The sequence below is a fragment of the Salmo salar genome, chromosome 03, assembly GCF_965601325.2.
Source record: "Salmo salar chromosome 03, fSalSal1, whole genome shotgun sequence".
Taxonomy (NCBI): domain Eukaryota; kingdom Metazoa; phylum Chordata; class Actinopteri; order Salmoniformes; family Salmonidae; genus Salmo; species Salmo salar.
The window spans coordinates 50,441,501-50,585,679 of NC_138293.1; the positions used below are offsets into that span (position 1 = coordinate 50,441,501).

Sequence of the window (144,179 nt, forward strand, 5' to 3'; positions counted from 1 at the left end):
ATGTTGTCCCACTCCTCTTCAATGGCTGTGCGAAGTTGCTGGATATTGGCGGGAACTGGAACACGCTGTCGTACACGTTGATCCAGAGCATCCCAAAAACATGTTCAATGGGTGACATCTGGTGAGTATGCAGGACATGGAAGAACTGGGACATTTTCAGCTGCCAGGAATTGTGTACATGGGGCCATGCATTATCATGCTGAAACATAAGGTGATGGCGGCGGATGAATTGCACGACAATGGGCCTCAGGAGCTTGTCACGTTATCTCTGTGCATGAAATTGCCATCGATAACATGCAATTGTGTTTGTTGTCCGTAGTTTATGCCTGCCCATACCATAACCCCACTGCCACCATGGGGAACTCTATTCACGATATTGACATCAGCAAACCAACCACACACACAACGCCATACACGCTGTCTACCATCTGCCTGGTACAGTTGAAACTGGGATACATCCGTGAAGAGCACACTTCTCTAGCATGCCTGTGGCCATCGAAGGTGAGCATTTGCCCACTGAAGTTGGTTACGATGCCGAACTGCAGTCAGGTCAAGACCCTGGTGTGGACAAGCATGCAGATGAGCTTCCCTGAGACAGTTTGTGCAGAAATTCTTTGGTTGTGCAAACCCACAGTTTGATCAGCTGTCTGGGTGGCTGGTCTCAGACAATCCCTCAGGTGACAAAGACAGATGTGGAGGTCCTGGGCTGGCATGGTTACACATCTCTGCAGTTGTGGGGCCGGTTGGACATCCTGCCAAATTCTGTAAAAACAATGTTGGAAGCGGCTTATGGTATAAAAATTAACATTTGATTATCTGGCAACAGCTCTGGTGGACAGTCAGCATGCCAATTGCATCTGTGGCATTGTGTTGTGTGACAAAACTGCACATTTTAGAGTGGACTTTTATTGTCCACAGCACAAGTTGCACCTGTGTAGTGCTATTTTATCATCTTCTTGATACGCCACAACTGTCTGGTGGATGGATTATCTTGGCATAGGAGAAATGCTCACTAATGGATATAAACACATTTTTGCAAAACAATTGAGAGAAACAAGCATTTCGCGGGTAGGGACATTTTCTGGAATCTTTTATTTTAGCTCATGAAACATGGGACCAACACTTTACATGTTGTGTTTATATTTTTGTTTGGTATACAGTACCAGTACAAAGTTTGGACACACCTACTCATTCAAGGGTATATCTTTATTTGTACTATTTTCTACATTGTAGATTAATAGTGAAGTCATCAAAACTACGAAATAACACATATGGAATATATTTGAGATTCTTCAAGCTAGCCACCCTTTGCCTTGATGGCAGCTTTGCACACTCTTGGCATTCTCTCAACCAGCTTCATGAGATAGTCACCTGGAATGCATTTCAATGAACAGGTGTGCCTTGTTAAAAGTACATTTGTGGATTTCTTTCCTTCTTAATGCATTTGAGCCAATCCGCTGTGTTGTGACAGCGGATTGGCTCTTTGCTTAAATAAGCAAAGAGAAACAACAGTCCATCATTACTTTAAGACATGAAGGCTCAGCAGCAACAGCTCAGCAGTGAAGTGGTAGGCCACACAAGCACACAGAATGGGACTGCCGAGTGCTGAAGCGGTTGCAACACCCACTACCGAGTTCCAAACTTCTGGAAGCATCATCAGAACATCAGAACAGTGTTCAATAAGTGCATCAATGACGTCGTCCCCACAGTGACTGTACGTACATATCCTAACCAGAAGCCATGGATTACAGGAAACGTCCGCACTGAGCTAAAGGGTAGAGCTGCCGCTTTCAAGGAGCAGGACACTTATCTGGACGCTTATAAGAAATCCCGCTATGCCCTCTGATGATCCATCAAACAGGCAAAGCATCAATACAGGACTAAGATTCAATCCTACTACACCGGCTCTGACGCTGGTCGGATGTGGCAGGGCTTGCAAACTATTACAGATTACAAAGGGAAGCCCAGCCGGGAGCTGCCCAGTGACATGAGCCTACCAGACGAGCTAAATTACTTCTATGAGGCAAGCAACACTGAGGCATGCAGCTGTTCCGGACAACTGTGTGATCACGGTCTCCATAGCCGATGTGAGTAAGACCTTTAGACAGGTCAACATTCACAGGACGTGTACTCAGAGCATGCACTGACCAACTGGCAAGTGTCTTCACTGATGTTTTTAACCTCTTCCTGACCGAGTCTGTAATACCTACATGTTTCAAGCAGACCACCATAATCCATGTGCCCAAGATCGCCATGACTACCGACCCGTAGCGCTCATGTCTGTAGCCATGAAGTGCTTTGAAAGGCTGGTCATGGCTCACATCAACACCATCATCCCAGAAACCCTAGACCCACTCCAATTTGCATACCGACCAAACAGATCCACAGATGTCAGAATCTCTATTGCATTCCACACACCTGAACAAAAGGAACACCTACAAGAGAATTCTGTTCATTGACTACAGCTCAGTATTCAACACCATAGTGCCTTCAAAGCTCATCACAAAGCTAAGGTCCCTGGGACTAAACACCTTGCTCTACTGGATCCTGGACTTCCTGACGAGACGCACCCTATTAGCTCTCTGAGATACATTGGAAAAGAAATGGTCAAGATGTCACGCAGGGGAGGGGACATTGAGAGGAAACTTCTTCAAAGGGAATCTTTCTGGATCTACAGGCTCAACACACTGTCTCCTCTTGGCCTTAATGAGGAGTTTGACTTGAAACTGTTTTTATAGTTTCAATATGTCTAAATAGTTTTTTTTATCCTAATTGAATATTGTATGTATATTACTGTAAACATTGATCACATTCCCTGTGTATGATCATATATTTTGATACATTTAATCTTAATATTGTGAAACTATGTTCTAAATGTAATTTGTTTACCTCCTGTTTCAGGAAGTGATGTCATTAAGAACTGCCCCTATATATAGAACCTTCCACCCCCACCTGGGATATGGATGCCTGATGAAGACCTACGGGTTGAAACGTTAATAAATATCACCTGGGAGCATGAGCAGCAGTGTGCGGCGTTTTCCTTTCTGTTTTCCAAGGGTAGGTTGAGGATCTGCCATGCAGATCCTCAACACGGGGGCCCCTCAGGGGTGTGTGCTTAGTCCCCTCCTGTACTCCCTGTTCACCCATGTCTGCGTTGTCAAGCACGACTCCAATACTGACATTAAGTTTGCCGACGACACAACGGTGGTAGGCCTGATCACCGACAATGATGAGACAGCCTATAGGGAGGGGTTCAGAGACATGGCAGTGTGGTGCCAGGACAACAACCTCCCTAAACGTGAGCAAGACAAAGGAGCTGATCGTGGACTACAAGAAAAGGAGGGCCGAGCATGCCCCCATTCACATAGATGAGGCTGTAGTGGAGTGGGTCGAGAGCTTCAAGTTCCTTGGTGTCCACATCATCAACAAACTATCATAGTCCAAGCACACCAATACAGATGTGTAGAGGGTATGACAACGCCTTTTCCCCCTCAGGAGAGTGAAAACACTTGGCATGGGTCATCAGATCCTCAAAACTTTCTATAGCTGCACCATCGAGAGCATCCTAACTGGTTACATCACCGCCTGGTATGACAACTGCTCGGCATCCGACCGCAATGCACTACAGAGTGTAGTGTGTACGGCCCAGTACATCACTGGGGCCAAGCTTCCTGCTATCCAGGACCTCTATGCCAGGCAGTGTCAGAGGAAGTATTATAGCTTTGTTCTGAAGGTAGGTAAGGAGTCAAGCGCAGGAGAGCAGAGATGTCAATGTTGCATTTCTTTTAATAGGCAAGTCCAAAAAAACGGTACAGGCACAATCACCCCCCCCAAAAAAACACCCAAGACAATGAGAACTAACAGTTACTCACGGAAGGAGAATAAACCAACGCTCCTTACTATAATAAACACACGTGAATAAACTGAGGAAAACCTCCACAAGCAACATGAAGATAATCCCGCACAAACCTAAGCGGGGAAAACAGGGGTAAATATACACACAGGAATTAAAGCAAATGAAAACCAGGTGTGCATGAACCAAAGACAAAACAAACGGGAAAAGAAAAATGGATCTGTGATGGCTAGTAGGCCGGCGACGCCGAGCACTGCCCGAACAAGGAGAGGAACCCCCTTCGATGAAAGTCGTGACAGGAAGGCCCTAAAAATTGTGAAAGAGTCCAGCCACCCAAGACACAGACTGTTCTCTGCTACCACATGGGAAGCAGTACCGGAGCGCCAAGTCTAGGTCCAAAAAGCTCCTTACCAGCTTCTACCTATAACCCATAAGCGCTGAACAGTTAATAAAATGCCTACCCAGAATATTTGCATTGACCCCCCCCCCCCCCCCCCTTTTTACGCTGCTGCTGCTACTTGCTGTTTATTATCTATGCATAGTCACTTTACCCCTACCTACATGTACATATGACCTCAACTAGCCAGTATCCCTGCACATTGACTCAGTACCGGTACACTCTGTATTTAGCCCAGTTATTTTTATTTTATTGTGTTACTTTTTACATTTTTGTTTATTTAGCAAACATTTTCTTATTCTCTATTGTTTGTTAAGGGCTTGTTTATTTGGCGCATGTGAGAAATACAATTTTATTTTATTTGGATGAGCAATAACTTTTTAAAAACTAAACAACAAAACAGAGATCATGCTCATGGGCCCCAACTCCCTCATCAAGAAACTGGGTCAACTCAATATGACAATGAACGGCTGCACCATCCACTCCAACTCCACAGTCGGGAACCTTGGTGTTACATTTGACCTGTATGGACCTCGTAAGTAATCATTTCACTGTTAGTCTACAGTGGCTTGCGAAAGTATTCACCCCCTCTGCATTTTCCCTATTTTGTTGCCTTATATCCTGGAATTAAAATAGATTTTTGGGGGGTTTGTATCATTTGATTTACACATGAATACCACTTTGAAGATCCACTTTTTTTGTGTGTGAAAACAACTAGAAATAAGACCAAAAAAAACAGACAACTTGAGCGTGCATAACTATTCACCCCCCCAAAGTCAATACTTTGTAAAGCCACCTTTTGCAGCAATTACAGCTGCATGTCTTCTGGGGTATGTCTCTATAAGCTTGGTACATCTACTGGAATTTTTGCCCATTCTTCAAGGCAAAACTGCTCCAGCTCCTTCTAACTTGAAGGAGCTGGAGCAGTTTCGCCTTGATGAATGGGCAAAAATCCCAGTGGTTAGATGTGGATAGGTTTCGCTGGTGTACAGCAATCTTTAAGTCATACCACAGATTCTCAATTGGATTGAGGTCTGGGCATTGACTAGGCCATTCCAAGACATTTAAATGTTTCCCCTTAAACCACTTGAGTGTTGCTTTAGCAGTATGTTTAGGGTCATTGTCCTGCTGGAAGGTGAACCTTCGGCCCAGTCTCAAATCTTTGGAAGACTGAAACAGGTTCCTTCAAGAATTTCCCTGTATTTAGCTCCATTCATCATTCCTTCAATTCTGACCAGTTTCTCAGTCCCTGCCGATGAAAAACATCTCCACAGCACGATGCTGCCACCACCATGCTTCACTGTGGGGATGGTGTTCTCGGGGTGATGAGAGTTGTTGGGTTTGCGCCAGACATAGCGTTTTCCTTGATGGCCAAAAAGCTCAATTTTAGTCTCATCTGACCAGAGTACCTTCTTCCATATGTTTGAGGAGTCTCCCACATGCCTTTTGGCAAACACCAAACGTGTTTGCTTATTTTTTCTTTAAGCAATGGCTTTTTTCTGGCCATTCTTCCATAAAGCCCAGCTCTGTGGAGTGTACGGCTTAAAGTGGTCCCATGGACAGATACTCGTCTCCGCTGTGGAGCTTTGCAGCTGATTCAGGGTTATCTTTGGTGTCTTTGTTGGCTCTCTGATTAATGCCCTCCTCGTCTGATCCGTGAGTTTTGGTGGGCGGCCCTCTCTTGGCAGGTTTGTTGCGGTGCCATATTCTTTCCATTTTTTAAATAATGGATTTAATGGTTCGCCATGGGATGTTCAAAGTTTAAGATATATTTTTATAATCCAAACCTGATCTGTACTTCTCTACAACTTTGTCCCTGACCTGTTTGGAGAGCTTCTTGTTCTTTATGGTGCTGCTTGCTTGGTGGTGCCCCTTGCTTTGTGGTGCTGCAGACTCTGGGGCCTTTCAGAACAGGTGTATATATACTGAGATCATGTGACAGATCATGTGACACTTAGATTGTACACGGGTTGACTTTATTTAACTAATTATGTGACTTCTGAAGGTAATTGGTTGCACCAAATCTTATCCACTGGCTCCAGGTCATCTATAAGTATTTGCTAGGTAAAGCCACACCTTATCTCAGTTCACTGGTCACCATAGCAGCACCCATCCGCAGCAAGCGCTCCAGCAGGTATATTCCACTGGTCACCCCCAAAACCAATTCCTCCTTTGGCTGCCTTTCCTTCCAGTTCTCTGCTGCCAATGACTGGAATGAACTGCAAAAATCGCTGAAGCTGGAGACTCTTATCTCCCTCACTAACTTCAAGCACCAGCTGTCAGAGCAGCTCACAGATCATTGCACCTGTACATAGCCCACCTGTAAATAGCCCATCCAACTAACTCATCCCCATACTGTATTTATTTTGCTCCTTTGCAACCCAGTATCTCTACTTGCACATTCATCTTATGCACATTTATCACTCCAGTGTTTAATTGCTATATCGTAATTACCTCGCCACTATGGCTTATTTTATTGCCTTACCTCCCTTATCTTACCTCATTTGCACACACTGTATATATACTTTTTTTCTACAGTATTATTGACTGACTGTATGTTTTTTTTATTCCATGTGTTGCTGTATGTGTCGAACTGCTTTGCTTTGTCTTGGCCAGGTCGCAGTTGTAAATGAGAACTTGTTCTCAACTAGCCTACCTGGTTAAATAAAGGTGAAATATATAAAATAAATACAACATTTAGGGGCTTCATAGCAAAGGGGGTGAATAACATATGCACACACCACTTTTCCATTTTTAGTTTTTTACAATTTTTTTAAACAAGTTATTTTTTTTCATTTCACTTCACTTCACCAATTTGGACAATTGTGTGTATGTCCGTTACATGAAATCCAAATACAAATCTATTTAAATTACAGGTTGTAATGCAACAAAATAGGAAAAACGCCAAGGGGGATGAATACTTTTGCAAGGCACTACACCTGTTGTTTTTATGAAGCATGTGAGAAATACAATTTTATTTGATCTGATATTTCTGTTTTTGGGGAAAGAGACACACCTGTTAACCGGCCAGCACTTAATCCAGAGGAATTTGCACCTGCAGCGGTTTGAGCCAGGTGGCCAAAGCCACTGCGTGCATAAGGTAAAGAGAAGTCAATGAAAATACTCTAATCTGTATTTTACGTATCAAAATGCTGAATTTAACTGAGCGAACTGTATAGTCTATCTTATTTGCACTAGCGGAGAGCATTGGCCATATCCAAGTGAGTGCGCATATTCACTCTTTGTCATTGTTGGGTCAGTTCCACTTGAAAGTTTGTTTTTGGACAATAATTTACACCTCCAGGTTAGATGAACATCATATTGTTTTTCTGTATCCCCTTCTCGTAGGCCTATTATATGGATCTGTTTGTCACACTCTGAGAAAAAAGGCTTCTTAAGGACCTTTTTGGTTCTTTGGATAAGATTAAAGAATGCTTTACAAAAAAATGTCTATATATTGTCAATATAACAATATATAGATTACTGTTGTATTTGTGATGGGTCACAAATCCAACAACACATGGCCTCATGAACTTTTCGAACCCCTCCAGTCAGGGTTCCGGCACAGAAGCTGCCTTGGGAGAGGTTGTGAACGACCTCCTCTGTGCTGCTGATCCTAGGTACATCTACATCCTCATTCTCCTGGACCTGTCTGCAGCACTTCAAACTGTCTGTGATCAGATTTTAACTGACTGCACGAAGAGGCTTTTTGGAGTTTCAGGAACACCCCTTGCCTGGTTCCACTCATATATATGATAAACAACAGTTTGTCTCCCTTGGAAACTCAAAACAGTGTTTTGACATTGGGCTAGTTATTGTCAATGGGAAGCAGCAACAGCATACTTTTCAACTTATGTTTAGGAATATGAATAGGACTTTCAACGTTAATTTCCAATAGTGTTCTAGCTACTTACCTAGGTAAAACCTGCTGAATTAGTCCAAAAACATGGTGTGATTGATTTATTTGGATGATTTACCAGAAATCATGAATACGGGGTTGACTTGCCAATAATAAGGCAAGTCAATTGTGAGAATCCTATAGGATTCTATTGGAAAAATCACTCATTGTATGGATTTATTTTACTAGGGCTCGTGGTTGGAACATCCATTGCAGTGTGTAATGCAGCCTAGTTTTATTTACACCATCTCAGCAGCTATCTTAGAAATATAACTTTGCACTTCGAAGCCTATAGCCTATAGGCTATGGATAATTTGAATGCTTTTTTTTTGTACAGACCATCAATGCATGATGAATAGGCTAGGCTAAGATATGTAGATCGTTTTCGAAGGTGTTGCTAGGCTACAGGTTGATGCACATTAGGGTACATCATGTGGGGGAAGAACTTTATTTTTTAATAAGGAATGGTAAATACTTAAATGCCGAGCCTACATTTATTTCTGGGAAAGAGCGCCTCTCCACCTTTGACCTTGATTACCATAGCAACAGGGACGCGTCACCTATTGTCACTGATGTGACTGGTCAGGTCCTGCTAGGACTTGACCATTGTAAAGCAGTGTCATTATTAAAAATATATTTTTCCCAACCTCCTTTATTAGCTAATCTTGATGATAAAGCAAATATAAAAGCTGTAACATCAAATGTACAAGTATTTCCCGATAAAGTGTTTGTAAATAACAGGCTTACAAAATATAAATGGAACATGCCTGGCAACAGTAGTATCTGGTGAAATGGCGTTTGGTTACCTAGTGCTCGGTCTATTTTAGCTATCTGATTAGCTAGCTATATTCAATAACCTTTGACTGTGAATAGAAGTACATTTTCAATAGAATAAATCACGTAATTGTTATTTATTTCAAAATGTCTGACTCAGAAGAGGACAGTCAAGATAAGCAACTTAAAATTGTTGTCATCGGAGACGGCGCATCGGGGAAGGTGAGGGATTTTCAAGCTAAATGAGCTAGCAAGCTAACAGACTTGTTATTTTAACTGGCTAGCTAGCAGCATAACTATGTGGCTAATTGGGTAAATTACTGTGCAGTAGGTAACTTTAGCTCAGAGGTTTCTTACAGAATATTCATACATAGCAGCGTGTGCTAGGCCAACGTGTTGGCTATGCTTGTTAGCTAGCTAGTTAACGTTAGCTAGCTAGCTCTTCAGCCAGGTAGAAGGAAAAACATCACCTAGGTTTGACAGACAGGCAATGTTTTTGTTGTCGCATAACTATAGCCAATGATACAACTTTTTTGGTTAATGTTAGTTACCGTCTTAATTTTGCACAACAGGGGCAGAGTAATGTTAATAGCTAGCTCTGGTCCGGGTCGAAACGTTAACTAGCTAACGACATGGAATCAAATCCCAGTTACTGTCAATGATGAGAGCTCCCAAGCTACTTAACTCTGAATTGTGTATTTAATAATTAACAGTGTCAACATACGGGACAATTAAGCCTGTGGTGCGCAACATGTTGCCCGGCCACAGACAGTGACAAGGGCCACGTTTGTAGAACGTCATAATTATTGAAGGAGACCGAAGAAGTCGCAGCCTAATCTGCCACATTTAGGGCTGATGAGTTCAGTAGGCTAATATTTTGCTCTGATAGAATGTATAGGCTATGTGTTCAAAAAGGTTTGAGCAGCTGAGTGCATCAACATGCCTAAACTAGGTTGGTTCATAAATGTATCCAGGGGTGAAAGTAGGAATTGATTTATTCCTGGTATAGGACCGCCTATATACGACATTTTTGATCGGCATAATCCTAGAATTACAAATAGAATCCCTATTAATTCAATATGATCTCTGTGGGCCTAGTCGTAATGTATTACCTTTTATTGTGGCATAAACACAACCAGTCATGATGTTTTCATCTGATTGTCAAACAATCACTTCGAAGGGCATGTTCATCCATTCGCAACATACAGTATTTCCAGCCTCTAATGGAAAGCGATGTAATAGTGTAGGTTCCGTCCCTCTCTTCGCCCCAACCTGGGCTCGAACCAGGGACCCTTGCACACATCAACAACTGACACCCACGAAGCATCGTTACCCATCGCACCACAAAAGCCGCGATCCTTGCAACACAAGGGGAACAACGACTTCAGGTCTCAGAGCGAGTGACGTCATTGATTGAAACGCTATTAGCGCGCACCACCGCTAACTAACTAGCCATTTCACATCGGTTACAGAGACACAACACCAAAAAGTGTATTGACATTTGCCAATTGTCATTAGGCAAGAATTTATGCATCCACTGCTGTCCTCACGTGTCTCGATGTTGGCCACTCATCTCTGCTTTGGCAAAATGTCGAATCACATAACATTTTGGAGATTAGGCTATACCACCCGTTTTCAAATCCATTCGCAAATTTTTTATGCCTCTGACATGCGGTAATGATAAGTGGTAATAGTGTTGATGATTAGTTATTTGAGAAGGAAACCAAGTCAAGACGATGGACCAGGTGGATTCAGTATATAGTAAGGCAGTTTATTATGAGACAAAGATATTTGGCTGAGCGTGCACGGGCTCGTTCGTTTAGCTCTTAGGGAACTAGCAGAAGAGAGAGCCCCGAAACATGGTGTACATCCAATTTATACAATGAAATAACAGTGTGTTGACGTTGAGTCTAGTAGGTCCGCTCTCCTGACTGGTCGATGAGTGGAGGGACGGTCCATTCTCCAGGTGGTGTCAACTTCCCATTGGCCCTTGGCAGTGTCCTTTGTCCTCGGAGTCCAACACACCTAAGTGTGTGTGTGTGTGTGTGTGTGTGTGTGTGTGTGTGTATTTCTGGTAATTCGTGTCTGGGTGCTTGCGATATTCATGGAATGTTGTTCTTTACACCAGTGGTCAGTTCGTGTGGCTAGGGCGCCTTCATGTCTTGACATTTTTGTGTGAGTTCTTAAGTCTGCCATCTGTCCTCTGGGTGTGGTCGTGATTGGTATCACTTGGTTGCTCAATATGTCTCTGGAATTTTGTTGTGTGCTGTTGTGAAACATGTTGTGCAAATGCCCTCCTTATATATCATTAGGTAAAACGTTAAATTATCTTTATTACAAATCCCCCTCTTCACGTCTGCAAGACGTGACAAAGGAAAAGGGAAACAGGCTTGCTCGGCGGTAGGTACTTGTCGTCTCATTGATCTGAACTTTGACTCGGTCCGTAGCTCACCATCTGCTCCGTTATCATCTCTCTAGAGTTCTGGTGATTAAACCTCTTGCACACGGGACCAAACAACAACCACACAACCCAAACACACTCATACAGGTGAAAGCAGCCCATAATACAGTTCTTGCAACACTTTTCCATTTCCCAAACATGATCTGTGTTATCAAAAATGCACGTACAGCAATGAACCTAATCATTCTACCTACACCATCCTCTTTGCCCGTAACCTATCTAGAGTCAGTCTATTTTACCAGGTCATGAGGGAGGTGGCGGATAATTGGTCAGAGAACCTCTTTACTGCATCCCCTGTTTCATTCATAAATCTCTGTTGATTAAAAGATGTCATTAATTCAATCCCCATTATTATTTATTGTTAACCACCAAAATAATGTAGTGTTAAAGCCTTCACATATTTGATTCATAGCTTTGTATTCATCTGGAACTTCCCTGAGGATGCCAATAGCATCCATCTTGTAAAGCTACTCCCATCCTGGTCAAAACTCCTCCTGTGCCTACTTTAGCCTCCTATAACTGGCCTCTGATGACTAACTCGAACTGGTTAGACCAATAACCCCAGGGCACAATTCCTAACCACCCTTTGTGGTAATTTCTGTCGTATGCGTCCTTTGCTGGTACTAGCCCACCCTTCATCAGTTATAGGTGCTGTGAGGTTAAGAATGTTCTATTCATCTCTCAAACCTAAGTTAGTCACATTAACGATTACTTTCAGCCATTAAAATCATCTTAGTTCTCGGTACCATTCTTGTATCTATAACACTGGTATTCATCCGGAATTTAGGTGAACCGAGGTGGGTTGGCTGAGTACTTCAATCTGGCCAACCCCAATTCCTGTAAAGTTGTCTGCTTCCCCAGGAAATTGTTTAATGTTTACCTTAAATTCTACATCTTGATCTTCTTTGATTCCTTATTCTGTACGTCACTCATCAGTGTATTATATAGTTTATCTTTTACTTCTTCTCAATGACAACAGTAACCTATGTTTAGTACCCGTAGGTGTTGGATCTGAATGTATCAGAAAGATTAGACTATGATGCAGCTCAGAGTCTCTACTCTTCCCAAAAACCGTCAACCCTCTCCTGCCCTTAGTCTCTCTGCTTGGTACCACCCCATACTCACACCTCTAGGAGCACACACAGTGATGAACGGTCGGGATAGGGAATCTTCGTTAAGGAGGTAACCCCCGGACCCTGTTGGTATCGGTTCTTCTCCTAACTCTGTGTGTGATCAGCAGTGGTCATATGAGTACATACCTCCTTGCAGTGGGTAACGTGGACCCAAGTGACTCTCTCAGCTTTTCTAATGGCAAAGGCAATGGTTTAACAGAACCTGGTATGGGCCTTCCCCACGGGGCTGCTTCCCTGCTTTTCTCCTCAGGGACTGGATCCACACCCAGTCTCCTGGTTGGATTGAGTGAATCACCTTCTCTTGTAATTCACCTGTTGGACACAAAATCTTGGACATACGGGTTTGGTTAAAAAACAGTCTTCTCATGTGTTCTGCTAGTATTTCTTCACTTCTATGTCTACCTGTTCTGGTATCTCTAACTCTGGCATTCTATAGGCTCTACCTAATTAGCTAAAATGTCATCCATCAATTAAAGAGATAGATCCCAGTATCAACACTAGGGATAATATCTTGTCTTCATTTTTCTTTTCTTTTTTTTTTCTTTTTATACCATATTCTTGTCCACCAAGTAAGTTGGGAACACTTCTACCCATTTGCTATGCTTATTTGTTATTTTTAAACACCCCTTTTTACCAAATGATATTCACGTACCATTATCAGATCAAAATGACTAATCTAAATTACTCCCCAAAGAAAAATTATTGTACCCTTTTCGTCATTTTGTGTTCTCATTGGTTCAAATTATCAATTGTGTCTAAGAACTTTAACTTCATCATAATTATCAGTTCTCCAAATTTCCTTAAAGTCAGTATCCCAAATGACCTTAAATTCATCATCCAATGGCTTTTCATTGCGGCTGATCAGACCACAAAAGGAAAAGTCACCAGTGGGGTCAAAAAAGTCATACCCCCTTTTCAGAACCGTTTTTTCTTTCTTACTACATTAGACAAATGAAAGCTAATAACCTTATCTACATTTTGTATCTCAAGTTCCCAGAACATTCCCTATCAAAAGAATTTCACGTGTTTAATTAAAACTCAGAAAATAAAACTTTAAAATGTCATGTGTGTCTACCCCTTTAATATATCATGTCCCTAGGAATTTTTCCCCAAAGAGCTAAGCGCTCCATATTCCATAAAATAACCATTTGGTCAGCATTTCCTCATACTTCACCGATTCAGAAACCCAAAAGTTACCTACAAACAAAACCTAAAAATGCTTATACTTCCATTGTATTCCCCCCAATCATTAGTTTTAAACTTAATTGAACATGCGCTACCCTTTTATACAATACTGTACTTCAATCTATGAAACCCCATATTTTAACGTACTGTTTAACCAATTTGACCCAAGATTGCTTAAAACGTTAAAACCCCTTCAGTTTGTCTGCAAACCTACCCATTCTGTTTGTTAGGAATACCCTGCCATTATACACAACTGTGTTTAATGTGCACCTTCCCTGTTAATTTAAAATTAACTCCACCTGTATCTTCTTACATTTTAGTCCCATGGTGCATGGGCTGGGATCCGAACAACGGGCCTCCCGCATGGCAAGCGAGTATTCTAAACTATTCAAATGCATACTCGGGTTCAGTGTCTTCCAACTGAAGCAAAGGAAACATTATGCCCCTATCAGCCTGACCAGGGTCAATAGCGGTGGTGATCAGCCTAGTAGCAAGAGTACGAGTGAGGTAAGCCTTCCTCTGTGTTGAGTGCATCTGCCATGTTCTTGTCTGTGTTGACAAATGTGATGTGTGATTGGGTGCATTTGTTCTGTATTTTGTTTTTTCTTTCAGAACTGAACGTGAACTCCTTACTTTTCAAGTATGCTGCCACTCCATGGTGGGTGTGGATTTCCAACGGGTGGCACATCACTATGTGGGTTGTCTTCTCTATGGCTTTTGCCACAGCTGCCACATACCTTGAGCATGTTGTTTGTCCTAATTCGATGTGGTCCAGTTTTGACGAGTGGTACATCAAGACTCTCCTTTCCCCCTCTTGTTTCTGAAACAAGATGGACGATGTAAATCCTTCCTTTTCAGAAACATCCAGATGGAACTTGGACTTGTAGTCAGGAGCAGTGAGAGCTGCGGCCACGGATAGGTCTGTTTTCAAAAGCGCGAATGCATCGGAAGCTTCCGGCGTCCAGGCTAGAGAGGCGTGCAGATTCCTTGCACCCGATTGTCGAACCATTTCTCTCATAGGCTCAGTTCTTGCTGTGTAGACAGGGATGTGAGTTCGACTGTATCCAGTAAGCCCTAAAAATGAGAGCATGCCCGAGACCGTCAGAGGTCGAGGGTGGTGGAGGATAGAGTCTCTGTGGCCTTTGGAAAGCCCCGCCCCCTCTCCTGATATCTCCCTTCCGAGGAAGAGCACAGTTCTGCGACAGGTCTGGACTTTGCTTCTTTTGACTTTGTATCCTTTCGTTGCAAGGAAGTCCAGCAGAGTCTTAGTCATCTGGAGACAGAGGTCGGAGGTTGGGGCAGCCAAGAGTAGGTCGTCCACATACTGGATAAGAACCACCCCGTCTGGAATCTTCAGTTCTCCCAGGTGTGTTTTCAGGATGTGATTGAAGATTCCAGGTGAACACCTGTAACCCTGTGGTAAAACGGAATACGTATACTGTTGGTTCTCGTATGTAAACGCAAAGAGTGGTTGAGATGCCACATCCAACGGAATGCTGAAAAACGCATTGGCCAGATCCACAACACTGAAGTACTGGTGTTTCGGAGACAGGTTACTCAGGGTAATATGAGGATCTGGTACAGGAAGGTCAATTGGTACAGTAACGTCATTTACTGCTCGGAAGTCTTGGACCATCCGGTGGGTTTCTCCTCCTGCCTTCAGCACAGGCAGAATCGGTGTGTTCCATGCGGAGACGGTTGCGTAGATTACTCTTGCACCTAGCAGTCCTTCAATAGTTGGTTTGATCCCGGTGATCTGTTCGGGCTTCAAACGGTACTGAGTCCGGAAAACAGGCTGCTGTCCTGGGTCCTGCAGAGTGATGGTAACTGGCTCCACCTGGAGTTGTCCAACGTCAAATGGGGAGGTTGTCCAAATCTTTTCGTCTACTGTTGAGAGCAGTGCCGCAGTTGATGGGTGATCTGTGTAGGGTTTACCATGGTGTCTTGGTAGGGTGAGGCGTTCAGGCTTGCAGAGTTCCTCTGTATTTATATCCAGGATTCTCCACATGTTCTCGGTTGTAGCCTTATTTATGCCCGGAGTAGATGTAGGTTCCCACTGAAGTTTGGATGCACGTCTTATCATTGGACCCAGACTTCGGGCCTCAAAGCCGTTTCCGACAGCAAGTGTGACGTGTGGTGCGGACTCTGCTCCCAACAGATACCAGGACTTCAGGTGAGGTTGTAATATGACTGGGGCTGCTACCCCCTCTTGTCCACAAACAATGGTGCAGCACCTAATGGTAGGCGTGAGGGGCATCATGTTTTCATCCCAGTCATCTGTGTATGGGTTGTCGTCATTTTCTGTGACGTTCAGGGTACAGTGTACCTCTGCCAGTGGTGTCTTGTATGGATGTAGCGTGTAGATTCTTGGTTTCAGCTGATTAAATTGGAACTGGATGCGTGGGGTCCCTATTCCTGTCTGGACACACTTAAGCCAATAGATTTCTTGTGTAGCCGACAGGACAGGGGCTGGTAAAATTGGAAGCATGAGGACTTTAACCGGTTTGGCCATGGTGGAGGGAACGGGGCCCGTGGTGACTTCTACCCCATTGTGTGTAAGATATATGGAGCATTGTAGTTTGCACAAGAGGTCCCTTCCCAACAGATTGATTGGACAGTTAGGGCAGTACAAGAACTGATGAGTATGCATCATACTTCCCCACGAGAAGGTTAAGGGAACTGTTTTCTTTTGAGCTTCGGGGTTACCAGTCACCCCCACCACCTGAATGAATTCCGAAGATAGTTGTTGACGGGATCGGATTGCGGAGTATGTACAGCCAGTGTCAACTAGAAATTGATGGGTTACTCCCTCAACTTCACACAGAACAGTGGGTTCAGTGTGGAGTGGAAAGAGCTCCCGTCCTCCCCCGTCAGGTGGTGGTGGGCATCTTCATGGCCATGGTGTGTATTCATCAGCCATACCCTGGAAGCTGGACGATTGTTGACCGGGATCCGGGTTGGGGTGATTATATGCAGGATGAGGCTGTGGTCCAGGGTAACTTTGTGGGCGGGGCCCACCTCTTCCCCTACCCATGAACTGAGAGCTTCCTCTGTTAGCCAGCCATCGTTGAGTAGATTGGGTCAGTGCCTGCGGGCAGTTTCGAGCCATATGCCCATGTTGTCTGCAATCGTAGCATTGCAAACCTCCCCCCCTCCATTGACCCCCTCGCCACTGTGTTGGATAGGCCGGCTGAGTCATCCATGGTGTTGGATAACCCAGCTGTGGTGGTGGGTAGATCCCTGGGGCTGCCATAGGCATGGGTTGGGGCATGGGCTGCATCACTTGAGGGACCCCCTCGGCGATGGGAGTCGGCTGAGTCTGCTGTTGCTGCATCATCTGTGTTACGGTTTTCTCGATGACCTGAGACAAATCTTCTGGTTTTTCCATCATCTGTTTTTTTTTATCACCCTTCTGGGCTTCTTTCAATTGCAATTTCAGTAGTTGTACTTGAAGGGACTGGACTTGAGTGTCCGCGCCCCCCTTGTCTTTGTAGTATTGGGTGAGGTGGTGGTGAGTGTGAGAGTTGAACTGTGGCAGGGGAAGTGCCATCAGTCCCACAGTGTTCCTGAGTTTCACTTTCACTTCTCCAGGGCACCCATTCACCACCATCTCTTTCCACATGCTGAGCGTGGTTTCAGTGTGGTCATATGGTTCCTCATGCACAGTCCTCCATGTTGTTTTTGCCCTGTCCAAGTAAGCCGCAGGTTGTTCCCCCGGAGTGATGGTAAAAGAGGACAGGGTTGCATGGTTCTTCTCAGTTGGATATGCCCGACGCAACACACCCCATAGTGCCTGACGAATGTCCTCCAGTGGTGCCGTGGGAGGGGCTTTGTCCAGATCTGCTTCCTTTACCAATGAGGACATGGTCACATGGTCTGTTGCCCTGGCCAGTAGAGCCTTCATGTCTCCCAGGCACAGGCGCAGACCAGAGGTAAGTGTCTGGAGCTGGAGTAGCCACGCAGAAGCCCCTCCATGAAGGCTAGGCAGTTGTTCCATCAGGGTGGTGAGATCTGTCATTTTCCATGGCTGGTACTCTTCGAATCGGGGGTCTGTTGTGGGCCTGAGTGGTAGCTGCATGGCGGAGCTATAACCCCCGTTCTGATCCCAGTCTGTCCTTGAAGTCACTCCCTGAGCCCTTAGGTTCTCCAGACGGACTGACTTTCTGACCGGGTCAACCAGGTCCGTTATCTTTCCAGTCATCACCCCCTCCACATGGAAAGTTCCTCCTTCCTTTTCAGATTTTTCAATCAGGGATTTCGCCAGGGCTAGTGACTCATTCACCTCCCTTCGTAGGTTGTCGATCTCCATGTCTCTGGGGGTGTGACTCGTTCCTCCTTCTTCATTCTCGCTTGGTAGATTGTCGTGCGAGTTACGGGATACCAAACTAGTCTTTGGGGAAGTGAACCCACATCTCACATAGTGTTGTGGGTTGAAGTCAGGAGTGAACGGTCTTGGGGTTGAGCTGTATTTTCCTCCCGGCATGGTCATGAGGGAGGAGATTCCTTCACTTCCCTCTCCTTCTTCTTCAACTTCCTCGCAGACCAAGTGTCCACCCTTTACACCCATTGTGACGGACCCCATTAATTCTCCACCCTTTACGGCGAATACCGGAGCCTGTACAGCAGGTGGCGGGGTGAATGGTCCCGTTCTGAAAGGGTTCAACGACTTCCCCCCCACTGTGGGCCCTTGAGTGTAGGGTGGTGGTTCGGTTGGTAGTTCCGGATATAACCGGGTCGTCGGCAGGGGGGTCTCTCCATCTTGTTTTGGTCCTGTGTTTGAGTCGGTCTCTGTAGAAGTCACAATCCCCATCATGTCTGGTTTTTTATAAGGGAGTGCCCTTCTAGTCTCCTCTATCGCCCAGGTCCCTATTCTCAACTCTGCCTCCGCCTTCTCTCTGTTCTTGGTTCCTTCTTTTTTAAACATATACGTTTTATTTCTTTCCTTTTCATTTTCTGTGCTTATTTTAACTCCCTCCTTTAAACCTGCCTCCATCTCCATCAATTGGCCTTTAGTCGGAGCCCCCCCTGCTAAAGTATCCTGCCTGTGTCCATCTCAACTTTACTTCCTCCCACACTTTCCGTATTGCCTTATATTGTTCCTTACCTCCTGCTCTATCCTGTATTTTTTTTTATCCAAAAATTCACTAAATTTAAGTTTAATTGGTTGGCTTATTGCCATTATGTTTTACAATTTAGTCCCTCTAGCTTTGTAAACTTAGCCCGTCGCTGGTTGGGACCAGCGATGTATTCTCGGTGCGGACACCGACTTAACTCTGGTGCCTCACCCTCGTAAACAAAGTGTTAATAATTGCCAAATGGTTTGTCTAATACACCCCAATCCCGACAGCACGGTGGCCCCTCTACTTTATTTCAGAATTGTTTCAGTCCTAATCGGTTATCGACTTAGTTGTTTATGTCTCATGGAACAAACCCTTATTTCGCACCCATTTACCAGATTGGACCCTTAAGATAAAGTTCCATCAGATATCACAAATACAATATAACAAATTGTGTCGCCTATACAATCTACCGGGCAGAGAATAGTTCGCTGACATCCGGGACATAGCTAAACAGTTATAACAATATTATTTTATTTTTAAATTCATCCGACTTTTCAATTTACAATTTAGACAACAATTCATACTCACTCCAAGTACTACTGATCAGAATTTGAATAAAACTATATTACAATATGCAGATTTTGTTTTAACAGGCTCTGCTTACCTTATATAGTCGAGCTCGTTGATCAGTTTCCTGGGGCGGGCAGAATCGCCGATGTCTCCTGCGAACAGGTCACCCGTCCTTGCGAAATTGTCCCGAACTTGTCTCCTCTCACATCAACCACTAAATGGACCGAATTTCAGAAGTATGAAACCATCCTCTGCTACCAATTCTGTTGCTTATTAGTTATTTGAGAAGGAAACCAAGTCAAGACGATGGACCAGGTGGATTCAGTATATAGTAAGGCAGTTTATTATGAGACAAAGATATTTGGCTGAGCGTGCACGGACTCGTTCGTTTAGCTCTTAGGGAACTAGCAGAAGAGAGAGCCCCGAAACATGGTGTACATCCAATTTATACAATGAAATAACAGTGTGTTGACGTTGAGTCTAGTAGGTCCGCTCTCCTGACTGGTCGATGAGTGGAGGGACGGTCCATTCTCCAGGTGGTGTCAACTTCCCATTGGCCCTTGGCAGTGTCCTTTGTCCTCGGAGTCCAACACACCTAAGTGTGTGTGTGTGTGTGTATTTCTGGTAATTCGTGTCTGGGTGCTTGCGATATTCATGGAATGTTGTTCTTTACACCAGTGGTCAGTTCGTGTGGCTAGGGCGCCTTCATGTCTTGACATTTTTGTGTGAGTTCTTAAGTCTGCCATCTGTCCTCTGGGTGTGGTCGTGATTGGTATCACTTGGTTGCTCAATATGTCTCTGGAATTTTGTTGTGTGCTGTTGTGAAACATGTTGTGCAAATGCCCTCCTTATATATCATTAGGTAAAACGTTAGATTATCTTTATTACAATAGCCTACAGTTTTCTGGACATTTGGTTTTAATTATTGTGATAGGCTCATGTTTTACCGGTACGGTGTACCCCCACTGTTTATTTTGCCGGGACGCCGGACTGCTTTACTGTCATCCCTGAATACATCTCAAAATATATGCTCCAGTCTTCAATTCAGAATTGTTCAGAGGGAGATTTCCAAGGTGATCACCAGATCCATAAACTGCTTCGAAGATAGCATATTGGATTTAAATCTGTCATGAATCCTGTTAATCGTACCTGACCCGTAATCCAGATTACATGTGCTGTTGAAGAGATTTTCTGGAGAGTTTTGGACCGTAGTACTCTGGTTGTCTAATGTTACTTTGTTAGCCACTGGTTACAGGTAGGCCACACAGGTGTGTGTGTGTGTGTGTGTGTGTGGACTACACAATAATTAAGATGCTGTATTGCCTAGTACATGGTGGCCTAACACACTATCCTACATATGTTTAAAGCCTCTTTTCACATAATCAATGTTATAGGTCTAAGTTACAGGGAAATAATATGGGCCTATGCTGTTTACTCACGCAGGCATAACATTCAATGTATATAAAATTGTGCCTAGAATGTAAAGCTTGATTGTTGAGTAGGCAAAAAAGTGTAGCCTATATCTTAAAGCAAACCCTTCCTTGCTATATTCAAGAGTGAATGTTCTCATTTGACTCCCTGCTACACAAGCGGTGCTTTAACATGACAGCTGTGATCTTGCAGTAATGACCATTTCCTTCATATGAACCAGCAGGGGACAAGTCTCAGTCTGCCGAAATGGGATTGATCTCGTTCCAGATTGCATACACCTAAGACTCAAATGGCGCTTATGGATTTCTTAGGCTTACACTGAAAGCTTATCATTATTTTCTTCTATTACATTTGGAATTGAACCAACTGGGGTAGAAGTTTAGTAGGAAGAGGCATGGAGTTCTGCAGTGATAAAATGTTCAGGCGGCATCTGAATCGTTGTTGGGCTACTTGCTTGCTGTCAACACTGAGGCCAGTAATAAAACCAGTTACCATTATGGACACATTTTCTTTAAAACCAAAAAATATTTATTTGGAGATCAATTTTAATTTATCGGCAAATGTTTCATGAGACTGCTTGGTCTGCATGGTCATGATGCAGGTAACAGAAATGTACCAACGTTTCTCTTTGTCACAGCACAGACTGTTTGCAGCAAAGAGGTTGTCGTGGCAGCTGCAATGTTTCTTCTTCACTGCATCTCTGAATCCTCAAATGATTTGAGTGTGAATATACTGCGTTGATTTTAAGTGCATTTTGGCTTCACTAGCCTGTATTGAAAGACGTTCCTCCCCCTCAAAGAGAAACAAAATAAATAGAGCACTACATGTAGTTCTGCTGCTGGATACGTCATGTGTCTGCAGACTATTCGCCCATTGCACACGATAACGCGTTATGTAGTTTAGTCACCCAACCAACATATTTTGTTCATTTTAAAATCCGGCAGACGTCAACTTGGTTGTAAAACTGACTGTAAAACCCAGTCAGTTGATTATTGACAAGTTTTTCTAACACTTTTGATAAACAGGGAAAAGTAGAAATAGGCCTATAACAGTTAGGATCAGCTTGATCTCCCCCTTTTAATAAAGGACAAACCGTGGCTGCCTTCCAAGCAATGGGAACCTCCCCAGAAAGGAGAGACGGGCAGCAACCTTAAAGAAGAAAGGGTCTAAGCCATCTGACACGGATGGTTTTTTGGGGTCAAGTTTCAGGAACTCCTTTAGCACCTTGGACTCAGTAACTGCCTGCAGGGAGAAACGTTGTTGCTGGGCAGGGGAACAAGAGGGAGAAGCATCGGGGATAGTCACATTAGAAGGGGTGGGAGATGAGGAAATGTTGGACGGGTAAGGAGGCATGGCTGAGTCGAATAGGAATCCTGACTTAATGAGTTGGTGATTTAAAGAGCTCAGCCATGTGCTTCTTGTCAGTAACAACCACATAATCAACATTAAGGGACATGGGCAGCTGTGAGGAGGGGGGTTTATTCTCTAGGTCTTTAACCGTTTTCCATAACTTCTTGGGGTTAGATCACAGAGCGAGAACTGCTCCTTAAAGTAACTAACTTTGGCCTTCCGGATAGCCTGAGTGCACTTGCTTCTCATTTGCCTGGACGAGAGCCAGTCAGCCTGAGTGTGCGTGTGCCGAGCCTTTCGCCAAATGCAATTCTTGTGGTGGAGTAACTCTGCAAGATCAGTGGCTGAACCTGTTTTTTAATTATAATTTTCTTTATGGGGGCGTGTTTTATCAATACCCCTGAAAATATCAAAAAAGAAGGTCCAAGTGTCTTTGACAGAGGGGATCAAGTTGATCCTATACCATATTAGAGGCCAGTTTATGAAGGAAAGCTTGCTCATTAAAGTTTTTTTTTTAGCAAGCGTCTATGACCAATCAGGACAGGACGTTTCACTGAGCAGCCATTCATAACACAGGCTGTAAAACAGTGATCACAGTAAACCCCAGACTTGATACCTATCAGAATTATTTGAGAGGATAACATCGAGGAGAGTAGCCTTTTCTGGGTGTTTGGAGTCATACCTTGTGGGATTGGTAATAATTTGAGATGTATTTAGGGAGTCCCATTGCTTTAGGACTTGGTCAGGTGGTTTAAGCTTGTCCCGATTTAGGTCACCTAGCAGGACAAATTCAGAATTAGTGTAAGGGTCCAGGAGAGCACTTAGGGCAGGTAGAGTACAGGCCGGTGCTGATGGACGGTAGCATACAGCAACAGTCAACAAATAGCTATTTGAAAGTTTAATTCTTAAAACCAGCAAATCACCAAGTCTGTCCCCAAACAATTTGGAGACAACCGAGCACTGCAGGTGATCCTTGGTAAAGATTGCCACTCCCCCACCTTTGGAAGATCTGTCTTGCCGAAAAATATTATAACCAGAAAGGTTAACATCAGTATTCAAAACACTCTTCCTTAATTAACCACGTCTCAGTAATGACCAACACATCTGGATTGGAGCTGTGAACCCACACTTTCAATTGATCCATTTTAGGTAATAAGCTTCAAGTGTTAATGTACAGAAAACCATTGAGCTTGAAACACACTCAACAAGTTGACTTTTTCAGACCTTTTCTTCAATTCAAGATTTTAGATTCACAGGCTTAAGTTTAATGAATATATAAGGACACCGCAACCTATGTTGAAATAGCCAAGGGTATCAAATTAAAATCTGTCCGTCTGGGTAAGTCTCCAACAGCTTTCCACATCTGGATTGTACAACATGTATGTGTATGTGACCAAAAAAAATTGATTTGAACAGATTTAAGTCAATTGTAACTCGGCCACTCTAACATTCACTGTCTTCTTGGTAAGCAACTCCAGTGTAGATTTGACCTTGTGTTTTTAGGTTATTGTCCTGCTGAAAGGTGAATTTGTCTCTGAGTCTGTTGGAAAGCAGACTAAATCAGGTTTTCCTCTAGGATTTTGCCTGTGCTTAGCTCTTTTTTTTTCTTCTTCTTCTTCTTTTTTTATCCTGAAACTCCCCAGTCCTTAACGATTTACAAGCATACCCATAACATAATGCAGCCACCACTCTGCCTGAAAATATGGCGCATGATACACTGTTGTATTGGATTTGCCCCAGCATAACACTTTGCTGGGGCAACATAACACTTAACACTCTTTTTCAGTATTACTTTGGTGCATTGTTGCAAACAGGATGCATGTTTTGGATTTAAAAAAAATTCTATACAGGTTTCCTTTTCAATCTATCAATTAGGTTAGTATTGTGCAGTAACTACAATGTTGTTGATCCATCCTCAGTTTTCTCCTATCACAGCCATTAAACTCTAACTCTTTTTAAGTCACCATTGGCCTCATGGTGAAATCCCTGAGTGGTTTCCTTCCTCTCCGGCAACTGAGTTTGGAAGGACGCCTGTATCTTTGTAGTGACTGGGTGTATTGATTCACCATCCAAAGTGTAATTAATAACATCACCATGCTCAAAGTGATATTACATTTCTGCTTATTTCTACCAATAGGTGCCTTTCTTTGCGAGGCATTGGAAAACCTCCCTGGTCTTTGTAGTTGATCTGTATTTGAAATTCACTGCTCGACTGAGGGGGACCATACAGATACGTTTTGTCACATGCACAAGTACAGTGAAATGCCTTTCTTGCAAGCTCCAAACCCAATGATGCAGTAATCAATCAATGCAATACTAAAAATAACATAAGGTACAACAAACAACACAAGAAATACAAATAAGAACACGAGAATGTAGATAAGCATAATATATACAGGGTCAGTCTGTTCCAAATACCATATTTACAATGTGCAGTGATACTGGAGTGATGGAGGTAAATACTGTAGGTATAGGAGTAAGGTGACTAGGCATCAGGATATATGCTGAACAGAGTAGCAGCAGCATATATGATTTTAAGTGTGTGTGAGCAAATTATTAAGTTTGTGCGTGTGGAATGTTTGGAGTGTTAGTGTGCGTGAGTATGTAGAGTCCTGTGTGTGTGCATAGACGATGCAAAAATAAAAGGGTCAACATTGTTAGCTATTTAGCAGCCTTATTGTTTTGGAATAGAAGCTGTTCAGGAGCCTGTTGGTGTCAGACTTGAGATTGAATATATCTGTAAACACTCCAGCCAGCTGGTCTGCGCATGCTCTGAGGATGTGGCTAGGGATACTGTCTGGGCCGGGAGCCTAGTAATGGTTAACACACTTAATTCAATGTCTTAATTACGTCGGCCATGGAGAACGAGAGCCCACAGTCCTTGGTAGTGGGCCGTGTCAGTGGCACTGTGTGATCCTCAAAGCGGGCGAAGAAGGTGTTAAGCTTGTCCGGGAGCAAGACGTTGGTGTCTGCATCGTGGTTGCTTTTTCCTTTGTAATCCATGATTATCTGTAGACCCTGCCACATACGTCTCGTGTCTGATCCGTTGAATTTCGACACCGCTTTGTCTGATTGCTTTACGGATGGAATAATGAAACTGTTTGTATTCAACCATATTCCCAGTCACCTTGCCATGGTTAAATGCAGGGGTTCATGCTTTCAGTTTTGCACAAATGCTGCCACTGTCCACGGTTTTTGGTTTGGGTAGATTTTAATAGTCACAGTGGGAACAACACTTCCTGATGAACTCTGTCCGTGTGTCCGCCAATGTTATTCTCTGAGGCAACCCGGAACATGTCCCAGTCCGCGTGATCAAAGCAATCTTGAAGCAATTGGACAGACCAGCGTTTAATAGACCTTAGCACTGGTACTTCCTGTCTGAGTTTCTACCTATAGGAATGGAGTCGTGATCTCAGTCATTCAAAGGTATTTATAAAGTCCTTTTTTACATCAGCAGATACATACAGAAACCCAGCCTAAAACCCCAAACAGCAAGCAATGGTGGCTAGGAAAAACTCCCTAGAAAGGCTGGAACCTAGAGAGGAACCAGGCTATGAGGGGTTGCCAATCCTCTTCTGGTTGTTCCGGGTGAAGTACATAGCCACTTAAGGCCAGATTGTTCTTCAAGATGTTCAAATGTTCATAGACCACCAGCAGGGCCAAATAATAATAATCACAGTGGTTGTAAAGGGTGCAACAGGTCAGTACCTCAGGAGTAAATGTCAGTTGGCTTTTCCTAGCCAAGCATTGAATTTGAGACAGCAGGTGCGGTAGAGAGCAACAGCAGGTCCGGGACAAGATGGCACATCCGGTGAACAGGTCAGGGTTCCCTAGCCGCTGGCAGAACATTTGAAACTGGAGCAGCAGCAAGACCAGGTGAACTGGGGACAGCCAGGAGTAATCAGGCCAGGTCTTGGAGCAGCCTCTGGGATGAGTTCAATTGCCCTGGGGTGTACGAACAAAGGATGCAGTTTGAGAAAGTCGTATTTCTGGTCGTAATGCTGGTGATTTACCGCCGCTCTGATATCGGCTGTATGTAATAACACGAAAATGTTCTGGGCTAATAATGGAAGAAATAATACAGAAAAAAAACAAAATACTGCAAAGTTGCTTAGAAGCAGAGCTGCCATGTCTGTTGGCGCCATGTGAACGAGGGCAGTACTGTTGCCAGTTAAGATTCTCTCAATGGTGCAGCTGTATAACTTTTTGAGGATTTGAGGGCCCATGCCAAACCTTTTCAACCTCTTGAGGGGGGAAGAGGTGTTGTCTCGCTGTCTTCACGACCTTGCACGTGTGGACCACTTTTATGTCCTTAGTGATTTGGACATCGAGGAACTTGAAGCTCTAGACCCGTTCCACTGCAGCACGCCCCCCGCAGGGTGGGGAATTAACACCAGCCACCAGCCAAATGCTGGTAGATTTTAGTATTGGCTGGTAGAATTGACTGGTGGTTGCACAAAACATTTGGGAGCAGTTTGTGTGTGTGTCAGCCAGCACTGGAAGACAGAATCTCAGTGTTACAGTGGTGAAAAGCGGGGTGGGGTACAGCATAAGAGAACATGTGTCTGGTACAAATTTGTAGAGGCAGGTAAAATTTGGGTGGCCACCAGCAACTGCGGCTGGTGAACCAAAAAGTATATTTCCCACCCTGCCCTCCTGTGGGGTTCAGAGATGAGGTAGTCATTAAAAAGTAATGTTAAACACTTATTGCACACAGTGAGTCCATGCAACCTTATTATGTGACTTGTTAATCACATTTTTACTTTAACATATTTAGGCTTGCTATAACAAAAGGGTTTAAATACTTCAGATTTATAAACAGTTTGAAGAACGTAATTCCACTTTGACATTTTCAGGTATTGTGTGGTAAAAATGGAACATTTTATGTTCAGGCTGTAACACAACAATTTGTGGAGTGAATACTTTCTGAAGGCGCTCTATGTAGATAGCAGGTTTAATTGTAGTCCCCTGTGCGTTCCATTTTGGTGTGTTCCGTATGACGTTTCTTTTATTTTTGACATATTGCTGGCATAACTTGAAATATCTCTGAAAATAAATGGTGGTAGATTGTCACATAAGTGAATGTAAAGAAACAATTCATAAAAAATTATATAACCTTTAGTGATATTCAAATAGTAAATACAATGGAAGCTCCACTGTTTCAATATTCCTCCATATTTATGTAAGCACATTGCTCTAAAGATAGCTAATCCATCAAAATGAATTAAACATGGCATGTCAAGTCTATTTTATGTGAATCACATTGTTTTCAGACAAGCCTAACTTGAGTGACATGGAGTTTTGGATTTCTTGTGGCGATTAGTGGCTGTAGTTCAGATGCATGCCTTGTCTACCAAAACACCTGTTTTATTTGTTACAGTTGGGCTTTGACAGTTTTCTAGACAGCAGTGGGTAATTGCTTTAGCTCATCTCATACTAATTACAATGGCTAGGATAAACGTCATCCCAAACAGTTATCTTTTTTTTATTTATTGAGAAAAGTCATAGGCCCACGTTATTTGCAGTTATGGAATAGGCCTAGTTGTCAAACAGAACACCACTCCAACACTCAAGCTTGTTCATAAGGCTTGAATTCAATTAATTTAGTCGTTCGCTTAGCATGATTTCTCTCTGTTTTCAGACGTCACTCGCCACCAGGTTTGCACAGGAGGCCTTTGGGAAACAATACAAACAAACCATTGGCCTTGATTTCTTTCTGAAGAGAATAACTCTGCCAGGTAAGACCCCTTCATCCTTTAAGATTGCCGGCCTGCTCTGTACCACACCACAGATACAGGCATACATTTGCACATGCATGCACACACACGGTAACACACGCGCACAAGCTGAACTTTACCTGTTATAGGCACACTGATCAAATCAAAGTTTATTTGCGCCGTGCGCCCTGAAATGCTTACTTACAGGCTCTAACCAATAGTGCAAAAAAGGTATTAGGTGAACAATAGGTAGGTAAAGAAATAAAACAACAGCAAAAAGACAGGCTATATACTATAGCGAGTCTATAAAAGTAGCAAGGATACATACAGACACTGGTTTTCATGTAGTATGTACATGAATGTATAGTTAAAGTGACTATGCATATATGATAAACAGAGAGTAGCAGCAGCGTAAAAATAGGGGTTGGGGGGGGGGCACACAATGCAAATAGTCCGGGTAGCCATTTGATTACCTGTTCAGGAGTCTTATGGCTTGGGGGTAAAAACTGTTGAGAAGCCTCCGGTACCGCTTGCCATGCGGTAGTAGAGAGAACAGTCTATGACTGGGGTGGCTGGGGTCTTTGACAATTTTTAGGGCCTTCCTCTGACACCGCCTGGTGTAGAGGTCCTGGATGGCAGGCAGCTTAGCTCCAGTGATGTACTGGGCCGTCCGTACGCACTAACCTCTGAAGTGCCTTGCGGTCAGAGGCCGAGCAATTGCTATACCAGGCAGTGATGCAACCAGTCAGGATGCTCTCGATGTTGCAGCTGTAGAACCTTTTGAGGATCTGAGGACCCATGCCAAATCTTTTTAGTTTCCTGAGGGGGAATAGGCTTTGTCGTGCCTTCTTCACGACTGTCTTGGTGTGTTTGGACCATTCTAGTTTGTTGTTGATGTGGACACCAAGGAACTTGACTCTCTCAACCTGCTCCACTACAGCCCCGTCGATGAGAATGGGGGCGTGCTCGGTCCTCCTTTTCCTGTAGTCCACAATCATCTCCTTAGTCTTGGTTACATTGAGGGATAGGTTGTTATTCTGGCCCCACCCAGCCAGGTCTCTGACCTCCTCCCTATAGGCTGTCTCGTCATTGTCGGTGATCAGGCCTACCACTGTTGTGTCATCTGCAAACTTAATGATGTTGTTGGAGTCATGCCTGGCCATGCAGTCGTGGGTGAACAGGGAGTACAAGAGGGGACTAAGCATGCACCCCTGAGGGGCCCCAGTGATGAGGATCAGTGAGGCAGATGTGTTGTTGCCTACCCTTACCGGGGGAAGCCCGTCAGGAAGTCCAGGATAAAGTTGCAGAGGGAGGTGTTTAGTCCCAGGGTCCTTAGCTTAGTGATGAGCTTAGTGGGCACTATGGTGTTGAACGCTGAGCTGTAGTCAATGAACAGCATTCTCACATAGGTGTTCCTTTTGACCAGGTGGGAAAGGGAAGTGTGGCGTGCAATTGAGATTGCATCATCTGTGGATCTGTTGGGGCAGTATGCGAATTGGACTGGGTCTAGGTTTTCCGGCATGGTGTTGATGTGAGCCATGACCAGCCTTTCAAAGCACTTCATGGCTACTGACGTGAGTCCTACAGGGCGGTAATCATTTAGGCAGGTTACCTTCCAATTTCATAAAGTTTCACCATTTTGAATTGCATATTTAAAACAGTGCCAATGTATGCATGAGACTGCGAAAGTCTGCAAAGTAGCTCCATTCTTTTAATGACTAATAAAATAACATTTAAGCAAGGGTGGATTAAGTAATAAAATAAATATGGTAACATGAAAGTACTACATTCAGTCCTATATTCAGTTTCAGTTGGTAATAGTAGGAGAAAGGAAACCAATGTTTTAGTAGAGATGATTAGGCACACCTTCGTGAAACTTGGGAAGTGCAAGGCTTCAATGAGAAATCCCACAAATAACGCCAATCTTGTGATTTCGGTAAAACTAGTTGAACCATTACGACACGGCAAGATGGGGCTTATTCCGTAATCCATCTGCGTTAATATCGTAAATATAATAATAGTAAACGTTAGTTCTACACCAGAGTTGTTAAATGGAACATTTTCTGGGGGATTGGGTGTTGATGACCTGATGAAGAGAAGGGCTGGGTCTGCCATTTGGGTGGTCCTTCTGAGCTTCGTTAGGAGCCCCGCCTTCGACTGGGTGTATTGTGTGGGTTTCTGGGGCTTTCTGGGTCTCTCCAAGATGGGGTAGGGGGAGTATAGCTGGCGCTGGCCCCTCTCACCATGAAGGCTCGGCTTGTCAACTTAATGTATATTTTACAATGCCGGGAATGATGATGCGAGGCCGATTGGCGCACACACACAACAGCCTTTGTGTGTGCTTTTTTTAACAATACCTCTTCCAGATGTCTTGTCCGCTATATTGGTGTGGGGAGTGATTGACCTGTGATGGAAATTAACTTAATAATTTTAGCTAGTCTTGTCAATTCGATTTTTAGTGAAGATCATGCAAATTCTCAATGTCCGCTTTTGAAGCAAAATCTAAAATTGGCATTCATACTTTTCAAAATGGTAATGTTTTAAGTGTGTATTTATTGGGTTCCACTGAACTGTGCTAATAGCTAGCAAAGAATTCTAAGAACACAAATGGCCATTAACTCACCACATAAGCAGGAATACTTTGGGTCTGTCGAGTCAGCTTGAGTCTTTGAAGCACACACAAAGTTTGTCCGAGTGCAGAGGATAGGTGGAGATAGCTAGCATACTGTAACACCAAGGGCAGTTATTCATTGCACTCTTCAATATAGCTTTACATTGACACTGTATAGTTTAGATGTAGTCACTGTGAACACGCTTCCTTCCTCTGTGAAACGGGGACTTGTGTGGTGGGACTCCGCTCGTCCAGCCTTGTCCATACTGTATGCTCGGCTCGCCATCAGTGCTCTAGGCGAAGGAAGGGCCCTTATCACAACTCCTCACTGTCTGGTCCCGCCCTCCTTCTTTTCTCAACCACCACTTTCATTTTCCAGAGGAAGAAAATATTTATTTGGTTTTGTACCCTGTCTCTCGCTCTTTCCCACTCCCTACCTCCCTCCTAAATAATTTGGGACAGGAGTTTTCTTTTGCTTCTTGTTTTGTGTTTAGTTATCAGTATTTTTCTCAATGCCGTAAATATTTCTCCTCAGTCTTCTTGACTTGGGGGCATCAAGCTCATCACTGCACTTTCACCACCATATCAACATATTTCATCTGTAGCATAATAAACTGCATGGTTTCCCGTGTCGTAGTGGGAGGATCACACACCATATCCTCATATGACTCTAAATTTACTTCGATATGATGGTTATTATATCAATATTTGCACATAAAGGTGTTTCCACCACTGTTTATCACATAGTTAATTTGTCCGACACACAGAGATCCCACCATGTCCAACGAACTAATTTGTCGGCATTTATAAAATTGCACCAAAACTTCCTGTTTCCATCACAGCTGTTGTGATTATTTTGTATACTCTCTTAAAAACTGTGGATGGAAACGTTGTTAACGAAGTCCTTTTCATATTTTACTGAGTTTAAGTTTCTCAATTTTCTCTTCCCTCAGGCAACTTGAATGTTACTTTGCAAGTGTGGGATATTGGAGGTCAATCGATCGGAGGGAAAATGCTGGATAAATATGTCTACGGGGCTCAGGTACTATCTCACACATGCGCACACACACACACAAATTTTTTTGTTTTACTATCCTTGCGGGGACCAACAATTGTTTCCCATTCAAAATCCTATTTCCCTTAACCCTAAACGTAAGCCACAAATAGCCTTTTTCCTTGTGGGGACCGGTGAAATGTCCCCACTTGTCAGAATTCTCCTTGTTTTACTATCCTCGTGCTGACTTCTGGTCCCCACAAGGATAGTAAAACCAAAAGAACACACACAAAATCACACACTCAATAAACGCTGAGGTGGTCCATCGTTCTTCACGTTAGAGCTAATTTACATTGTAATAGGGTTTCCCTATTAGGCTTGGGTAATTAATACGCCTTTATGATTATTAATACGCCTTTATGATTATTATTATTATTAGTTTCGTTTTTGTTTACATAAAACATGGTACAGCAGCCAGCTTCAACGGCCTGGTTATTCCGAAGGACACATTTTGTGCTTTGCCATATGACTACTTCCGGTTTTACACCTGACAATACCTTTTGGATACGACAAATGGAGAGCGGTGAGGCTTGTCTGTTTACTCCCACACCGTTTGCACTTTTCTACTCAACTGCTTCCGGCTTTGAACTTATGCTGACAGTACTTACACAAAGTATTTTGATGAAGGGAGGGTGATGAGACCTAATTCCTAACCACTTTTACCACCCTCTTTTATTTTTTTTAAGCCCAGACACCTTTTGTGATACAGAGATAACCCAACCTCACCCCTATCCTGTTTGGCTGGGTGGACCGATCATAGTGTAGGCGTAGTGGCTCGGCTGTATGTTCTTAGAATGTCTCTCTGCATCTATTAACCTGTTGGTGACCCCTTCGTTCTCATCCCGTTAACGGGATTGATTTTGAAAACAGCCAGTGGAAAATCAGAGCGCCAAATTTAAAACAGCTAAAATCTCATAATTCCATTTTCTCAAACAATCAACTATTTTACACCATTTTAAAGATAAACTTCTCGTTAATCTAACCACATTGTCCGATTTCAAAAAGGCTTTACAGCAAAAGCATAAAATTAGATTGTTAGGACATAAACTTCACAAGAAACACCACACAGCCATTTTCCAAGCAACTAGATGCATCACAAAAACCCAAAACACAGCTAAATGAAGCACTAACCTTTGACGATCTTCATCAAATGACACTCATAGGACATTATGTTACACAATACATGTATGTTTTGCTCGATAAAGTTCATATTTATATCCAAAAACAGCATTTTACATTGGCGCAAAATGTTGAGAAATGTTTTCCCTCCAAACCATCCGGTGAATGAGCACACACAGTCCGTAAATTCTCATCGTAAACATTGATCAATATAGAAGTGTTATGCACAGAATTATAGATACACTTCTCCTAAATGCTACCGCTTTGTCAGATTTCAAAAAAGGTTCACGGCGAAAGCACAATTTGCAATAATCTGAGTACAGCCCAGATGACACTAACAACTAGCAAACAGAAACCTGCCATCTTGGAGTCAATAAAACTAAGAAATTACATTATAAATACTCACTTACCTTTGATTATCTTCATCAGAAGGCACTCCCAGGAATCCCAGCTCCACAATAAATGTTCGATAAAGTTCATATTTATTTCCAAATAATCAATTTTGTTTGAGCGTTAGGTTCACTAACCAAATCCACTACGCGTGTGCTTACTTAGTCCAGACAAAAAGTCAAAAAAGTTATACTACAGTTTGTAGAAACATGTCAAACGATCTATAGAATCAGTCTTTAGGTTGTTTTTATCATATACCTTGAATAAAATTCCAACCGGACCTATCCGTTCTCTTTTTAGGAGTGAATATGAACTCAGCTCGCTCCCAAGTCATTGCGCGTGACTTGAGCCCATGCCTTATAATGGGACACCAGTTTACCACAGCTGGTATTCCCTTCAAATTCACCATAGAATCTTCAAACACCGTTCTAAAGACTGCTGACATCTAGTGGAAGCTTTAGGAAGTGTAAAATGAACCCTAAGTCACTGTATACAGTCAAGGCAATCACTTGAAAAAACTCCAACCTCAGATTTTCCACTTCCTGCTTGACTTTTTCTCAGGTTTTTGCCTGTCATATGAGTTCTGTTATTCTCACAGACACCATTCAAACAGTTTTAGAAACTTCAGAGTGTTTTCTATCCAAATCTACTAATAATATGCATATTCTAGTTTCTGGGACAGCGTAGTAACCTGTTCAAATTGGGTACGTTTTTCATCCGGCCGCGAAAATACTGCCCCCTAGCCCTAAGAGGTTTTAACAGCGATATAGATCATCTTTAATCTCAGGCTAACTCCGAGAGAGCCGAGGAGGTGCCAACTCCTTGGGGACTGTGTGTAGAGGAGCAATTGACTTCTCTCAGACACTAGTGCCACCTACTGCTCACTTTCCCACATTCGACCTCTCTGGCATGTTTGTTCTCATCTTATGTCAAATTGAATTTCTTTTTGGAATGTTGTGATTAGGCTACACCATTTCGATTTTCTGTGGTATTGTTTTTCAGGGTGTTCTTCTAGTGTACGACATTACAAACTACCAGAGCTTTGAGAATCTGGAGGACTGGTACGGCATGGTCAAGAAGGCCAATGAAGAGGCAGACGTCCAGCCTGTGGTCTCACTGGTGGGAAACAAAAGTCGGTATTTAAAACATCTTTCTGACACACACACACTAGTTCTATTCCTTTCTTCTGCTCATAGGCCACACTCTTATGAGGCTAAAGCAGACGAGTCAACCATAATGTATAAACGCAGAGAGCTGTGAAGAGAATGCCATTTACAATGCAGTAAAGAAAATCACTAGTTGCTCTGCCGGCTAAATGTTTTATTCATGCTTTTATACACTGCATACATTTGTAGTACACCACAACCATATTACTGTATCCAGCTCTATTTTGCGAGCCACTGGAAATTGATTTGTCTATTGGGGCTGTTGATTATTCACTTCCCGTTCTGTCTCCACTCCTCTGCACTTTGTGGTGTGTAAGATAGCTAGGTGAGGAAAAATGTACTTACTATGACTAGAGAATGACAGAGAATCGGCCCTTCTCTATCGGCTTTGCATATAGACCCTTTACATAGCAAAACTGCTGCTATGTCAAACACCACTCACCATCTGAGCCATGAGCACTGCACAATGCCGAGGAATGTCTAGCTCGGAAAATCAGTGACAAGCTATCTTTTTCTTCAACCGAAAGGTGCAGTATTGACAAATGGATGAATTGACACAGTGACGAAAATCAAACTCCTGTTGCAATTTTTTGTTTGTTTTGTTAATTCACTAATAATAAGGCTTGTGTCAGGACATGCAATAAGCAAGCTAGCTAGCTATGTGACCAGCAAAGATTATGATAACTAGCTAACTCTTTCATCTGTGGTGTTAGCTAGCTAGCTATAATAGCCACTATGCTAGCTATAATAGCCACTGTGCTGGCTATAATAGCCACTGTGCTGGCTATAATAGCCACTGTGCTGGCTATAATAGCCACTGTGCTGGCTATAATAGCCACTGTGCTGGCTATAATAGCCACGGTGCTGGCTATAATGGCCACGGTGCTGGCTATAATGGCCACGGTGCTGGCTATAATAGCCACTGTGCTAGCTAGCTGGCTAGGTAATTGTACAGCTAAGGTATCAGATAGGAGCCAATGTAGCTAGCTAATAGTGATGGGCATTCCGGCTCTTTTCAGTGAGCCAGCTCGTTCGGGTCAGCTCACCAAAAAGAGTCAAACAGTTTGCGGTACTTTGACTATGATTGGTGTTAAAACAATTCTACCTTAACCACAATGTATTTAAAATACATTGGTTTGTTATGAAAAAGAATGCTATTAAACATTTGCATTTAAAACTTTTTAATGTATATAAACAAAGTGCATATAAATCTAACCATTCAAACCATTCGAAACGAATACAATCTGAACAGTATAATAGACTATTGCACCATATCAAAGAGAAATAAATACCAATTTGCAAAACTGCAGCATCCCACAAATTGAAATAAATGTAATAAAGAAGAATGCTATTACACATGTGCATTTAAAGTATAACTTTTTTAATGTATATAAACAAAGTGCATGTAAATGTAACAATTCAAAACGAATACAATCTGAACAACATAATAATAGAATATTGCACGATATCAAAGAAAAATAAATAATGTGCAAAACTGCAGCATCCCACTTAAAACATTAAACTGGTCCCTATTCTCTCTCTTCTTTATTGCCATGTTATAACCAGCAGCACACAGCAATGCTGACCATATTTTGCTTTTGGAGGGGCTCCTCCAAATAGGATCGGACCTCCATTATGGCGTCTGCTGAGGGATTCCTTCGTGCTGCATCCCCAGTTGCTCTCTCGTCACACGGCATCCAAACAGCAGACGTTTGTGGCACTACTGCTGGTGCTTCTGCTCCGTCTGATCCCTCTTCTTCCTGGTGCCTGAGCCAGCTGACTGCTGGGGCTGTCCCTCCCTCCTGCTGAGGTTATTCTTTGAAGAGCCTCATCAATCGCTCTGGCCGAGTTGTTTAGAGATGCGTTCCTGACACCGAAAAAAAGATTTTTTTTCCTGATCACAGAAAATGACAAAAAATAGACTAATAAAAGTCTCAAGTGGAAGGCAAACAGATTGTCATCTGTAGCACCATAGACTCCACTGATCAGCCAAAACAAGCTCAATAACTTAATGAATGCACACACTCTTATTGAAAATAAATTTATTTGAATGGTAAATCATAATCATTATTTTGTTATGTAGTTAGATTGGCGTTAATGCATAAAGGCTGTCTCTGGGAAAATTTCCCATTCAATATCATAACATTTTGATATCGGCCTAAAATGTCGGCCATCTGCCTCTTTGACGACCACAATCAGTATCGGCCCTAAAAAAATAAAAAATAAATTTTCTAACTACGACTGTGATATGTGGTTGTCTCACCTAGTGATCTTAGTGCATTCATCGTAACTGGATAAGAGCGTCTGATAAATGACTAAAATGTAAATGTGTTGCTACCGATAATACCAGATAGGCCAATATCATAACATTTTGATATCGGCCTAAAATTGTTAGGGCTCAAGCTAATTATTGTGTTACTATTAAGCTAATTGATAGTGAGGAGCAGGGTCTCCGTAGGCGATGGGATGTTTGCATGCTCTGGGAAGTGACCCTCTGTGATTTAAGACCCTCATCCAGTGGCTATGGGGCCCCCTCCTTTTACTCTAACTCAATCCCCCTGTCCTCCAACCTCCCAGCCCGGACACCACTTTGGATGAGGAGAGAATCTTAGATGGTAACCAGACAACACCCCCATTCTCCCCCAGTCCGCCCCACTCGAAAATAAAGACTAATACTGATGACTCTCTTTTCAACATCCCCTCTGACAGATGGGGATGCGCCTCTGTATTTAGGCTACATTTTGTATACTACCGGTGTGTGTAAGTGTGTTTATGTATTTAAGCAGCGTATACCCCACTGTCAGGGTCCCCCCCTCACTCACTCACTCACTCACACAGTCAGTCAGTCAGTCTGCTCTTCATGGCCATATTGGTGAGAATCGCCCATATGAGATTTTTCTGCTCCTACAGTCCGCAAAGAAAAACAAACAAAATCCCACACAGATTGCCCTACCAGGAGCAATCAATTACCTAGCGAGACTTTATGAATCTCTGAATCCTCTCACAGACTGTTTTTTCACAGGGCATGAAGAGAGACTTAGTCTAGCGATCTTGTGGGAATTGCCCACACAGACGTTTCTGTTTTTCTATTATTTTTGTTTTTATTTTTACCAAGTGCCCGCCTGTCACCCAGTTACAATGAATGGAACAAAAAATATACACCATTCTTGGGGGGGGTATTGAGATTTTGTGTTGTAGGTTCCCATGAAATCCAAATGAGTGAAGCAGCCGCCAATCCTCAGACCATGTTTATGACATCTGTAATGGAATGACAAACCTAACCAGGCGTTTTATAGCAACACCATCTGCACTATACAAATGTATGTCCACGAGAGGGCATGTCTTCTGGGAGATCCCTTCTCTCTCTCTTAACTACTGACATTTTAGTATTTCCCTTCATCATTCCCTCACTTATCAAATATGCAGTACTAGTGCGTTATTGACTCACGAGTTGCTTTTGGATGTCTACACTATCCTGTATGAACAATCTGAGAGGGTAAATCTTTAAAAATGACAGTATGACCCCCACCATTTATTCTTACCTATGCAGTGCTTTTGAGACAGACGCTAATAAGACCCCCCCTTCAGCTTTGCCAAACCGCAGTATACTAATTGAGCTTGTAAACTAAACTGATGTTCTTATTTAGTATGCTGCTGTTCCCTCCTTTTTACCCTGGCCTGACTGACCGCCCTTCTGTGCCATTTGGCAAGTGGGGAACAGCCTCCCCATTCTTCTGCTTAACACGGCCGTGTAGGGATAAGTTTGCTTGTTAAGCTCGGCGTTGTGCACCCTTTGCTCTCCACATGCTGCCCAGACCCTTATGTTAAATAATGGCACTACTTGTAACAATTCAGGGAGGAATCCAATGAAATATTTTATTGAGGACACCCACACAGAAACACGGACACAGAAACACACACAGAGAAACAGAGTGGCACTCAAAAACATAGACACAAACACTTGCAGAGGGTGGGGTTTGCTGGGTAAGCATGGGTAATGGAAGAATGCTAAGCTCATGCTCTGTATAAACATACTATAATAGTTTATTTCAGCTCGGCCCAGTTTAACACCGTATGGTACAAAGTATCCTCTCCGGAAAATGTAGACTTCATATCCATGCACTCACGAAGTAGTGTTTTCCTATATTATTAAAAGTTATGTTTGATATTTTATTAGTTTTACTGTCATACATCTTGAATTACTGAATGATAGTTGGGCTATTTAGAGACCTGTGGTTTGTGTAGAGAAAGGCGTCGTGCTGTGTGAGGACATGATGTAAATGTTTTCATCTCTAGGTGAAAGATGGCACCATTAAATAAATGATCCGGTACTTTTGTATACTTTTTAGCTAGTATTTCTGAAAGTAGCGCACACGAGCCGAAAGTGGTCTCCGAAAATTCCATACTATGTCACATATGTGCACCACGTCATTGCCCTCTCTCTCTCTCTCGCTCTGCTGTGTGTGCATCTTGCTAGCTGTCACTAAAATGGCGAGGGGCTGAAGCTCATTTGCTAGAACTCTAATTGCTAGGGGGCTGGTCCAAATGTTGGGAAAATGGCGAGGCACAGCTTCCAGGAAGATGGTTGTTTCAAACTTGCTTCTGCCCATAGATTATGCATGTAAGAATGCTGTTCATTGACTACAAGATCAGCACAAAGCTCAGGACCCTGGCACTGAAACCTTCCTCTGCAACTGGATCCTGGCCTTTCTAACAGGCCGCCCCCAGGCGGTGAGGTTAAGCAACAACACATCCGCCACGCTGACCATGTGCGCATTCCACTCCTGTACTCCCTATTCACCCACGACTGCTTCGCCACGCACGACTCCAACACCAACATAAAGTTTGCTGATGACACGACGTGGTAGGACTGATCACTGACAATGATGAAGCAGCCTATAGGGACAAAGTCAGAGACCTGGCAGTGTGGTGCCAGGACAACAACCTCTCCCTCAACGTCAGCAAGACAAAGGAGCTGATCGTGGACTACAGAAAACGGAGGGGCGAGCAGGCCCCCATCCATATCGATGGAACTGCAGAGGAGCAGGTTGAGAGTTTCAAGTACCTCAGTGTCCACATTTTCTAAGGAATTAACATGGTCCACACACACCCACACAGTTGTGAAGAGGGCACAACAGCACCTATTACCCCTCAGCAGGCTGAAAAGATTTAGCATGGGCCCCCAGATCCTCAAGTTCTACAGCTGCACCATTGAGAGCATATTGACTGGCTGCATCACTGCTTGATATGGCATCTGCAAGGCACCCAACCACAAGGCGCATCAGATGGTGGCGAGTACGGCCCAGTACATCACTGGGGCTGAATTCCCTGCCATCCAGGACCTCTATACAGGCTTATTCTGAAATTGATTCAATTGTTGTTGTTTTTTTATCTCATCAATCTACACACAATACCCCATAATGACAAAACAAAAACAGGTTGTTAGAATTTTTTGCTAATTTATAAAAAGTATTCAGACCCTTTACTCAGTACTTTGTTGAAGCACCTTTTGCAGCGATTACAGCCTCTAGTCTTCTTGGGTATGACACTAGAAGCTTGGCACACCTGTATTTGGGGAGTTTCTCAGATTAGTTTTAGAAATATTGAGGACTAACTTATTCCTTGCCTCCCACTGTCAAGGAATTTAAGTGTGCAGTCATTTCAGTGGCTGTAGTAGCTGACATGTATAGAGTTGAGTCATCTGCATACATAGACACTCTGACTTTACTAAAGGCCAGTGGCATGTCATTAGTAAAGATTGAAAAAATGAGTTGGCCTAGACAGCTGCCCTGGGGAATTCCTGATTCTACCTGGATTATGTTGGAGAGGCTTCCATTAAAGAACACCCTCTGTGTTCTGTTAGACAGGTAACTCTTGATCCACAATATAGCAGGGAGGGAGGGGGGGAAAGCCATAACACAAGTTTTTTCAGCTGCAGACTATGATCGATAATGTCTAAAGCCACACTGAAGTCTAACAGCCTCCATAATCTTTTTATTAATTTCTCTCAGCCAATCATCAGTCATTTGTGTAAGTGCTGTGCTTGTTGAATGTCCTTCCCTATAAGCCTACTAAAAGTTTGTCAATTTGTTTACTGTAAAATATCTGGTCAAACACAATTTTTTTCCCACAAAGTTTACTAAAGGTTGGTAACAGGCTGATTGGTCGGCTATTTGAGCCAGTAAAGGTGGCTTTACTATTCTTAGGGAGCGGAATGACTCTTGCTTCCCTCCAGGCCTAGGGGCACACACGTTCTAGTAGGATTAAATTGAAAATGTGTCAATGTCGTCCGCTATTATCCTCAGTAATTTTCTATCCAAGTTGTCAGACCCCAGTGGCTTGTCATTGTTGATAGACAAAAACATTTTCATCTCGTCCACACTCACTTGACGGAATTCAAGATTCCAATGCTTGTCTTTCATAATTTGTTTAGATATACACTACCGGTCAAAAGTTTTGAGAACACCAAGTCCTTGAAGGGTTTTTCTTTTGACTATTTTCTACATTGTAGAATAATAGTGAAGACATCAAAACTATGAAATAACACATGAAATCATGTGGTAACAAAAAAAGTGTTAAACTAATCAAAATATATTTTATATTTGAGATTCTTATAATAGCCAGCCTTTTCCTTGATGACAGCTTTGCACACTCTTGGCATTGGTGGTGGTGGCAGCATCATGCTGTGGGGATGTTTTTCAGCGGCAGGGACTGGGAGACTAATCCGGATCAAGGCAAAGATGAACGGACCAAAGTACAGCGAGATCCTTGATGATAACCTGCTCCAGAGCGCCCAGGACCTCAGACTGGGACGAAAGTTCACCTTCCAACAGGACAATGATCCTAAGCGTACAGCCAAGATAATGCAGGAGTGGCTTTGGGACAAGTCTTTGAATGTCCTTGAGTTGCACAGCCAGAGCCCGGACTTGAAACCGATCAAACATCCTCTGGAGAGACCTGAAAATAGCTGTGCAGTGATGCTCCCCATCCAACCTGACAGAGCTTGAGAGAATCTGCAGAAAAGAATGGGAGAAACTCTCCAAGTACAGGTGTGTCAAGCTTGTAGCATCATACCCAAGAAGACTCGATGCTGTAGTCGCTGCCAAAGGTGCTTCAACAAAGTACTGAGTAAAGGGTCTGAATACTAATGTAATGTGCGATTTTATTTATTTTATTCCTTTTTAAATATTTAAAAAAATTATCTGCAATTTTTTTTAATCATTTTTATAATCAGGCTGTAACGTAACAAAATGTGTAAAAAGTCAAGGGGTCTATATACTTTCCGAATGCACTGTATGTCAAATCGCTGAACTATCTCTTTAAAACCTTAACTGTGTTTGGGTCATTACCTGAATAATTTATTGAATGGTATTTTAAGAAGTGGCATGCCAACATTGGAATTGTGCATCTGATTTTCATTCTGCAGATTATCAAGCCAATTAGTTTTTATTAATAAGGGATCACTGGACCCCCCCCCCCACCACCCCCCCCCCCCCCCACCCCCACCCATCCTTTCCTTTCTGGCTCGCTATCCCTTCGGAACTCTGGGGGCATTCATTATGGGCTCCCACAGCCCTTATTTGGGTGACTTAAATGGGTTCAGTTCTCTTAACACCTCATGTCTTTTAGCATGGATGTTCTGTCGCTTTTCACCTCGGGAGATCCACACTGGCTCTCCATGTTAAATGTTCCCCTCTGGCTGGGAGATGAGACTCCCTATTTTATAATTTTTTTTCTCTCTTCTCTTTCTTCCTTTTACTCACACACTCAGCCCTGTACTTACACACTGTCTCGCAAGTGTAAACTAATATGTTCACCTTCCTTGCCTTTTAGGTGTCTTTAAATTGGCTCTGTGTCACTTATGTAAAACAACGTGTGTGTTTACTTTCTGCACGGTACAGCAAACCTTTCCACGTACCGTTACCTCTGGTACTCTAATTCACTGCCAGCCATTCGGGCGTGTGAAAACTCAAATGCCTGTTGCACAAAACTCCGTTTTTGTATTGACTTTTTATTTTTGCGCTGTTTATGCTCACTCACAGGGCCCTCTCACACACACTCACTCACACACACACATTAATATGCACATACAGTGGGGGAAAAAAATATTTCATCCCCTGCTGATTTTGTACGTTTGCCCACTTACAAAGAAATGATCACTCTATAATTTTAATGGTAGGTTTATTTGAACAGTGAGAGACAGAATAACAACAAAAAAATCCAGAAAAACGCATGTCAAAAATGTTATAAAATGATTAGCATTTTAATGAGGGAAATAATTATTTGACCCCTCTGCAAAACATGACTTAGTACTTGGTGGCAAAACCCTTGTTGGCAATCACAGAGGTCAGATGTTTCTTGTAGTTGGCCACCAGGTTTGCACACATCTCAGGAGGGATTTTGTCCCACTCCTCTTTGCAGATCTTCTCCAAGTCATTAAGGTTTCGAGGCTGACGTTTGACAACTCGAACCTTCAGCTCCCTCCACAGATTTTCTATGGGATTAAGGTCTGGAGACTGGCTAGGCCACTCCAGGACCTTAATGTGCTTCTTCTTGAGCCACTCCTTTGTTGCCTTGGCCGTGTGTTTTGGGTCATTGTCATGCTGGAATATCCATCCACGACCCATTTTCAATGCCCTGGCTGAGGGAAGGAGGTTCTCACCCAAGATTTGACAGTACATGGCCCCGTCAAATGATGCGGTGAAGTTGTCCTGTCCCCTTAGCAGAAAAACACCCCCAAAGCATAATGTTTCCACCTCCATGTTTGACGGTGGAGATGGTGTTCTTGGGGTCATAGGCAGCATTCCTCCTCCTCCAAACACTTTCACCCAGTTGTCCAGATGTTCTTTGGCAAACTTCACGGGCATGTATATGTATTCTTGAGCAGGGGGACCTTGCGGGCGCTGCAGGATTTCAGTCCTTCACGGCGTAGTGTGTTACCAATTGTTTTCTTGGTTGCTATGGTCCCAGCTGCCTTGAGATCATTGACAAGATCCTCCCGTGTAGTTCTGGGCTGATTCCTCACCGTTCTCATGATCATTGCAACTCCACAAGGTGAGATCTTGCATGGAGCCCCAGGCTGAGGGAGATTGACAGTTCTTTTGTGTTTCTTCCATTTGCGAATAATCGCACCAAATGTTGTCACCTTCTCACCAAGCTGCTTGGCGATGGTCTTGTAGCCCATTCAAATCAAATCAAATCAAATTTATTTTTATATAGCCCTTCGTACATCAGCTGATATCTCAAAGTGCTGTACAGAAACCCAGCCTAAAACCCCAAACAGCAAGCAAAGCATGTGAAAGAAGCACGGTGGCTAGGAAAAACTCCCTAGGAAAAACTCCCTAGAAAGGCCAAAAACCTAGGAAGAAACCTAGAGAGGAACCAGGCTATGAGGGGTGGCCAGTCCTCTTCTGGCTGTGCAGGGTGGATATTATAACAGAACATGGTCAAGATGTTAAAATGTTCATAAATGACCAGCATGGTCAAATAATAATAATCATAGTAGTTGTCGAGGGTGCAACAAGCACGTCCGGTGAACAGGTCAGGGTTCCATAGCCGCAGGCAGAACAGTTGAAACTGGAGCAGCAGCACGGCCAGGTGGACTGGGGACAGCAAGGAGTCATCATACCAGGTAGTCCTGAGGCATGGTCCTAGGGCTCAGGTCCTCCGAGAGAAAGACAGAAATTAGAGAGAGCATATTTAAATTCACACAGGACACCGGATAAGACAAGAGAAATACTCCAGATGTAACAGACTGACCCTAGCCCCCCGACACATAAACTACTGCAGCATAAATACTGGAGGCTGAGACAGGAGGGATCAGAAGACACTGTGGCCCCATCCGATGATACCCCCGGACAGGGCCAAACAGGCAGGATATAACCCCACCCACTTTGCCAAAGCACAGCCCCCACACCACTAGAGGGATGTCTCCAACCACCAACTTACCGTCCTAAGACAAGGCCGAGTATAGCCCACAACGATCTCCGCCATGGCACAACCCAAGGGGGGGGCGCCAACCCAGACAGGAAGACCACGTCAGTGACTCAACCCACTCAAGTGACGCACCCCTCCCATGGACGACATGGAAGAACACCAGTAAGCCAGTGACTCAGCCCCTGTAAAAGGGTTAGAGGCAGAGAATCCCAGTGGAAAGAGGGGAACCGGCAAGGCAGAGACAGCAAGGGCGGTTCGTTGCTCCAGCCTTTCCGTTCACCTTCACACTCCTGGGCCAGACTATACTTAATCATAGGACCTACTGAAGAGATAAGTCTTCAGTAAAGACTTAAAGGTTGAGACTGAGTCTGCGTCTCTCACATTGGTAGGCAGACCATTCCATAAAAATGGAGCTCTATAGGAGAAAGCCCTACCTCCAGCCGTTTGCTTAGAAATTCTAGGGACAATTAGGAGGCCTGCGTCTTGTGACCGTAGCGTACGTGTAGGTATGTACGGCAGGACCAAATCGGAAAGATAGGTAGGAGCAAGCCCATGTAATGCTTTGTAGGTTAGCAGTAAAACCTTGAAATCAGCCCTTGCCTTAACAGGAAGCCAGTGTAGGGAGGCTAGCACTGGAGTAATATGATCAAATTTTTGGGTTCTAGTCAGGATTCTAGCAGCCGTATTTAGCACTAACTGAAGTTTATTTAGTGCTTTATCCGGGTAGCCGGAAAGTAGAGCATTGCAGTAGTCCAGCCTAGAAGTAACAAAAGCATGGATTAATTTTTCTGCGTCATTTTTGGACAGAAAGTTTCTGATTTTTGCAATGTTACGTAGATGGAAAAAAGCTGTCCTTGAAACAGTCTTGATATGTTCTTCAAAAGAGCGATCAGGGTCCAGAGTAACGCCGAGGTCCTTCACAGTTTTATTTGAGACGACTGTACAACCATCCAGATTAATTGTCAGATTCAACAGAAGATCTCTTTGTTTCTTGGGACCTAGAACAAGCATCTCTGTTTTGTCCGAGTTTAAAAGTAGAAAGTTTGCAGCCATCCACTTCTTTATGTCTGAAACACAGGCTTCTAGCGAGGGCAATTTTGGGGCTTCACCATGTTTCATTGAAATGTACAGCTGTGTGTCGTCCGCATAGCAGTGAAATTTAACATTATGTTTTCGAATGACATCCCCAAGAGGTAAAATATATAGTGAAAACAATAGTGGTCCTAAAACGGAACCTTGAGGAACACCGAAATTTACAATTGATTTGTCAGAAGACAAACCATTCACAGAGACAAACCTGATATCTTTCCGACAGATAAGATCTAAACCAGGCCAGAACTTGTCCATGTAGACCAATTTGGGTTTCCAATCTCTCCAAAAGAATGTGGTGATCGATGGTATCAAAAGCGGCACTAAGATCTAGGAGCACGAGGACAGATGCAGAGCCTCGGTCTGACGTCATTAAAAGGTCATTTACCACCTTCACAAGTGCAGTCTCAGTGTTATGATGGGGTCTAAAACCAGACTGAAGCGTTTCGTATACATTGTTTGTCTTCAGGAAGGCAGTGAGTTGCTGTGCAACAGCTTTTTCTAAAATTTTTGAGAGGAATGGAAGATTCGATATAGGCCGATAGTTTTTTATAATTTCTGGATCAAGATTCGGCTTTTTCAAGAGAGGCTTTATTACTGCCACTTTTAGTGAGCTTGGTACACATCCGGTGGATAGAGAGCCGTTTATTATGTTCAACATAGGAGGGCCAAGCACAGGAAGCAGCTCTTTCAGTAGTTTAGTTGGAATAGGGTCCAGTATGCAGCTTGAGGGTTTGGAGGCCATGATTATTTTCATCATTGTGTCAAGAGATATAGTACTAAAACACTTTAGTATCTCCCTTGATCCTAGGGCCTGGCAGAGTTGTGTAGACTCAGGACAATGGAGCTTTGGCGGAATACCCAGATTTAAAGAGGAGTCTGTAATTTGCTTTCTAATGATCATGATCTTTTCCTCAAAGAAGTTCATAAATGTATTACTGCTGAAGTGAAAGCCATCCTCCATTTGCGAAGGCTGCTTTTTAGTTAGCTTTGCGACAGTATCAAAAAGACATTTCGGATTGTTCTTATTTTCCTCAATTAAGTTGGAAAAATAGGATGATCGAGCAGCAGTGAGGGCTCTTCGATACTGCACGGTACTGTCTTTCCAAGCTAGTCGGAAGACTTCCAGTTTGGTGTGGCGCCATTTCCCTTCCAATTTTCTGGAAGCTTGCTTCAGAGCTCGTGTATTTTCTGTATACCAGGGAGCTAGTTTCTTATGACAGATGTTTTTAATTTTTAGGGGTGCAACTGCATCTAGGGTATTGCGCAAGGTTAAATTGAGTTCCTCGGTTAGGTGGTTAACTGATTTTTGTCCTCTGACGTCCTTGGGTAGGCAGAGGCAGTCTGGAAGGGCATCAAGGAATCTTTGGGTTGTCTGAGAATTTATAGCACGACTTTTAATGCTCCTTGGTTGGGGTCTGAGCAGATTATTTGTTGCAATTGCAAACGTAATAAAATGGTGGTCCGATAGTCCAGGATTATGAGGAAAAACATTAATATCCACAACATTTATTCCATGGGACAAAACTAGGTCCAGAGTATGACTGTGGCAGTGAGTAGGTCCAGAGACATGTTGGACAAAACCCACTGAGTCGATGATGGCTCCGAAAGCCTTTTGGAGTGGGTCTGTGGACTTTTCCATGTGAATGTTAAAGTCACCAAAAATTTGAATATTATCTGCTATGACTACAAGATCCGATAGGAATTCAGGGAACTCAGTGAGGAACACTGCATATGGCCCAGGAGGCCTGTAAACAGTAGCTATAAAAAGTGAGTGAGTAGGCTGCATAGATTTCATGACTAGAAGCTCAAAAGACGAAAACGTCATTGTTTTTTTTTTTTGTAAATTGAAATTTGCTATCGTAAATGTTAGCAACACCTCCGCCTTTGCCGGATGCACGGGGGGTATGGTCACTAGTGTAACCAGGGGGTGAGGCCTCATTTAACACAGTAAATTCATCAGGCTTAAGCCATGTTTCAGTCAGGCCAATCACATCAAGATTATTATCAGTGATTAGTTCATTGACTATAACTGCCTTGGAAGTGAGGGATCTAACATTAAGTAACCCAATTTTGAGATGTGAGGTATCACAATCTCTTTCAATAATGGCAGGAATGGAGGAGGTCTTTATACTAGTGAGATTGCTAAAGCGAACACCGCCATTTTTAATTTTTCCCAACCTAGATCGAGGCACAGACACGGTCTCAATGGGGAAAGCTGAGCTGACTACGCTGACTGTGCTAGTGGCAGACTCCAATAAGCTGGCAGGCTGGCTAACAGCCTGCTGCCTGGCCTGCACCCTATTTCATTCCAGCCTTGTGTAGGTCTACAATCTTGTCCCTGACATCCTTGGAGAGCTCTTTGGTCTTGGCCATGGTGGAGAGTTTGGAATCTGATTGGATAGGATAAAGTAATCCTTCTAACCCCCCCCCCCCCCCCCCTTAAAAGATTTAGATGCACTATTGTAAAGTGGTTGTTCCACTGGATATCATAAGGTGAATGCACCAATTTGTAAGTCGCTCTGGATAAGAGCGTCTGCTAAATGACTTAAATGTAAATGTAAAAATGCTTCTGTGGACAAGTGTCTTTTTTACAGGTAACAAGCTGCGGTTAGGAGCACTCCCTTTAAGAGTGTGCTCCTAATCTCAGCTCGTTACCTGTATAAAAAGACACCTGGGAGCCAGAAATCTTTCTGATTAAGAGGGCGTCAAATACTTATTTCCCTCATTAAAATGCAAATCAATTTATAACATTTTTGACATGTGTTTTTCTGGATATTTTTGTTGTTTTTCTGTCTCTCACTGTTCAAATAAACCTACCATTAAAATTATAGACTGATCCTTTCTTTGTCAGTGGGCAAACGTACAAAATCAGCAGGGGATCAAATACTTCCCCCCACAGTACATTTATACAGACTCTACACACACACCCACTCACATACATGCTGAGTGGGGCGACAGCGTAGCCTAGTGGTTAGAGCGTTGGACTAGTAACCGAAAGGTTGCAAGATCGAATCCCTGAGCAGACAAGGTACAAATCTGTCGTTCTGCCCCTAAACAAGGCAGTTAACCTACTGTTCCTAGGCCGTCATAGAAAATAAGAATTTGTTCTTAACTGACTTGCCTAGTTAAATAAAGGTAAAATAAACAAAGTAGCAGCAGCATTTTTGTAAAATCTTATATCCTTTTCCCTAGTCACCTTACCCCTATCCATATCCACCTCCATCACTCCAGTATCCCTGCACATTGTAAGTATGGTATTGGAACTGACCCTGTATATAGCTGCTATATATGGTTGCTTGCTTGCTTATTGTTTTCTTATTTCTCTTCTCTTTTTTTTGTAGTGTTACATTGTTAATGATTTTTGTTGTGTTTTGAGTTTGCAAGAAAGACATTTCACTGTACTTGTGCATTAAAACATCAAACTGAAACATGTCTCTCTGCCACCGACATTGTCCGGACTAAGTTGTTTTCCCTTTTGGCAAGTCCCAGGGTGGAGTTTGAAGGCCTCCCTCACCTCCACTCCCCTCAACCCCCGCCCCCAGCAAAGCTGCCAATGTTCCTGTCTGCTCAGTGTAGGCCTGCATATTTCTTAAGAGATTCTCAGAAGTAAAGTAGCCCGGAGGAGCTCAATGCGCTTCTGTTTTTGATTAAGTTCAGAAATGTTTTTTCCTGGCTGGACCCACCACATACTTAGGTCCTCCTACAACAAACTAAAAAGTCCCAATGGTCCCCCAGGGGACGGTTTAGCCACAATGGACATGTGGTGGGACAAAAGCCCAGTCCTTCACCCCCCTCCCCTCACCAGATATAGGGGATGCACACGTCAGCAAGCGCTGTGGGGAGGGTGATTGCATGTTCGACGCTGTAAAACATATTATTTATTTTTATATATATATATATATATATACTGCTCAAAAAAATAAAGGGAACACTAAAATAACACATCCTAGATCTGAATGAATGAAATAATCTTATTAAATACTTTTTTCTTTACATAGTTGAATGTGCTGACAACAAAATCACACAAAAATAATCACTGGAAATCCAATTTATCAACCCATGGAGGTCAGGATTTGGAGTCACACTCAAAATTAAAGTGGAAAAACCACACTACAGGCTGATCCAACTTTGATGTAATGTCCTTAAAACAAGTCAAAATGAGGCTCAGTAGTGTGTGGCCTCCACGTGCCTGTATGACCTCCCTACAATGCCTGGGCATGCTCCTGATGAGGTGGCGGATGGTCTCCTGATGGATCTCCTCCCAGACCTGGACTAAAGCATCCGCCAACTCCTGGACAGTCTGTGATGCAACGTGGCGTTGGTGGATGGAGCGAGACATGATGTCCCAGATGTGCTCAATTGGATTCAGGTCTGGGGAACGGGCGGGCCAGTCCATAGCATCAATGCCTTCCTCTTGCAGGAACGGCTGACACACTCCAGCCACATGAGGTCTAGCATTGTCTTGCATTAGGAGGAACCCAGGGCCAACCGCACCAGCATATGGTCTCACAAGGGGCCTGAGGATCTCATCTCGGTACCTAATGGCAGTCAGGCTACCTCTGGCGAGCACATGGAGGGCTGTGCGGCCCCCCAAAGAAATGCCACCCCACACCATGACTGACCCACCGCCAAACTGGTCATGCTGGAGGATGTTGCAGGCAGCAGAATGTTCTCCACGGCGTCTCCAGACACTGTCACGTCTGTCACGTGCTCAGTGTGAACCTGCTTTCATCTGTGAAGAGCACAGGGCGCCAGTGGCGAATTTGCCAATCTTGGTAAATGCCAAACGTCCTGCACGGTGTTGGGCTGTAAGCACAACCCACACCTGTGGACGTCGGGCCCTCATACCACCCTCATGGAGTCTGTTTCTGACCGTTTGAGCAGACACATGCACATTTGTGGCCTGCTTGAGGTCATTTTGCAGGGCTCTGGCAGTGCTCCTCTTGCTCCTCCTTGCACAAAGGTGGAGATAGCGGTCCTGCTGCTGCGTTGTTGCCCTCCTACGGCCTCCTCCACATCTCCTGATGTACTGGCCTGTCTCCTGGTAGCGACTCCATGCTCTGGACACTACGCTGACAGACACAGCAAACCTTCTTGCCACAGCTTGCATTGATGTGCCATCCTGGATGAGCTGCACTACCTGAGCCACTTGTGTGGGTTGTAGACTCTGTCTCATGCTACCACTAGAGTGAAAGCACCGCCAGCATTCAAAAGTGACCAAAACATCAGCCAGGAAGCATAGGAACTGAGAAGTGGTCTGTGGTCACCACCTGCAGAACCACTCCTTTATTGGGGGTGTCTTGCTAATTGCCTATAATTTCCACCTGTTGTCTATTCCATTTGCACAACAGCATGTGAAATGTATTGTCAATCACTGTTGCTTCCTAAGTGGACAGTTTGATTTCACAGAAGTGTGATTGACTTGGAGTTACATTGTGTTGTTTAAGTGTTCCCTTTATTTTTTTGAGCAGTATATATATAGATAGATAGATAGATAGATAGATAGATAGATAGATCTCGGTAAGGTATGGTTTTGAAATGTTTACAGTATACACCAAAACCAGCCTTTCCTTTTTTTTGTACTTTTATTGATTGTATCGAATCCGAGGCACAACCGCGTTAGCTAAAGCAGCAGGCCCTCTTGGCTCAAAAAAAAAGTTTGTGATAATTAACTGACAGTGTTAGAGAATAAATGGGAAGGTTTAGCACTTTTGTTGCAGATAAGCCAGCCAGGCACCTATTTAAAAAATGGTGGCCATTGCAAACATGTCCGTACACTCATCTCTCCTACCAATAATTTGTGTTGTGACAAGGTAGGTGGGTATATACAGAATATAGCCCTATTTGGTAAAAGACCAACTCCATATTATGGCAAGAACAGCTCAAATAAGCAAAGAGAAAAGACAGTCCCTCATTACTTTAAGACATGAAGGTCAGTCAATCCGCAAAATTTCAAGAACTTTGAATGTGCAGTCGCAAAAACCAAGCGCCATCATGAAACTGGCTCTTATGAGGACCACCACGGGAAAGGAAGACCCAGAGATACCTCTGCTGCAGAGGATAAGTTCATAAGAGTTACCAGCCTCAGAAATTGCAGCCCAAAAAAATGCTTCAGAGTTCACGTAACACACATCTCAACATCAACTGTTCAGAGGATACTGCGTGAATCAGGCCTTCATAGTCGAATTGCTGCAAAGAAACCACTACTAAAGGACACCAATAAGAAGAGACTTGCTTGGGCTAAGAAACACGAGCAATGGAGATTAGACCGGTGGAAATCTGTCCTTTGGTCTGATGAGTCGAAATTTGAGATTCTTGGTTCTTAATGCCATGTCTTTGTGAGACACAGAGTAGGTGAACGGATGATCTCTGCATGTGTGGTTCCAACCATGGAGGAGGTGGTGTGATGGTGTGCGGGTGCTTTGTTGGTGATACTGTCGGTGAATTATTTAGAATTCAAGGCACACTTAGTCAGCGTGGCTACCACAGAATTCTGCAGCAATTATCCCATCTGGTTTGTGCTTAGTGGGAATGTCATTTATTTTTCAACAGGACAATGACCAAACACACCTCCAGGCTGTGTAAGGGCTATTTGACCAAGAAAGAGAGTGATGGAGTGCTGCATCAGATGACCTGGCATCCCCAATCCCCCGACCTCAACCCAATTGAGATTTCTTTATTTTTATTAGTTTGATTGCAGAGTGAAAGAAAAGCAGCCAACAAGTGCTCAGCATATGTGGGAACCTTTTCAAGGCTGTTGGAAAAGCATTCCTCATGAACCTGGTTGAGAGAATGCCAAGAGTGTGCAAAGCTGTCATCAAAGGGTGGCTATTTGAAGAATCTGAAATATAAAATATATTTTGATTTAACTCTTTTGTTAGTTACAACATGATTTCATATGTGTTATTTCATAGTTTTGATGTCTTCACTATTATTCTACAATGGTGAAAATAGTAAAAAAAAATAAGAATAACCCTTGAATGAGTACTGTCCAAACTTTTGACTGGTTGTGTGTGTGTGTGTGTGTGTGTGTGCATACGTACGTACATGCATGCATACATACAGTGGCTTGCAAAAGTATTCATCCCCTTGGCATTTTTCCTATTTTGTTGCCTTGCAACCTGGAATGAAAATATTTTTTGGGGGGGGTTGATATCATTTGATTTACACAACATGCCTACCACTTTTGAAGATGCAAAATATTTTTTCTTGTGAAACAAACAATAAATAAGACAAAAAAACAGAACTTGAGGGTGCATAACTATTCACCCCCCCAGTCAATACTTTGTAGAGCCACCTTTTGCAGCATTTACAGCTGCATGTCTCTTGGGATATGTCTCTACAAGCTTGGCACATCTTGCCATTCGGATTTTTGTCCATTCTTCAAGGCAAAACTGCTCGAGTTCGTTCAAGTTGGATAGGTTCCACTGGTGTACAGCAATCTTTAAGTCACAGATTCTCAATTGGATTGAGGTCTGGGCTTTGACTAGGCCATTCCAAGACCATTTAAATGTTTCCCCTTAAACCACTCAAGTGTAGTTTTAGCAGTATGCTTAGGGTCATTGTCCTGCTGGAAGGTGAACCTCCGCCCCAGTCTAAAATCTCTGGAAGACTGAAACAGGTTTCCCCCAAGAATTTCCCTGTATTTAGCGCCATCCATCATTCCTTCAATTCTGACCAGTTTCTCAGTCCCTGCTGATGGGGAAAAACATCCCCACAGCATGATGCTGCCACCACCATGCTTCACTGTGGGGATGGTATTCTCGGGGTAATGAGAGGTGTTGGGTTTGCGCCAGACACAGCATTTTCCTTGATGGCCAAAAAGCAACATTTTAGTCTCATCTGACCAGAGTACCTTCTTCCATATGTTTGGGGAGTCTCCCACATGCCTTTTGGCAAACACCACATGTGTTTGCTTATTCTTCTGTAAAGCCCAGCTCTGTGGAGTGTACGGCTTAAAGTGGTCCTATGGACAGATACTCCAATCTCCGGTGTGGAGCGTTGCAGCTCCTTCAGGGTTGTCTTTGGTCTCTTTGTTGCTTCTCTGATTAATGCCCACCTTGCCTGGTCCGTGAGCTTTGGTGGGTGGCCCTCTTGGCAGGTTTGTTGTGGTGCCATATTCTTTCCATTTTTTAATAATGGATTTAATGGTGCTCCGTGAGATGTTCAAAGTTTTGGATATATTTTTTTTATAGCCCAACCCTGCAAAGCTTAGCCACCTGACCCGACGGCAGACTGCAACCATCATCACGGTCAAACTGTGCTTTATTCCTTGGTTTTTGCCACAACATTGATATGGAGGAATACCTGGACTAAGACTACCGGATATTTTCCATTTGCTGCTTTGGATTTGCTAGCATCACTTTAATTAACACCAAAGCCTAATCTTATGCTTTTGGCTATTATTTGGAGTGGGATGGGAAGTATCTCATTTTTATTCTGCAATGTGGCATTTCAATCTTTATTGCAAAGCATGTTTACATAACCAACGATCAATGTTTGGTTCCCTTCATAAAAAATAAATTAAACACTTTCTACTTTGTATCGGATGTGCTGTGGCTTAACTTGGAGTGTATGCCATCTCTAATGAATGATGCGTCATGGGTAACTGCAGTGATTGATTTGAGCTGGATTCTGCCAGAACAGGATCTGGCTCCTCCCCTTGGCATTTCACAATATTTCAAATAGTTTACAATCGTGGTAAAACACAGTTTGGAAAGCAAATGGCTCCTGCTGAAAAGAGAAGACTCTAATCTGTTAGCTGTAGGCTACCAAAATATTTAATCAACTTCCAAATATTGTTTTACAAAGTCAAACGTGTGAGAGGCTTTTTTTCATGAGGGCGTATGCCATTACCAGCGAGTGAGCTGCGCATCATTGGGTGAGTCAGTGAAACTGGAAGCATTTTTAGGTCTAAAATTTCCTCATATTGTAGCATACAATAATGTCTCCTCACACCTAGGCCTTGGCTATTGATGATTTCAAGACCAGGTTATTTTCATTGATCTCAGATGATCCGTTTGTCAGTGTCAGTTGCCTGTAATATCGATCATTTGTGTGGTATTATGGTCATTTCAAGACAACTGGGAACTCATTAAAAAAATGTGGTCTAATCATGACGTCCGTGATCTTCTGGTAGAAAAGTCAGAGCTCTAGAAAGATGCCAGAGTTCCCCGCTTGGAATTCCGAGTTGGATGACCGTCCAGTCAGAGCAATTTTTTTTTTCTCCCGATTTCCCAGTTGACTTGAACGCACTGAAGTCGGGAGATTTCCCAGCTCCAAGTTCCCAGTTGTTTTAAACGTGGCATTAAAAAAAGATTATGCTAAGTCTCCAATCATGTAAAATGACATAGAATTGGATTAAATGCGTTTATAAAAAGCCCAACATTTCCCATAACCTAGGCCACAACATTTTTTTCCCATGTGTACAACTTCTGTAAGTGCCTCTGCTATTTGCCACTATGCAAATGTGATGATATGCATGCAATGCTTTATTATAAAGGTAATTTTAATTTATTTTAACTTGCCCAAGACTCTCCCATTTCTCCTTCACCCAAATCCAGATAGCTGATGTTCTGAAAGAGCTGCAAAATCTGGACCCCTACAAATCAGCTGGGCTAGACAATCTGGACCCTCTCTTACTAAAATTATCCGCCGCCATTGTTGCAACCCCTATTACTAGTCTGTTCAACCTCTCTTTCGTATAGTCTGAGATTCCTAAAGATTGGAAAGCGGCTGCGGTCATCTCCCTCTTCAAAGGGGGAGACAATCTAGACCCAAACTGTTACAGCCCTATATCCACCCTGCCCTGCCTTTCTAAAGTCTTCGAAAGCCAAGTGAACAAACAGATCACCAACCATTTCGAATCCCCCCGTACCTTCTCCTCTATGCAATCTGGTTTCCGAGCTGGTCATGTGTGCACCTCAGCCACGCTCAAGGTCCTAAACGGTATCATAACTGCCAACGATAAAAGACAGTACTGTGCAGCCGCCTTCATCGACCTGGCCAAGGCTTTCGACTCTGTCAATCACCGTATTCTTATCAGCAGACTCAACAGCCTTGGTTTCTGAAATGACTGCCTCCTGGTTCACTAACTACTTCTCTGATAGAGTTCAGTGTGTCAAATCGGAGGGCCTGTTGTCCGGACCTCTGGCAGCCTCTGGCACAGGGTTCAATTCTCGGGCCAACTCTTTTCTCTGTATACATCAACGATGTTGCTCTTGCTGCTGCTGATTCTTTGATCCACCTCTACACAGACGACACCATTCTGTATACATCTGGCCCTTCTTTGGACACTGTGTTAACAAGCCTCCAAACGAGCTTCAACGCCATACAACTCTCCTTTCCGTGGCCTCCAACTGCTCTTCAACGAAATGCATGCTCTTCAACCGATCGCTGCTCGCACCCGCCCGTCCAGAGTAGTGATGCTAGTCGGGCGGTTCTGACTTAGAATATGTGGACATCTATAAATACCTAGGTGTCTGGTTAGCTTCTTTGGGAACGGGGGGCAGTATTGAGTAGCTTGAGTGTATATGGTGCCTTCATAATTACACACATCCCATCCCCATAAGCCAAGTCATAATCATACAGTTACCCAGTGCTTAATTTGTAAATAGGGATGTGCCAGAACAAAAAGTGAGCGTGAGAGGGGGGGTGACCTGGGGAGCTCTTAGATACCGGAAAGCATTTTTTTTATTTAACCAGGTAAGCCAGTTGAGAACAAGTTCTCATTTACAACTGGTATGATTACTATGGCTCGTAGTCCTGCCCATGGCTCATAGTGCAGTGTATTACACCTTGCCCATAAAAGCCCACTTAGTTTACCTGCGGCAGGAGAACTCCAAGGACATGGCCAGTGAAACTTCGGGCAGCGTCTTGTGCGGTCGGCTCAGAACTAGGCCTTTTTGTTCACTTTCACAAGTACTCTTTGCTCTTTAACCCAGCTGGTGAGCCCTGCCACCCGTGTTTTACTGTGGCAGTGACAGCCTCACACTCCCCAGTCCGCCCCACCGGCTACCACTGTCCACTTAATAGTTTTACACCCGCTTGCAGAGGAGAAAGACTATGTTCAGTGTGCGTGTGTCCACACGTGCGTTTTGGGAGGAACGGTCATGACCAGATGAACTGTGATCAGTGAGCTGTCGACAGAACACTTCTAACCTGGAGGAAAGCTGGTCCCTTCATGGTCCTGTCTCGCTTCAGGCCACCGGGGCAGGGGCGCCGTAGCACAAAGAGTTGACATTGGTTAATTAAATCTCACCATTCTTGCTCAATTTTGCATGTCTTCTCAAACCGCTACAACTGTATATGCATTCACCCATCAAACTACCACCCTCATGCACTTAAGGAAATCACAAATATCATGGATATTAGAACTAGTGGATATGTGGAGGCTTAAATATCCTGACCTAGTGAGATATACAGTTGAAGTCGGAAGTTTACATGCACCTTAGCCAAATACATTTAAACTAAGTTTTTCACAATTCCTGACATTTTAATCCAAGTAAAAATGTATTGTCTTAGGTCAGTTAGGATCACCACTTTATTTTAAGAACGTGAAATGTTAGAATAATAGTAGGGAATTATTTTTTTCAGCTTTTATGTCTTTCATCACATTCCCAGTGGGTCAGAAGTTTACATACACTCAATTAGTATTTGGTAGGGCTGCCTTTTTTAAATTGTTTAAATCAAACAAACAGTGTTATGGCCACTCCAATACCTTGCCTTTGTTGTCCTTAAGCCATTTTTCCACAACTTTGGATGTATGCTTGGGGTCATTATCCATTTGGAATGATGTCTTGAGATGTTGCTTCAATATATCCACATAATTTTCCACCCTCATGATGCCATCTATTTTGTGAAGTGCACCAGTCCCCCCCACAACATGATGCTGCCACCCCCGTGCTTCACGGTTGGGATTGTGTTCTTCGGCTTGCAAGCCTCCCCCTTTTTCCTCCAAACATTACGGTGGTCATTATGGCCAAACAGTTCTATTTTTGATTCATCATACCAGAGGACATTTCTGCAAAAACTATGATCTTTGTCCCCATGTGCAGTTGCAAACCGTAGTCTGGCTTTTCTATGGCGGTTTTGGAGCAGTGGCTTCTTCCTTGCTGAGTGGCCTTTCAGGTTATGTCGATATAGGACTCGTTTTACAGTGGATATAGATACTTTTGTACCTGTTTCCTCCAGCATCTTCACAAGGTCTTTTGCTGTTGTTCTGGGATTGATTTGCATTTTTCGCACCAAAGTACGTTCATCTCTAGGAGACAGAACACGTCTCCTTCCTGAGCGGTATGACTGCTGCGTGGTCCCATGGTGTTTATACTTGCGTACTATTGTTTTTACAGATGAACATGGTACCTTCAGGCATCTGGAAATTGCTCCCAAGGATGAACCAGACTTGTGGAGATCTACAATTTATTTTCTGAGGTCTTGGCTGACTTCTTTTGATTTTCCCATGATGTCAAGCAAAGAGGCACTGAGTTTGAAGGTAGTCCTTGAAATACATCCACAGGTACACCTCCATTTGACTCAAATGATGTCAATTAGCCTATCAGAAGTTTCTAAAGCCATGACATCATTTTCTGGAATTTTACAAGCTGTTTAAAGGCACACTCAATTTAGTGTATGTAAACTTCTGACCCACTGGAATTGTGATACAGTGAAATGATCTGTCTGTAAACAATTGTTGGAAAGATGACTTGTGTCATGCACAAAGTAGATGTCCTAACCGACTTGCCAAAACTATAGTTTGTTGACAAGAAAGTTGTGGAGTGGTTGAAAAACGAGTTTTATTGACTCCAACCTAACTGTATGTAAACACCATCCCAACCGTGAAGCACGGGGGTGGCAGCATCATGTTGTGGGGGTGCTTTGCTGCAGGAGGGACTGGTGCACTTCACAAAATAGATGGCATCATGAGGGAGGAAAATTATGTAGATGTCTTAAAGCAACATCTCAAGACATCAGTCAGGAAGTTAAAGCTTGGTCGCAAATGTGTCTTCCAAATGGACAATGACCCCAAGCATACTTCCAAAGTTGTGGCAAAATGGCTTAAGGACAACAAAGTCAAGGTATTGGAGTGGCCATCACAAAACCATGACCTCAATCCCATAGAAAATTTGTGGGCAGATCTGAAATAGCATGTGCGAGCAAGGAGGCCTACAAACCTGACTCAGTTACACCAGCTCTGTCAGGAGGAATGGGCCAAAATTCACCAAACTTATTGTGGGAAACTTGTGGAAGTCTACCCGCAACGTTTGACCCAAGTTAAACAATTTTAAAGGCAATGCTTCCAAATACTAATTGAGTGCATGTTAACTTCTGACCCACTGGGAATGTGATGAAAGAAATAAAAGCTTAAATTAATCACTCTCTCTACTATTATTCTAACATTTCACATTCTTAAAATAAAGTGGTGATCCTAACTGATCTAAGACAGGGATTTTTTACTAGGATTAAATGTCAGGAATTGTGAAAAACCGAGTTTAAATGTATTTGGCTAAGGTGTATGTAAACTTCCGACTTCAACTGTATGTGTGTGTTTGGAAGATTTTCTAAAAACCTGTTTTTGCTTTGTAATTATGGGCTATTGTGTGTAGATTGATGGGGGGGGGAACAATTTAATACATTTTAGAATAAGGCTGTGACTCTCAATGTGGAAAAAGTGTCTGAAAACTGTCCGACTGCATTGTATGTGATAAGGTTACACAGAGGGCCAGAGGTAATTACAGACACCTGTGACAATCTGAAGTAGCCAAAAGGGCCACTAGATGTGATGGATTACATCAAATCCTTGAAAGATACCAACAAACTGGTAGTTTACTGGTAAAATTAGAAAGTTTCCAGGAATATACCCTCCCTTTGCAACCCTAATTTCCTCCGAAAGGACCTCAAAAGGAGAAAATTACTTTACAAAAAGGTGGCTTAACTGAACGTGACACAACAATTAAATGATGTTGCCAATTATCTATGTCAGGCAGACCCTGAGTGTATCTTGAGCTGGTGTAAACCTCAATTTCTCTGTGCAAGTCCAGATATGAGGTTCGCTCTGTCTGTGTACTGTGTAATCTTGTGTACTGTGTAACCTTGTGTATTGTGTAACCTTGTGTGAAGTCAATCTTGCTGTTTGTGTAATTTGCTGACATATTACGCTGCATTTTCTCCACAGTTGACCTGGAGCATATGAGGACAGTGAAGGCTGACAAACACCAGCGTTTCTGCCAAGACAACAGCCTCATCAGTCAGTTCGTATCAGCCAAGACTGGAGACTCAGTGAGTCAGTTTACCCAGTAAATTACAAAAAGTGACGCGCGCACACACCAAAAAAATAAAAAAACGACCACTGAAATACTTTGCTGTGATGATGACTTAACAAAATTGATGCGGTGCAATATTTGTTTATTTGCGCACATTGCAAGCATATTCTGTATTCCTGCTCATCGCTCTTTCCTTTTGCCACCCTGCCTTCCCTTCAGGTGTTCCTGGCATTCCAGAGAGTGGCTGCAGAGATTCTGGGAGTGAAGCTCAACAAAGCAGAGATTGAGCAGTCCCAGGTGAGTCTTCATTAGGCCTTTCTCTTGCGTTTCCCAGAGAGAATTATATAGCAGCCCCTCGAGTAATGTCGCCATTTTTTGGATGGTTTCTTATAACCACACGCATGTACACAAGGTAAAACGGAGTGTGCCAGGTCACGAGTTCACCGCACACTGTAGAGGACTCTTGTTACTCCTGTGATGCTGTACCTGTGACTGACACTGTCCATCTGTAAATACAGCCATGTTGTTGATGTTAGAGCCCAATGGTGCGTGAAGCGAGAGGTCAAGAGGTTGGCAGTGTAGGTTTGGCTGCATCTTCTGATTTATTGTGTTTATCTCCCGCCAATGTGGGCTGAACGGGGCCTCCTAGCTCGGCCTCTATGAACCAGCCAGACCAGGTGGCCCTGTCACTGGTGGCAGCGGCGGGATTACACAGGGCATCTCCCCCCGAGGCATTAATCCTGGCTGTGATATGACTGACTGGTGCCACACTGGCTAGAGAGAGGCTGATTATGCTGATTCTATGGGGAGGTCAGGACCCCCAGAGAAGGGAGAGCACCAAGGGAGCGAAGGCTAGGAGATGATTCTCAAACGCACTTCCACCCCTACCCTGCCCCTTCTGCTGTCAACAGACAGAGGCTAATGAATGTGTCCATCTCCACTCCCCTCCGTCACCTCCCATGAAAGCTGCCTCAATAAACCGAAGTGCTTTAATCCAAGCTAAACAAGCTGGATGAGTGGTCTGATTTTATCTGTCGGTCAAGATGCCTATCACAGAAACATAATCTATGATGTCCATGTCTCGCTCCAGGAATGCATGTTCTCTGGAGATTTTTTTTCTAGATAGGGTTGAAGTCGGAAGTTTACATACACTTAGGTTGGAGTCATTAAAACTCCTTTTTCAACCACTCCACAAATTTCTTGTCAACAAACTATAGTTTTGGCAAGTCGGTTAGGACATCTACTTTGTGCATGACAGATTATTTCACTTATAATTCACTGTATCACAATTCCAGTGGGTCAGACGTTTACATACACTAAGTTGAGTGTGCCTTTAAACAACTTGGAAAATTCCAGAAAATGATGTCATGGCTTTAGAAACTTCTGATAGGCTAATTGACATAATTTGAGTCAATTGGAGGTGTACCTGTGGATGTATTTCAAGGACTACCTTCAAACTCAGTGCCTCTTTGCTTGACATCATGGGAAAATCAAAAGAAGTCAGCCAAGACCTCAGAAAATAAATTGTAGATCTCCACAAGTCTGATTCATCCTTGGGAGCAATTTCCAGATGCCTGAAGGTACCACGTTCATCTGTACAAACAATAGTACGCAAGTATAAACACCATGGGACCACGCAGCCATCATACCGCTCAGGAAGGAGACGCGTTCTGTCTCCTAGAGATGAACGTACTTTGGTGCGAAAAGTGCAAATCAATCCCAGAACAACAGCAAACAACCTTGTGAAGATGCTGGCGGAAACAGGTACAAAAGTATCTATATCCACAGTAAAACGAGTCCAATATCGACATAACCTGAAAGGCCGCTCAGCAAGGAAGAAGGAATAAATTATTCTCTCTACTATTATTCTGACATTTCACATTCTTAAAATAAAGTGGCCCCTGGCAAGATCTTATTGGCCTGGGAGCCCACTCCGTCATTGCCCCCTGTCTGGAAGATCAGATACTGGGGCCGCTGATTACTCACAGGGTCCGACACCAGGCATCGGCAGCTCGTTAATCAACCAACCAACCAACCAGGGCCTAGGTTTCAACCACGATGTCTGGTCTTTGCTGGCTCCCCAATCCAGGTCTGAGTTCTGAGTTTGAACTAAGTTCAGAACCTGCCCTGTTACTGGTACTCAATATCCAGGGCCCGTATTCATAAAGCGTCTGAGTTTTGCCTTTTAGATCATAATGAATTCGACGGGAGGGAACTGACCCTAGATCAGCACACCTATTCTGAAACCTTTTTTGAATACAAGCCCAGATGAGCTCAGTTGGATTTCTGACCGGGTTAGCTGTAAGATCACTTTCACTCAGAGACATCAACAAATCAAGAATAGGGAAAGGTGCTAGCTATACCTTTCCTCATTGAAGATGTAACGGTTGATTTTAAAACTTCAGTAGTAGAAGAGGAGCCGAGGATGCACACACAAACATTTGTGCAGACTAACGGCTTAAACTTAAAGAAAGTTAAATAAAAGTCTCACTCGCTACAATACTCCCAAATCTTTATTGAATGGATAAACCAATATTTGACACACACAATTCATATCTGCCTGGGAGTATTATAATATCTGAGTGTTCTTCATTTGTAAATGACAATGTTTCACAAATGTATTTTGGTCATGGACATTTTCCTGCGTAAATCTCAGTGCTTCTCATTTGTTTATTCTCCTGTTCAATCCATTTCTCAAGTTTCTTTTTCATTTTTCTCACTGTCACCTCCACGACCCTGTCTTCACCTCTCCCCATCCTGCATTCTAACCAACTGTACCTCCTGTCTGCATCTTTGTTTTCCTTCCTGTCCTCTCTCTCCTTTCCATCCACACCTCACCTTCTCTACCCACACGTCTCCCTTTTTTATCGCTTTATCCTGATTTCTTTCTCTCTCTCATACTCTCATTCTCTCTCTTTCTTTTCCTCCCCCCCCCCCCCCCCCTGGTTTTGTCTCCTTCCATCTCTCCGTTGGTGTGTGCTGCTCAGAGGATCGTGAAAGCTGAGCTGGTGGACTACCATCAGGACGAAGTCCCCGTTAGACAGGAGACCAATCAGAGCAAAATCTGTTCGGTTCAGTAGTTGGAAGTATGTCAACACACAGTCGCACACAGATATATTTTTCTCCTGAAATATACTGTATCTATTAGTGCCTGGTATAAAACCGCAAGACCCCTTATGAAGTGGTTGTGGTAGAGGTTGTCGTTGTATTTTAATTGTGGGAATTAAACTGGAACTGACAGCGTTTTAGCAACATGAAATCTTATTCAAATCTGTTTATATAGACCCCTAGGTGTATAGAGAAGCGAGCACTTAGTAGATATGGTCATTTTCACGTTTTTGTACTTTCAAAGAATGTTTGAGAATACTGTTGCTCTGAATGGCAAGGGCACACCTGTAGAGTCCAGTCCTGGATAAGAATGACAGGTTTTTATTCAGTTTTATTTACTGCAGTGTCTATAAATTGTCCAAACGCACGGCCGCTTTCCCACTCTATATTGCTATAGAATTTTCACAAATGCCTTTAAGGCATTTTAGCTTGCTAAGTAAATAGCTACATAAATGGATAAGTTAGCCTATTAGACACGTTATGACTGACTTGTGGTTATTGCCCTTGCTAGTTTGATTGTATTGATATTCCCAGTCTTAGTTACATTCTTCCGTTTTTGTCTAAAACATTGAGTCATTGAAACTGAAACATTGCATCCCAAAGGGCTGGAGGCAGCAAACAATCTACCAGGCCAGCTGTGATTTACAACCTGATAGCAATACGTTTTGGTCTACCAAAAAAAGTATTGGTGAATTAGATATATTTATCACGCATTGAACTGCATCCATCTATTCTGCCAACAATGCCTTACTCTACATCATGTAATTTTTAGACAAACAACCTATTTTTAATACCTCTTATAAAGGTTGGATATTTTGATTGTCTGTTTTCATATCTGCAAAGTAGTTAACGCTGTCAGTTCCACTTTAATTTAGTTATTAGTTAGTTTGATTATTAACGGAGAAAATCTTTGGTTGGTTTAGACTGGTCCTACAGTAGTTTGGCACAAACATTTTGTTGGAGTAATATATTTTATGTCGCATCATTAAGAGAAAAAAAACATGAAATGACACTTGTATAGAAGATGTTGCCAGGAATTCCCGACTATTTTAGTGGGCTGCATCAGTATCATCCAGAGAAGTGGGCTTGGCCCCCGGACAGAGTTAGTGTCAGACTGACCTTTGTTTGACCTGTTTCTACGCTTGTGATTGGCGTTGAGCTGGCTGCATCTGCAAAAAGACTAGAGCAGATTCTCCATATTTTATTTTTACCACAACATTCATCCATTAACTTGTATACTTCAGTTTACGTGTTTTTCTGAATGTGACAAATGAAATGTATTTGAATTATAAAAGTATGTTCTGGGGCCTGGGAAGGAAGACCTGGGGCCTGCTTTGTGATCCATAGATTTCTGAACTATGCAGGAACAAATTGCAAATATTTTGTAGTATCAATTAGGTACATTTAATCTTAAATTGTATATAATTAGTGTTTAAAGGTGCACTATGCAGAAATCGCTCCTCCATTTCCTGGTTGCTAAAATTCTAATAGTTTACCATATTTCAGTTTGTGACAAGAGAAGATGGTATAGTGTAGAGAATCAATTGTACCTTCTAAACCGCTGTGAAATATATTTTCTATAACCCAAAGTATTGTTTCAGCTATTTGAAGCTGTTGTACAAAACCAAAAGTAAAAGACACGAAAACTCATTTTAGGAATGGAAGCATAGAAATAGCGCACATAGAACTGATATACCACTTCTTAGACTTGCTTTCAAGTAGAATGATAGATCAACATTTCTATGTGAATTTGGTCATGTCGCCCAAAAAGTTACATATTGCTACTTTAAATCAGATGGATTTTCTAGTGTGGTGGCAGCTTTCTCATATTTTGCCTCTGTTTTATGTCTTTCTTTATGTCTGTGTTTCCATAGCGTGTGGTGAAGGCAGACATCGTGAACTACAGTCAAGAACCTGTGACAAGGACAGTCAACCCCCCGCGCAGCTCCATGTGTGCGGTGCAGTGACCGCCTCTCTCCCCGCCCTCCCCTCTTGCCCCTCCACAAACTGACAACAGCAGTGAGGGCTTCTGACCAGCAGGCTGCCCCCAACACACTGGCCCATAGCCAAAGCAGGGGAATTGAGCCAGCTTGGTTTATTCTGCTGTACACACACACACACACACACACACACACACACACACACACACCTCCTCCCTTCTCCCTCTCAACGCACAAGTCTTTAGAAAGGCTTTATATCAGTATTTTCGTTTTTGAGGGTTTTCGGGGTCATCGGATATTTTAAGATTTGAATGTGAGGATTTCTCTGTATGTACAGTTTGTAAATGTAAAGGGACCCCACAGTATATTCCTGGCTTCAATACATTTAATATATTTTCATGAATGATTTCTTGAGTGGTTATCAGCTTTGGTTGCAGCATACATGTTTAAACATGAAGTTATGCTGAAAGCAAATGGGCCCTCCACTTTTTCAGCAATATATTTTGAGCAACTGTTATTCTTTTGTAATTTTTTTTCTTCTACTGTCTTCATTATTCAATTACCGTAAATTCCGGACTATAAGCCGCAACTTTTTTTCTCAAACTTTGAACCTCGCGGCTTAAACAATGACGCGGCTAATATATGGATTTTACCCGCTTTCAAAAAAAAAAATTCTCCAAAAAAACACATTCTGTGACGTGCTCAGTTTTTTGGCGGCATGAAGCTTTCATTAGACCAATGAAATTGCCGAACGGGTTAAGGTCAAACAACTTTTTTGTTTACTGTTTAGATTAAATCGAGCGCTCTCAAACTTATTACGGTAGTCATTTTGTCACCCTCATCATGGCAAAGACACGGAGAAATGCATATGATGCAGCTTTCAAGTTGAAGGCGATTGATCTGGCTGTTGGAAAAGGAAATAGAGCTGCTGCACAGGAGCTTGGTCTTAATGAGTCGATGATAAGACGTTGGAATTAGCAGCGTGAGGAATTGACTCAGTGCAAAAAGACAACTAAAGCTTACTGCAAATTTTTTATTTTTTGTTACAAGCCGTGTTTCGTTAAAGCCTATTTATTTTTGTTACAAGCCGTGTTTCGTTAAAGCCTATTTATTTTTGTTACAAGCCGTGTTTCGTTAAAGCCTGTGTAAAGTTCATTTGTTTCAATGTACCGGTAGGCACCTGCGGCTTATAGACATGTGCGGCTTATTTATGTTCAAAATAATATATATTTTTTAATTCAGTGGGTGCGGCTTATATTCAGGTGCGCTTAATAGTCTGGAAATTACGGTATGTATATTTCAACAAAAATATAAACGCAACTTGTAAAGTGTTGGTCCCATGTTTCATGAGCTGAAATTAAAGATCCCAGAAATTGTCCATACGCACAGAAACGTATTTCTATCAAATGTTGTGCACAAATTTGTTTACATCCCTGTTCGTGACAATTTATCCTTTGCCAAGATAATCCGTCCACCTGACAGGTGTAGCATATCAAGAAGCTGATTAAACTGCATGATCATTACACAGGTGCACCTGCTGCTGGGGACAATAAAAGGCCACTCTAAAATGTGCACTTTTGTCACACAAAACAATGCTACAGAGGTTTTGAGGGAGCATGCAATTGGCATGCTGCCTGCAGGAATGTCCACCAGAGCTGTTGCCAGATAATTTAATGTGCATTTCTCTACCATAAGCTGCCTTCAACGTTGTTTTAGAGAATTTGGCAGTAAGTCTAACTGGGCCTCACAACCGCAGACCACGTGTAACCACTCCAGCCCAGGACATCCACACCCAACTTCTTCACCTGAGACCAAACACCCAAACAGCTGATGAAACTGAGGATTATTTCTGTCTGTAATAAAGCCCTTTTGTGGGGGAAAACGAATTATTATTGGCTGGGCCTATGCCCTCTCAGACCCACCCATGCCTGTGCCCCTGTCCAGTCATGTGAAATCCATAGATTAGGGCCAAATGAATTTATTTCAATTGACTGATTTCCTTATATGAACTGTACCTCAGTAAAATCGTAGAAATTGTTGCATGTTGCGTTTCTATTTTTGTTCACTATGTTTGGCATTTTTAACCTTAACAATGGACATTTGAGTATGTATTGGTGCAGCTTAAAGGTATGGCAATATGTGTATCTTTGTAGCAGAAAAGTCTGCAATGAAGAACTGCTTTGACACAAAGTGCTTCGTAGGATCTTCGTTTTTACCAAACAAGCTGAATAATAGCCAACCAACACTCTTAGAAAAAGGGTTATTTGGCTGTCCCCATGAGAGAGTCCTTTGAAGAACCCTTTTGGGTTCCATGTAGAGAGGGTTCTTCAAAGGGTTCCCCCATGGAGACAGCCAAAGAACCATTTTTTTCTAAGAGTGTACATCAATTATTGGCATGTGTTGTTTTGTACAGATACTCATCCCTCAAAATAAGTTTGCTTATCTTGCAGTTTGTATTGTCAAAATGTTTTCTTTGACTAATATGGTGTACTTGCACAGAGAGGATGTTCACATTGTACCAGAAAATACTTGACAAAACAATGTGACATGGTTGGATTTTACTCTGTAAACCATGGCGTTCGCCTTATGTGTAAATTGTCTTTATAAATGATAAATGCATTGCTTTGTGAAAGATCTTATTTTCAATGCTGCTCACATTTCAGTAAGATGTAAAGAGCTTCCCTCATTGGATGGAATAGCCTCTGTACTCCCTATGACTTTTGGTCATAAAAAGAAAATATCTAAAAGTTAAGTATGAAATCATAGTGTTATATACTCTGTACACTTAGAAAATGATTGTCTAGTAAACATTCAAAAGTTGTACAGACTTTGTATATGAAAAATAAAAATGCAATAGTTTATGTAATTACTAGGCTACTGGTGTATAGTTTGTGCAACATTGTGCCTCCTTGGAATTCTGAAAATAAATATTATGTGGTTGTGTGTATACTTCTTTACCTGTGTGTATGTGCTTGCATGCGTGCGTGTGGCGCTCGCACTCCTGCATGCACACACACTTGTAATTCCAGCTTAGCCAGGTGTAACAGTGGTAAGGTGTTGGGACAGCTTTATGTAGGCCCTAACAGTTTGCGGGCAGTGTTTGTCACTGTTATAGTCCAATTATTGTATTGATTTGTGTTGTGTAGTGGCTTTGCTGGTATGCATCCCAATTAAAACATGTTGTGTTGGCCCCAGCAAGGCTAACATTCTAAACTCACCACTGGTCATAAAGCAAAGCGTGAGAAAAACGTGTGTTTATGAGAGTCAGCTTTTCATATCTATCTAATTTAATAGTTTGTAGCTCAAACCATTCGGACTCTACAGATGTTTTTGTAAAAAGACCTGGCCCTCTCCAATGGTACAACCCAGAAGTCTAACTCAAACAATGTTTAAAAGCATCCAAATCACGCCAGCGTAATGGTGGGACTCATTGGGTTAAATAGTTGCTATGCCCTCGTAATGGCCGGTGCGCATTTCCATATCAAATCAAACTTTATTTGCCACATGCGCCGAATACAAGTATAGACTTTACCGTGAAATGCTTACTTACAAGCCCTTAACCAACAATGCAGTTCAAGAAGAAGAAAATATTTACCAAGTAGGCTACAATAAAAAGTAATAACAAAAAGTAACACAATGAGAATAACAATAACGAGGCTATATACAGAGGGGCAAGGTGTCGAGTCAGTGTGCAGGGGTACAGGCTAGTTGAGGTAATCTGTACATGTAGGTGGGGGCGAAGTGACTATGCATGGGGGGGGGGGTTAATGTAAATTGTCTGGTGGTGATTTTTATGAATTGTTCAGCAGTCTAATGGCTTGGGGGTAGAAGCTGTTGAGGAGCCTTTTGATCCTAGGCTTGGCGCTCTGGTACCGCTTGCCATGCGGTAGCAGAGAAAACAGTCTATAACTTGGGTGACTGGAGTCTCTATCTCAAAGCAATATCAAATATCTTGGTTGTAAAATAGTTGCTATTGAGTTGAATATTGAAAGTTGAGAAATAAAAATACCTACAGAAAGCAGATAACTTCATCTCTTCGACAGGGACAAGGGGACTAAGCTTCCAAAGCTGGGTTTTTCTCGCACATTTTGAAATGATATACAATCACAACACATTTTTCTCTTGAGTACATGGAGGGCGAGTGACTTGCTAATCAAAGCAGCAGGTCTCAGGGAGGCAAATTCTTAACAGGCCCATGGACCACCTGGCCATGTCACATTTATTTCATTTTTTATTTAAAAAAAAATAAACATTTTTGTGTGTCAATTTCGACCAGCCTACCCAACAAAAGGATATCTTGTCCCCTAGGAGACAGTGATTAATGAACATGTCCCTTTCTGTGGTGATAATGGAGGGCTGTGTGGGTGGTGTGTTTGATTAAGATCCTCCATTAGACAAAGACACAGTGGTATTATTATTTAAAATATGACTGTAATTACAAAACTCCTGGGCACTTGTCCACTTTGGCGCCAGAAACCAACCTGAGGTGGCGTGTCTGAACAATGAAGACAATTGCTGAGTGGGACCCGAGTTGGATGCCACTCCATGGATGTCCCATCCATAAGCAGAAAGACACAAAAAACTGAATATGTGTGGTTAAAATGTCAGGAGTGAGGCAGATTACAAGGTCTTGTGCTTTGTGATTCATTTCATACTGTTTCCAAAAATACTGTCGATCCTAAACAGGATACTGGAGCCATTCAGTGCTTTCAAAGTCGAAATGACACTGTTTTAACTACTTTGCCGATATAAAACAGACAATCATATCAGGCAAAAAAATCTAAATCCCAGTTTATGCTACAAAACCAACTTTATAAGAGGTTTTAAAAATAGGTTATATTTAACCTAAAATTCCATGAAGTAGAGTAAGGTATTGTTGGCAGAATAGATGGATACAGTTCAGTGCGTGATAAATATCTAATTCACCAATACTTTTCTTGGTAGACCAAAACTTATTGCTATCAGGTTGTAAATCACAGCTGGCCTGGTAAATGTTTTGCTGCCTCCAGCCCTTTGGGATGCACTGTTTCAGTTTCAATGACTCAATGTTTTGGACGAAAACAGACGAATGTAACTAAGGCTGGGAATGTCCAGTGGTGTGTATTCATGGATGCCAAGGGAAGCCAGGCTTCCCCAAATATTTAACAAATAAAAATAATAAAATAATTTATCTTTCATTTCTCTGTGTTTTCAGAATTTTCCATCAATTCCTAAGTGGTTGAATCTCACCGGAGAAATCAGAGCGAGAGAAACAGCTCACCTCTGTCTCAGTATGTGTAGTATCTGATGCTGTCTGGAACAAAAGAGTATGACATGTTGCCTCTGTAGCATTTGATTGATTGATGCCATTTGATTGATTTATAAAATAATTAGCTTTGAGCTGAGCTCAAATGTGGGTTGTCCTGGTGCAGCAAAACGCCCCCCAAGGGAGGCCAGTTTGGATTTGGCTTTACATCAATCAAGTCACATCCTAAGCTAAACGTCATCATTGTCAGACAAATGTTTATGGTCTGCTTGTGTTGATGTCCTGCAGTAGCTAGCTTGGTGGTTGACTTTTCCTGCATATTGTTTTTTGGTGGCTACAGCTAGAGATGCAGGTGTCATTTGGTTAGCTAGCAAGAAATGTGAATCACTTTGCTAGCTAGCTATACTGAACTTCGGGGTTTGTTGGGCTATGTTCATATGACTGTTATCCACAGTTAGCATATCTCTTAATCAAATGTATTTTGCATCGATCAAATGGGAGGGCATGCAAGTTCCCATACAGTTGTCAAAACGTGGATTGGGACAAGCATGCATTGGCAGGCAAGTTGCAGAAAGGCAAGCAGGCTACTTTTCACCATTGTTTTCAGTGCAATTTTGACGGCCAACTACAAGCTTTGTTTCCTTGTTAGATTTGAACAAATCTCGTTCTGGCTAACATTAGTTGTTGATCTTGTTGTTGATGTGCATAGGCAACTGAGGGATAGAGCCTACCTGTTCATGGCTGTTTGATCAATAGGACTGTAAAGTTCCCAAATGTAAGAGAACTCCAGTGGTAATTACATATTTGCGAAAATTCATGTGATATTTGGCAAATTCTTTCTAATGATCTAAAGTCGCACTGTCGCTACTGCCTGTAAACACACAGTCCAGTTTAAAGTGAAAGATGGCAGGCCCAAGATTGGCTGTGGCGCACCGGTCTTTGTAGAGCCCGGTCCTGGACAAGCGTCCCATAAGTTGCTTCATGTTGCAAAATGCTGTCAGTTCCACTTTAAAAGTGCTATTCGTTATACCGATGAAAATAGCATTTATCTGTAGAAGGAGCTTTGTAGTTGTTCAATGAGGATGTTGAAGTGTTTTCTTCGCTGAGAATAATTTGAGAAAAGCATGCTGTGGTGTTCCCTCACATTTTGTTCTGGGAATATAACACTTCAATAAGTTAAATGTATGCCTTTACTACTTATTGGAGGGCACAGCCTTTTACAGATTTGCACAAGTATGCTAATTCAATGTTCACTGGCACCTCAAAAACATCCCATTTCACTGGTGACAGGGTGGAATATTTGCTCCACATTCTAATTTGGCATGGTGTAGTCTACCAAGACTGGCCTTATGCAGTGGTGTAGTCTACCAGGACTGGCCTTTTGCAGTGCATGCGTCCCATGCAGTGCATGCGTCCCAAATAGGCTGGGCTCTGATCAAAAGTAGTGCACTATATTGGGTATCTGTCTATTCTCATCTGTTGTGGAGGAGGAGGAAGAATGTAACATTAACACGACATCATGTCAAAACCAGCGTTGACATTGATGAGTGAAGGGCGTGCGTGTCCGTTTCTGTCATTGGTGGGTGTAGCTGGTGCATGGAAGTCAGGCGCAGGAGAGCAGAGATGAGTGGACAAGGCACTTTACTTAGGCAATCATAATACAGAACGCAACCGCGTCACAAAACAAATGTCCAAAGAACGAGTGAGGCAGCACAAAGTACAAAACCCAAGTACAAAGTACCGGCTGCCACAAAGCACGGGCATGAAACAAAACCCAGCGCAAACCAGCCGGAAGCGTGCCAACCTTGACAAATAAACAATACCCCACACAGACATGGAGGGAACAGAGGACTAAATACACATAGTAATGATGATGAGATGTAAACCAGGTGTGCAGGAAAACAAGACAAAACAAATGGAAAATGAAAGGTGGATTGGCGATGGCTAAAAGACCAGTGACGTCGACCGCCGAATGCCGCCCGAACAAGGAGAGGAACCGACTTCGGCGGAAGTCGTGACAGTTTCCCACATGAGACAAGCTCTTAAGCCACTAAAATATGTGGTCTGTCTGTACCCTCCCTATAACAAACTCGCTATAACAAAGACAGGGGTATTAGTGTGTCTTCAAGTGTTTTGGGGAATGCTCTAGTTTATAAGGGTACACACACGGTTCACACTGTTATATTGAATCTACTCAATGATTATCATTATGTGTCATATTAAGTGATGGATTGGAATCTAAATACTATCCTCAATACATTTTGAGACAGCTCATTAGGTGCCTATAACATTGCTTGGTTGGTTAATAAGACATGTTCTTCCACTCCACTGTGTTTTAGACGTTGACTGAAATGGAACTGAATGCAATTGAAAGTAACATATGTTGGAAAATGTAATTGCCTCCGTCATATTGAGAGTCAATAAACCCTTGACATAATGTGAAATTATTATTAATTCCTTTTTCTGTCCAACAGATTTTGGGCAGTGTGGAAATGTGAACATTGTGATTCTTTCACAGTATTCATTACAAGGTTCCAGAAATAAACTAGCCATAGTGCAGTTTGGGGAAATGCCTGGTGGGCCAGTTCATATTTGGGCCAGTGTGCTGGTCTCATAGAAGAGAGAAAATAAAATAACAGAATTGGCCTGTTAACTAATTTTATTATGATTGTGCAGAATGATCATCATTTGGCTAATGGGCCGCTGTCCCATAAACATTTTGAGATTCTATATTTTGAGTAGCCACCTTTTTCCTTAATGACAGCGTCGCACACTCTTGGCATTCTTTCAACCAGCTTCATGAGGTAGTCACCTGGAATGCAGGTGTGCTTTGTTAAAAGTTAATTTGTGGAATTTCTTTCCTTCTTAATGTGTTTGAGCCAATCAGTTGTGTTGTGACAAGGTAGGGGTGGTATACAGAAGATAGCCCTATTTGGATAAAGACCAAGTCCATATTATGGCAAGAACTGGTCAAATTAGCAAAGAGAAATGACAGTCCATCATTACTTGAAGAAATGAAACATGTCAAGAACTTTGAACGTTTCTTCAAGTGCAGTCGCAAAAACTATCAAGCGCTATGATGAAACTGGCTCTCATGAGGACCACCACAGGAAAGGAAGACCCAGAGTTACCTCTGCTGCAGAGGATAAGTTCATTAGAGTTACCAGCATTCGAAATTGCAGCCCAAATAAATGCTTCACAGAGTTCAAGTAACAGACACATCTGAAGAGCTGTGTGAATCAGGCCTTCATGGTCAAATTGCTGCAAAGGAACCACTACTAAAGGACACCAATAAGAAGAGACTTGCTTGGGCCAAGAAACACGAGAAATGGACATTAGATGAGTACAAATTTGCTATTTTTGGTTCCAACCGCCATGTCTTTGTGAGACGCAGAGTAGGTGAACAGTTGATCTCCGCATGTGTGGTTTCCACCGTGAAGCATGGAGGAGTGATGGTGTGGGGGTGCTTTGCTGGTGACACTGTCAGTGATTTATTTAGAATTCAAGGCACACTTAACCAGTATGGCTACCACAGCATTCTGCAGCGATATGCCATTCCATCTGGTTTGCGCTTAGTGGGACTATCATTTGTTTTTCAACAGGACAATGACCCAACACACCTCCAGGCTGTGTAAAGTCTATTTGACCAAGAAGGAGAGTGATGGAGTGCTCCATCAGATGACCTGGCCTCCACAATCACCAGACCTCAACCCAATTGAGATGGTTTGGGATGAGTTGGACCGCAGAGTGAAGGAAAAGCAGCCAACAAGTGCTCAACATATGTGGGAACTCCTTCATGACTGTTGGAAAAGTATTCCAGGTTAAGATGGTTGAGAGAATGCCAAGAGTGTGCAAAGCTGTCATCTAGGCAAAGGGTGGCTACTTTGAAGAAAATATATTTTGATTTATTTAACACTTTTTTGGTTACTACCTAATTCCATATGTGTTATTTCATAGTTTTGATGTCTTCACTATTATTATACAATATATGTCATGGTTGTCGTATGGATTGGACCAAAACGCAGCGGGAGTGTCATCTTGTTTTTATTAGGCAGAAAGAAGGAAAACCAAAACAAAAGTATACAAAAACAACCACAATAAACAATCCCATAGAAAAACACCCCTCTTAAATAGGACCTTCAATTAGAAGCAACGAGGAGCAGAAGGTCCACCCAATAAACATGAAATAGAAATAGACATACTAGAATTAACATAGAAATTGACTAACAAAGAACATAGCCCAACAAACCCCGAAACACTCTAAACAAACACACCTCTTAAAACAGAACATAGCCCAACAAACCCCGAAACACTCTAAACAAACACACCCCTGCCACGTCCTGACCAAACTACAATAACAAATAACCTCTTATACTGGTCAGGATGTGACAATATAGAAAATAGTAAAAATAAAGAAAACCCTTGAATGAATAGGTGTGTCCAAACTTTTGACTGGTAGTGTATCTTATTTTAAATATATACATTTCCTTTATTATTTTCCCCTAACCCTACCACTCCTCCCCTAATTTGAGTAAACTAATGGACAACAACACTTAGGCTTCTACTTCCATCTTATACATACTATATACATTTTAGGGACACTATATTTTACATTAGTTATCTGTTGTTTGTTTTTTGTCCAATCCTTCAGCTACCCTCAACCCCTCTCATCTATCTCTGAAGACCATCCAGTTTTGATTTCTATTTGCCATATATTTTTTAACTGTGCTGTTTCACAACGTTTCTGAAACTATTTGCATTTTACGGACACAGTATATTTTACATTAGTTATCTTGTTTTTTTTATATTTATAGTCCCACCCTTCATCTTCCCTCAAACCCTCCCATCTATCTCTGAACACCATTGCAACATTTACCTGGAGTTAACTCTGCAAATAGCATTGCTGGGTGATCTGAAAAGTCAATTAATTGATCGATAATATAATAATACTCTTAGCAAAAATGTTTATCTTTAATTTACAATCTGTAGAAACTCTGAGAAGGTTCTGAACTTTTGTGAAACATCACAGCACAGTTGAAAAATGTAATGATAGGTGAGGTGTCACGCAGATGAGCAGGGACCCTGGTCATCTTTCTTTGGTGTTTTTCAGAGTCTGTAGAAAGGCCTCTTTAGTGTCCATAACTGTGACCTTAATTGCCTACCGTCTGTATGCTGATAGTGTCTTAACGACCGTTCCATAGGTGCATGTTAATTAATTGTTTATGGTTCATTGAACAAGCATGGGTGTCACGTCCTGACCAGTAAAGGGGTCATTTTGTTATTGTAGTTGGTCAGGATGTGGCAGGGGTGTGTTTGTTTTGTGTTGTTGGGTTTTTTGGGTACTGTTCTATGTCATCTATTTCTATGTGGTTATCTAGTTGTTCTATTTCTATGTTCAGGGTTTTGGTTTGGTCTTCAATTGGAGGCAGCTGTTCTTTGTTGCCTCTAATTGGAGGCCATATTTAAGTAGGGGTTTTCAGCTTGTGTTTTGTGGGTGGTTGTCTCTGTGTATAGTCAGTGTACCTTACAGGACTGTTTTTGTCATGCTTTTGTTCAGTGTTAATTTTTCTTTCAATAAAACAAGATGATTCACATACCCGCTGCAGTTTGGTCCCATCACTACGACGATCGTGACAATGGGAAAGAGTGTTTAAACCCTTTACAATGAAGAGCTGTGAAGTTATTTGGATTTTTACGAATTATCTTTGAAAGACAGGGTCCTGAAAAAGGGATGTTTCTTTTTTTGCTGAGTTTAGGTATAGTTATTAAAGTGGGTTTGCATAGATAATAACAGAGTAGCGGCAGCGTCAATGCAAACAGTCTGGGTAGCCATTTGATGAGCTATTCAGGAGTCTAATGGTACATTTACATTTTAGTCATTTAGGAGACGCTCTTATCCAGAGCGACTTACAGTAGTGAATGCATACAGTTCATACATTTTTTTTCTCCGTACTGGTCCCCCATGGGAATCGAACCCACAACCCTGGCATTGCAAACACCATGCTCTACCAACTGAGCCACACAGGGGTAAAAGCTGTTTAGAAGCCTCTTGGGCCTAGGCGAATGAATCTTGTGACTTCTGACATGATTCACAGAGGCTTGAATGACAGGCGATGGGTTATGAAAATGGCTCTAGTTATTACAGATTGGTAGCCCCGATTTGAAATCCGACTTCGTATTTGAAAAGCAGACAAGTAGGGGAATATTTTATATATGAGACATTTTCTTCACTAAAACGGTGCGAAAGGGGTCAAACGGCAGTTGTTTGGGAATTTTAGTAAAACTGCTGTCACTGTCACGTCCTGACCAGTATAGGGTGTTATTGGTTATTGTAGTTTGGTCAGGACGTGGCAGGGGGTGTTTGTTTTATGTGGTTCGGGGTTTGTTGGGATATGTCTTATGTAAGAGGGGTGTTTGTTTTATGTTTTCCGGGGTTTTGGGGTATTGTTCTGGTTTTGTATTTCTATGATTTTCTAGGTTGGGTATTTCTTTGTTGGCCTGGTATGGCTCTCAATCAGGAACAGCTGTACATCGTTGTTGCTGATTGGGAGTCATACTTAGGTAGCTCTTTTTTCACCTGTGGTTTGTCGGAAGTTGTTTTTGCATAGCTGTGTGTAGCCTGCATTACTGTTTGTTCATTTTCTTGTTTTGTTTTGTCAGTGTTCTAATAAACGTTAAAATGAGCACTCAACCCGCTGTGCCTTGGTCCATTACATACGATGGCCGTTACAGAACTTCCCACCACCAACGGACCAAGCAGCGGGGTAAGGAGCTAGAGAGGAGTTATTTTGAGTCGTGGACTTGGGAGGAGATTTTAGCCGGAGAGGGACCATGGAGGAAGGCTGGGGAGGACTGGGACTGTTATATTGGAACACGGCTGACATGGAAGCCTGAGAGGCAGTCCCAATAATTTTTTGGGGGGGGGCACAAGGGTAGTCTGGCAGGGCCAGGGTTGAGCCCCAAGCCAACTCCCCGCGCTTACCGGAGGCAGAGTGATACTGGTCAGGCCCCGTGCTATGGGGTGATGCGCACGGCGTTGAGGCCGAGCATTCACAGGCCGGTGTGCTCGGTGCCAGCGTCCCGCATTTGCCAGGGGGAAGCGGGCACCCAGCCAGTCAGGTTGGTGCCAGTCCTGCGCTCGAGACCACAAGTGCGTCTCCACGGCCCAGTGTATCCTGTTCCCACTCCTCGCACTAGCCTTGGGGTGCATGTCTCCAGTCTAGTACCTCCACTACCAGCCCCACGCACCAGGCCTTCAGTGCGTCAACCCAGTCCAGCTCGTCCTGCTCCTGCTCCTCGCACTAGCCCTGTGGTGCGTGTCCTTAGGCTGGCGCCTCCTAAGCGAGCCCCACACATCAGGCTTTCAGTGTGCAGTTCCCGTCCAGAGCTTCTGACGACAGTACCCCGTCCAGAGCTTCCGGCGACAGTGCCCCGTCCAGAGTGTCCGGCGACAGTGCCCCGTCCAGAGTGTCCGCCGACAGTGCCCCGTCCAGAGTGTCCGGCGACAGTGCCCCGTCCAAAGCGTCCGGCGACAGTACAACATCTAGAGAGGGCCCACAGTTTGGAGCCTGCAGAGAGGGCCCACAGTTTGGAGCCTGCAGAGACGGCCCACAGTCCGGAGCCTGCAGAGATGGCCCACAGTCCGGAGCCAGCAGAGACGGCCCACAGTCCAGAGCCAGCAGAGAAGTGTCCACAGTGTTCCTATCATCTAGTTTAACCTGTTTAGGTTAGGGGGCAGTATTTTCACGGCTGGATAAAAAACGTACCCAATTTAATCTGGTTATTACTCCTGCCCAGAAACTAGAATATGCATATAATTAGTAGATTTGGATAGAAAACACCCTAAAGTTTCTAAAACTGTTTGAATGGTGTCTGTGTATAACAGAACTCATATGGCAGGCCAAAACCTGAGAAGATTCTATATGGGAAGTGCCCTGTCTGACCATTTCTTGGCCTTCTGTAGCCTCTTTATCGAAAATACAGGATCTCTGCTGTAACGTGACATTTTCTAAGGCTCCCATTGGCTCTCAGAAGGCACCAGAACGTGGAATGATAACTCTGCAGTCTCTGGGCGAAAAACAGTAGGGGTTTTGGAGAGTGGTCCATCTGAGAACAATGACACTGGCGTGCATGTGAAGACTCTGGCGTGCATGTGAAGAATATTATTGCTATTTTACGGGAAAAATCGCGTAAAAATTGATTTTAAACAGCGTTTGACATGCGTCGAAGTACGGTAATGGAATATTTAGATTTTTTTTATCACGAAATGCGCCGGCGCGTCACCCTTCGGATAGTGATTTGAACGCATGAACAAAACTGAGCTATTTGGATATAACTATGGATTATTTGGAACCAAAACAACATTGGGTGTTGAAGTAGAAGTCCTGGGAGTGCATTCTAACGAAGAACAGCAAAGGTAATCAAATTTTTCTTATAGTAAATCTGAGTTTAGTGAGTACCAAACTTGGTGGGTGTCAAAATAGCTAGCCGTGATGGCCGGGCTATCTACTCAGAATATTGCAAAATGTGCTTTCACCGAAAAGCTATTTTAAAATTGGACACCGCGATTGCATAAAGGAGTTCTGTATCTATAATTCTTAAAATAATTGTTATGTTTTTTTGTGAACGTTTATCGTGAGTAATTTAGTAAATTCACCGGAAGTTTTCGGTGGGTATGCTAGTTCTGAACAAAACATGCTAATGTAAAAAGCTGGTTTTTGATATAAATATGAACTTGATTGAACAAAACATGCATGTATTGTATAACATAATGTCCTAGGAGTGTCATCTGATGAAGATCATCAAAGGTTAGTGCTGCATTTAGCTGTGGTTTTGGTTTTTGTGACTTATATGCTAGCTTGAAAAATGGGTGTGTGATTATTTCTGGCTGGGTACTCTCCTGACATAATCTAATGTTTTGCTTTCGTTGTAAAGCCTTTTTGAAATCAGACAATGTGGTTAGATAAAGGAGAGTCTTGTCTTTAAAATGGTGTAAAATAGTCATATGTTTGAAAAATTGAAGTTTTTGCATTTTTTGAGGTATTTGTAATTCGCGCCACGCTATACCATTGGATATTGGTGAGGCGTTCCGCTTACGGAACGTCTAGTTGTAAACAGTACTGCAACAAATTTTACTTACAGAGCGCATCAAACAGGATTTAGACCTTGTTTATGAAAAACTGTTCATTTCTGTATTTCGTATTTGCCTCTTGCTGAAAAGTGTCAACAATGTTCCTTTCATCGAGTTTAAAGAGTTCAGCAAAAATGGTACAGAGTGCATCGAACATGATTTAGACCTTGTTTATGAAAAACTGTTTATTTCTGTATTTCATGTTTGCTACTTGCTGAAAAGTGTCAAAAATGTTCCTTTCATCGAGTTAGAACAGTACAGCAAAAATGGTACAGAGTGCATCAAACATGATTTAGACCTTGTTTATGAAAAACGGTTTATTTCTGTATTTCATGATTGCAACTTGCTGAAAAGTGTCAACAATGTTCCTTTCATCGAGTTTAAACAGTACAGCAAAAATGGTACTTATAAAGTGCATCAAACATGATTTAGACCTAGTTTATGAAAAACTGTTTATTTCTGTATTTCATGATTGAAACTTGCTGAAAAGTGTCAACAATGTTCCTTTCATCGAGTTTAAACAGTACAGCAAAAATGGTACAGAGTGCATCAAACATGATTTAGACCTTGTTTATGAAAAACTGTTTATTTATGTATTTCATGTTTGCTACTTGCTGAAAAGTGTCAACAATGTTCCTTTCATCGAGTTTAAACAGTACTGCAAAAATGGTACAGAGTGATTCAAACATGATTTAGACCTTGTTTATGAAAAACTGTTTACTTCTGTATTTCATGTTTGCTACTTGCTGAAAAGTGTCAACAATGTTCCTTTCATCGAGTTTAAACAGTACAGCAAAAATGGTCCTTACAGAGTGATTCAAACATGATTTAGACCTTGTTTATGAAAAAACTGTTTATTTCTGTATTTCATGATTGCAACTTGCTGAAAAGTGTCCACAATGTTCCTTTCATCGAGTTTAAACAGTACGGCAAAAATGGTACTTACAGAGTGCATCAAACATGATTTAGACCTTGTTTACGAAAAACTGTTTATTTCTGTATTTCATGATTGCAACTTGCTGAAAAGTGTCAACAATGTTCCTTTCATCGAGTTTAAACAGTACAGCAAAAATGGTACTTACAAAGTGCATCAAACATGATTTAGACCTTGTTTATGAAAAACTGTTTATTTATGTATTTCATGTTTGCTACTTGCTGAAAAGTGTCAACAATGTTCCTTTCATCGAGTTTAAACAGTACTGCAAAAATGGTACAGAGTGATTCAAACATGATTTAGACCTTGTTTATGAAAAACTGTTTACTTCTGTATTTCATGATTGCTACTTGCTGAAAAGTGTCAACAATGTTCCTTTCATCGAGTTTAAACAGTACAGCAAAAATGGTCCTTACAGAGTGATTCAAACATGATTTAGACCTTGTTTATGAAAAACGGTTTATTTCTGTATTTCATGATTGCAACTTGCTGAAAAGTGTCAACAATGTTCCTTTCATCGAGTTTAAACAGTACAGCAAAAATGGTACTTATAAAGTGCATCAAACATGATTTAGACCTAGTTTATGAAAAACTGTTTATTTCTGTATTTCATGATTGAAACTTGCTGAAAAGTGTCAACAATGTTCCTTTCATCGAGTTTAAACAGTACAGCAAAAATGGTACAGAGTGCATCAAACATGATTTAGACCTTGTTTATGAAAAACTGTTTATTTATGTATTTCATGTTTGTTACTTGCTGAAAAGTGTCAACAATGTTCCTTTCATCGAGTTTAAACAGTACTGCAAAAATGGTACAGAGTGATTCAAACATGATTTAGACCTTGTTTATGAAAAACTGTTTACTTCTGTATTTCATGTTTGCTACTTGCTGAAAAGTGTCAACAATGTTCCTTTCATCGAGTTTAAACAGTACAGCAAAAATGGTCCTTACAGAGTGATTCAAACATGATTTAGACCTTGTTTATGAAAAAACTGTTTATTTCTGTATTTCATGATTGCAACTTGCTGAAAAGTGTCCACAATGTTCCTTTCATCGAGTTTAAACAGTACGGCAAAAATGGTACTTACAGAGTGCATCAAACATGATTTAGACCTTGTTTACGAAAAACTGTTTATTTCTGTATTTCATGATTGCAACTTGCTGAAAAGTGTCAACAATGTTCCTTTCATCGAGTTTAAACAGTACAGCAAAAATGGTACTTACAAAGTGCATCAAACATGATTTAGACCTTGTTTATGAAAAACTGTTTATTTATGTATTTCATGTTTGCTACTTGCTGAAAAGTGTCAACAATGTTCCTTTCATCGAGTTTAAACAGTACTGCAAAAATGGTACAGAGTGATTCAAACATGATTTAGACCTTGTTTATGAAAAACTGTTTACTTCTGTATTTCATGTTTGCTACTTGCTGAAAAGTGTCAACAATGTTCCTTTCATCGAGTTTAAACAGTACAGCAAAAATGGTCCTTACAGAGTGATTCAAACATGATTTAGACCTTGTTTATGAAAAAACTGTTTATTTCTGTATTTCATGATTGCAACTTGCTGAAAAGTGTCCACAATGTTCCTTTCATCGAGTTTAAACAGTACGGCAAAAATGGTACTTACAGAGTGCATCAAACATGATTTAGACCTTGTTTACGAAAAACTGTTTATTTCTGTATTTCATGATTGCAACTTGCTGAAAAGTGTCAACAATGTTCCTTTCATCGAGTTTAAACAGTACAGCAAAAATGGTACTTACAAAGTGCATCAAACATGATTTAGACCTTGTTTATGAAAAACTGTTTATTTCTGTATTTCATGTTTGCTAATTGCTGAAAAGTGTCAACAATGTTCCTTTCATCGAGTTTAAACAGTACAGCAAAAATGGTACAGAGTGCATCAAACATGATTTAGACCTTGTTTATGAAAAACTGTTTATTTATGTATTTCATGTTTGCTACTTGCTGAAAAGTGTCAACAATGTTCCTTTCATCGAGTTTAAACAGTACTGCAAAAATGGTACAGAGTGATTCAAACATGATTTAGACCTTGTTTATGAAAAACTGTTTACTTCTGTATTTCATGTTTGCTACTTGCTGAAAAGTGTCAACAATGTTCCTTTCATCGAGTTTAAACAGTACGGCAAAAATGGTACTTACAGAGTGCATCAAACATGATTTAGACCTTGTTTACGAAAAACTGTTTATTTCTGTATTTCATGATTGCAACTTGCTGAAAAGTGTCAACAATGTTCCTTTCATCGAGTTTAAACAGTACAGCAAAAATGGTACTTACAAAGTGCATCAAACATGATTTAGACCTTGTTTATGAAAAACTGTTTATTTCTGTATTTCATGTTTGCTAATTGCTGAAAAGTTTCAACAATGTTCCTTTCATTGAGTTTGAATGGTACTTAGAGTGCATCAAACATGATTTAGACCTTGATTATGAAAACGGTTTATTTCTGTATTTCATGATTGAAACTTGCTGAAAAGTGTCAACAATGTTCCTTTCATCGAGTTTAAGCAGTACAGCAAAAATGGTACTTACAGAGTGCGTCAAACATGATTTAGACCTTGTTTATGAAAAACTGTTTATTTCTGTATTTCATGTTTGCTACTTGCTGAAAAGTGTCAACAATGTTCCTTTCATCGAGTTAGAACAGTACAGCAAAAATGGTATAGAGTGCATCAAACATGATTTAGACCTTGTTTATGAAAAATGGTTTATTTCTGTATTTCATGATTGCTACTTGCTGAAAAGTGTTAACAATGTTCCTTTCATCGAGTTTAAACAGTACAGCAAAAATGGTCCTTACAGAGTGATTCAAACATGATTTAGACCTTGTTTATTTCTGTATTTCATGTTTGCTACTTGCTGAAAAGTGTTAACAATGTTCCTTTCATCGAGTTTAGATAGTACAGCAAAAATGGTCCTTACAGAGTGATTCAAACATGATTTAGACCTTGTTTATGAAAAACGGTTTATTTCTGTATTTCATGATTGCAACTCGCTGAAAAGTGTCAACAATGTTCCTTTCATCGAGTTTAAACAGTACAGCAAAACATGGTACTTACAGAATGCATCAAACATGATTTAGACCTTGTTTATGAAAAACTGTTTATTTCTTTATTTCATGTTTGCTACTTGCTGAAAAGTGTCAACAATGTTCCTTTCATCGAGTTTAAGCAGTACAGCAAAAATGGTACAGAGTGCATCAAACATGATTTAGACCTTGTTTATGAAAAACTGTTTATTTCTGTATTTCATGACTGCAACTTGCTGAAAAGTGTCAACAATGTTCCTTTCATCGAGTTTAAACAGTACAGCAAAAATGGTCCTTACAGAGTGATTCAAACATGATTTAGACCTTGTTTATGAAAAAACTGTTTATTTCTGTATTTCATGATTGCAACTTGCTGAAAAGTGTCCACAATGTTCCTTTCATCGAGTTTAAACAGTACGGCAAAAATGGTACTTACAGAGTGCATCAAACATGATTTAGACCTTGTTTATGAAAAACGGTTTATTTCTGTATTTCATGATTGCTACTTGCTGAGAAGTGTTAACAATGTTCCTTTCATCGAGTTTAAACAGTACAGCAAAAATGGTCCTTACAGAGTGATTCAAACATGATTTAGACCTTGTTTATTTCTGTATTTCATGTTGGCTACTTGCTGAAAAGTGTTAACAATGTTCCTTTCATCGAGTTTAGATACTACAGCAAAAATGGTCCTTACAGAGTGATTCAAACATGATTTAGACCTTGTTTATGAAAAACGGTTTATTTCTGTATTTCATGATTGCAACTCGCTGAAAAGTGTCAACAATGTTCCTTTCATCGAGTTTAAACAGTACAGCAAAACATGGTACTTACAGAATGCATCAAACATGATTTAGACCTTGTTTATGAAAAACTGTTTATTTATGTATTTCATGTTTGCTACTTGCTGAAAAGTGTCAACAATGTTCCTTTCATCGAGTTTAAACAGTACTGCAAAAATGGTACAGAGTGATTCAAACATGATTTAGACCTTGTTTATGAAAAACTGTTTACTTCTGTATTTCATGTTTGCTACTTGCTGAAAAGTGTCAACAATGTTCCTTTCATCGAGTTTAAACAGTACAGCAAAAATGGTCCTTACAGAGTGATTCAAACATGATTTAGACCTTGTTTATGAAAAAACTGTTTATTTCTGTATTTCATGATTGCAACTTGCTGAAAAGTGTCCACAATGTTCCTTTCATCGAGTTTAAACAGTACGGCAAAAATGGTACTTACAGAGTGCATCAAACATGATTTAGACCTTGTTTACGAAAAACTGTTTATTTCTGTATTTCATGATTGCAACTTGCTGAAAAGTGTCAACAATGTTCCTTTCATCGAGTTTAAACAGTACAGCAAAAATGGTACTTACAAAGTGCATCAAACATGATTTAGACCTTGTTTATGAAAAACTGTTTATTTATGTATTTCATGTTTGCTACTTGCTGAAAAGTGTCAACAATGTTCCTTTCATCGAGTTTAAACAGTACTGCAAAAATGGTACAGAGTGATTCAAACATGATTTAGACCTTGTTTATGAAAAACTGTTTACTTCTGTATTTCATGTTTGCTACTTGCTGAAAAGTGTCAACAATGTTCCTTTCATCGAGTTTAAACAGTACAGCAAAAATGGTCCTTACAGAGTGATTCAAACATGATTTAGACCTTGTTTATGAAAAAACTGTTTATTTCTGTATTTCATGATTGCAACTTGCTGAAAAGTGTCCACAATGTTCCTTTCATCGAGTTTAAACAGTACGGCAAAAATGGTACTTACAGAGTGCATCAAACATGATTTAGACCTTGTTTACGAAAAACTGTTTATTTCTGTATTTCATGATTGCAACTTGCTGAAAAGTGTCAACAATGTTCCTTTCATCGAGTTTAAACAGTACAGCAAAAATGGTACTTACAAAGTGCATCAAACATGATTTAGACCTTGTTTATGAAAAACTGTTTATTTCTGTATTTCATGTTTGCTAATTGCTGAAAAGTGTCAACAATGTTCCTTTCATCGAGTTTAAACAGTACAGCAAAAATGGTACAGAGTGCATCAAACATGATTTAGACCTTGTTTATGAAAAACTGTTTATTTCTGTATTTCATGTTTGCTACTTGCTGAAAAGTGTCAACAATGTTCCTTTCATCGAGTTTAAACAGTACGGCAAAAATGGTACTTACAGAGTGCATCAAACATGATTTAGACCTTGTTTACGAAAAACTGTTTATTTCTGTATTTCATGATTGCAACTTGCTGAAAAGTGTCAACAATGTTCCTTTCATCGAGTCTAAACAGTACAGCAAAAATGGTACTTACAAAGTGCATCAAACATGATTTAGACCTTGTTTATGAAAAACTGTTTATTTCTGTATTTCATGTTTGCTAATTGCTGAAAAGTTTCAACAATGTTCCTTTCATTGAGTTTGAATGGTACTTAGAGTGCATCAAACATGATTTAGACCTTGATTATGAAAACGGTTTATTTCTGTATTTCATGATTGAAACTTGCTGAAAAGTGTCAACAATGTTCCTTTCATCGAGTTTAAGCAGTACAGCAAAAATGGTACTTACAGAGTGCGTCAAACATGATTTAGACCTTGTTTATGAAAAACTGTTTATTTCTGTATTTCATGTTTGCTACTTGCTGAAAAGTGTCAACAATGTTCCTTTCATCGAGTTAGAACAGTACAGCAAAAATGGTATAGAGTGCATCAAACATGATTTAGACCTTGTTTATGAAAAATGGTTTATTTCTGTATTTCATGATTGCTACTTGCTGAAAAGTGTTAACAATGTTCCTTTCATCGAGTTTAAACAGTACAGCAAAAATGGTCCTTACAGAGTGATTCAAACATGATTTAGACCTTGTTTATTTCTGTATTTCATGTTTGCTACTTGCTGAAAAGTGTTAACAATGTTCCTTTCATCGAGTTTAGATAGTACAGCAAAAATGGTCCTTACAGAGTGATTCAAACATGATTTAGACCTTGTTTATGAAAAACGGTTTATTTCTGTATTTCATGATTGCAACTCGCTGAAAAGTGTCAACAATGTTCCTTTCATCGAGTTTAAACAGTACAGCAAAACATGGTACTTACAGAATGCATCAAACATGATTTAGACCTTGTTTATGAAAAACTGTTTATTTCTTTATTTCATGTTTGCTACTTGCTGAAAAGTGTCAACAATGTTCCTTTCATCGAGTTTAAGCAGTACAGCAAAAATGGTACAGAGTGCATCAAACATGATTTAGACCTTGTTTATGAAAAACTGTTTATTTCTGTATTTCATGACTGCAACTTGCTGAAAAGTGTCAACAATGTTCCTTTCATCGAGTTTAAACAGTACAGCAAAAATGGTCCTTACAGAGTGATTCAAACATGATTTAGACCTTGTTTATGAAAAAACTGTTTATTTCTGTATTTCATGATTGCAACTTGCTGAAAAGTGTCCACAATGTTCCTTTCATCGAGTTTAAACAGTACGGCAAAAATGGTACTTACAGAGTGCATCAAACATGATTTAGACCTTGTTTATGAAAAACGGTTTATTTCTGTATTTCATGATTGCTACTTGCTGAAAAGTGTTAACAATGTTCCTTTCATCGAGTTTAAACAGTACAGCAAAAATGGTCCTTACAGAGTGATTCAAACATGATTTAGACCTTGTTTATTTCTGTATTTCATGTTGGCTACTTGCTGAAAAGTGTTAACAATGTTCCTTTCATCGAGTTTAGATAGTACAGCAAAATTGGTCCTTACAGAGTGATTCAAACATGATTTAGACCTTGTTTATGAAAAACGGTTTATTTCTGTATTTCATGATTGCAACTCGCTGAAAAGTGTCAACAATGTTCCTTTCATCGAGTTTAAACAGTACAGCAAAACATGGTACTTACAGAATGCATCAAACATGATTTAGACCTTGTTTATGAAAAACTGTTTATTTCTTTATTTCATGTTTGCTACTTGCTGAAAAGTGTCAACAATGTTCCTTTCATCGAGTTTAAGCAGTACAGCAAAAATGGTACAGAGTGCATCAAACATGATTTAGACCTTGGTTATGAAAAACTGTTTATTTCTGTATTTCATGATTGCAACTTGCTGAAAAGTGTCAACAATGTTCCTTTCATCGAGTTAGAACAGTACAGCAAAATTGGTACTTACAGAGTGCATCAAACATGATTTAGACCTTGTTTATGAAAAACTGTTTATTTCTGTATTTCATGATTGCAACTTGCTGAAAAGTGTCAACAATGTTCCTTTCATCGATTTTAAACAGTACAGCAAAAATGGTCCTTACAGAGTGCATCAAACATGATTTAGACCTTGTTTATGAAAAACTGTTTACTTCTGTATTTCATGTTTGCTACTTGCTGAAAAGTGTCAACAATGTTCCTTTCATCGAGTTTAAACAGTACAGCAAAAATGGTCCTTACAGAGTGCATCAAACATGATTTAGACCTTGTTTATGAAAAACTGTTTATTTCTGTATTTCATGTTTGCTACTTGCTGAAAAGTGTCAAAAATGTTCCTTTCATCGAGTTAGAACAGTACAGCAAAAATGGTACAGAGTGCATCAAACATGATTTAGACCTTGGTTATGAAAAACTGTTTATTTCTGTATTTCATGATTGCAACTTGCTGAAAAGTGTCAACAATGTTCCTTTCATCGAGTTAGAACAGTACAGCAAAATTGGTACTTACAGAGTGCATCAAACATGATTTAGACCTTGTTTATGAAAAACTGTTTATTTCTGTATTTCATGATTGCAACTTGCTGAAAAGTGTCAACAATGTTCCTTTCATCGAGTTTAAACAGTACAGCAAAAATGGTACAGAGTGCATCAAACATGATTTAGACCTTGTTTATGAAAAACTGTTTATTTATTATTTCATGTTTGCTACTTGCTGAAAAGTGTCAACAATGTTCCTTTCATCGAGTTTAAACAGTACTGCAAAAATGGTACAGAGTGATTCAAACATGATTTAGACCTTGTTTATGAAAAACTGTTTACTTCTGTATTTCATGTTTGCTACTTGCTGAAAAGTGTCAACAATGTTCCTTTCATCGAGTTTAAACAGTACAGCAAAAATGGTCCTTACAGAGTGATTCAAACATGATTTAGACCTTGTTTATGAAAAAACTGTTTATTTCTGTATTTCATGATTGCAACTTGCTGAAAAGTGTCCACAATGTTCCTTTCATCGAGTTTAAACAGTACGGCAAAAATGGTACTTACAGAGTGATTCAAACATGATTTAGACCTTGTTTACGAAAAACTGTTTATTTCTGTATTTCATGATTGCAACTTGCTGAAAAGTGTCAACAATGTTCCTTTCATCGAGTTTAAACAGTACAGCAAAAATGGTACTTACAAAGTGCATCAAACATGATTTAGACCTTGTTTATGAAAAACTGTTTATTTATGTATTTCATGTTTGCTACTTGCTGAAAAGTGTCAACAATGTTCCTTTCATCGAGTTTAAACAGTACTGCAAAAATGGTACAGAGTGATTCAAACATGATTTAGACCTTGTTTATGAAAAACTGTTTACTTCTGTATTTCATGTTTGCTACTTGCTGAAAAGTGTCAACAATGTTCCTTTCATCGAGTTTAAACAGTACAGCAAAAATGGTCCTTACAGAGTGATTCAAACATGATTTAGACCTTGTTTATGAAAAAACTGTTTATTTCTGTATTTCATGATTGCAACTTGCTGAAAAGTGTCCACAATGTTCCTTTCATCGAGTTTAAACAGTACGGCAAAAATGGTACTTACAGAGTGCATCAAACATGATTTAGACCTTGTTTACGAAAAACTGTTTATTTCTGTATTTCATGATTGCAACTTGCTGAAAAGTGTCAACAATGTTCCTTTCATCGAGTTTAAACAGTACAGCAAAAATGGTACTTACAAAGTGCATCAAACATGATTTAGACCTTGTTTATGAAAAACTGTTTATTTCTGTATTTCATGTTTGCTAATTGCTGAAAAGTGTCAACAATGTTCCTTTCATCGAGTTTAAACAGTACAGCAAAAATGGTACAGAGTGCATCAAACATGATTTAGACCTTGTTTATGAAAAACTGTTTATTTATGTATTTCATGTTTGCTACTTGCTGAAAAGTGTCAACAATGTTCCTTTCATCGAGTTTAAACAGTACTGCAAAAATGGTACAGAGTGATTCAAACATGATTTAGACCTTGTTTATGAAAAACTGTTTACTTCTGTATTTCATGTTTGCTACTTGCTGAAAAGTGTCAACAATGTTCCTTTCATCGAGTTTAAACAGTACGGCAAAAATGGTACTTACAGAGTGCATCAAACATGATTTAGACCTTGTTTACGAAAAACTGTTTATTTCTGTATTTCATGATTGCAACTTGCTGAAAAGTGTCAACAATGTTCCTTTCATCGAGTTTAAACAGTACAGCAAAAATGGTACTTACAAAGTGCATCAAACATGATTTAGACCTTGTTTATGAAAAACTGTTTATTTCTGTATTTCATGTTTGCTAATTGCTGAAAAGTTTCAACAATGTTCCTTTCATTGAGTTTGAATGGTACTTAGAGTGCATCAAACATGATTTAGACCTTGTTTATGAAAAATGGTTTATTTCTGTATTTCATGATTGCTACTTGCTGAAAAGTGTTAACAATGTTCCTTTCATCGAGTTTAAACAGTACAGCAAAAATGGTCCTTACAGAGTGATTCAAACATGATTTAGACCTTGTTTATTTCTGTATTTCATGTTTGCTACTTGCTGAAAAGTGTTAACAATGTTCCTTTCATCGAGTTTAGATAGTACAGCAAAAATGGTCCTTACAGAGTGATTCAAACATGATTTAGACCTTGTTTATGAAAAACGGTTTATTTCTGTATTTCATGATTGCAACTCGCTGAAAAGTGTCAACAATGTTCCTTTCATCGAGTTTAAACAGTACAGCAAAACATGGTACTTACAGAATGCATCAAACATGATTTAGACCTTGTTTATGAAAAACTGTTTATTTCTTTATTTCATGTTTGCTACTTGCTGAAAAGTGTCAACAATGTTCCTTTCATCGAGTTTAAGCAGTACAGCAAAAATGGTACAGAGTGCATCAAACATGATTTAGACCTTGTTTATGAAAAACTGTTTATTTCTGTATTTCATGACTGCAACTTGCTGAAAAGTGTCAACAATGTTCCTTTCATCGAGTTTAAACAGTACAGCAAAAATGGTCCTTACAGAGTGATTCAAACATGATTTAGACCTTGTTTATGAAAAAACTGTTTATTTCTGTATTTCATGATTGCAACTTGCTGAAAAGTGTCCACAATGTTCCTTTCATCGAGTTTAAACAGTACGGCAAAAATGGTACTTACAGAGTGCATCAAACATGATTTAGACCTTGTTTATGAAAAACGGTTTATTTCTGTATTTCATGATTGCTACTTGCTGAAAAGTGTTAACAATGTTCCTTTCATCGAGTTTAAACAGTACAGCAAAAATGGTCCTTACAGAGTGATTCAAACATGATTTAGACCTTGTTTATTTCTGTATTTCATGTTGGCTACTTGCTGAAAAGTGTTAACAATGTTCCTTTCATCGAGTTTAGATAGTACAGCAAAAATGGTCCTTACAGAGTGCATCAAACATGATTTAGACCTTGTTTATGAAAAACTGTTTATTTCTGTATTTCATGATTGCAACTTGCTGAAAAGTGTCAACAATGTTCCTTTCATCGAGTTTAAACAGTACAGCAAAAATGGTACAGAGTGCATCAAACATGATTTAGACCTTGTTTATGAAAAACTGTTTATTTATGTATTTCATGTTTGCTACTTGCTGAAAAGTGTCAACAATGTTCCTTTCATCGAGTTTAAACAGTACTGCAAAAATGGTACAGAGTGATTCAAACATGATTTAGACCTTGTTTATGAAAAACTTTTTACTTCTGTATTTCATGTTTGCTACTTGCTGAAAAGTGTCAACAATGTTCCTTTCATCGAGTTTAAACAGTACAGCAAAAATGGTCCTTACAGAGTGATTCAAACATGATTTAGACCTTGTTTATTTCTGTATTTCATGTTTGCTACTTGCTGAAAAGTGTTAACAATGTTCCTTTCATCGAGTTTAGATAGTACAGCAAAAATGGTCCTCACAGAGTGATTCAAACATGATTTAGACCTTGTTTATGAAAAACGGTTTATTTCTGTATTTCATGATTGCAACTCGCTGAAAAGTGTCAACAATGTTCCTTTCATCGAGTTTAAACAGTACAGCAAAACATGGTACTTACAGAATGCATCAAACATGATTTAGACCTTGTTTATGAAAAACTGTTTATTTCTTTATTTCATGTTTGCTACTTGCTGAAAAGTGTCAACAATGTTCCTTTCATCGAGTTTAAGCAGTACAGCAAAAATGGTACAGAGTGCATCAAACATGATTTAGACCTTGTTTATGAAAAACTGTTTATTTCTGTATTTCATGATTGCAACTTGCTGAAAAGTGTCAACAATGTTCCTTTCATCGAGTTAGAACAGTACAGCAAAATTGGTACTTACAGAGTGCATCAAACATGATTTAGACCTTGTTTATGAAAAACTGTTTATTTCTGTATTTCATGATTGCAACTTGCTGAAAAGTGTCAACAATGTTCCTTTCATCGATTTTAAACAGTACAGCAAAAATGGTCCTTACAGAGTGCATCAAACATGATTTAGACCTTGTTTATGAAAAACTGTTTACTTCTGTATTTCATGTTTGCTACTTGCTGAAAAGTGTCAACAATGTTCCTTTCATCGAGTTTAAACAGTACAGCAAAAATGGTCCTTACAGAGTGCATCAAACATGATTTAGACCTTGTTTATGAAAAACTGTTTATTTCTGTATTTCATGTTTGCTACTTGCTGAAAAGTGTCAAAAATGTTCCTTTCATCGAGTTAGAACAGTACAGCAAAAATGGTACAGAGTGCATCAAACATGATTTAGACCTTGTTTATGAAAAACGGTTTATTTATGTATTTCAGGTTTGCTACTTGCTGAAAAGTTTCAACAATGTTCCTTTCATCGAGTTTGAATGGTACTTACAGAGAGCATCAAACATGATTTAGACCTTGTTTATGAGAAACTGTTTATTTCTGTATTTCATGATTGCTACTTGCTGAAAAGTGTCAACAATGTTCCTTTCATCGAGTTTAAACAGTACAGCAAAAATGGTACTTATAAAATGCATCAAACATGATTTAGACCTAGTTTATGAAAAACTGTTTATTTCTGTATTTCATGATTGAAACTTGCTGAAAAGTGTCAACAATGTTCCTTTCATCGAGTTTAAACAGTACAGCAAAAATGGTACAGAGTGCATCAAACATGATTTAGACCTTGTTTATGAAAAACTGTTTATTTATGTATTTCATGTTTGCTACTTGCTGAAAAGTGTCAACAATGTTCCTTTCATCGAGTTTAAACAGTACTGCAAAAATGGTACAGAGTGATTCAAACATGATTTAGACCTTGTTTATGAAAAACGGTTTATTTATGTATTTCAGGTTTGCTACTTGCTGAAAAGTTTCAACAATGTTCCTTTCATCGAGTTTGAATGGTACTTACAGAGAGCATCAAACATGATTTAGACCTTGTTTATGAGAAACTGTTTATTTCTGTATTTCATGATTGCTACTTGCTGAAAAGTGTCAACAATGTTCCTTTCATCGAGTTTAAGCAGTACAGCAAAAATGGTACTTACAGAGTGCATCAAACATGATTTAGACCTTGTTTATGAAAAACGGTTTATTTCTGTATTTCATGATTGCAACTTGCTGAAAAGTGTCAACAATGTTCCTTTCATCGAGTTTAAACAGTACAGCAAAAATGGTACTTATAAAGTGCATCAAACATGATTTAGACCTAGTTTATGAAAAACTGTTTATTTCTGTATTTCATGATTGAAACTTGCTGAAAAGTGTCAACAATGTTCCTTTCATCGAGTTTAAACAGTACAGCAAAAATGGTACAGAGTGCATCAAACATGATTTAGACCTTGTTTATGAAAAACTGTTTATTTATGTATTTCATGTTTGCTACTTGCTGAAAAGTGTCAACAATGTTCCTTTCATCGAGTTTAAACAGTACTGCAAAAATGGTACAGAGTGATTCAAACATGATTTAGACCTTGTTTATGAAAAACTGTTTACTTCTGTATTTCATGTTTGCTACTTGCTGAAAAGTGTCAACAATGTTCCTTTCATCGAGTTTAAACAGTACAGCAAAAATGGTCCTTACAGAGTGATTCAAACATGATTTAGACCTTGTTTATGAAAAAACTGTTTATTTCTGTATTTCATGATTGCAACTTGCTGAAAAGTGTCCACAATGTTCCTTTCATCGAGTTTAAACAGTACGGCAAAAATGGTACTTACAGAGTGCATCAAACATGATTTAGACCTTGTTTACGAAAAACTGTTTATTTCTGTATTTCATGATTGCAACTTGCTGAAAAGTGTCAACAATGTTCCTTTCATCGAGTTTAAACAGTACAGCAAAAATGGTACTTACAAAGTGCATCAAACATGATTTAGACCTTGTTTATGAAAAACTGTTTATTTCTGTATTTCATGTTTGCTAATTGCTGAAAAGTGTCAACAATGTTCCTTTCATCGAGTTTAAACAGTACAGCAAAAATGGTACAGAGTGCATCAAACATGATTTAGACCTTGTTTATGAAAAACTGTTTATTTATGTATTTCATGTTTGCTACTTGCTGAAAAGTGTCAACAATGTTCCTTTCATCGAGTTTAAACAGTACTGCAAAAATGGTACAGAGTGATTCAAACATGATTTAGACCTTGTTTATGAAAAACTGTTTACTTCTGTATTTCATGTTTGCTACTTGCTGAAAAGTGTCAACAATGTTCCTTTCATCGAGTTTAAACAGTACGGCATAAAGGGTACTTACAGAGTGCATCAAACATGATTTAGACCTTGTTTACGAAAAACTGTTTATTTCTGTATTTCATGATTGCAACTTGCTGAAAAGTGTCAACAATGTTCCTTTCATCGAGTTTAAACAGTACAGCAAAAATGGTACTTACAAAGTGCATCAAACATGATTTAGACCTTGTTTATGAAAAACTGTTTATTTCTGTATTTCATGTTTGCTAATTGCTGAAAAGTTTCAACAATGTTCCTTTCATTGAGTTTGAATGGTACTTAGAGTGCATCAAACATGATTTAGACCTTGATTATGAAAACGGTTTATTTCTGTATTTCATGATTGCAACTTGCTGAAAAGTGTCAACAATGTTCCTTTCATCGAGTTTAAGCAGTACAGCAAAAATGGTACTTACAGAGTGCGTCAAACATGATTTAGACCTTGTTTATGAAAAACTGTTTATTTCTGTATTTCATGTTTGCTACTTGCTGAAAAGTGTCAACAATGTTCCTTTCATCGAGTTAGAACAGTACAGCAAAAATGGTATAGAGTGCATCAAACATGATTTAGACCTTGTTTATGAAAAATGGTTTATTTCTGTATTTCATGATTGCTACTTGCTGAAAAGTGTCAACAATGTTCCTTTCATCGAGTTTAAACAGTACAGCAAAAATGGTCCTTACAGAGTGCATCAAACATGATTTAGACCTTGTTTATGAAAAATGGTTTATTTATGTATTTCAGGTTTGCTACTTGCTGAAAAGTTTCAACAATGTTCCTTTCATCGAGTTTGAATGGTACTTACAGAGAGCATCAAACATGATTTAGACCTTGTTTATGAGAAACTGTTTATTTCTGTATTTCATGATTGCTACTTGCTGAAAAGTGTCAACAATGTTCCTTTCATCGAGTTTAAGCAGTACAGCAAAAATGGTACTTACAGAGTGCATCAAACATGATTTAGACCTTGTTTATGAAAAACGGTTTATTTCTGTATTTCATGATTGCAACTTGCTGAAAAGTGTCAACAATGTTCCTTTCATCGAGTTTAAACAGTACAGCAAAAATGGTACAGAGTGCATCAAACATGATTTAGACCTTGTTTATGAAAAACTGTTTATTTCTGTATTTCATGTTTGCTAATTGCTGAAAAGTTTCAACAATGTTCCTTTCATTGAGTTTGAATGGTACTTAGAGTGCATCAAACATGATTTAGACCTTGATTATTAAAACGGTTTATTTCTGTATTTCATGATTGCAACTTGCTGAAAAGTGTCAACAATGTTCCTTTCATCGAGTTTAAGCAGTACAGCAAAAATGGTACTTACAGAGTGCGTCAAACATGATTTAGACCTTGTTTATGAAAAACTGTTTATTTCTGTATTTCATGTTTGCTACTTGCTGAAAAGTGTCAACAATGTTCCTTTCATCGAGTTAGAACAGTACAGCAAAAATGGTATAGAGTGCATCAAACATGATTTAGACCTTGTTTATGAAAAATGGTTTATTTCTGTATTTCATGATTGCTACTTGCTGAAAAGTGTCAACAATGTTCCTTTCATCGAGTTTAAACAGTACAGCAAAAATGGTCCTTACAGAGTGCATCAAACATGATTTAGACCTTGTTTATGAAAAATGGTTTATTTATGTATTTCAGGTTTGCTACTTGCTGAAAAGTTTCAACAATGTTCCTTTCATCGAGTTTGAATGGTACTTACAGAGAGCATCAAACATGATTTAGACCTTGTTTATGAGAAACTGTTTATTTCTGTATTTCATGATTGCTACTTGCTGAAAAGTGTCAACAATGTTCCTTTCATCGAGTTTAAGCAGTACAGCAAAAATGGTACTTACAGAGTGCATCAAACATGATTTAGACCTTGTTTATGAAAAACGGTTTATTTCTGTATTTCATGATTGCAACTTGCTGAAAAGTGTCAACAATGTTCCTTTCATCGAGTTTAAACAGTACAGCAAAAATGGTACTTATAAAGTGCATCAAACATGATTTAGACCTAGTTTATGAAAAACTGTTTATTTCTGTATTTCATGATTGAAACTTGCTGAAAAGTGTCAACAATGTTCCTTTCATCGAGTTTAAACAGTACAGCAAAAATGGTACAGAGTGCATCAAACATGATTTAGACCTTGTTTATGAAAAACTGTTTATTTATGTATTTCATGTTTGCTACTTGCTGAAAAGTGTCAACAATGTTCCTTTCATCGAGTTTAAACAGTACTGCAAAAATGGTACAGAGTGATTCAAACATGATTTAGACCTTGTTTATGAAAAACTGTTTACTTCTGTATTTCATGTTTGCTACTTGCTGAAAAGTGTCAACAATGTTCCTTTCATCGAGTTTAAGCAGTACAGCAAAAATGGTCCTTACAGAGTGATTCAAACATGATTTAGACCTTGTTTATGAAAAAACTGTTTATTTCTGTATTTCATGATTGCAACTTGCTGAAAAGTGTCCACAATGTTCCTTTCATCGAGTTTAAACAGTACGGCAAAAATGGTACTTACAGAGTGCATCAAACATGATTTAGACCTTGTTTACGAAAAACTGTTTATTTCTGTATTTCATGATTGCAACTTGCTGAAAAGTGTCAACAATGTTCCTTTCATCGAGTTTAAACAGTACAGCAAAAATGGTACTTACAAAGTGCATCAAACATGATTTAGACCTTGTTTATGAAAAACTGTTTATTTATGTATTTCATGTTTGCTACTTGCTGAAAAGTGTCAACAATGTTCCTTTCATGGAGTTTAAACAGTACAGCAAAAATGGTCCTTACAGAGTGATTCAAACATGATTTAGACCTTGTTTATTTCTGTATTTCATGTTTGCTACTTGCTGAAAAGTGTTAACAATGTTCCTTTCATCGAGTTTAGATAGTACAGCAAAAATGGTCCTTACAGAGTGATTCAAACATGATTTAGACCTTGTTTATGAAAAACGGTTTATTTCTGTATTTCATGATTGCAACTCGCTGAAAAGTGTCAACAATGTTCCTTTCATCGAGTTTAAGCAGTACAGCAAAAATGGTACAGAGTGCATCAAACATGATTTGGACCTTGTTTATGAAAAACTGTTTATTTCTGTATTTCATGACTGCAACTTGCTGAAAAGTGTCAACAATGTTCCTTTCATCGAGTTTAAACAGTACAGCAAAAATGGTCCTTACAGAGTGATTCAAACATGATTTAGACCTTGTTTATGAAAAAACTGTTTATTTCTGTATTTCATGATTGCAACTTGCTGAAAAGTGTCCACAATGTTCCTTTCATCGAGTTTAAACAGTACGGCAAAAATGGTACTTACAGAGTGCATCAAACATGATTTAGACCTTGTTTATGAAAAACTGTTTATTTCTGTATTTCATGTTTGCTAATTGCTGAAAAGTTTCAACAATGTTCCTTTCATTGAGTTTGAATGGTATTTAGAGTGCATCAAACATGATTTAGACCTTGATTATGAAAACGGTTTATTTCTGTATTTCATGATTGCAACTTGCTGAAAAGTGTCAACAATGTTCCTTTCATCGAGTTTAAACAGTACAGCAAAAATGGTACTTATAAATTGCATCAAACATGATTTAGACCTAGTTTATGAAAAACTGTTTATTTCTGTATTTCATGATTGAAACTTGCCGAAAAGTGTCAACAATGTTCCTTTCATCGAGTTTAAACAGTACAGCAAAAATGGTACAGAGTGCATCAAACATGATTTAGACCTTGTTTATGAAAAACTGTTTACTTCTGTATTTCATGTTTGCTACTTGCTGAAAAGTGTCAACAATGTTCCTTTCATCGAGTTTAAACAGTACAGCAAAAATGGTACTTACAGAGTGCATCAAACATGATTTAGACCTTGTTTACGAAAAACTGTTTATTTCTGTATTTCATGATTCCAACTTGCTGAAAAGTGTCAACAATGTTCCTTTCATCGAGTTTAAACAGTACAGAAAAAATGGTACTTACAAAGTGCATCAAACATGATTTAGACCTTGTTTATGAAAAACTGTTTATTTCTGTATTTCATGTTTGCTAATTGATTAAAAGTTTCAACAATGTTCCTTTCATTGAGTTTGAATGGTACTTAGAGTGCATCAAACATGATTTAGACCTTGATTATGAAAACGGTTTATTTCTGTATTTCATGATTGCAACTTGCTGAAAAGTGTCAACAATGTTCCTTTCATCGAGTTTAAGCAGTACAGCAAAAATGGTACTTACAGAGTGCGTCAAACATGATTTAGACCTTGTTTATGAAAAACTGTTTATTTCTGTATTTCATGTTTGCTACTTGCTGAAAAGTGTCAACAATGTTCCTTTCATCGAGTTAGAACAGTACAGCAAAAATGGTACAGAGTGCATCAAACATGATTTAGACCTTGTTTATGAAAAATGGTTTATTTCTGTATTTCATGATTGCTACTTGCAGAAAAGTGTTAACAATGTTCCTTTCATCGAGTTTAAACAGTACAGCAAAAATGGTCCTTACAGAGTGATTCAAACATGATTTAGACCTTGTTTATTTCTGTATTTCATGTTTGCTACTTGCTGAAAAGTGTTAACAATGTTCCTTTCATCGAGTTTAGATAGTACAGCAAAAATGGTCCTTACAGAGTGATTCAAACATGATTTAGACCTTGTTTATGAAAAACGGTTTATTTCTGTATTTCATGATTGCAACTCGCTGAAAAGTGTCAACAATGTTCCTGTCATCGAGTTTAAACAGTACAGCAAAACATGGTACTTACAGAATGCATCAAACATGATTTAGACCTTGTTTATGAAAAACTGTTTATTTCTTTATTTCATGTTTGCTACTTGCTGAAAAGTGTCAACAATGTTCCTTTCATCGAGTTTAAGCAGTACAGCAAAAATGGTACAGAGTGCATCAAACATGATTTAGACCTTGTTTATGAAAAACTGTTTATTTCTGTATTTCATGACTGCAACTTGCTGAAAAGTGTCAACAATGTTCCTTTCATCGAGTTTAAACAGTACAGCAAAAATGGTCCTTACAGAGTGATTCAAACATGATTTAGACCTTGTTTATGAAAAAACTGTTTATTTCTGTATTTCATGATTGCAACTTGCTGAAAAGTGTCAACAATGTTCCTTTCATCGAGTTTAAACAGTACAGCAAAAATGGTACTTACAAAGTGCATCAAACATGATTTAGACCTTGTTCATGAAAAACTGTTTATTTCTGTATTTCATGTTTGCTAATTGCTGAAAAGTTTCAACAATGTTCCTTTCATTGAGTTTGAATGGTACTTAGAGTGCATCAAACATGATTTAGACCTTGATTATGAAAACGGTTTATTTCTGTATTTCATGATTGCAACTTGCTGAAAAGTGTCAACAATGTTCCTTTCATCGAGTTTAAGCAGTACAGCAAAAATGGTACTTACAGAGTGCGTCAAACATGATTTAGACCTTGTTTATGAAAAACTGTTTATTTCTGTATTTCATGTTTGCTACTTGCTGAAAAGTGTCAACAATGTTCCTTTCATCGAGTTAGAACAGTACAGCAAAAATGGTACAGAGTGCATCAAACATGATTTAGACCTTGTTTATGAAAAATGGTTTATTTCTGTATTTCATGATTGCTACTTGCAGAAAAGTGTTAACAATGTTCCTTTCATCGAGTTTAAACAGTACAGCAAAAATGGTCCTTACAGAGTGATTCAAACATGATTTAGACCTTGTTTATTTCTGTATTTCATGTTTGCTACTTGCTGAAAAGTGTTAACAATGTTCCTTTCATCGAGTTTAGATAGTACAGCAAAAATGGTCCTTACAGAGTGATTCAAACATGATTTACACCTTGTTTATGAAAAACGGTTTATTTCTGTATTTCATGATTGCAACTCGCTGAAAAGTGTCAACAATGTTCCTTTCATCGAGTTTAAACAGTACAGCAAAACATGGTACTTACAGAATGCATCAAACATGATTTAGACCTTGTTTATGAAAAACTGTTTATTTCTTTATTTCATGTTTGCTACTTGCTGAAAAGTGTCAACAATGTTCCTTTCATCGAGTTTAAGCAGTACAGCAAAAATGGTACAGAGTGCATCAAACATGATTTAGACCTTGTTTATGAAAAACTGTTTATTTCTGTATTTCATGACTGCAACTTGCTGAAAAGTGTCAACAATGTTCCTTTCATCGAGTTTAAACAGTACAGCAAAAATGGTCCTTACAGAGTGATTCAAACATGATTTAGACCTTGTTTATGAAAAAACTGTTTATTTCTGTATTTCATGATTGCAACTTGCTGAAAAGTGTCAACAATGTTCCTTTCATCGAGTTTAAACAGTACAGCAAAAATGGTACTTACAAAGTGCATCAAACATGATTTAGACCTTGTTCATGAAAAACTGTTTATTTCTGTATTTCATGTTTGCTAATTGCTGAAAAGTTTCAACAATGTTCCTTTCATTGAGTTTGAATGGTACTTAGAGTGCATCAAACATGATTTAGACCTTGATTATGAAAACGGTTTATTTCTGTATTTCATGATTGCAACTTGCTGAAAAGTGTCAACAATGTTCCTTTCATCGAGTTTAAGCAGTACAGCAAAAATGGTACTTACAGAGTGCGTCAAACATGATTTAGACCTTGTTTATGAAAAACTGTTTATTTCTGTATTTCATGTTTGCTACTTGCTGAAAAGTGTCAACAATGTTCCTTTCATCGAGTTAGAACAGTACAGCAAAAATGGTACAGAGTGCATCAAACATGATTTAGAACTTGTTTATGAAAAATGGTTTATTTCTGTATTTCATGATTGCTACTTGCAGAAAAGTGTTAACAATGTTCCTTTCATCGAGTTTAAACAGTACAGCAAAAATGGTCCTTACAGAGTGATTCAAACATGATTTAGACCTTGTTTATTTCTGTATTTCATGTTTGCTACTTGCTGAAAAGTGTTAACAATGTTCCTTTCATCGAGTTTAGATAGTACAGCAAAAATGGTCCTTACAGAGTGATTCAAACATGATTTAGACCTTGTTTATGAAAAACGGTTTATTTCTGTATTTCATGATTGCAACTCGCTGAAAAGTGTCAACAATGTTCCTTTCATCGAGTTTAAACAGTACAGCAAAACATGGTACTTACAGAGTGCATCAAACATGATTTAGACCTTGTTTATGAAAAACTGTTTATTTCTTTATTTCATGTTTGCTACTTGCTGAAAAGTGTCAACAATGTTCCTTTCATCGAGTTTAAGCAGTACAGCAAAAATGGTACAGAGTGCATCAAACATGATTTAGACCTTGTTTATGAAAAACTGTTTATTTCTGTATTTCATGACTGCAACTTGCTGAAAAGTGTCAACAATGTTCCTTTCATCGAGTTTAAACAGTACAGCAAAAATGGTCCTTACAGAGTGATTCAAACATGATTTAGACCTTGTTTATGAAAAAACTGTTTATTTCTGTATTTCATGATTGCAACTTGCTGAAAAGTGTCAACAATGTTCCTTTCATCGAGTTTAAACAGTACAGCAAAAATGGTACTTACAAAGTGCATCAAACATGATTTAGACCTTGTTCATGAAAAACTGTTTATTTCTGTATTTCATGTTTGCTAATTGCTGAAAAGTTTCAACAATGTTCCTTTCATTGAGTTTGAATGGTACTTAGAGTGCATCAAACATGATTTAGACCTTGATTATGAAAACGGTTTATTTCTGTATTTCATGATTGCAACTTGCTGAAAAGTGTCAACAATGTTCCTTTCATCGAGTTTAAGCAGTACAGCAAAAATGGTACTTACAGAGTGCATCAAACATGATTTAGACCTTGTTTATGAAAAACGGTTTATTTCTGTATTTCATGATTGCAACTTGCTGAAAAGTGTCAACACTGTTCCTTTCATCGAGTTTAAACAGTACAGCAAAAATGGTACTTATAAAGTGCATCAAACATGATTTAGACCTAGTTTATGAAAAACTGTTTATTTCTGTATTTCATGATTGAAACTTGCTGAAAAGTGTCAACAATGTTCCTTTCATCGAGTTTAAACAGTACAGCAAAAATGGTACAGAGTGATTCAAACATGATTTAGACCTTGTTTATGAAAAACTGTTTACTTCTGTATTTCATGTTTGCTACTTGCTGAAAAGTGTCAACAATGTTCCTTTCATCGAGTTTAAACAGTACGGCAAAAATGGTACTTACAGAGTGCATCAAACATGATTTAGACCTTGTTTACGAAAAAATGTTTATTTCTGTATTTCATGATTGCAACTCGCTGAAAAGTGTCAACAATGTTCCTTTCATCGAGTTTAAACAGTACAGCAAAACATGGTACTTACAGAATGCATCAAACATGATTTAGACCTTGTTTATGAAAAACTGTTCATTTCTTTATTTCATGTTTGCTACTTGCTGAAAAGTGTCAACAATGTTCCTTTCATCGAGTTTAAGCAGTACAGCAAAAATGGTACAGAGTGCATCAAACATGATTTAGACCTTGTTTATGAAAAACTGTTTATTTCTGTATTTCATGACTGCAACTTGCTGAAAAGTGTCAACAATGTTCCTTTCATCGAGTTTAAACAGTACAGCAAAAATGGTCCTTACAGAGTGCATCAAACATGATTTAGACCTTGTTTATGAAAAACTGTTTATTTCTGTATTTCATGTTTGCTACTTGCTGAAAAGTGTCAAAAATGTTCCTTTCATCGAGTTAGAACAGTACAGCAAAAATGGTACAGAGTGCATCAAACATGATTTAGACCTTGTTTATGAAAAACGGTTTATTTATGTATTTCAGGTTTGCTACTTGCTGAAAAGTTTCAACAATGTTCCTTTCATCGAGTTTGAATGGTACTTACAGAGAGCATCAAACATGATTTAGACCTTGTTTATGAGAAACTGTTTATTTCTGTATTTCATGATTGCTACTTGCTGAAAAGTGTCAACAATGTTCCTTTCATCGAGTTTAAGCAGTACAGCAAAAATGGTACTTACAGAGTGCATCAAACATGATTTAGACCTTGTTTATGAAAAACGGTTTATTTCTGTATTTCATGATTGCAACTTGCTGAAAAGTGTCAACAATGTTCCTTTCATCGAGTTTAAACAGTACAGCAAAAATGGTACTTATAAAGTGCATCAAACATGATTTAGACCTAGTTTATGAAAAACTGTTTATTTCTGTATTTCATGATTGAAACTTGCTGAAAAGTGTCAACAATGTTCCTTTCATCGAGTTTAAACAGTACAGCAAAAATGGTACAGAGTGCATCAAACATGATTTAGACCTTGTTTATGAAAAACTGTTTATTTATGTATTTCATGTTTGCTACTTGCTGAAAAGTGTCAACAATGTTCCTTTCTTCGAGTTTAAACAGTACTGCAAAAATAGTACAGAGTGATTCAAACATGATTTAGACCTTGTTTATGAAAAACTGTTTACTTCTGTATTTCATGTTTGCTACTTGCTGAAAAGTGTCAACAATGTTCCTTTCATCGAGTTTAAACAGTACGGCAAAAATGGTACTTACAGAGTGCATCAAACATGATTTAGACCTTGTTTACGAAAAACTGTTTATTTCTGTATTTCATGATTGCAACTTGCTGAAAAGTGTCAACAATGTTCCTTTCATCGAGTTTAAACAGTACAGCAAAAATGGTACTTACAAAGTGCATCAAACATGATTTAGACCTTGTTTATGAAAAACTGTTTATTTCTGTATTTCATGTTTGCTAATTGCTGAAAAGTTTCAACAATGTTCCTTTCATTGAGTTTGAATGGTACTTAGAGTGCATCAAACATGATTTAGACCTTGTTTATGAGAAACTAATTATTTCTGTATTTCATGATTGCTACTTGCTGAAAAGTGTCAACAATGTTCCTTTCATCGAGTTTAAGCAGTACAGCAAAAATGGTACTTACAGAGTGCATCAAACATGATTTAGACCTTGTTTATGAAAAACGGTTTATTTCTGTATTTCATGATTGCAACTTGCTGAAAAGTGTCAACAATGTTCCTTTCATCGAGTTTAAACAGTACAGCAAAAATGGTACTTATAAAGTGCATCAAACATGATTTAGACCTAGTTTATGAAAAACTGTTTATTTCTGTATTTCATGATTGAAACTTGCTGAAAAGTGTCAACAATGTTCCTTTCATCGAGTTTAAACAGTACAGCAAAAATGGTACAGAGTGCATCAAACATGATTTAGACCTTGTTTATGAAAAACTGTTTATTTATGTATTTCATGTTTGCTACTTGCTGAAAAGTGTCAACAATGTTCCTTTCATCGAGTTTAAACAGTACTGCAAAAATGGTACAGAGTGATTCAAACATGATTTAGACCTTGTTTATGAAAAACGGTTTATTTATGTATTTCAGGTTTGCTACTTGCTGAAAAGTTTCAACAATGTTCCTTTCATCGAGTTTGAATGGTACTTACAGAGAGCATCAAACATGATTTAGACCTTGTTTATGAGAAACTGTTTATTTCTGTATTTCATGATTGCTACTTGCTGAAAAGTGTCAACAATGTTCCTTTCATCGAGTTTAAGCAGTACAGCAAAAATGGTACTTACAGAGTGCATCAAACATGATTTAGACCTTGTTTATGAAAAACGGTTTATTTCTGTATTTCATGATTGCAACTTGCTGAAAAGTGTCAACAATGTTCCTTTCATCGAGTTTAAACAGTACAGCAAAAATGGTACTTATAAAGTGCATCAAACATGATTTAGACCTAGTTTATGAAAAACTGTTTATTTCTGTATTTCATGATTGAAACTTGCTGAAAAGTGTCAACAATGTTCCTTTCATCGAGTTTAAACAGTACAGCAAAAATGGTACAGAGTGCATCAAACATGATTTAGACCTTGTTTATGAAAAACTGTTTATTTATGTATTTCATGTTTGCTACTTGCTGAAAAGTGTCAACAATGTTCCTTTCATCGAGTTTAAACAGTACTGCAAAAATGGTACAGAGTGATTCAAACATGATTTAGACCTTGTTTATGAAAAACTGTTTACTTCTGTATTTCATGTTTGCTACTTGCTGAAAAGTGTCAACAATGTTCCTTTCATCGAGTTTAAACAGTACAGCAAAAATGGTCCTTACAGAGTGATTCAAACATGATTTAGACCTTGTTTATGAAAAAACTGTTTATTTCTGTATTTCATGATTGCAACTTGCTGAAAAGTATCCACAATGTTCCTTTCATCGAGTTTAAACAGTACAGCAAAAATGGTACTTACAAAGTGCATCAAACATGATTTAGACCTTGTTTATGAAAAACTGTTTATTTATGTATTTCATGTTTGCTACTTGCTGAAAAGTGTCAACAATGTTCCTTTCATCGAGTTTAAACAGTACAGCAAAAATGGTACTTATAAAGTGCATCAAACATGATTTAGACCTAGTTTATGAAAAACTGTTTATTTCTGTATTTCATGATTGAAACTTGCTGAAAAGTGTCAACAATGTTCCTTTCATCGAGTTTAAACAGTACAGCAAAAATGGTACAGAGTGCATCAAACATGATTTAGACCTTGTTTATGAAAAACTGTTTATTTATGTATTTCATGTTTGCTACTTGCTGAAAAGTGTCAACAATGTTCCTTTCTTCGAGTTTAAACAGTACTGCAAAAATAGTACAGAGTGATTCAAACATGATTTAGACCTTGTTTATGAAAAACTGTTTACTTCTGTATTTCATGTTTGCTACTTGCTGAAAAGTGTCAACAATGTTCCTTTCATCGAGTTTAAACAGTACGGCAAAAATGGTACTTACAGAGTGCATCAAACATGATTTAGACCTTGTTTACGAAAAACTGTTTATTTCTGTATTTCATGATTGCAACTTGCTGAAAAGTGTCAACAATGTTCCTTTCATCGAGTTTAAACAGTACAGCAAAAATGGTACTTACAAAGTGCATCAAACATGATTTAGACCTTGTTTATGAAAAACTGTTTATTTCTGTATTTCATGTTTGCTAATTGCTGAAAAGTTTCAACAATGTTCCTTTCATTGAGTTTGAATGGTACTTAGAGTGCATCAAACATGATTTAGACCTTGTTTATGAGAAACTGTTTATTTCTGTATTTCATGATTGCTACTTGCTGAAAAGTGTCAACAATGTTCCTTTCATCGAGTTTAAGCAGTACAGCAAAAATGGTACTTACAGAGTGCATCAAACATGATTTAGACCTTGTTTATGAAAAACGGTTTATTTCTGTATTTCATGATTGCAACTTGCTGAAAAGTGTCAACAATGTTCCTTTCATCGAGTTTAAACAGTACAGCAAAAATGGTACTTATAAAGTGCATCAAACATGATTTAGACCTAGTTTATGAAAAACTGTTTATTTCTGTATTTCATGATTGAAACTTGCTGAAAAGTGTCAACAATGTTCCTTTCATCGAGTTTAAACAGTACAGCAAAAATGGTACAGAGTGCATCAAACATGATTTAGACCTTGTTTATGAAAAACTGTTTATTTATGTATTTCATGTTTGCTACTTGCTGAAAAGTGTCAACAATGTTCCTTTCATCGAGTTTAAACAGTACTGCAAAAATGGTACAGAGTGATTCAAACATGATTTAGACCTTGTTTATGAAAAACGGTTTATTTATGTATTTCAGGTTTGCTACTTGCTGAAAAGTTTCAACAATGTTCCTTTCATCGAGTTTGAATGGTACTTACAGAGAGCATCAAACATGATTTAGACCTTGTTTATGAGAAACTGTTTATTTCTGTATTTCATGATTGCTACTTGCTGAAAAGTGTCAACAATGTTCCTTTCATCGAGTTTAAGCAGTACAGCAAAAATGGTACTTACAGAGTGCATCAAACATGATTTAGACCTTGTTTATGAAAAACGGTTTATTTCTGTATTTCATGATTGCAACTTGCTGAAAAGTGTCAACAATGTTCCTTTCATCGAGTTTAAACAGTACAGCAAAAATGGTACTTATAAAGTGCATCAAACATGATTTAGACCTAGTTTATGAAAAACTGTTTATTTCTGTATTTCATGATTGAAACTTGCTGAAAAGTGTCAACAATGTTCCTTTCATCGAGTTTAAACAGTACAGCAAAAATGGTACAGAGTGCATCAAACATGATTTAGACCTTGTTTATGAAAAACTGTTTATTTATGTATTTCATGTTTGCTACTTGCTGAAAAGTGTCAACAATGTTCCTTTCATCGAGTTTAAACAGTACTGCAAAAATGGTACAGAGTGATTCAAACATGATTTAGACCTTGTTTATGAAAAACTGTTTACTTCTGTATTTCATGTTTGCTACTTGCTGAAAAGTGTCAACAATGTTCCTTTCATCGAGTTTAAACAGTACAGCAAAAATGGTCCTTACAGAGTGATTCAAACATGATTTAGACCTTGTTTATGAAAAAACTGTTTATTTCTGTATTTCATGATTGCAACTTGCTGAAAAGTATCCACAATGTTCCTTTCATCGAGTTTAAACAGTACAGCAAAAATGGTACTTACAAAGTGCATCAAACATGATTTAGACCTTGTTTATGAAAAACTGTTTATTTATGTATTTCATGTTTGCTACTTGCTGAAAAGTGTCAACAATGTTCCTTTCATCGAGTTTAAACAGTACTGCAAAAATGGTACAGAGTGATTCAAACATGATTTAGACCTTGTTTATGAAAAACTGTTTACTTCTGTATTTCATGTTTGCTACTTGCTGAAAAGTGTCAACAATGTTCCTTTCATCGAGTTTAAACAGTACGGCATAAAGGGTACTTACAGAGTGCATCAAACATGATTTAGACCTTGTTTACGAAAAACTGTTTATTTCTGTATTTCATGATTGCAACTTGCTGAAAAGTGTCAACAATGTTCCTTTCATCGAGTTTAAACAGTACAGCAAAAATGGTACTTACAAAGTGCATCAAACATGATTTAGACCTTGTTTATGAAAAACTGTTTATTTCTGTATTTCATGTTTGCTAATTGCTGAAAAGTTTCAACAATGTTCCTTTCATTGAGTTTGAATGGTACTTAGAGTGCATCAAACATGATTTAGACCTTGTTTATGAAAAACTGTTTATTTCTGTATTTCATGTTTGCTACTTGCTGAAAAGTGTCAACAATGTTCCTTTCATCGAGTTAGAACAGTACAGCAAAAATGGTATAGAGTGCATCAAACATGATTTAGACCTTGTTTATGAAAAATGGTTTATTTCTGTATTTCATGATTGCTACTTGCTGAAAAGTGTCAACAATGTTCCTTTCATCGAGTTTAAACAGTACAGCAAAAATGCTCCTTACAGAGTGCATCAAACATGATTTAGACCTTGTTTATGAAAAACGGTTTATTTATGTATTTCAGGTTTGCTACTTGCTGAAAAGTTTCAACAATGTTCCTTTCATCGAGTTTGAATGGTACTTACAGAGAGCATCAAACATGATTTAGACCTTGTTTATGAGAAACTGTTTATTTCTGTATTTCATGATTGCTACTTGCTGAAAAGTGTCAACAATGTTCCTTTCATCGAGTTTAAGCAGTACAGCAAAAATGGTACTTACAGAGTGCATCAAACATGATTTAGACCTTGTTTATGAAAAACGGTTTATTTCTGTATTTCATGATTGCAACTTGCTGAAAAGTGTCAACAATGTTCCTTTCATCGAGTTTAAACAGTACAGCAAAAATGGTACTTATAAAGTGCATCAAACATGATTTAGACCTAGTTTATGAAAAACTGTTTATTTCTGTATTTCATGATTGAAACTTGCTGAAAAGTGTCAACAATGTTCCTTTCATCGAGTTTAAACAGTACAGCAAAAATGGTACAGAGTGCATCAAACATGATTTAGACCTTGTTTATGAAAAACTGTTTATTTATGTATTTCATGTTTGCTACTTGCTGAAAAGTGTCAACAATGTTCCTTTCATCGAGTTTAAACAGTACTGCAAAAATGGTACAGAGTGATTCAAACATGATTTAGACCTTGTTTATGAAAAACTGGTTACTTCTGTATTTCATGTTTGCTACTTGCTGAAAAGTGTCAACAATGTTCCTTTCATCGAGTTTAAACAGTACAGCAAAAATGGTCCTTACAGAGTGATTCAAACATGATTTAGACCTTGTTTATGAAAAAACTGTTTATTTCTGTATTTCATGATTGCAACTTGCTGAAAAGTGTCCACAATGTTCCTTTCATCGAGTTTAAACAGTACGGCAAAAATGGTACTTACAGAGTGCATCAAACATGATTTAGACCTTGTTTACGAAAAACTGTTTATTTCTGTATTTCATGATTGCAACTTGCTGAAAAGTGTCAACAATGTTCCTTTCATCGAGTTTAAACAGTACAGCAAAAATGGTACTTACAAAGTGCATCAAACATGATTTAGACCTTGTTTATGAAAAACTGTTTATTTATGTATTTCATGTTTGCTACTTGCTGAAAAGTGTCAACAATGTTCCTTTCATGGAGTTTAAACAGTACTGCAAAAATGGTACAGAGTGATTCAAACATGATTTAGACCTTGTTTATGAAAAACTGTTTACTTCTGTATTTCATGTTTGCTACTTGCTGAAAAGTGTCAACAATGTTCCTTTCATCGAGTTTAAACAGTACAGCAAAAATGGTCCTTACAGAGTGATTCAAACATGATTTAGACCTTGTTTATGAAAAAACTGTTTATTTCTGTATTTCATGATTGCAACTTGCTGAAAAGTGTCCACAATGTTCCTTTCATCGAGTTTAAACAGTACGGCAAAAATGGTACTTACAGAGTGCATCAAACATGATTTAGACCTTGTTTACGAAAAACTGTTTATTTCTGTATTTCATGATTGCAACTTGCTGAAAAGTGTCAACAATGTTCCTTTCATCGAGTTTAAACAGTACAGCAAAAATGGTACTTACAAAGTGCATCAAACATGATTTAGACCTTGTTTATGAAAAACTGTTTATTTCTGTATTTCATGTTTGCTAATTGCTGAAAAGTGTCAACAATGTTCCTTTCATCGAGTTTAAACAGTACAGCAAAAATGGTACAGAGTGCATCAAACATGATTTAGACCTTGTTTATGAAAAACTGTTTATTTATGTATTTCATGTTTGCTACTTGCTGAAAAGTGTCAACAATGTTCCTTTCATCGAGTTTAAACAGTACTGCAAAAATGGTACAGAGTGATTCAAACATGATTTAGACCTTGTTTATGAAAAACTGTTTACTTCTGTATTTCATGTTTGCTACTTGCTGAAAAGTGTCAACAATGTTCCTTTCATCGAGTTTAAACAGTACGGTAAAAAGGGTACTTACAGAGTGCATCAAACATGATTTAGACCTTGTTTACGAAAAACTGTTTATTTCTGTATTTCATGATTGCAACTTGCTGAAAAGTGTCAACAATGTTCCTTTCATCGAGTTTAAACAGTACAGCAAAAATGGTACTTACAAAGTGCATCAAACATGATTTAGACCTTGTTTATGAAAAACTGTTTATTTCTGTATTTCATGTTTGCTAATTGCTGAAAAGTTTCAACAATGTTCCTTTCATTGAGTTTGAATGGTACTTAGAGTGCATCAAACATGATTTAGACCTTGATTATGAAAACGGTTTATTTCTGTATTTCATGATTGCAACTTGCTGAAAAGTGTCAACAATGTTCCTTTCATCGAGTTTAAGCAGTACAGCAAAAATGGTACTTACAGAGTGCGTCAAACATGATTTAGACCTTGTTTATGAAAAACTGTTTATTTCTGTATTTCATGTTTGCTACTTGCTGAAAAGTGTCAACAATGTTCCTTTCATCGAGTTAGAACAGTACAGCAAAAATGGTATAGAGTGCATCAAACATGATGAAGACCTTGTTTATGAAAAATGGTTTATTTCTGTATTTCATGATTGCTACTTGCTGAAAAGTGTTAACAATGTTCCTTTCATCGAGTTTAAACAGTACAGCAAAAATGGTCCTTACAGAGTGATTCAAACATGATTTAGACCTTGTTTATTTCTGTATTTCATGTTTGCTACTTGCTGAAAAGTGTTAACAATGTTCCTTTCATCGAGTTTAGATAGTACAGCAAAAATGGTCCTTACAGAGTGATTCAAACATGATTTAGACCTTGTTTATGAAAAACGGTTTATTTCTGTATTTCATGATTGCAACTCGCTGAAAAGTGTCAACAATGTTCCTTTCATCGAGTTTAAGCAGTACAGCAAAAATGGTACAGACTGCATCAAACATGATTTGGACCTTGTTTATGAAAAATTGTTTATTTCTGTATTTCATGACTGCAACTTGCTGAAAAGTGTCAACAATGTTCCTTTCATCGAGTTTAAACAGTACAGCAAAAATGGTCCTTACAGAGTGATTCAAACATGATTTAGACCTTGTTTATGAAAAAACTGTTTATTTCTGTATTTCATGATTGCAACTTGCTGAAAAGTGTCCACAATGTTCCTTTCATCGAGTTTAAACAGTACGGCAAAAATGGTACTTACAGAGTGCATCAAACATGATTTAGACCTTGTTTACGAAAAACTGTTTATTTCTGTATTTCATGATTGCAACTTGCTGAAAAGTGTCCACAATGTTCCTTTCATCGAGTTTAAACAGTACAGCAAAAATGGTACTTACAAAGTGCATCAAACATGATTTAGACCTTGTTTATGAAAAACTGTTTATTTCTGTATTTCATGTTTGCTAATTGCTGAAAAGTTTCAACAATGTTCCTTTCATTGAGTTTGAATGGTATTTAGAGTGCATCAAACATGATTTAGACCTTGATTATGAAAACGGTTTATTTCTGTATTTCATGATTGCAACTTGCTGAAAAGTGTCAACAATGTTCCTTTCATCGAGTTTAAACAGTACAGCAAAAATGGTACTTATAAAGTGCATCAAACATGATTTAGACCTAGTTTATGAAAAACTGTTTATTTCTGTATTTCATGATTGAAACTTGCCGAAAAGTGTCAACAATGTTCCTTTCATCGAGTTTAAACAGTACAGCAAAAATGGTACAGAGTGCATCAAACATGATTTAGACCTTGTTTATGAAAAACTGTTTATTTATGTATTTCATGTTTGCTACTTGCTGAAAAGTGTCAACAATGTTGCTTTCATCGAGTTTAAACAGTACTGCAAAAATGGTACAGAGTGATTCAAACATAATTTAGACCTTGTTTATGAAAAACTGTTTACTTCTGTATTTCATGTTTGCAACTTGCTGAAAAGTTTCAACAATGTTCCTTTCATTGAGTTTGAATGGTACTTAGAGTGCATCAAACATGATTTAGACCTTGATTATGAAAACGGTTTATTTCTGTATTTCATGATTGCAACTTGCTGAAAAGTGTCAACAATGTTCCTTTCATCGAGTTAGAACAGTACAGCAAAAATGGTATAGAGTGCATCAAACATGATTTAGACCTTGTTTATGAAAAATGGTTTATTTCTGTATTTCATGATTGCTACTTGCTGAAAAGTGTTAACAATGTTCCTTTCATCGAGTTTAAACAGTACAGCAAAAATGGTCCTTACAGAGTGATTCAAACATGATTTAGACCTTGTTTATTTCTGTATTTCATGTTTGCTACTTGCTGAAAAGTGTTAACAATGTTCCTTTCATCGAGTTTAGATAGTACAGCAAAAATGGTCCTTACAGAGTGATTCAAACATGATTTAGACCTTGTTTATGAAAAACGGTTTATTTCTGTATTTCATGATTGCAACTCGCTGAAAAGTGTCAACAATGTTCCTTTCATCGAGTTTAAGCAGTACAGCAAAAATGGTCCTTACAAAGTGCATCAAACATGATTTAGACCTTGTTTATGAAAAACTGTTTATTTCTGTATTTCATGTTTGCTAATTGCTGAAAAGTTTCAACAATGTTCCTTTCATTGAGTTTGAATGGTACTTAGAGTGCATCAAACATGATTTAGACCTTGATTATGAAAACGGTTTATTTCTGTATTTCATGATTGCAACTTGCTGAAAAGTGTCAACAATGTTCCTTTCATCGAGTTTAAGCAGTACAGCAAAAATGGTACTTACAGAGTGCGTCAAACATGATTTAGACCTTGTTTATGAAAAACTGTTTATTTCTGTATTTCATGTTTGCTACTTGCTGAAAAGTGTCAACAATGTTCCTTTCATCGAGTTAGAACAGTACAGCAAAAATGGTATAGAGTGCATCAAACATGATTAAGACCTTGTTTATGAAAAATGGTTTATTTCTGTATTTCATGATTGCTACTTGCTGAAAAGTGTTAACAATGTTCCTTTCATCGAGTTTAAACAGTACAGCAAAAATGGTCCTTACAGAGTGATTCAAACATGATTTAGACCTTGTTTATTTCTGTATTTCATGTTTGCTACTTGCTGAAAAGTGTCAACAATGTTCCTTTCATCGAGTTTAAACAGTACGGCAAAAATGGTACTTACAGAGTGCATCAAACATGATTTAGACCTTGTTTACGAAAAAATGTTTATTTCTGTATTTCATGATTGCAACTCGCTGAAAAGTGTCAACAATGTTCCTTTCATCGAGTTTAAACAGTACAGCAAAACATGGTACTTACAGAATGCATCAAACATGATTTAGACCTTGTTTATGAAAAACTGTTCATTTCTTTATTTCATGTTTGCTACTTGCTGAAAAGTGTCAACAATGTTCCTTTCATCGAGTTTAAGCAGTACAGCAAAAATGGTACAGAGTGCATCAAACATGATTTAGACCTTGTTTATGAAAAACTGTTTATTTCTGTATTTCATGACTGCAACTTGCTGAAAAGTGTCAACAATGTTCCTTTCATCGAGTTTAAACAGTACAGCAAAAATGGTCCTTACAGAGTGCATCAAACATGATTTAGACCTTGTTTATGAAAAACTGTTTATTTCTGTATTTCATGTTTGCTACTTGCTGAAAAGTGTCAAAAATGTTCCTTTCATCGAGTTAGAACAGTACAGCAAAAATGGTACAGAGTGCATCAAACATGATTTAGACCTTGTTTATGAAAAACGGTTTATTTATGTATTTCAGGTTTGCTACTTGCTGAAAAGTTTCAACAATGTTCCTTTCATCGAGTTTGAATGGTACTTACAGAGAGCATCAAACATGATTTAGACCTTGTTTATGAGAAACTGTTTATTTCTGTATTTCATGATTGCTACTTGCTGAAAAGTGTCAACAATGTTCCTTTCATCGAGTTTAAGCAGTACAGCAAAAATGGTACTTACAGAGTGCATCAAACATGATTTAGACCTTGTTTATGAAAAACGGTTTATTTCTGTATTTCATGATTGCAACTTGCTGAAAAGTGTCAACAATGTTCCTTTCATCGAGTTTAAACAGTACAGCAAAAATGGTACTTATAAAGTGCATCAAACATGATTTAGACCTAGTTTATGAAAAACTGTTTATTTCTGTATTTCATGATTGAAACTTGCTGAAAAGTGTCAACAATGTTCCTTTCATCGAGTTTAAACAGTACAGCAAAAATGGTACAGAGTGCATCAAACATGATTTAGACCTTGTTTATGAAAAACTGTTTATTTATGTATTTCATGTTTGCTACTTGCTGAAAAGTGTCAACAATGTTCCTTTCTTCGAGTTTAAACAGTACTGCAAAAATAGTACAGAGTGATTCAAACATGATTTAGACCTTGTTTATGAAAAACTGTTTACTTCTGTATTTCATGTTTGCTACTTGCTGAAAAGTGTCAACAATGTTCCTTTCATCGAGTTTAAACAGTACGGCAAAAATGGTACTTACAGAGTGCATCAAACATGATTTAGACCTTGTTTACGAAAAACTGTTTATTTCTGTATTTCATGATTGCAACTTGCTGAAAAGTGTCAACAATGTTCCTTTCATCGAGTTTAAACAGTACAGCAAAAATGGTACTTACAAAGTGCATCAAACATGATTTAGACCTTGTTTATGAAAAACTGTTTATTTCTGTATTTCATGTTTGCTAATTGCTGAAAAGTTTCAACAATGTTCCTTTCATTGAGTTTGAATGGTACTTAGAGTGCATCAAACATGATTTAGACCTTGTTTATGAGAAACTAATTATTTCTGTATTTCATGATTGCTACTTGCTGAAAAGTGTCAACAATGTTCCTTTCATCGAGTTTAAGCAGTACAGCAAAAATGGTACTTACAGAGTGCATCAAACATGATTTAGACCTTGTTTATGAAAAACGGTTTATTTCTGTATTTCATGATTGCAACTTGCTGAAAAGTGTCAACAATGTTCCTTTCATCGAGTTTAAACAGTACAGCAAAAATGGTACTTATAAAGTGCATCAAACATGATTTAGACCTAGTTTATGAAAAACTGTTTATTTCTGTATTTCATGATTGAAACTTGCTGAAAAGTGTCAACAATGTTCCTTTCATCGAGTTTAAACAGTACAGCAAAAATGGTACAGAGTGCATCAAACATGATTTAGACCTTGTTTATGAAAAACTGTTTATTTATGTATTTCATGTTTGCTACTTGCTGAAAAGTGTCAACAATGTTCCTTTCATCGAGTTTAAACAGTACTGCAAAAATGGTACAGAGTGATTCAAACATGATTTAGACCTTGTTTATGAAAAACGGTTTATTTATGTATTTCAGGTTTGCTACTTGCTGAAAAGTTTCAACAATGTTCCTTTCATCGAGTTTGAATGGTACTTACAGAGAGCATCAAACATGATTTAGACCTTGTTTATGAGAAACTGTTTATTTCTGTATTTCATGATTGCTACTTGCTGAAAAGTGTCAACAATGTTCCTTTCATCGAGTTTAAGCAGTACAGCAAAAATGGTACTTACAGAGTGCATCAAACATGATTTAGACCTTGTTTATGAAAAACGGTTTATTTCTGTATTTCATGATTGCAACTTGCTGAAAAGTGTCAACAATGTTCCTTTCATCGAGTTTAAACAGTACAGCAAAAATGGTACTTATAAAGTGCATCAAACATGATTTAGACCTAGTTTATGAAAAACTGTTTATTTCTGTATTTCATGATTGAAACTTGCTGAAAAGTGTCAACAATGTTCCTTTCATCGAGTTTAAACAGTACAGCAAAAATGGTACAGAGTGCATCAAACATGATTTAGACCTTGTTTATGAAAAACTGTTTATTTATGTATTTCATGTTTGCTACTTGCTGAAAAGTGTCAACAATGTTCCTTTCATCGAGTTTAAACAGTACTGCAAAAATGGTACAGAGTGATTCAAACATGATTTAGACCTTGTTTATGAAAAACTGTTTACTTCTGTATTTCATGTTTGCTACTTGCTGAAAAGTGTCAACAATGTTCCTTTCATCGAGTTTAAACAGTACAGCAAAAATGGTCCTTACAGAGTGATTCAAACATGATTTAGACCTTGTTTATGAAAAAACTGTTTATTTCTGTATTTCATGATTGCAACTTGCTGAAAAGTATCCACAATGTTCCTTTCATCGAGTTTAAACAGTACAGCAAAAATGGTACTTACAAAGTGCATCAAACATGATTTAGACCTTGTTTATGAAAAACTGTTTATTTATGTATTTCATGTTTGCTACTTGCTGAAAAGTGTCAACAATGTTCCTTTCATCGAGTTTAAACAGTACAGCAAAAATGGTACTTATAAAGTGCATCAAACATGATTTAGACCTAGTTTATGAAAAACTGTTTATTTCTGTATTTCATGATTGAAACTTGCTGAAAAGTGTCAACAATGTTCCTTTCATCGAGTTTAAACAGTACAGCAAAAATGGTACAGAGTGCATCAAACATGATTTAGACCTTGTTTATGAAAAACTGTTTATTTATGTATTTCATGTTTGCTACTTGCTGAAAAGTGTCAACAATGTTCCTTTCTTCGAGTTTAAACAGTACTGCAAAAATAGTACAGAGTGATTCAAACATGATTTAGACCTTGTTTATGAAAAACTGTTTACTTCTGTATTTCATGTTTGCTACTTGCTGAAAAGTGTCAACAATGTTCCTTTCATCGAGTTTAAACAGTACGGCAAAAATGGTACTTACAGAGTGCATCAAACATGATTTAGACCTTGTTTACGAAAAACTGTTTATTTCTGTATTTCATGATTGCAACTTGCTGAAAAGTGTCAACAATGTTCCTTTCATCGAGTTTAAACAGTACAGCAAAAATGGTACTTACAAAGTGCATCAAACATGATTTAGACCTTGTTTATGAAAAACTGTTTATTTCTGTATTTCATGTTTGCTAATTGCTGAAAAGTTTCAACAATGTTCCTTTCATTGAGTTTGAATGGTACTTAGAGTGCATCAAACATGATTTAGACCTTGTTTATGAGAAACTGTTTATTTCTGTATTTCATGATTGCTACTTGCTGAAAAGTGTCAACAATGTTCCTTTCATCGAGTTTAAGCAGTACAGCAAAAATGGTACTTACAGAGTGCATCAAACATGATTTAGACCTTGTTTATGAAAAACGGTTTATTTCTGTATTTCATGATTGCAACTTGCTGAAAAGTGTCAACAATGTTCCTTTCATCGAGTTTAAACAGTACAGCAAAAATGGTACTTATAAAGTGCATCAAACATGATTTAGACCTAGTTTATGAAAAACTGTTTATTTCTGTATTTCATGATTGAAACTTGCTGAAAAGTGTCAACAATGTTCCTTTCATCGAGTTTAAACAGTACAGCAAAAATGGTACAGAGTGCATCAAACATGATTTAGACCTTGTTTATGAAAAACTGTTTATTTATGTATTTCATGTTTGCTACTTGCTGAAAAGTGTCAACAATGTTCCTTTCATCGAGTTTAAACAGTACTGCAAAAATGGTACAGAGTGATTCAAACATGATTTAGACCTTGTTTATGAAAAACGGTTTATTTATGTATTTCAGGTTTGCTACTTGCTGAAAAGTTTCAACAATGTTCCTTTCATCGAGTTTGAATGGTACTTACAGAGAGCATCAAACATGATTTAGACCTTGTTTATGAGAAACTGTTTATTTCTGTATTTCATGATTGCTACTTGCTGAAAAGTGTCAACAATGTTCCTTTCATCGAGTTTAAGCAGTACAGCAAAAATGGTACTTACAGAGTGCATCAAACATGATTTAGACCTTGTTTATGAAAAACGGTTTATTTCTGTATTTCATGATTGCAACTTGCTGAAAAGTGTCAACAATGTTCCTTTCATCGAGTTTAAACAGTACAGCAAAAATGGTACTTATAAAGTGCATCAAACATGATTTAGACCTAGTTTATGAAAAACTGTTTATTTCTGTATTTCATGATTGAAACTTGCTGAAAAGTGTCAACAATGTTCCTTTCATCGAGTTTAAACAGTACAGCAAAAATGGTACAGAGTGCATCAAACATGATTTAGACCTTGTTTATGAAAAACTGTTTATTTATGTATTTCATGTTTGCTACTTGCTGAAAAGTGTCAACAATGTTCCTTTCATCGAGTTTAAACAGTACTGCAAAAATGGTACAGAGTGATTCAAACATGATTTAGACCTTGTTTATGAAAAACTGTTTACTTCTGTATTTCATGTTTGCTACTTGCTGAAAAGTGTCAACAATGTTCCTTTCATCGAGTTTAAACAGTACAGCAAAAATGGTCCTTACAGAGTGATTCAAACATGATTTAGACCTTGTTTATGAAAAAACTGTTTATTTCTGTATTTCATGATTGCAACTTGCTGAAAAGTATCCACAATGTTCCTTTCATCGAGTTTAAACAGTACAGCAAAAATGGTACTTACAAAGTGCATCAAACATGATTTAGACCTTGTTTATGAAAAACTGTTTATTTATGTATTTCATGTTTGCTACTTGCTGAAAAGTGTCAACAATGTTCCTTTCATCGAGTTTAAACAGTACTGCAAAAATGGTACAGAGTGATTCAAACATGATTTAGACCTTGTTTATGAAAAACTGTTTACTTCTGTATTTCATGTTTGCTACTTGCTGAAAAGTGTCAACAATGTTCCTTTCATCGAGTTTAAACAGTACGGCATAAAGGGTACTTACAGAGTGCATCAAACATGATTTAGACCTTGTTTACGAAAAACTGTTTATTTCTGTATTTCATGATTGCAACTTGCTGAAAAGTGTCAACAATGTTCCTTTCATCGAGTTTAAACAGTACAGCAAAAATGGTACTTACAAAGTGCATCAAACATGATTTAGACCTTGTTTATGAAAAACTGTTTATTTCTGTATTTCATGTTTGCTAATTGCTGAAAAGTTTCAACAATGTTCCTTTCATTGAGTTTGAATGGTACTTAGAGTGCATCAAACATGATTTAGACCTTGTTTATGAAAAACTGTTTATTTCTGTATTTCATGTTTGCTACTTGCTGAAAAGTGTCAACAATGTTCCTTTCATCGAGTTAGAACAGTACAGCAAAAATGGTATAGAGTGCATCAAACATGATTTAGACCTTGTTTATGAAAAATGGTTTATTTCTGTATTTCATGATTGCTACTTGCTGAAAAGTGTCAACAATGTTCCTTTCATCGAGTTTAAACAGTACAGCAAAAATGCTCCTTACAGAGTGCATCAAACATGATTTAGACCTTGTTTATGAAAAACGGTTTATTTATGTATTTCAGGTTTGCTACTTGCTGAAAAGTTTCAACAATGTTCCTTTCATCGAGTTTGAATGGTACTTACAGAGAGCATCAAACATGATTTAGACCTTGTTTATGAGAAACTGTTTATTTCTGTATTTCATGATTGCTACTTGCTGAAAAGTGTCAACAATGTTCCTTTCATCGAGTTTAAGCAGTACAGCAAAAATGGTACTTACAGAGTGCATCAAACATGATTTAGACCTTGTTTATGAAAAACGGTTTATTTCTGTATTTCATGATTGCAACTTGCTGAAAAGTGTCAACAATGTTCCTTTCATCGAGTTTAAACAGTACAGCAAAAATGGTACTTATAAAGTGCATCAAACATGATTTAGACCTAGTTTATGAAAAACTGTTTATTTCTGTATTTCATGATTGAAACTTGCTGAAAAGTGTCAACAATGTTCCTTTCATCGAGTTTAAACAGTACAGCAAAAATGGTACAGAGTGCATCAAACATGATTTAGACCTTGTTTATGAAAAACTGTTTATTTATGTATTTCATGTTTGCTACTTGCTGAAAAGTGTCAACAATGTTCCTTTCATCGAGTTTAAACAGTACTGCAAAAATGGTACAGAGTGATTCAAACATGATTTAGACCTTGTTTATGAAAAACTGGTTACTTCTGTATTTCATGTTTGCTACTTGCTGAAAAGTGTCAACAATGTTCCTTTCATCGAGTTTAAACAGTACAGCAAAAATGGTCCTTACAGAGTGATTCAAACATGATTTAGACCTTGTTTATGAAAAAACTGTTTATTTCTGTATTTCATGATTGCAACTTGCTGAAAAGTGTCCACAATGTTCCTTTCATCGAGTTTAAACAGTACGGCAAAAATGGTACTTACAGAGTGCATCAAACATGATTTAGACCTTGTTTACGAAAAACTGTTTATTTCTGTATTTCATGATTGCAACTTGCTGAAAAGTGTCAACAATGTTCCTTTCATCGAGTTTAAACAGTACAGCAAAAATGGTACTTACAAAGTGCATCAAACATGATTTAGACCTTGTTTATGAAAAACTGTTTATTTATGTATTTCATGTTTGCTACTTGCTGAAAAGTGTCAACAATGTTCCTTTCATGGAGTTTAAACAGTACTGCAAAAATGGTACAGAGTGATTCAAACATGATTTAGACCTTGTTTATGAAAAACTGTTTACTTCTGTATTTCATGTTTGCTACTTGCTGAAAAGTGTCAACAATGTTCCTTTCATCGAGTTTAAACAGTACAGCAAAAATGGTCCTTACAGAGTGATTCAAACATGATTTAGACCTTGTTTATGAAAAAACTGTTTATTTCTGTATTTCATGATTGCAACTTGCTGAAAAGTGTCCACAATGTTCCTTTCATCGAGTTTAAACAGTACGGCAAAAATGGTACTTACAGAGTGCATCAAACATGATTTAGACCTTGTTTACGAAAAACTGTTTATTTCTGTATTTCATGATTGCAACTTGCTGAAAAGTGTCAACAATGTTCCTTTCATCGAGTTTAAACAGTACAGCAAAAATGGTACTTACAAAGTGCATCAAACATGATTTAGACCTTGTTTATGAAAAACTGTTTATTTCTGTATTTCATGTTTGCTAATTGCTGAAAAGTGTCAACAATGTTCCTTTCATCGAGTTTAAACAGTACAGCAAAAATGGTACAGAGTGCATCAAACATGATTTAGACCTTGTTTATGAAAAACTGTTTATTTATGTATTTCATGTTTGCTACTTGCTGAAAAGTGTCAACAATGTTCCTTTCATCGAGTTTAAACAGTACTGCAAAAATGGTACAGAGTGATTCAAACATGATTTAGACCTTGTTTATGAAAAACTGTTTACTTCTGTATTTCATGTTTGCTACTTGCTGAAAAGTGTCAACAATGTTCCTTTCATCGAGTTTAAACAGTACGGTAAAAAGGGTACTTACAGAGTGCATCAAACATGATTTAGACCTTGTTTACGAAAAACTGTTTATTTCTGTATTTCATGATTGCAACTTGCTGAAAAGTGTCAACAATGTTCCTTTCATCGAGTTTAAACAGTACAGCAAAAATGGTACTTACAAAGTGCATCAAACATGATTTAGACCTTGTTTATGAAAAACTGTTTATTTCTGTATTTCATGTTTGCTAATTGCTGAAAAGTTTCAACAATGTTCCTTTCATTGAGTTTGAATGGTACTTAGAGTGCATCAAACATGATTTAGACCTTGATTATGAAAACGGTTTATTTCTGTATTTCATGATTGCAACTTGCTGAAAAGTGTCAACAATGTTCCTTTCATCGAGTTTAAGCAGTACAGCAAAAATGGTACTTACAGAGTGCGTCAAACATGATTTAGACCTTGTTTATGAAAAACTGTTTATTTCTGTATTTCATGTTTGCTACTTGCTGAAAAGTGTCAACAATGTTCCTTTCATCGAGTTAGAACAGTACAGCAAAAATGGTATAGAGTGCATCAAACATGATGAAGACCTTGTTTATGAAAAATGGTTTATTTCTGTATTTCATGATTGCTACTTGCTGAAAAGTGTTAACAATGTTCCTTTCATCGAGTTTAAACAGTACAGCAAAAATGGTCCTTACAGAGTGATTCAAACATGATTTAGACCTTGTTTATTTCTGTATTTCATGTTTGCTACTTGCTGAAAAGTGTTAACAATGTTCCTTTCATCGAGTTTAGATAGTACAGCAAAAATGGTCCTTACAGAGTGATTCAAACATGATTTAGACCTTGTTTATGAAAAACGGTTTATTTCTGTATTTCATGATTGCAACTCGCTGAAAAGTGTCAACAATGTTCCTTTCATCGAGTTTAAGCAGTACAGCAAAAATGGTACAGACTGCATCAAACATGATTTGGACCTTGTTTATGAAAAATTGTTTATTTCTGTATTTCATGACTGCAACTTGCTGAAAAGTGTCAACAATGTTCCTTTCATCGAGTTTAAACAGTACAGCAAAAATGGTCCTTACAGAGTGATTCAAACATGATTTAGACCTTGTTTATGAAAAAACTGTTTATTTCTGTATTTCATGATTGCAACTTGCTGAAAAGTGTCCACAATGTTCCTTTCATCGAGTTTAAACAGTACGGCAAAAATGGTACTTACAGAGTGCATCAAACATGATTTAGACCTTGTTTACGAAAAACTGTTTATTTCTGTATTTCATGATTGCAACTTGCTGAAAAGTGTCCACAATGTTCCTTTCATCGAGTTTAAACAGTACAGCAAAAATGGTACTTACAAAGTGCATCAAACATGATTTAGACCTTGTTTATGAAAAACTGTTTATTTCTGTATTTCATGTTTGCTAATTGCTGAAAAGTTTCAACAATGTTCCTTTCATTGAGTTTGAATGGTATTTAGAGTGCATCAAACATGATTTAGACCTTGATTATGAAAACGGTTTATTTCTGTATTTCATGATTGCAACTTGCTGAAAAGTGTCAACAATGTTCCTTTCATCGAGTTTAAACAGTACAGCAAAAATGGTACTTATAAAGTGCATCAAACATGATTTAGACCTAGTTTATGAAAAACTGTTTATTTCTGTATTTCATGATTGAAACTTGCCGAAAAGTGTCAACAATGTTCCTTTCATCGAGTTTAAACAGTACAGCAAAAATGGTACAGAGTGCATCAAACATGATTTAGACCTTGTTTATGAAAAACTGTTTATTTATGTATTTCATGTTTGCTACTTGCTGAAAAGTGTCAACAATGTTGCTTTCATCGAGTTTAAACAGTACTGCAAAAATGGTACAGAGTGATTCAAACATAATTTAGACCTTGTTTATGAAAAACTGTTTACTTCTGTATTTCATGTTTGCAACTTGCTGAAAAGTTTCAACAATGTTCCTTTCATTGAGTTTGAATGGTACTTAGAGTGCATCAAACATGATTTAGACCTTGATTATGAAAACGGTTTATTTCTGTATTTCATGATTGCAACTTGCTGAAAAGTGTCAACAATGTTCCTTTCATCGAGTTAGAACAGTACAGCAAAAATGGTATAGAGTGCATCAAACATGATTTAGACCTTGTTTATGAAAAATGGTTTATTTCTGTATTTCATGATTGCTACTTGCTGAAAAGTGTTAACAATGTTCCTTTCATCGAGTTTAAACAGTACAGCAAAAATGGTCCTTACAGAGTGATTCAAACATGATTTAGACCTTGTTTATTTCTGTATTTCATGTTTGCTACTTGCTGAAAAGTGTTAACAATGTTCCTTTCATCGAGTTTAGATAGTACAGCAAAAATGGTCCTTACAGAGTGATTCAAACATGATTTAGACCTTGTTTATGAAAAACGGTTTATTTCTGTATTTCATGATTGCAACTCGCTGAAAAGTGTCAACAATGTTCCTTTCATCGAGTTTAAGCAGTACAGCAAAAATGGTCCTTACAAAGTGCATCAAACATGATTTAGACCTTGTTTATGAAAAACTGTTTATTTCTGTATTTCATGTTTGCTAATTGCTGAAAAGTTTCAACAATGTTCCTTTCATTGAGTTTGAATGGTACTTAGAGTGCATCAAACATGATTTAGACCTTGATTATGAAAACGGTTTATTTCTGTATTTCATGATTGCAACTTGCTGAAAAGTGTCAACAATGTTCCTTTCATCGAGTTTAAGCAGTACAGCAAAAATGGTACTTACAGAGTGCGTCAAACATGATTTAGACCTTGTTTATGAAAAACTGTTTATTTCTGTATTTCATGTTTGCTACTTGCTGAAAAGTGTCAACAATGTTCCTTTCATCGAGTTAGAACAGTACAGCAAAAATGGTATAGAGTGCATCAAACATGATTAAGACCTTGTTTATGAAAAATGGTTTATTTCTGTATTTCATGATTGCTACTTGCTGAAAAGTGTTAACAATGTTCCTTTCATCGAGTTTAAACAGTACAGCAAAAATGGTCCTTACAGAGTGATTCAAACATGATTTAGACCTTGTTTATTTCTGTATTTCATGTTTGCTACTTGCTGAAAAGTGTTAACAATGTTCCTTTCATCGAGTTTAAACAGTACAGCAAAAATGGTACTTATAAAGTGCATCAAACATGATTTAGACCTAGTTTATGAAAAACTGTTTATTTCTGTATTTCATGATTGAAACTTGCTGAAAAGTGTCAACAATGTTGCTTTCATCGAGTTTAAACAGTACTGCAAAAATGGTACAGAGTGATTCAAACATGATTTAGACCTTGTTTATGAAAAACTGTTTACTTCTGTATTTCATGTTTGCAACTTGCTGAAAAGTTTCAACAATGTTCCTTTCATTGAGTTTGAATGGTACTTAGAGTGCATCAAACATGATTTAGACCTTGATTATGAAAACGGTTTATTTCTGTATTTCATGATTGCAACTTGCTGAAAAGTGTCAACAATGTTCCTTTCATCGAGTTAGAACAGTACAGCAAAAATGGTATAGAGTGCATCAAACATGATTTAGACCTTGTTTATGAAAAATGGTTTATTTCTGTATTTCATGATTGCTACTTGCTGAAAAGTGTTAACAATGTTCCTTTCATCGAGTTTAAACAGTACAGCAAAAATGGTCCTTACAGAGTGATTCAAACATGATTTAGACCTTGTTTATTTCTGTATTTCATGTTTGCTACTTGCTGAAAAGTGTTAACAATGTTCCTTTCATCGAGTTTAGATAGTACAGCAAAAATGGTCCTTACAGAGTGATTCAAACATGATTTAGACCTTGTTTATGAAAAACGGTTTATTTCTGTATTTCATGATTGCAACTCGCTGAAAAGTGTCAACAATGTTCCTTTCATCGAGTTTAAGCAGTACAGCAAAAATGGTACAGAGTGCATCAAACATGATTTGGACCTTGTTTATGAAAAACTGTTTATTTCTGTATTTCATGACTGCAACTTGCTGAAAAGTGTCAACAATGTTCCTTTCATCGAGTTTAAACAGTACAGCAAAAATGGTCCTTACAGAGTGATTCAAACATGATTTAGACCTTGTTTATGAAAAAACTGTTTATTTCTGTATTTCATGATTGCAACTTGCTGAAAAGTGTCCACAATGTTCCTTTCATCGAGTTTAAACAGTACGGCAAAAATGGTACTTACAGAGTGCATCAAACATGATTTAGACCTTGTTTACGAAAAACTGTTTATTTCTGTATTTCATGATTGCAACTTGCTGAAAAGTGTCAACAATGTTCCTTTCATCGAGTTTAAACAGTACAGCAAAAATGGTACTTACAAAGTGCATCAAACATGATTTAGACCTTGTTTATGAAAAACTGTTTATTTCTGTATTTCATGTTTGCTAATTGCTGAAAAGTTTCAACAATGTTCCTTTCATTGAGTTTGAATGGTATTTAGAGTGCATCAAACATGATTTAGACCTTGATTATGAAAACGGTTTATTTCTGTATTTCATGATTGCAACTTGCTGAAAAGTGTCAACAATGTTCCTTTCATCGAGTTTAAACAGTACAGCAAAAATGGTACTTATAAAGTGCATCAAACATGATTTAGACCTAGTTTATGAAAAACTGTTTATTTCTGTATTTCATGATTGAAACTTGCCGAAAAGTGTCAACAATGTTCCTTTCATCGAGTTTAAACAGTACAGCAAAAATGGTACAGAGTGCATCAAACATGATTTAGACCTTGTTTATGAAAAACTGTTTATTTATGTATTTCATGTTTGCTACTTGCTGAAAAGTGTCAACAATGTTGCTTTCATCGAGTTTAAACAGTACTGCAAAAATGGTACAGAGTGATTCAAACATGATTTAGACCTTGTTTATGAAAAACTGTTTACTTCTGTATTTCATGTTTGCTACTTGCTGAAAAGTGTCAACAATGTTCCTTTCATCGAGTTTAAACAGTACAGCAAAAATGGTACTTACAGAGTGCATCAAACATGATTTAGACCTTGTTTATGAAAAACTGTTTATTTCTGTATTTCATGTTTGCTAATTGATTAAAAGTTTCAACAATGTTCCTTTCATTGAGTTTGAATGGTACTTAGAGTGCATCAAACATGATTTAGACCTTGATTATGAAAACGGTTTATTTCTGTATTTCATGATTGCAACTTGCTGAAAAGTGTCAACAATGTTCCTTTCATCGAGTTTAAGCAGTACAGCAAAAATGGTACTTACAGAGTGCGTCAAACATGATTTAGACCTTGTTTATGAAAAACTGTTTATTTCTGTATTTCATGTTTGCTACTTGCTGAAAAGTGTCAACAATGTTCCTTTCATCGAGTTAGAACAGTACAGCAAAAATGGTACAGAGTGCATCAAACATGATTTAGACCTTGTTTATGAAAAACGGTTTATTTATGTATTTCAGGTTTGCTACTTGCTGAAAAGTTTCAACAATGTTCCTTTCATCGAGTTTGAATGGTACTTACAGAGAGCATCAAACATGATTTAGACCTTGTTTATGAGAAACTGTTTATTTCTGTATTTCATGATTGCTACTTGCTGAAAAGTGTCAACAATGTTCCTTTCATCGAGTTTAAGCAGTACAGCAAAAATGGTACTTACAGAGTGCATCAAACATGATTTAGACCTTGTTTATGAAAAACGGTTTATTTCTGTATTTCATGATTGCAACTTGCTGAAAAGTGTCAACAATGTTCCTTTCATCGAGTTTAAACAGTACAGCAAAAATGGTACTTATAAAGTGCATCAAACATGATTTAGACCTAGTTTATGAAAAACTGTTTATTTCTGTATTTCATGATTGAAACTTGCTGAAAAGTGTCAACAATGTTCCTTTCATCGAGTTTAAACAGTACAGCAAAAATGGTACAGAGTGCATCAAACATGATTTAGACCTTGTTTATGAAAAACTGTTTATTTATGTATTTCATGTTTGCTACTTGCTGAAAAGTGTCAACAATGTTGCTTTCATCGAGTTTAAACAGTACTGCAAAAATGGTACAGAGTGATTCAAACATGATTTAGACCTTGTTTATGAAAAACTGTTTACTTCTGTATTTCATGTTTGCTACTTGCTGAAAAGTGTCAACAATGTTCCTTTCATCGAGTTTAAACAGTACAGCAAAAATGGTACTTACAGAGTGCATCAAACATGATTTAGACCTTGTTTACGAAAAACTGTTTATTTCTGTATTTCATGATTGCAACTTGCTGAAAAGTGTCAACAATGTTCCTTTCATCGAGTTTAAACAGTACAGAAAAAATGGTACTTACAAAGTGCATCAAACATGATTTAGACCTTGTTTATGAAAAACTGTTTATTTCTGTATTTCATGTTTGCTAATTGATTAAAAGTTTCAACAATGTTCCTTTCATTGAGTTTGAATGGTACTTAGAGTGCATCAAACATGATTTAGACCTTGATTATGAAAACGGTTTATTTCTGTATTTCATGATTGCAACTTGCTGAAAAGTGTCAACAATGTTCCTTTCATCGAGTTTAAGCAGTACAGCAAAAATGGTACTTACAGAGTGCGTCAAACATGATTTAGACCTTGTTTATGAAAAACTGTTTATTTCTGTATTTCATGTTTGCTACTTGCTGAAAAGTGTCAACAATGTTCCTTTCATCGAGTTAGAACAGTACAGCAAAAATGGTACAGAGTGCATCAAACATGATTTAGACCTTGTTTATGAAAAACGGTTTATTTATGTATTTCAGGTTTGCTACTTGCTGAAAAGTTTCAACAATGTTCCTTTCATCGAGTTTGAATGGTACTTACAGAGAGCATCAAACATGATTTAGACCTTGTTTATGAGAAACTGTTTATTTCTGTATTTCATGATTGCTACTTGCTGAAAAGTGTCAACAATGTTCCTTTCATCGAGTTTAAGCAGTACAGCAAAAATGGTACTTACAGAGTGCATCAAACATGATTTAGACCTTGTTTATGAAAAACGGTTTATTTCTGTATTTCATTATTGCAACTTGCTGAAAAGTGTCAACAATGTTCCTTTCATCGAGTTTAAACAGTACAGCAAAAATGGTACTTATAAAGTGCATCAAACATGATTTAGACCTAGTTTATGAAAAACTGTTTATTTCTGTATTTCATGATTGAAACTTGCTGAAAAGTGTCAACAATGTTCCTTTCATCGAGTTTAAACAGTACAGCAAAAATGGTACAGAGTGCATCAAACATGATTTAGACCTTGTTTATGAAAAACTGTTTATTTATGTATTTCATGTTTGCTACTTGCTGAAAAGTGTCAACAATGTTCCTTTCATCGAGTTTAAACAGTACTGCAAAAATGGTACAGAGTGATTCAAACATGATTTAGACCTTGTTTATGAAAAACTGTTTACTTCTGTATTTCATGTTTGCTACTTGCTGAAAAGTGTCAACAATGTTCCTTTCATCGAGTATAAACTGTACAGCAAAAATGGTCCTTACAGAGTGATTCAAACATGATTTAGACCTTGTTTATGAAAAAACTGTTTATTTCTGTATTTCATGATTGCAACTTGCTGAAAAGTGTCCACAATGTTCCTTTCATCGAGTTTAAACAGTACGGCAAAAATGGTACTTACAGAGTGCATCAAACATGATTTAGACCTTGTTTACGAAAAACTGTTTATTTCTGTATTTCATGATTGCAACTTGCTGAAAAGTGTCAACAATGTTCCTTTCATTGAGTTTGAATGGTACTTAGAGTGCATCAAACATGATTTAGACCTTGATTATGAAAACGGTTTATTTCTGTATTTCATGATTGCAACTTGCTGAAAAGTGTCAACAATGTTCCTTTCATCGAGTTTAAGCAGTACAGCAAAAATGGTACTTACAGAGTGCGTCAAACATGATTTAGACCTTGTTTATGAAAAACTGTTTATTTCTGTATTTCATGTTTGCTACTTGCTGAAAAGTGTCAACAATGTTCCTTTCATCGAGTTAGAACAGTACAGCAAAAATGGTATAGAGTGCATCAAACATGATTTAGACCTTGTTTATGAAAAATGGTTTATTTCTGTATTTCATGATTGCTACTTGCTGAAAAGTGTTAACAATGTTCCTTTCATCGAGTTTAAACAGTACAGCAAAAATGGTCCTTACAGAGTGATTCAAACATGATTTAGACCTTGTTTATTTCTGTATTTCATGTTTGCTACTTGCTGAAAAGTGTTAACAATGTTCCTTTCATCGAGTTTAGATAGTACAGCAAAAATGGTCCTTACAGAGTGATTCAAACATGATTTAGACCTTGTTTATGAAAAACGGTTTATTTCTGTATTTCATGATTGCAACTCGCTGAAAAGTGTCAACAATGTTCCTTTCATCGAGTTTAAACAGTACAGCAAAACATGGTACTTACAGAATGCATCAAACATGATTTAGACCTTGTTTATGAAAAACTGTTTATTTCTTTATTTCATGTTTGCTACTTGCTGAAAAGTGTCAACAATGTTCCTTTCATCGAGTTTAAGCAGTACAGCAAAAATGGTACAGAGTGCATCAAACATGATTTAGACCTTGTTTATGAAAAACTGTTTATTTCTGTATTTCATGACTGCAACTTGCTGAAAAGTGTCAACAATGTTCCTTTCATCGAGTTTAAACAGTACAGCAAAAATGGTCCTTACAGAGTGATTCAAACATGATTTAGACCTTGTTTATGAAAAAACTGTTTATTTCTGTATTTCATGATTGCAACTTGCTGAAAAGTGTCAACAATGTTCCTTTCATCGAGTTTAAACAGTACAGCAAAAATGGTACTTACAAAGTGCATCAAACATGATTTAGACCTTGTTCATGAAAAACTGTTTATTTCTGTATTTCATGTTTGCTAATTGCTGAAAAGTTTCAACAATGTTCCTTTCATTGAGTTTGAATGGTACTTAGAGTGCATCAAACATGATTTAGACCTTGATTATGAAAATGGTTTATTTCTGTATTTCATGATTGCAACTTGCTGAAAAGTGTCAACAATGTTCCTTTCATCGAGTTTAAGCAGTACAGCAAAAATGGTACTTACAGAGTGCATCAAACATGATTTAGACCTTGTTTATGAAAAACGGTTTATTTCTGTATTTCATGATTGCAACTTGCTGAAAAGTGTCAACAATGTTCCTTTCATCGAGTTTAAACAGTACAGCAAAAATGGTACTTATAAAGTGCATCAAACATGATTTAGACCTAGTTTATGAAAAACTGTTTATTTCTGTATTTCATGATTGAAACTTGCTGAAAAGTGTCAACAATGTTCCTTTCATCGAGTTTAAACAGTACAGCAAAAATGGTACAGAGTGCATCAAACATGATTTAGACCTTGTTTATGAAAAACTGTTTATTTATGTATTTCATGTTTGCTACTTGCTGAAAAGTGTCAACAATGTTCCTTTCATCGAGTTTAAACAGTACTGCAAAAATGGTACAGAGTGATTCAAACATGATTTAGACCTTGTTTATGAAAAACTGTTTACTTCTGTATTTCATGTTTGCTACTTGCTGAAAAGTGTCAACAATGTTCCTTTCATCGAGTTTAAACAGTACGGCAAAAATGGTACTTACAGAGTGCATCAAACATGATTTAGACCTTGTTTACGAAAAACTGTTTATTTCTGTATTTCATGATTGCAACTCGCTGAAAAGTGTCAACAATTATCCTTTCATCGAGTTTAAACAGTACAGCAAAACATGGTACTTACAGAATGCATCAAACATGATTTAGACCTTGTTTATGAAAAACTGTTCATTTCTTTATTTCATGTTTGCTACTTGCTGAAAAGTGTCAACAATGTTCCTTTCATCGAGTTTAAGCAGTACAGCAAAAATGGTACAGAGTGCATCAAACATGATTTAGACCTTGTTTATGAAAAACGGTTTATTTCTGTATTTCATGACTGCAACTTGCTGAAAAGTGTCAACAATGTTCCTTTCATCGAGTTTAAACAGTACAGCAAAAATGGTCCTTACAGAGTGATTCAAACATGATTTAGACATTGTTTATGAAAAAACTGTTTATTTCTGTATTTCATGATTGCAACTTGCTGAAAAGTGTCCACAATGTTCCTTTCATCGAGTTTAAACAGTACGGCAAAAATGGTACTTACAGAGTGCATCAAACATGATTTAGACCTTGTTTACGAAAAACTGTTTATTTCTGTATTTCATGATTGCAACTTGCTGAAAAGTGTCAACAATGTTCCTTTCATCGAGTTTAAACAGTACAGCAAAAATGGTACTTACAAAGTGCATCAAACATGATTTAGACCTTGTTTATGAAAAACTGTTTATTTCTGTATTTCATGTTTGCTAATTGCTGAAAAGTTTCAACAATGTTCCTTTCATTGAGTTTGAATGGTACTTAGAGTGCATCAAACATGATTTTGACCTTGATTATGAAAACGGTTTATTTCTGTATTTCATGATTGCAACTTGCTGAAAAGTGTCAACAATGTTCCTTTCATCGAGTTTAAGCAGTACAGCAAAAATGGTACTTACAGAGTGCATCAAACATGATTTAGACCTTGTTTATGAAAAACGGTTTATTTCTGTATTTCATGATTGCAACTTGCTGAAAAGTGTCAACAATGTTCCTTTCATCGAGTTTAAACAGTACAGCAAAAATGGTACTTACAAAGTGCATCAAACATGATTTAGACCTTGTTTATGAAAAACTGTTTATTTCTGTATTTCATGTTTGCTAATTGCTGAAAAGTTTCAACAATGTTCCTTTCATTGAGTTTGAATGGTACTTAGAGTGCATCAAACATGATTTTGACCTTGATTATGAAAACGGTTTATTTCTGTATTTCATGATTGCAACTTGCTGAAAAGTGTCAACAATGTTCCTTTCATCGAGTTTAAGCAGTACAGCAAAAATGGTACTTACAGAGTGCATCAAACATGATTTAGACCTTGTTTATGAAAAACGGTTTATTTCTGTATTTCATGATTGCAACTTGCTGAAAAGTGTCAACAATGTTCCTTTCATCGAGTTTAAACAGTACAGCAAAAATGGTACTTATAAAGTGCATCAAACATGATTTAGACCTAGTTTATGAAAAACTGTTTATTTCTGTATTTCATGATTGAAACTTGCTGAAAAGTGTCAACAATGTTCCTTTCATCGAGTTTAAACAGTACAGCAAAAATGGTACAGAGTGCATCAAACATGATTTAGACCTTGTTTATGAAAAACTGTTTATTTATGTATTTCATGTTTGCTACTTGCTGAAAAGTGTCAACAATGTTCCTTTCATCGAGTTTAAACAGTACTGCAAAAATGGTACAGAGTGATTCAAACATGATTTAGACCTTGTTTATGAAAAACTGTTTACTTCTGTATTTCATGTTTGCTACTTGCTGAAAAGTGTCAACAATGTTCCTTTCATCGAGTTTAAACAGTACGGCAAAAATGGTACTTACAGAGTGCATCAAACATGATTTAGACCTTGTTTACGAAAAACTGTTTATTTCTGTATTTCATGATTGCAACTTGCTGAAAAGTGTCAACAATGTTCCTTTCATCGAGTTTAAACAGTACAGCAAAAATGGTACTTACAAAGTGCATCAAACATGATTTAGACCTTGTTCATGAAAAACTGTTTATTTCTGTATTTCATGTTTGCTAATTGCTGAAAAGTTTCAACAATGTTCCTTTCATTGAGTTTGAATGGTACTTAGAGTGCATCAAACATGATTTAGACCTTGATTATGAAAACGGTTTATTTCTGTATTTCATGATTGCAACTTGCTGAAAAGTGTCAACAATGTTCCTTTCATCGAGTTTAAGCAGTACAGCAAAAATGGTACTTACAGAGTGCGTCAAACATGATTTAGACCTTGTTTATGAAAAACTGTTTATTTCTGTATTTCATGTTTGCTACTTGCTGAAAAGTGTCAACAATGTTCCTTTCATCGAGTTAGAACAGTACAGCAAAAATGGTACAGAGTGCATCAAACATGATTTAGACCTTGTTTATGAAAAACGGTTTATTTCTGTATTTCATGATTGCTACTTGCTGAAAAGTGTTAACAATGTTCCTTTCATCGAGTTTAAACAGTACAGCAAAAATGGTCCTTACAGAGTGATTCAAACATGATTTAGACCTTGTTTATTTCTGTATTTCATGTTTGCTACTTGCTGAAAAGTGTTAACAATGTTCCTTTCATCGAGTTTAGATAGTACAGCAAAAATGGTCCTTACAGAGTGATTCAAACATAATTTAGACCTTGTTTATGAAAAACGGTTTATTTCTGTATTTCATGATTGCAACTTGCTGAAAAGTGTCAACAATGTTCCTTTCATCGATTTTAAACAGTACAGCAAAAATGGTACAGAATGCATCAAACATGATTTAGACCTTGTTTATGAAAAACTGTTTACTTCTGTATTTCATGTTTGCTACTTGCTGAAAAGTGTCAACAATGTTCCTTTCATCGAGTTTAAACAGTACAGCACAAATGGTACTTACAGAGTGCATCAAACATGATTTAGACCTTGTTTATGAAAAACTGTTTATTTCTGTATTTCATGATTGCAACTTGCTGAAAAGTGTCAACAATGTTCCTTTCATCGAGTTTAAACAGTACAGCAAAAATGGTCCTTACAGAGTGCATCAAACATGATTTAGACCTTGTTTATGAAAAACTGTTTATTTCTGTATTTCATGTTTGCTACTTGCTGAAAAGTGTCAACAATGTTCCTTTCATCGAGTTTAAACAGTACAGCAAAAATGGTCCTTACAGAGTGCATCAAACATGATTTAGACCTTGTTTATGAAAAACTGTTTATTTCTGTATTTCATGTTTGCTACTTGCTGAAAAGTGTCAAAAATGTTCCTTTCATCGAGTTAGAACAGTACAGCAAAAATGGTACAGAGTGCATCAAACATGATTTAGACCTTGTTTATGAAAAACGGTTTATTTATGTATTTCAGGTTTGCTACTTGCTGAAAAGTTTCAACAATGTTCCTTTCATCGAGTTTGAATGGTACTTACAGAGAGCATCAAACATGATTTAGACCTTGTTTATGAGAAACTGTTTATTTCTGTATTTCATGATTGCTACTTGCTGAAAAGTGTCAACAATGTTCCTTTCATCGAGTTTAAGCAGTACAGCAAAAATGGTACTTACAGAGTGCATCAAACATGATTTAGACCTTGTTTATGAAAAACGGTTTATTTCTGTATTTCATGATTGCAACTTGCTGAAAAGTGTCAACAATGTTCCTTTCATCGAGTTTAAACAGTACAGCAAAAATGGTACTTATAAAGTGCATCAAACATGATTTAGACCTAGTTTATGAAAAACTGTTTATTTCTGTATTTCATGATTGAAACTTGCTGAAAAGTGTCAACAATGTTCCTTTCATCGAGTTTAAACAGTACAGCAAAAATGGTACAGAGTGCATCAAACATGATTTAGACCTTGTTTATGAAAAACTGTTTATTTATGTATTTCATGTTTGCTACTTGCTGAAAAGTGTCAACAATGTTCCTTTCATCGAGTTTAAACAGTACTGCAAAAATGGTACAGAGTGATTCAAACATGATTTAGACCTTGTTTATGAAAAACTGTTTTCTTCTGTATTTCATGTTTGCTACTTGCTGAAAAGTGTCAACAATGTTCCTTTCATCGAGTTTAAACAGTACGGCAAAAATGGTACTTACAGAGTGCATCAAACATGATTTAGACCTTGTTTACGAAAAACAGTTTATTTCTGTATTTCATGATTGCAACTTGCTGAAAAGTGTCAACAATGTTCCTTTCATCGAGTTTAAACAGTACAGCAAAAATGGTACTTACAAAGCGCATCAAACATGATTTAGACCTTGTTTATGAAAAACTGTTTATTTCTGTATTTCATGTTTGCTAATTGCTGAAAAGTTTCAACAATGTTCCTTTCATTGAGTTTGAATGGTACTTAGAGTGCATCAAACATGATTTAGACCTTGATTATGAAAACGGTTTATTTCTGTATTTCATGATTGCAACTTGCTGAAAAGTGTCAACAATGTTCCTTTCATCGAGTTTAAGCAGTACAGCAAAAATGGTACTTACAGAGTGCGTCAAACATGATTTAGACCTTGTTTATGAAAAACTGTTTATTTCTGTATTTCATGTTTGCTACTTGCTGAAAAGTGTCAACAATGTTCCTTTCATCGAGTTAGAACAGTACAGCAAAAATGGTACAGAGTGCATCAAACATGATTTAGACCTTGTTTATGAAAAACGGTTTATTTCTGTATTTCATGATTGCTACTTGCTGAAAAGTGTTAACAATGTTCCTTTCATCGAGTTTAAACAGTACAGCAAAAATGGTCCTTACAGAGTGATTCAAACATGATTTAGACCTTGTTTATTTCTGTATTTCATGTTTGCTACTTGCTGAAAAGTGTTAACAATGTTCCTTTCATCGAGTTTAGATAGTACAGCAAAAATGGTCCTTACAGAGTGATTCAAACATAATTTAGACCTTGTTTATGAAAAACGGTTTATTTCTGTATTTCATGATTGCAACTTGCTGAAAAGTGTCAACAATGTTCCTTTCATCGAGTTAGAACAGTACAGCAAAATTGGTACTTACAGAGTGCATCAAACATGATTTAGACCTTGTTTATGAAAAACTGTTTATTTCTGTATTTCATGATTGCAACTTGCTGAAAAGTGTCAACAATGTTCCTTTCATCGATTTTAAACAGTACAGCAAAAATGGTACAGAATGCATCAAACATGATTTAGACCTTGTTTATGAAAAACTGTTTACTTCTGTATTTCATGTTTGCTACTTGCTGAAAAGTGTCAACAATGTTCCTTTCATCGAGTTTAAACAGTACAGCACAAATGGTACTTACAGAGTGCATCAAACATGATTTAGACCTTGTTTATGAAAAACTGTTTATTTCTGTATTTCATGATTGCAACTTGCTGAAAAGTGTCAACAATGTTCCTTTCATCGAGTTAGAACAGTACAGCAAAAATGGTACAGAGTGCATCAAACATGATTTAGACCTTGTTTATGAAAAACGGTTTATTTATGTATTTCAGGTTTGCTACTTGCTGAAAAGTTTCAACAATGTTCCTTTCATCGAGTTTGAATGGTACTTACAGAGAGCATCAAACATGATTTAGACCTTGTTTATGAGAAACTGTTTATTTCTGTATTTCATGATTGCTACTTGCTGAAAAGTGTCAACAATGTTCCTTTCATCGAGTTTAAGCAGTACAGCAAAAATGGTACTTACAGAGTGCATCAAACATGATTTAGACCTTGTTTATGAAAAACGGTTTATTTCTGTATTTCATGATTGCAACTTGCTGAAAAGTGTCAACAATGTTCCTTTCATCGAGTTTAAACAGTACAGCAAAAATGGTACTTATAAAGTGCATCAAACATGATTTAGACCTAGTTTATGAAAAACTGTTTATTTCTGTATTTCATGATTGAAACTTGCTGAAAAGTGTCAACAATGTTCCTTTCATCGAGTTTAAACAGTACAGCAAAAATGGTACAGAGTGCATCAAACATGATTTAGACCTTGTTTATGAAAAACTGTTTATTTATGTATTTCATGTTTGCTACTTGCTGAAAAGTGTCAACAATGTTCCTTTCATCGAGTTTAAACAGTACTGCAAAAATGGTACAGAGTGATTCAAACATGATTTAGACCTTGTTTATGAAAAACTGTTTACTTCTGTATTTCATGTTTGCTACTTGCTGAAAAGTGTCAACAATGTTCCTTTCATCGAGTTTAAACAGTACGGCAAAAATGGTACTTACAGAGTGCATCAAACATGATTTAGACCTTGTTTACGAAAAACTGTTTATTTCTGTATTTCATGATTGCAACTTGCTGAAAAGTGTCAACAATGTTCCTTTCATCGAGTTTAAACAGTACAGCAAAAATGGTACTTACAAAGCGCATCAAACATGATTTAGACCTTGTTTATGAAAAACTGTTTATTTCTGTATTTCATGTTTGCTAATTGCTGAAAAGTTTCAACAATGTTCCTTTCATTGAGTTTGAATGGTACTTAGAGTGCATCAAACATGATTTAGACCTTGATTATGAAAACGGTTTATTTCTGTATTTCATGATTGCAACTTGCTGAAAAGTGTCAACAATGTTCCTTTCATCGAGTTTAAGCAGTACAGCAAAAATGGTACTTACATAGTGCGTCAAACATGATTTAGACCTTGTTTATGAAAAACTGTTTATTTCTGTATTTCATGTTTGCTACTTGCTGAAAAGTGTCAACAATGTTCCTTTCATCGAGTTAGAACAGTACAGCAAAAATGGTACAGAGTGCATCAAACATGATTTAGACCTTGTTTATGAAAAACGGTTTATTTCTGTATTTCATGATTGCTACTTGCTGAAAAGTGTTAACAATGTTCCTTTCATCGAGTTTAAACAGTACAGCAAAAATGGTCCTTACAGAGTGATTCAAACATGATTTAGACCTTGTTTATGAAAAAACTGTTTATTTCTGTATTTCATGATTGCAACTTGCTGAAAAGTGTCCACAATGTTCCTTTCATCGAGTTTAAACAGTACGGCAAAAATGGTACTTACAGAGTGCATCAAACATGATTTAGACCTTGTTTACGAAAAACTGTTTATTTCTGTATTTCATGATTGCAACTTGCTGAAAAGTGTCAACAATGTTCCTTTCATCGAGTTTAAACAGTACAGCAAAAATGGTACTTACAAAGTGCATCAAACATGATTTAGACCTTGTTTATGAAAAACTGTTTATTTATGTATTTCATGTTTGCTACTTGCTGAAAAGTGTCAACAATGTTCCTTTCATCGAGTTTAAACAGTACTGCAAAAATGGTACAGAGTGATTCAAACATGATTTAGACCTTGTTTATGAAAAACTGTTTACTTCTGTATTTCATGTTTGCTACTTGCTGAAAAGTGTCAACAATGTTCCTTTCATCGAGTTTAAACAGTACAGCAAAAATGGTCCTTACAGAGTGATTCAAACATGATTTAGACCTTGTTTATGAAAAAACTGTTTATTTCTGTATTTCATGATTGCAACTTGCTGAAAAGTGTCCACAATGTTCCTTTCATCGAGTTTAAACAGTACGGCAAAAATGGTACTTACAGAGTGCATCAAACATGATTTAGACCTTGTTTACGAAAAACTGTTTATTTCTGTATTTCATGATTGCAACTTGCTGAAAAGTGTCAACAATGTTCCTTTCATCGAGTTTAAACAGTACAGCAAAAATGGTACTTACAAAGTGCATCAAACATGATTTAGACCTTGTTTATGAAAAACTGTTTTTTTCTGTATTTCATGTTTGCTAATTGCTGAAAAGTGTCAACAATGTTCCTTTCATCGAGTTTAAACAGTACAGCAAAAATGGTACAGAGTGCATCAAACATGATTTAGACCTTGTTTATGAAAAACTGTTTATTTATGTATTTCATGTTTGCTACTTGCTGAAAAGTGTCAACAATGTTCCTTTCATCGAGTTTAAACAGTACTGCAAAAATGGTACAGAGTGATTCAAACATGATTTAGACCTTGTTTATGAAAAACTGTTTACTTCTGTATTTCATGTTTGCTACTTGCTGAAAAGTGTCAACAATGTTCCTTTCATCGAGTTTAAACAGTACGGCAAAAATGGTACTTACAGAGTGCATCAAACATGATTTAGACCTTGTTTATGAAAAACGGTTTATTTCTGTATTTCATGATTGCAACTTGCTGAAAAGTGTCAACAATGTTCCTTTCATCGAGTTTAAACAGTACAGCAAAAATGGTACAGAGTGCATCAAACATGATTTAGACCTTGTTTATGAAAAACTGTTTATTTATGTATTTCATGTTTGCTACTTGCTGAAAAGTGTCAACAATGTTCCTTTCATTGAGTTTAAACAGTACTGCAAAAATGGTACAGAGTGATTCAAACATGATTTAGACCTTGTTTATGAAAAACTGTTTACTTCTGTATTTCATGTTTGCTACTTGCTGAAAAGTGTCAACGATGTTCCTTTCATCGAGTTTAAACAGTACAGCAAAAATGGTCCTTACAGAGTGATTCAAAAATGATTTAGACCTTGTTTATGAAAAAAACTGTTTATTTCTGTATTTCATGATTGCAACTTGCTGAAAAGTGTCCACAATGTTCCTTTCATCGAGTTTAAACAGTACGGCAAAAATGGTACTTACAGAGTGCATCAAACATGATTTAGACCTTGTTTACGAAAAACTGTTTATTTCTGTATTTCATGATTGCAACTTGCTGAAAAGTGTCAACAATGTTCCTTTCATCGAGTTTAAACAGTACAGCAAAAATGGTACTTACAAAGTGCATCAAACATGATTTAGACCTTGTTTATGAAAAACTGTTTATTTATGTATTTCATGTTTGCTACTTGCTGAAAAGTGTCAACAATGTTCCTTTCATCGAGTTTAAACAGTACTGCAAAAATGGTACAGAGTGATTCAAACATGATTTAGACCTTGTTTATGAAAAACTGTTTACTTCTGTATTTCATGTTTGCTACTTGCTGAAAAGTGTCAACAATGTTCCTTTCATCGAGTTTAAACAGTACAGCAAAAATGGTCCTTACAGAGTGATTCAAACATGATTTAGACCTTGTTTATGAAAAACGGTTTATTTCTGTATTTCATGATTGCAACTTGCTGAAAAGTGTCAACAATGTTCCTTTCATCGAGTTAGAACAGTACAGCAAAATTGGTACTTACAGAGTGCATCAAACATGATTTAGACCTTGTTTATGAAAAACTGTTTATTTCTGTATTTCATGATTGCAACTTGCTGAAAAGTGTCAACAATGTTCCTTTCATCGATTTTAAACAGTACAGCAAAAATGGTACAGAATGCATCAAACATGATTTAGACCTTGTTTATGAAAAACTGTTTACTTCTGTATTTCATGTTTGCTACTTGCTGAAAAGTGTCAACAATGTTCCTTTCATCGAGTTTAAACAGTACAGCACAAATGGTACTTACAGAGTGCATCAAACATGATTTAGACCTTGTTTATGAAAAACTGTTTATTTCTGTATTTCATGATTGCAACTTGCTGAAAAGTGTCAACAATGTTCCTTTCATCGAGTTTAAACAGTACAGCAAAAATGGTCCTTACAGAGTGCATCAAACATGATTTAGACCTTGTTTATGAAAAACTGTTTATTTCTGTATTTCATGTTTGCTACTTGCTGAAAAGTGTCAACAATGTTCCTTTCATCGAGTTTAAACAGTACAGCAAAAATGGTCCTTACAGAGTGCATCAAACATGATTTAGACCTTGTTTATGAAAAACTGTTTATTTCTGTATTTCATGTTTGCTACTTGCTGAAAAGTGTCAAAAATGTTCCTTTCATCGAGTTAGAACAGTACTGCAAAAATGGTACAGAGTGATTCAAACATGATTTAGACCTTGTTTATGAAAAACTGTTTACTTCTGTATTTCATGTTTGCTACTTGCTGAAAAGTGTCAACAATGTTCCTTTCATCGAGTTTAAACAGTACAGCAAAAATGGTCCTTACAGAGTGATTCAAACATGATTTAGACCTTGTTTATGAAAAAACTGTTTATTTCTGTATTTCATGATTGCAACTTGCTGAAAAGTGTCCACAATGTTCCTTTCATCGAGTTTAAACAGTACGGCAAAAATGGTACTTACAGAGTGCATCAAACATGATTTAGACCTTGTTTACGAAAAACTGTTTATTTCTGTATTTCATGATTGCAACTTGCTGAAAAGTGTCAACAATGTTCCTTTCATCGAGTTTAAACAGTACAGCAAAAATGGTACTTACAAAGTGCATCAAACATGATTTAGACCTTGTTTATGAAAAACTGTTTTTTTCTGTATTTCATGTTTGCTAATTGCTGAAAAGTGTCAACAATGTTCCTTTCATCGAGTTTAAACAGTACAGCAAAAATGGTACAGAGTGCATCAAACATGATTTAGACCTTGTTTATGAAAAACTGTTTATTTATGTATTTCATGTTTGCTACTTGCTGAAAAGTGTCAACAATGTTCCTTTCATCGAGTTTAAACAGTACTGCAAAAATGGTACAGAGTGATTCAAACATGATTTAGACCTTGTTTATGAAAAACTGTTTACTTCTGTATTTCATGTTTGCTACTTGCTGAAAAGTGTCAACAATGTTCCTTTCATCGAGTTTAAACAGTACGGCAACAATGGTACTTACAGAGTGCATCAAACATGATTTAGACCTTGTTTATGAAAAACGGTTTATTTCTGTATTTCATGATTGCAACTTGCTGAAAAGTGTCAACAATGTTCCTTTCATCGAGTTTAAACAGTACAGCAAAAATGGTACTTATAAAGTGCATCAAACATGATTTAGACCTAGTTTATGAAAAACTGTTTATTTCTGTATTTCATGATTGAAACTTGCTGAAAAGTGTCAACAATGTTCCTTTCATCGAGTTTAAACAGTACAGCAAAAATGGTACAGAGTGCATCAAACATGATTTAGACCTTGTTTATGAAAAACTGTTTATTTATGTATTTCATGTTTGCTACTTGCTGAAAAGTGTCAACAATGTTCCTTTCATCGAGTTTAAACAGTACTGCAAAAATGGTACAGAGTGATTCAAACATGATTTAGACCTTGTTTATGAAAAACTGTTTACTTCTGTATTTCATGTTTGCTACTTGCTGAAAAGTGTCAACAATGTTCCTTTCATCGAGTTTAAACAGTACAGCAAAAATGGTCCTTACAGAGTGATTCAAACATGATTTAGACCTTGTTTATGAAAAACGGTTTATTTCTGTATTTCATGATTGCAACTTGCTGAAAAGTGTCAACAATGTTCCTTTCATCGAGTTTAGAACAGTACAGCAAAATTGGTACTTACAGAGTGCATCAAACATGATTTAGACCTTGTTTATGAAAAACTGTTTATTTCTGTATTTCATGATTGCAACTTGCTGAAAAGTGTCAACAATGTTCCTTTCATCGAGTTTAAACAGTACAGCAAAAATGGTACTTACAAAGTGCATCAAACATGATTTAGACCTTGTTTATGAAAAACTGTTTATTTATGTATTTCATGTTTGCTACTTGCTGAAAAGTGTCAACAATGTTCCTTTCATCGAGTTTAAACAGTACTGCAAAAATGGTACAGAGTGATTCAAACATGATTTAGACCTTGTTTATGAAAAACTGTTTACTTCTGTATTTCATGTTTGCTACTTGCTGAAAAGTGTCAACAATGTTCCTTTCATCGAGTTTAAACAGTACAGCAAAAATGGTCCTTACAGAGTGATTCAAACATGATTTAGACCTTGTTTATGAAAAAACTGTTTATTTCTGTATTTCATGATTGCAACTTGCTGAAAAGTGTCCACAATGTTCCTTTCATCGAGTTTAAACAGTACGGCAAAAATGGTACTTACAGAGTGCATCAAACATGATTTAGACCTTGTTTACGAAAAACTGTTTATTTCTGTATTTCATGATTGCAACTTGCTGAAAAGTGTCAACAATGTTCCTTTCATCGAGTTTAAACAGTACAGCAAAAATGGTACTTACAAAGTGCATCAAACATGATTTAGACCTTGTTTATGAAAAACTGTTTTTTTCTGTATTTCATGTTTGCTAATTGCTGAAAAGTGTCAACAATGTTCCTTTCATCGAGTTTAAACAGTACAGCAAAAATGGTACAGAGTGCATCAAACATGATTTAGACCTTGTTTATGAAAAACTGTTTATTTATGTATTTCATGTTTGCTACTTGCTGAAAAGTGTCAACAATGTTCCTTTCATCGAGTTTAAACAGTACTGCAAAAATGGTACAGAGTGATTCAAACATGATTTAGACCTTGTTTATGAAAAACTGTTTACTTCTGTATTTCATGTTTGCTACTTGCTGAAAAGTGTCAACAATGTTCCTTTCATCGAGTTTAAACAGTACGGCAAAAATGGTACTTACAGAGTGCATCAAACATGATTTAGACCTTGTTTATGAAAAACGGTTTATTTCTGTATTTCATGATTGCAACTTGCTGAAAAGTGTCAACAATGTTCCTTTCATCGAGTTTAAACAGTACAGCAAAAATGGTACTTATAAAGTGCATCAAACATGATTTAGACCTAGTTTATGAAAAACTGTTTATTTCTGTATTTCATGATTGCAACTTGCTGAAAAGTGTCAACAATGTTCCTTTCATCGAGTTTAAACAGTACAGCAAAAATGGTACAGAGTGCATCAAACATGATTTAGACCTTGTTTATGAAAAACTGTTTATTTATGTATTTCATGTTTGCTACTTGCTGAAAAGTGTCAACAATGTTCCTTTCATTGAGTTTAAACAGTACTGCAAAAATGGTACAGAGTGATTCAAACATGATTTAGACCTTGTTTATGAAAAACTGTTTACTTCTGTATTTCATGTTTGCTACTTGCTGAAAAGTGTCAACGATGTTCCTTTCATCGAGTTTAAACAGTACAGCAAAAATGGTCCTTACAGAGTGATTCAAAAATGATTTAGACCTTGTTTATGAAAAAACTGTTTATTTCTGTATTTCATGATTGCAACTTGCTGAAAAGTGTCCACAATGTTCCTTTCATCGAGTTTAAACAGTACGGCAAAAATGGTACTTACAGAGTGCATCAAACATGATTTAGACCTTGTTTACGAAAAACTGTTTATTTCTGTATTTCATGATTGCAACTTGCTGAAAAGTGTCAACAATGTTCCTTTCATCGAGTTTAAACAGTACAGCAAAAATGGTACTTACGAAGTGCATCAAACATGATTTAGACCTTG

The 144,179-nt window shown here is 38.1% G+C and overlaps 1 protein-coding gene across 2 annotated transcripts; it reads left to right on the forward strand.

Annotated features, from left to right (window-relative positions):
* The first annotated feature begins 8,674 nt into the window (after nucleotides 1-8,674).
* Nucleotides 8,675-67,372, forward strand: LOC106600633 (ras-related protein Rab-28). 2 transcript variants are annotated; one of them, XM_014192134.3, is made up of 8 exons: nucleotides 8,675-9,144; nucleotides 27,754-27,850; nucleotides 31,394-31,482; nucleotides 34,006-34,135; nucleotides 59,371-59,474; nucleotides 59,678-59,755; nucleotides 62,446-62,544; nucleotides 64,441-67,372. In XM_014192134.3, the coding sequence occupies exons 1-7, from the start codon at nucleotides 9,070-9,072 to the stop codon at nucleotides 62,536-62,538; spliced, it is 666 nt and encodes a 221-aa protein (XP_014047609.1). In that variant the 5' UTR covers nucleotides 8,675-9,069; the 3' UTR covers nucleotides 62,539-62,544; nucleotides 64,441-67,372. The 2 variants fall into 2 exon arrangements, with proteins under 2 accessions (XP_014047609.1, XP_014047610.1); XM_014192135.3 differs by lacking the exon at nucleotides 62,446-62,544 and having other exon boundaries at nucleotides 8,735-9,144.
* The last annotated feature ends 76,807 nt before the right edge of the window (nucleotides 67,373-144,179 follow it).

Bases quoted from the DNA above. Each gene is read 5' to 3' on its own strand.
- LOC106600633 (XM_014192134.3), top strand. From the start codon at position 9,070: ATGTCTGACTCAGAAGAGGACAGTCAAGATAAGCAACTTAAAATTGTT. The intron at 27,851-31,393 runs GTAAGACCCCTT...CTCTTCCCTCAG, and splicing joins GAAGAGAATAACTCTGCCAG to GCAACTTGAATGTTACTTTG. The intron at 31,483-34,005 runs GTACTATCTCAC...ATTGTTTTTCAG, and splicing joins AATATGTCTACGGGGCTCAG to GGTGTTCTTCTAGTGTACGA.